This window comes from Dasypus novemcinctus, chromosome 7, assembly GCF_030445035.2.
Source record: "Dasypus novemcinctus isolate mDasNov1 chromosome 7, mDasNov1.1.hap2, whole genome shotgun sequence".
Classification (NCBI taxonomy): domain Eukaryota; kingdom Metazoa; phylum Chordata; class Mammalia; order Cingulata; family Dasypodidae; genus Dasypus; species Dasypus novemcinctus.
Genome location: NC_080679.1, coordinates 60,161,729 through 60,305,907, shown reverse-complemented (window position 1 = coordinate 60,305,907; position 144,179 = coordinate 60,161,729). Strand labels below are relative to the sequence as shown.

General features: G+C 37.3%; 1 protein-coding gene across 2 annotated transcripts; it reads left to right on the top strand.

The window, feature by feature from the left end:
* Nucleotides 1–37,002: 37,002 nt before the first annotated feature.
* Nucleotides 37,003–140,422, top strand: ITGAV (integrin subunit alpha V). Of its 2 annotated transcripts, none has more exons than XM_004477039.5 (30): nt 37,003–37,597; nt 49,955–50,085; nt 66,901–66,992; nt 79,532–79,646; nt 85,289–85,350; nt 87,153–87,198; nt 89,623–89,748; nt 90,553–90,597; nt 91,413–91,456; nt 91,545–91,601; nt 93,657–93,709; nt 94,114–94,316; nt 98,296–98,487; nt 100,443–100,488; nt 103,921–104,028; nt 105,657–105,715; nt 107,650–107,804; nt 110,925–111,062; nt 123,650–123,717; nt 124,697–124,844; nt 125,370–125,462; nt 127,267–127,346; nt 127,759–127,839; nt 128,320–128,425; nt 130,252–130,410; nt 131,783–131,896; nt 135,554–135,667; nt 135,766–135,873; nt 136,375–136,497; nt 136,729–140,422. In XM_004477039.5, the coding sequence occupies exons 1-30, from the start codon at nt 37,425–37,427 to the stop codon at nt 136,822–136,824; spliced, it is 3,135 nt and encodes a 1,044-aa protein (XP_004477096.1). In that variant the 5' UTR covers nt 37,003–37,424; the 3' UTR covers nt 136,825–140,422. The 2 variants fall into 2 exon arrangements, with proteins under 2 accessions (XP_004477096.1, XP_004477095.1); XM_004477038.5 differs by having other exon boundaries at nt 37,020–37,597; nt 49,958–50,085.
* The last annotated feature ends 3,757 nt before the right edge of the window (nt 140,423–144,179 follow it).

Genomic DNA, 144,179 nt, shown 5'->3' with positions numbered 1-144,179 from the left:
GCCCCCACCACCACCAAAAAAAGTTAACTCACTTTTCTACAGAACCTCATTTATGCCGGAAGAGCAGTATCAATTAATGTAATTATTTCCAAGATAGTACTTATTTTTTCAAAACTCAAAAAGGAAAAAATCTAACTGTAGAAATAAAAATGTTGAACATGCACCTAATCTTTTAATTCCTTTAAGTTTCTATGAGCTAAATCTAATACAATTATGTGATTAAGAGCTCTTTATCTAAGTTCTTAGTGAAAAGAATTATTCCTTACTAAATCCAAATATTTAACATTTCATAAAAATCCCCTGGCACATTTCCATAATGATTGTAAGGTGAAAATCCTTAATTAGACTTTAAAGTCTTAGAGGAAGTAAGAGTGGAGACTTTAGAAAACCCCCAAGATGAGTCATTTAAAACAAATACACTTAAAGGCATCAGCCCATCTAAAATTAGTGTATTACCCACAAGAACTTAATTTGTACTTGCTTTATTAATACCAATAATTGACCAAGCTTCTATGGGGTACATAAAACTATCATAAGCATGAAAAAATGAACTAACTCTTCTCTCTATAAGTAATAATAATCGTGAATCATCAAGAAAACTACTAGATTGTGCTTCTGTTTGCCTACTTTATAAAGTAGGGCAAGTGGTACATATATAACTAGAATAATTTCTATAAAAACAAGTTGAGAATAAAATATTTTGTATTCAAAAAATTAAGTGTATGGTTTAAGGGTTTAAGGTATGTGTATCAGTTATGGATAGATTAGTTAAGGAAAAACTAAAAACCCAAGTCACAGTAGTTTAAACAAAGATAGAGGTTTACTCCTTTCTTACATAGATAGTCTAATACTATAATGATGAGTCTATGGTTATCAAGAACTGGAAATTTCTGCCCTGCAATTCTTAGATCATGACCCTTCTTACCAAGTAAAACTCATGTATGCAGTATAGCTACTGCAGCTCCAACCATCATATCCATGTCCCAGGTAGCAGCTGTAAAGAAATAACAGAGACAAAAGGGCTCCTGAGCTAAGATAGCCACCTTGGAAGAGCTTTCCTTGAAGTTCCACCCAATAACTTCTACTGACTTCTTTTAACCATCCAAGGGAGCTGGCAAATGTCTCCCTACACCTACCCTCCCAACTAGACACCTTACTGCCACCAAAAGTAAACACAATTTAGGGGCTTGTTACCAAACAAGAAGGGAGTAATTACTTTTGGGTAGTAGGTAGCAATCTCTTTCAGGATAAGTTGATCACCCCTCCTTAGTGCTACCTTAGACTTTGTAAGTATGTGTATTGTTGGACTGGTCACATTGTATGCACTTACACTGAAAATAGAATTTTGTGACAGCAAAGAGCATGGTCTATATTTAGGGTGGTCCTGTGATCCGCTTGTCCCGAACAGTTTGGCTTGTCCTGGACAGTTTACATAGTCAGTTGCTTTACCAGTGTGATTATTTTTGGTGTCCCTATTACTCTCTAATGCGTCCCAGTTTGGACAATAAATTATATGGTCACCTTAGCTATAACAGACTGTATGGGACCTTTCTAACATTTCTAGCTCAGTAAATTACATAACTTCTCTAACTCATTGAATTGGTTATCTATTGCTGAATAATAAATTATCCCCGAAATGTATTGGCTCAAAACAGCAAACCTTTATTATCTCACAGCTTCTATGGGCAGGAATTCAAGAGCAGTTATTAGCCAGATAGTTCTAGCTGAGGGTCTCATGTTTAGATGTGGGCAGGGGCTGCAGTCATCTAAGGCCTGTCTAGGAAGGAGGATCCACTCTGAAGATGGCTAACTCACAGGCCTGTTGGGAAGAGCCTCAGAAGCTACCTACAGGGGCCTCTTCGTGGGGCAGCTTGTGTTCTCAAGACGTGGCAGCTCCAAGAGAGAGAGCAAGAAGGAAGCTCAGGGCCTTTTGTGACCTAGTCAGTGAAGTCACACAGTCTTTCACTTTATTCTATACATTAAAATTGATTGACTAAGTCCAGTCCACATTCAAGAGGAGGGGAATTAGGCTCTACCTCTTGATGGATGCATATTTTAAAATCACCACACTTATTTTTCTCCTGTAAAATGAGACAAAATTACCCACATATACTACTTGTATTATTTAAGAGGCATAATTTAAGAGAGCATTTTAACTGAGTACTTGGAACATAGTAAGCCCTTAATAAATGTTAGTTAGTTATTTAAGTATTTAAATCTAGTTAGTTACTTAAGGTGAATTACACTCTAAATTCTTGAGAGGGATCATGTCTGATTTAATTGGGTAGTTTAAGCTCCAACCAAGGTGTTAGGCATATAGAGGACACAATAAATATTTGTTGAATAAAAGAATGATTAACATATTCTTTAATAAAACCAGTTACCCGGAGGGTTTTTGAAAGTGAAGAGAAAAACAGTGTAATAGATGAAAATTTTATGTTTTTTAAATCAATTTTATTGATACATATTAATAAAGCACACAGTCGTGCAAAGTGAACAACCAATGGTATTTGGTATAATCACATAGTTGTGCACTCATCACTTCATTATTAAAGCATTTTCATATTTCAATAATAATACAAATTTTTACAAAACACAAAAAACCTCTACCCCTTAATAATCATATCTCAATCTCTCTATGCTTCCCCCACCATATATAGCTGCTATTCTGTTTCCATCTCCTTAATTTATTTGTATCCATATTTAGTATAGATGGAGTCAAACAATATGCAGTAACTTTTGTCTAGCTTCATTCACTGAATATATTTGCTTTTTTTCTACCCTTATGGAAGATTATTAATATATTACTATACATTACTGTCTATATTTTGCTTTGGCTGTATTTTTGCCTAATATTAACATCTTGTAACATTAACATACATTTGCTCAGTTTCAAAGAAAAAGTCTTATATATGCAATATTACCCATACTCATATTTTACATGAGGTTTCACTATGCTATACAGTCCCATGTTGCAATTTTTAGCTTTCCTTCTATTAATATATATGACATTAGACTTTTCCTTTCAACCATATATTAGCACTGCTAGTTTTAAATACTGTGATGTGCTTTCACCATTTCTATTCATTTCAAAAGATTTACAATCAACATTTTCCTCAATTCTGCACAACTTAACCTTTAACTTTTCATTCTCAAACCTCACTCTATGTTCTTGTGACCTATATTCTGTTATTAACTCCATGAGTTTACACAGTATTCGTCTTTGCATCTGACTTGCTTTACTCAACCTAATGTCCTCCAGGTTTTTCCATGTTGTCATATGCTTCATGACTTCATTTCTTCTTACAACTGCATAATATTCCATCTTATATGTACACCACAACTTCTTTATCCATTCATAAGTTGATGGACACCTGGGTTATTTCCAACTTTTGGTGACTGTGAATAATGCCACTATGAACATTGGTGTGCAGAAGTTTGTTCGTGCCATGGCTCTCAGTTCTTCTGGATATATACCTACTGGTGTTATTGCAGGTCACGTCATAAATTTATATTCAACTTCTTCAGGAAAGTGTTGCTATCTCTCCACATTCTCTCCAACACTTGAAATTTTCCATCTTTTTAATAGTGGCCATTCTAAGAGGTATGAAATATCTCATTGTGGTTTTGATTTGCATTTACCTAATCGCTACTGATGTTGAACATTTTTTTCATGTGTTTTTTTGCCATTTGTATTTCTTTTTGGACAAATGTCTATTCAAGTCTTTTGCCCATTTTTTAATTGGGTCGTTTGTCTTTTATTGTTGAGTGGTAGCATCTCTTTCTCTCTCATAGATATTAAACTCTTATTGGCCATGTGATTTCCAAATATTTTCTCCCATTGAGTTGGCTGCCTCATGCTTTGGGTGTGAGGCCAAAGAAACTGTCACCTACTACTAGGTCTTTAAGAGGTTCCCCTACATTTTCTTCTAGTAATTTTATGGTCCTGGCTTTTATAGTTCAGTTTTTTATCCATTTTGATTTGATTCTTATATAGGGAACAAGATAAGGGTCCTCTTTCATTCCTTTGTCTATGGATTTCAGTTCTCCCAGCACCATTTGTTGAAGAGACTGTTTTGTCTCAGTAATCTGGATTTAGGGGGTTTGTCAAAAGCAAGTTGGTTGTAGAGGTGAGGGTCTATTTTTGGACTTGTAATTCTATTCCACTAATTAATGTGTCTACCTAAATGCCAATACTATGCTGTTTTGACCACTGTATGTTGTAATATGTCTCAAGGTAGGCAGTGAGTGTCTTCCCACATCACACATTTTTTTTTTTTAAAGATTTATTTATTTATTTAATTTCCCCCCCTCCCCTGGTTGTCTGTTCTTGGTGTCTATTTGTTGTGTCTTGTTTCTTTGTCTGCTTTTGTTTCTTTGTCCGCTTCTGTTGTCGTCAGCGGCACAGGAAGTGTGGGCGGCGCCATTCCTCGGCAGGCTGCTCCCTCCTTCGCGCTGGGCAGCTCTCCTTTTGGGTGCACTCCTTGCGCGTGGGGCTCCCCCACGCGGGGGACACCCTTGCGTGGCAGGGCACTCCTTGCGCGCATCAGCACTGCGCATGGCCAGCTCCACACGGGTCGAGGAGGCCCGGGGTTTGAACCGCGGACCTCCCATATGGTAGACGGACGCCCTAACCACTAAATCAATTTTATTGATACATATTAATACAGCATACAATTCATCCAAACTGTACAATCAATGGTATTTGTTATAACCACATAGTTGAACATTCACCTCAATCATCATTAAAGCATTTTCATTACTTCAACAATAACAATAATAAAAACAAAAACAAACCAAGAAAATTCTTCACCTCTCTATCTCTCAGTGCTCCCCTGCTGTACATATCTGCATTTCTGGCTATTCTTGCACAATTATTTATTTATTAAGCATTTTTATTGAGATATATTCATATACCATAGGATCTATCCAAAGTGTATAATCAGTGGCTTTTAGTATAATCACAATGTTGTGCATTCATCACCACATATAATTTTAGAACAATTTCATTACTCCAAAAAGAAAATCTCCACACTCCTTAGCAGTTCTGCCCCAGCCCTACATAACCACTAGTCTAACTTCATCTTTATAAATTGATTTATATTTACATTTTACATAGTCATACAATATGTAGTGCTTTATGTCTATTTTCTTTCATTTAGCATATTTTGTCTGATATCAACTCTTGTAGAATTAACATACGTTTGTTCAATTTCAAAGAACAATCTTATATATGCAATTTTACCCATATTCATATTTCACATGCAGTTTTATTATGTTATACAGTTCCATGTTACATTTGTTAGTTTTCCTTTTAGCAATAGACATGCCCTTACACTTTCCCTTTAAACTCCTTTCATACCCACATAATAGTATTGCTACTTACAGAATTATGCTGGGCTTTCACTTTTTCTATTCATTTCCAAAGATTAACACACAGCCTTTTCACCAATTCTGTACAAGTTGACCCTCAGCTTTCTATTCTCTAACCTTATTCTATTTTCTAGTGACCCATATTCACGTTATTAACTCCATAAGTTTACACAATACATTTTGTTTATAATAGTGGAATCATACAGTATTTGTCCTTTTGTGTCTGGCTTGCTTCACTCAACATAATGTCCTCCATGTTCATGTTGTCATATGCTTCACAACTTCATTTCTTCTTACTGCTACATAATATTCCATCATATGAATACACGACATTGTTTATTCTTCGGTTGACAGGCACCTGGCTTGTTTCCAACTTTTGGCAATCATGTATAATGCCACCATGAACATAAGGGTGCATATGTCTGTTTGTGTCACTGCTATCAGTTCCTCTGGATATATACCCAGTAGTGGTATTGCTGGGTCACATGGAAAAATCTATATTCAACTTCTTTAGAAATTGCCAAACAGACCTCCACAGTAGCTGTACCACTCTGCATTCCCACCAACAGTGAATAAGTGTTGCTATCTCTCCACATCCTCGGCAACAATTGTGGTTCTCTGTCTTTTTAATAATGGTCAATCTAATAAGTGTGAAATGATATCTCACTGTCGTTTTGATTTGCATTTACCTAATAGCTAGTGACATTGAACATTTTTTAATGTGTTTTTTTTTTCCATTTGTATTTCTTTGGGCAAATGTCTATTCCAGTCTTTTGCCAATTTTTAAATTGAGTCATTTGTCTTTTTATTGTTAAATGGTAGCATCTCTTTATATATCATGGATATTAAACATTCATTGGCCAGTGATTTCCAAATATTTTCTCCCACTGAGTAGGCTTTTTACCTTTTTGAGAAAGGCCTTTGAGGTGCACATGCTTTGGGTATAAGGTCCAAGAAACCACCACCTACGCTAGGTCTTTAAGAGGTTTCCGTATGTTTTCTTCTAGTAGTTTTTATGGATTTTATGGTTAGATTTTTATTCCAGTTTGAGTTGATTCTTGTATAGGGATGAGGTAAGGGTACTCTTTCATTCTTTTGTTTATGGATATTCAGTTCTCCCAGCACCATTTGTTGAAGAAACTGTTTTGTCCCAGTAACTTGGACTTAGAAAGTTGGTCAAAACCCAGTTGAGCTCTTAGGTCTCAGCTGCAGAAACAAGATGATAAAGGGAACATCACCATTTGGAAAGCATCACAAGACACACACCTTGTGCTGCCACTGTGGCTCTAAAGCCTAGGCCTGTGGTAAACGCGGCTACCCTGCCAAACACAAGAGAAAGTATAACTGGAGTCCCAAGGCTAAAAAACAAAATACCACTGGTACAGGTCGAATAAGGCACCTAAAATTTTTTTTTACCACAGATTCAGGCATGGATTCCATGAAGGAACTATGCCTAAACTCAAGAGGGCAGCTGTTGCAGCATCCAGATCTTAAGGATTTCACTGATTAGTTGTGCAATAACTGTTCTGGTTTTAAAAATAAAACAAACAAAAAACAGTGGGCTGTAAAGGTGACGGTCTATTTTTGGGCTTGCAATTCTATTTCACTGATTAATGTGTCTGTTTATATGCAAATACTATCCTGCTTTAACCAAGTTGTTTGTAATATGTCTGAAGGTTAGGCAGTGAGAGTCCTCCCAAATCACTTTTATTTTTAAGAATGTTTTGGCTTTTCAGGTGCCATTTCTCTTCAAAATAAATTTGGTAATTGCCTTTTTTATTTCTATAAAGTAGGCTGTTGGAATTTTGATTGGTATTGCATTGAATATATAAATCAGTTTGGATCAGATTGACACCTTCATGATATTTACTCTTCCAATCCATGAACACAGAATCTCTGTCCATTTGTTTAGGTCTTCATTGATTTCTTTTAGCAATATTTTGTAGTCTTCTAAATATAAGTCCATACATCTTTGGTTAAATTGATTCCTAGGTATTTGAGTTTTCTGTTGCTATTATAAATGGAATTTTTTCTCTGATTTCCTCCTCAGATTGTTCAATACTAGTGTACAAAAACTATACTGATTTTTGTGTGTTGATTTTGTATCCCTTCACTCTGCTGAACTAATCAGCTCAAGTAGTTTTATCCTAGACATTTCAGAATTTTCTAAATATAAATGATGTCATCAGTGAATAGTGAGGGCTTTACTTCCTCTTTTCCTATTTGGATGATTTCTATTTTTATTTTCTTGTCTAATTTCTCTAGCTAGAATGTCTAGTACAATGTTAAATAAGAGTGGTGATGTGGGCATCCTTGTTTTGTTCATCTTAGAGGGAAGGCTTTCAAGTTTTCCCAATAGAGTATGAGGTTAGGTGTGGGTTTCTCATATATGCCCTTTATCAAAATGAGGAGCTTCCTTTTCTTCCTATCTTTTGAAGTGTTTTTAACAAGAAACAGTGGATTTTGTCAAATGCCTTTTATGCATTGATTGAGGTGGTCATGTGCTTCTTTCCTTCAATTTGTTAATGTAGTGTATAATGTTAATTGTTGTTCTTGTGGTGAACCACCCTTGCATACCAGGAATAAATCCCACTTGGTTGTGGAGTATAAGTCTTTTAATATGCTGCTGGATTCTATTTGCAAGTATTTTGTTGAGAATTTTTGCATCTACGTTTATTAGAGAGATTGGTCTTTAAGTTTCTTCTCCTGTAGTATCTTTACCTGGCTTTGGTATTAGGGTAATGTTGGCATCAAAAAAATGTGTTGCATAATTTTCCCTCCGCTTCAATTTTCTGGAAGAGTTTAAACAAGATTGATGGTAATTCTTCTCGACATGCTTGGTAGAATTCACCTGTGAAGTCATCTGGTCCTGGACACTTCTTTGTTGGGAGATTTTTGATTACAGATTCAATCTCTTTAAATGTGATTGGTTTGTTGAGTTCTTGTGTTTCTTGTAGAGTCCTTGTAGGTTCTTTGTGTGCATCTAGGAATTTGCCCATTTCATTTAGGTTGTCTAGTTTGTTGGCATGCAGTTTCTCATATCCTCTTAAGATCGTCTTTTCATTTCTGGTTTTATTTATTTGCATCTTCCCTCTTTTATTTTTGTTAGTCTATCTTGAGGTTTGTCACTTTTATTGATCTTCCAAAGAATCAGCTTTTGGATTTGTTGATTTTCTCTATTGTATTTTTCCTCTCAATTTCATTTATTTGTGTACTATTTTATTATTTCTTTCCTTCTGCTTGTTTTGGGATTGGTTTGCTGTTCTTTTTCTATTTCCTCTAGGTATGCAGTTAGGTCTTTGATTTTAGCTCTTTCTTCTTTTTAAAATTTAAACCTTTAGGGCTACAAATTTCCATTTCAGCACTGTTTTTGTTGTATACCATAAGTTTCTGTTTTTGTTTCCCTTGGAAAGGTTTTAATTATACGTCTATTAGATGCATCACTTTAGTCAGCCAAAAAAAGCAAAGCAAAGTAATCCATATTGCTTGAACTTAATTTAAATAATCTTTAGGAAGAAATAGACTTTACATCTTTTTATAAATTATTTTTGCTTTTTTTACACTAGAGGTAAAAGAAAATCAATGTGAAAGAACTCTTTACAATTAAATCCAACAATTTGATACATTTATCCCACTTCAGTGAAAAATCACCAACTATTACGAAAACAGGACAAATTAGATAACAAAAGAGCCAAAAAAAATATTAAAAAACACTATTTCATAAAAAGTATATCCAAGTATGAAAAATACTGCTCCTCTGGTATCTTCACATCCTTCTCTTCTGTGTACTTATGTACAGCACATTGTTTCCTCGGATAAATGCATCCCCATACTTATTCTTCAGTTGTCCATTTACATATTCTTCTGTCTGCTCCAGGGCTATATTCATGTAGCCATCCAGACAAGCCAGGACCCCTCGATAATCCACTCCAGAATTTAATTTTACCACAACTGGTCGGCCTATGATTTGCTTTAAGAAGTCACTGGGGGTTTGCTTCCTCAGACTCATTTTAACCATCCTCGCGGCGGGGATCTAGAACCCCTACTCCAGGCGCCGCACACAGCGGCCTCCGACCACTGCGGAGAAAGGCGAAACCGCCCAGCCAGCCGCGAAACCGCCCCGACCAATCATTGCTTTTCCCTACCATAGGTTTTGATAAGTTGTGTTCTTATTTTCATTCATCTTGAGATATTTACTCATTTCTCTTACGATTTATTCTTTGACCCAATAATTATTTAGCCTAATAAATAGCCAAAATTTTCTATTTCCTGTCTTTTGTTGATTTCCAGTTTCATTCCATTGTGATCTGAGATGCCACTTTTTGTACTTTCAGTTTTTTTTTATGTTTACTGAGACCTGCATTGTGACCCAACAGGTGGTCTATCTTTGAGAAAGATCCATAAACTCTTGAGAAGAATGTATAGCCCACTGATTTGTGGTGCAATGCTCTGTATAAAGCTATTCGGTCTAGCTTGGTTATCATATTGATCAGGTTCTCTGTTTCCGTGTTGATCTTCTGTCCAGTTGTTCTAATGATGTGAGTGTTGTGTTGAAATATCCAACTATTATTGTTGAGATGTCTATTTCTCCCTTTAATTTTGACAGAGTTTGAAGGACAATTTTGCTAGACAATGAATTCTTGGGTGGCAATTTTTTTCCTTCGGTATCCTAATTATATCATACCATTTTCTTCTTGCCTCCATGGTTCCTGATGAGAAATATGCATTAAGTTTTAATGGGCATCCCTTGTATATGATGGTTTGCTTCTCCCTTGCTGCTCTCAATTTCTCTTTATCATTGATGTCTGACATTCTGAGTAATATGTGTCTTGGAGTAGGTGCAGTAGGATTTATTCTGATTGGGATATGCTATACTTCTTGGACATGTAAGTTCATTTCTTTCATGAGGCTTGGAAAGTTATCAGTCATATTTCCTCAAATACTCTTTCTTTCCCTCTTCCTTTCTTTTCTCCTACTGGAACTCACATGACATGTATGTTGTGCATCATGTTATAACTCCCTGAGCCCCTGCACAATTTTTCCATTCTTTTCTCTGTTCAATTTCAGCTGTTCTGTCATCTGCACCACTTATTCTTTCGTCTATCACTTTGAGTCTGCTGTTGTTTGCCTCTAATGTGTTTTGTTTTTCTGTTTTTTTTGTTTTTTGGTTTTTTTTTTTTTTTTGGTTCTAAGATGTCTTTTTTTTTTTTTTAATGTTACACTCAAAAAATATAAGAGGTTTCCATATACCTCCCACCCCCCCTCATCCCACTCCTCCCACATCAACAACCTCTTTCATCATTGTGGCACACTGATTCCATTTGGTGAATACATTTTGGAGCACTGCTGCACCAATGGATAATAGTTCACATTGTAGTTGACACTCTCCCCCAGTCCATTCAGTGGGTTATAGCAGGATATATAATGTCCAGCATCTGTCCCTGCAATATCATTTAGGACAACTCCAAGTCCCCAAAATGCCCCCACATCACATCTCTTCTTCCCTCTCCCTGCCCTCAGCAATTACTGTGACCACTTTCTCCACATCAGTGCTACGGTTTTGTCCTTTTTATCTTAAGCCATATTGTCTTTCAAGTCATTGATTTATTTTGGGAGATTTATGTGAAACTTGATTATTTCTCTCAATTCCTGTGTCTCATCTGGGGCTTTCATATATTTTCTTGTGCTATTTCTTCCATTTTCTTAGTATTGCTTTTAATTTTTTGCTAATGTCTAGCAACTGATTATGATAGTAAGTTTATTCTGATGCCTCTTAGGTAGTGTGCCTCTCTAACCCTCCAATTTCCCTAATATAAGGATTTAGTGGTAGGATGCTGTGTGTTACTGCCATTCTTTGATTCTTGGTTCAACCCATTCTAGCTCTTTAGGATTATCCCTGTTTAGCTCAAATCTGGGATATGGACTCAGTAATGGTTTGCAGACCCACTTCCAAGTGCCTTGGTGGAGGAGGCTGTAAAGGCCTGAAAAAAAACTCTCTTTATTACTTCTAATTTCTTCTCATGCACTTTCTTGGTCCACCAGCAGATAGCGCCTTTGACATGCCTCTTAGTTCCAACCCTGGGTGGAATGCAGTCACTACAACACAGACCACAACAATGTGACAAAGGATCCTGACTGGAGGCTACTTAGAGCCTCACAAAGTAAACTTTCTTAGGCACTGTTCTCAAACCTTTGCTGGCAGCCCCGTTCCTTTTTCCAGGGAGGAAATAATTCCACTCTCCTCTGTGTCCTCAACAACCAGTCTTGGTTGTGAGAGTAGAATCTCTTTTGTCTTTTGCTGGCTCCAGCGGCAAACAATAAGCTGAATCAGTCATAGGCTGGGCCCCTCTTTCTTCCATTTCCTTGTGAGTTTGATCCCTGAGGCCCCCTCTATCTATTGCCACCAGCCGGAGGCCTGATAATTCAAAGCTGTCTGCTTTAAGGTTGGGGAACAGGCATGGGCAGCTGCAGCTTTTACTCACAGAGTTTTCACATCAAGATTCTTTTCCTGTGGCCCTCTATCTTCTGGGTGGTGTCCAGCCTTGCCCTGGTGTCTTAAAATCTAAAACTTTTTTTTTTTTCAGGCCATTTCTTCTTGCTCTCTAGCTCTTTATCTGGGAGAGAAGTGAGTCTGTGCCTCTCTAATCCTCCATCTTCCCATTTTATGTTTTATAGTTAGAAAAAATTAATGTGATTTTAATAACTTTAGTTATAATGGGACATGAGACAGTTCATACTAATGTGGTGCATACTAAGTTACATAAATATCAACTAATAATAACTACTAGTATATAATGTTACTGTAGGATCACCTTCATATATTCTTTTTTTTTTAGTTTCAATAAACTTTATTCAGTCATGAATCTGACAACTGCAAAAAGGGGAGAATTATTAAAGTTTGTAAATTAAGCTAGCAAAAATGAAAAAATAACATGTATTTACTGTATAAAGAACTTATTCAGCTGGCAAAGTGAAGTCCCAGTCCAGGGTTCCCACCTCGAGCTGGTGCTCTGGCGGCGGCGGTCCAAGCTGAGCTGGTCAGGATGATCACAGATGTGCAGCTCCCCATCTTCGCCAACATGCTGGGCGTGTCCTCTTCTTGCTTGTGGTTCTCTATCACTACGTGGCCGTCAACAATCCCAAGAAGCAGGACTGAAAGTGGTGCTTCCTCTACCCCAGGGTTCCAGGACATAGTCTGAGGCAAGATGGAGGGTATGAGGGGCCTTCACACTTCACTTCACCCCTTCTACCCATCAAATATACAAAGCAACGACACCTGGATTTTTCCAAACAACTTGTATTTTCTCAAAGTCTTCCTTAACACTATGGATCAAGAAGCTCCCACTGAATAGGGTCCAGTATAGGGGCTGTTTTCTTTTCTACCCCCCAAATATAAAAATATAGATATAGATAGATATAGATATATGAACTTATTCAAATATGTAAAGAAACCATGACTTTTATTTATGTAAGTAAACTATACAGACAAGTCACATAAAGGCACATAGTAATAGCAAATTAAAATATGGAAAAATCTACGCCCTTGCTGGAAATCAAGGAAAAATAAAGTAAAGCAACTTTGAACTCTCTCATACTTACTAAATTAACAGCAATATATAAAACCCCACCCAAAGCCATAAAATTTTAGTGAACCAATATACACAAATAGTTACATTGTAAAATTTCACAACTCTTTGGGAAAGAAATAAGGCCAACATATTAACCCTAAAATTGCTCATATCATTCCACTCAATAATCCCCTTCCTTGGAATTAACCCTAATAAAGTTGAAACAATGTATTTTTTTCAATGGGGAAATGGTTTAAATAAATTATAATATATGAATGTGATTAGGATTAAATTGGTCATAATTAAAAAATATAAAGGGTTAGATGATAGCAAATGAAAAAAGTTACTCAATTAAAGATTAGAGGTGCCTTAAGACTGCAATTATGTGAACCAAAAAGGAATTATCTTACTGTTTTAAATATGAAATAAAAATGTTGGTTATCATTTTTAAAAGTCACTTGTCTGTCCAAATAATCTCTACTCATCTCCATTAGTAAATTACTCATGTCAATTTTTAAGTTGAGAAATGGAGCAGGAATGCTTCAGCTGTTTTCTAAAATATAAACATTCTTATTTTTGCACCTTAACTGGCAATGCATGAAGATGTATTTAACTTGTCCCATTCCTATAGGCAGCCATTGCTATCTTTTGTTGATACAAACTGCACGGTACTAGACAAGAATAAGCAAAATTGTCAACTTTGCATGTTTGGTATTTTATATTAATGTACCACAGTATCAAACACCTTTTCTTATAATTTTTTGACTCATACTAAGAATTAGTTTTACTATTTTCATTTAAATTATGTTACTAATATACTGAAAATGCTCTACTGAAGCTTATAACTTTTTTTTGTAAATTACGCCAACCTCTTCTTCCGTCAACGTATGGTCTCTGACCCATATATTCTTGACATTTAAAATTTCCTGCAAAATCTTGTTTATGTAGATATATGTCTAGCTATGACTTCTGAGATATGATTATTTTTTCTTACAAAAGAAAGTACTTAAGTAGTAATCATTTAGAAGGCATATTGCTAAAAATGGTTAGATAAAAGCATGTATCTAAGGAAAAGAATTTTAAGAATGATACATATGTATTATATAAATGGTATGTTTTGGCATTGACATTTAAATTTTCTTGCCATTTTTTTCCAAGGGAAAAAAAAGTATGTGTAACTTTATAGAAAGTCTTCTGGTTATGAATGTTTTAATAACCTTTACATTTATCATGAACCTGAAAGAAAAGAAATTTTGCTTTATAAACACAGTAGCAAAGCTATATTTATACAAAATAATTAGTAGGAGGGACATACTAGTGAACCCATATCAAGTGCCAGAAAATTTTAATAATTTGTCCCATATGACTTCTTTCATGGCTCATGTCATATAAAGACAATAGTTATTTTTAAAATTTTTATGTTCTTTTATTGTATCATTTAAAGAAATTTATGGGACTTCTGAGAAGATGGCAGATTAGAAAGACATGGGGGAAGTGGGTGTGGCCCAAGTGGTTGAGCTCCCACCTCCCACATGGGAGGTCCTGGGTTTGGTTCTCAGTGCCTCCTGATAAAACAAAAATGAACAATAAGCAAAACAAATGAGAAAACCAACTCAGAGAATCTGATGTGACTCAGTGGTTAAGTGCTGGCTTCCCACATATGAGGTCCTCAGGTTCAATTCCCCTGCTCTGGAGTACCTTAAAAATAATAATAAAAAAAAAAAGACATGGGATTCTCTTCTCTCCCAGAAAAACAGCTAGAGGACAGGCAGAAATGACTTGGAAAAAAAATGTCATAGGGCTTAGGACACCAAGGGAAGCCTGGACACCACCAAGAAGAGAGGCGCACTTAAAAAAATCTTGACAGAAAGACTGTGTGTTTAAGCTGCAGCTGCGGCTGCTGGCCCCCTTCCCCACCCTACACACTAACAATTTTGATTCTCTGGCCTTAGGCTAGTAGCTACAAACAAAGGAGGCCACAGGGATCCACCTCCAGGAAACAAGCAAGTGAGGGATGCAGCCTAAGGTTGATTCACTTTGGGCCAACAAATTTGGTCTGTTGTGTCCCAAGAGCCCTTCCAGGTCAGGAGGGCCATACCAGTGTTTGCCCTGGGGGCCGGGATGGGACTAAAGAGATCTGACCCTCTCAATCACCCTCCCTACTGACTGGAACTGGTTACTGAGGACCCAGAAGGGAGTAGAACTATTTCTTAACTGGGAAAAGGGAGGGGACTGCCTGCAAAGGTTGGAGAACAGCCTCTGAGAAAGTTTGACTTGTGAGGCTCTTAGCCTCCAGGGAGGATCCTCTGTCACATTGCTGCAGCTGGTGTTTCAGTGAACACACTCCAACCAAGCATTGAACTGACAAGTCTGCTGAAGAGTGACATATGCTGGCAGGTCAAGGAAATGCATGTGAGGAAATTAAAAGTAAATATATAAGAGAGGCTTTCCTGGACTTTATAGTCTCCCTCCCCAAGGCCCTGGAAAAGGGTCTGCAACCCATTACTGGGTCCAGGACCCAGATTTGAGCAACTAATAGGACAATTCTGAAGTCCTAGAAGAGGCTGAACCAATAATCAAAGAACAGTAGTAACACACAGCCCCTCTGCCTCTAAATCCTTATGAAAGAGAAAGAAAATAAAGCATCAGAGTAAACACACTATCATAATCAGATGCCTAGATATCAGCAAAAAATTACAAGCCAAACTAAGAAATTGGAAGAAATACACAGGAATATATCAAAGCTGCACATTAAACACTAGATTTGAGACAACTAATCAATGAGATTCATAAAGATTTCCATAATCAAACTGAGTTGAAGAACAATATGGCTAAAGAGATAAAGGATATTAAGATGACACTGAGCAAGCACAAAGAAGAATCTGAAATCCTGAATAGAAAAATAAAAGAGTTCATGGGTATGAAAGACATGATAGGCAAGATTTTAAAAAAACACATTAGAGGTGTACAACAGCAGAATCAAAATGATAAAAGAAAGAATAAGTGATGCAGAAGAGAGAACAGCTGACATGGAAGATATATAGGAAGAGAGTGAGAAAAGAAAGGAAAAATTGAGCAGGGGCTTGGGGAGTTTGAATTATAATGTGAAGCACAAAATATACATGTCATGGGAGTTCCAGTAGGAGAAAAGAAAGGAAGAGGGGAAGAAAGAGTATTTGAGGAAATAAAAGTTCCAACTGTATTAGTCAGGGGTCTCTAGGGAAACAGAATCAACAGGAGATATCTGTCAATAGTATGTGATTGTATAAGCTTTCCTTACATGACCGTGGGGACGCACAAGTCCAGGTTCCACAGGCAGGCTGCAAACCAGTGGCTCCAATGAAAAGTCCAATGAAGGCCCTTGATGAGTTTACAGGAGACATTGGCTGTCCAAAAATGAGCTGGGAAATTCTTTCTGAATGCTGGACTCACTTCCCTTTTGTTTTTTTAAAGATTTATTTATTTCTCTCCCCTCCCCCCCCAGCCCTAGTTGTCTGTTCTCTGTGTCTATTTGCTGTGTGTTCTTTTGTCCGCTTCTGTTTTTGTCAGTGGCATAGGAATCTGTGTTTCTTTTTGTTGCATCATCTTGTTGTGTCAGCTCTCCGTGTGTGCGGCACCATTCCTGGGCAGGTTGAACTTTTTTTCACGCTGGGCGGCTCTCCTTATGGGGTGCACTCCTTGCGCATGGGGCTCCCCTATGCGGGGACACCCCTGCGTGGCAGGGCACTCCTTGCATGCATCAGCACTGCACATGGGCCAGCTCCACACAGGTCAAGGAGGCCCAGGTTTTGAACCACGTACCTCTCATATCGTAAATGGATGCCCTAACCACTGGGCCAAGTGCGCTTCCCTCATTGCTGATGGCAATCTCCTTGACTGATGTAGGTGTAATCAGCTATTTATGCAGTAAAGACACTGGTGACTAAAGTCCACAAATATCCTTGTATTACAATTAGCCCAGTGCTTGTGTGACCAACTAACTGGACACAATTACCTGGCCAAGTTGACACATTAGCCTAACTATCACATCAATTCTCATGAAAGGAATTAATTTACACATCCAAGAAGACAAGTATATCCCAATCAGAATAAATCCTAATAGATCTACTCCAAGCCACATACTACTCAGAATGTCAAATGTCAAAGATAAAGAAAAATTCTTATGTGTTCACCGAGTGTGATGAGTGGCCAAAATGATGGCAGAGGTTGTTGGTGTGGGAGAAGTGGGGTGGGGGGGGGATATATGGGAACCTCTTATGTTTTTTAATGTAACATTTTTTGTGATGTATATATCTTCAAAAAATACAATTTACAAAAATGATGGGGGTGGAGGGTGGGAGTGGGTTATATAGGAACCTCTTATGTTTTTTAATGTCATGTTCTTTGTGATTTATTAACTTTAATTTTCAAAAGTGTAAAAAAAAAAAAAAGAGAGAAATTCTGAGAGCAGCAAGGGAGAAGCAAACCATCACATACAAGGGACATCCAGTGAGACTTAGTGCAATTTCACATCAGAAACTATGGAAGCAAAAAGACAACAGTGTAATATAATTAGTTACTGAAAAAGAAAAATTGCCAACCAATAATTCTTCATCTGGCAAAATTGTCTTTCAAATATGTAGATGAGTTTAAAATATTCACAATTAAACAGAAACCAAGAGAGATTGTAAAAAGGAGTCCACCTTTGCAGGAAGTATTAATATTAAAGGGAGACTTAGAGCCTTAAAGAAAAAGGCAAGAGAGAGAGGCTTGGAAGGGTGTGTAGAAGGGAAGAATAGCAGAAAGGATAACCAAAAGAGTAAAAAGACAGGCAAAAATAAGGTATGACATATGAAAACCGAAGAATAAAATGGTGGTAGTAAATAATGCATTTATAGTAACATCAATTGAACATGAATGGATTAAACTCCCCAATCAAAAGAAATAGGCTAGAACTTCTGGGAAGATGGTATTGAAGTAGCTCAGCAGGGTTCAACTCTCTTACAAAAACAATAGAGGAAGGGCAAAGAGCTATCTGAGGGAGCTGCTTTGGGGATCTGCAGGCTAGGAGAGTGATGCACATCATCCAGGAGGGAGAGGGATGGAGAGACAAAGAGGCCAAATGAAAACCATGAGTTACTCACTGCTGTGGCTGCGAATGGCACATATACTCCACCCTCAAGGCAAATAGCCTCAGGAACACCCCTGTCTCTGCAGCCTACTGATTGGGAAAGAGGTGTCTGGTGGAGGTGGAAAGTGGCTTCTCTTCAGTGAATTTGGCCAGATGAACCCCCTTGGAATCTCAAAAAGAAACCCAGCTAGCACTAAATCAGCCCCAGGAAGAGGAAAGGATCTGATCAGGCAAGCTATCACACCCAGTCACACTGGGAGACAGAGGAACCAGGTCAGTGAAGAGGTAGGCAGAGACAGTTTCATAACCAGCTTGGGAGAGAAGAAAGTCAAGAGAGATAGATAGCAAACTGTTATATGCCCAACTCCCTTGAAGGAAAGGGGGTGGGGAGATGAGATAAGCATTCAGAAGACTACCTAACCTGTGAAGTGGGTGTAGCTCAGTATATGAATGCCTTTCTCACATATACAAGGTCCCTGGTTCAATTCCCAGTACCTACTGAGAGAAGGGATCCAGAAGGTGATCTACTGAGTTGTCAGGCACCCAGCTAGCACCTTATGATAGGGAACTAAAAGACTTAGATTTTTTTTTTAGGGTTTTTGATCTGTTATTTAAAAAAATTTTGTAATCATTTTTTAAAATTCTTTATTTTATTCTCTTAAACTGGGTACCTTACCTGTGGAGGACAGGCTGTAGAGAGATTGACAAATGAGCACTAGCAGACAGATTGTTCCTAGGTGCCTAAGATGAAAGTCTATTTTTCCTGAGTTATTTTTTGTTTGTTGTCTTTTCTCTGTTTCCTTCTCCTTATTTTTCCAACTAATTTTAAAAATTTCTTTTCTTTCTTTCATTTTACCCCTTCTATTGCTTTTCTTTCTTTTTTTAAAAGATTTATTTTATTTTATTTCTCTCCCCTTCCGCCCCCCCCACCCCCGCCCCAGTTGTCTGTTCTCTGTGTCTATTTGCTGCGAGTTCTTTGTCCGCTTCTATTGTTGTCAGCGGCATGGGAATCTGTGTTTCTTTTTGTTGTGTCATCTTATTGTGTCAGCTCTCCATGTGTGTGGTGCCATTTCTGGGAAGGCTGAACTTTCTTTCATGCTGGGCGGCTCTCCTTATGGGGTGCATTCCTTGCACATGGGGCTCCCCTATGCGGGGACACCTCTGCATGGCAGGGCACTCCTCGGCGCTCATCAGCACTGCACATGGGCCACCTCCACACAGGTCAAGAAGGCCCAGGGTTTGAACCGTGGACCTCCCATGTAGTAGATGGACGTCCTATCCACTGGGCCAAGTCTGCTTCCCCATTGCTTTTCTTTTTTTTTTTTAAGATTTAAAAGAAAATTTCTCTCCCCTTCCCCCTCCCACCCCAGTTGTCTGTTCTCTGTGTTCATTTGCTGCATGTTCTTTTGTCCACTTCTGTTGTTGTCAGCAGCACAGGAATCTGTGTTTCTTTTTGTTGTGTCAGCTCTCCGTGTGTGCAGCGCCATTTCTGGGCAGGCTCTACTTTCTTTCATGTTGGGCGGCTCTCCTTATGGGGCGCACTCCTTGCATGTGGGGCTCCCCTATGCGGGGGACACCCTTGTGTGGCATGGCACTTCTTGTGAGCATCAGCACTGTGCACGGGCCAGCTCCACATGGGTCAAGGAGGCCTGGGGTTTGAACCGCAGACCTCCCATGTCTGCTTCCCCCCATTTGATTTTCTTTCATTCCATCTTTTCCTATTTGGTCTTCATTTCTCCTCCTCCTCCTCTTTTCATCTTTCTGTTCTTTATTTTATTCTATTTTTTCTTTCTTGTATCATTTTTTTATTCCACCTTTTTAATTCTTATTCCTTTGTATTTTTTATGATTTTTTACTCTTCTTTTTTTCCTGACTCTTATATTGTATGGTTCCTTTTTCATCTTTTTAAAAAAAATTATTACTATTATTCTTTTTGTCTGCTACTCTCTTTCCCTTTCTACGGTCTTAATATTTTTTTAAGGGAGTACAGACAAGTACAAGTATATAAAATAAGAGAAGCCAGGTGTCAAAAAAAGGAAGCATACCATAAAAAATAAATGCTTTTTAAAGATTTTTATTGATTTCTTTCCTCTTCTTCTCCCCGCCCCCCTCCATTGTCTGCTTTCTGTGTCCATTTGCTATGTGCTCTCCTGTGTCTGCTTGCATTCTTGTCAGGTGGCACTGGGAATCTGTGTCTCTTTTTGTTGCATCATCTTGCTGCATCAGCTCTGTGTGTGGCAGGCTGTGCTTTTTTCACATGAGACGGCTCTCCTTGTGGGGTGCCCTCCTTGCACATGGGGCACCCCTAAGCAGATGGTCCTGCTGTGTGGCATGGCACTCCTTGCGTGCTGCAGCACTATGCATGGGCCAGCTCACCACACAGGCCAGGAGACCCTGGGTACTGAACCGTGGACCTCCTATATGGTAGATGAATGCTCTATCAGTTGAGCCACATCCGCTTCCCTAAAAAATAAATAAAACCTAGAGCAGAAAGAGAAGCTAACCATCTGAATAAGCCCATCAAGATAAACAGATGCCTATATACCAGCATACTAAGAAACTGGAAGACATGGCCCTGTCTAATGAACAAATTAAAAAATAGGAGAAGATGCAGAACATGGAACAACAAATCAAGGGTGTTCTAAAAATATCATGAATCATCTTAATGCAGTAAAAGAAGAAATAAGTGATATTAATATGACACTGGGGGAGCATACTGAAGAAATCATAAAATACATAAAAAGATAACAGATCTGATGGTGATGAATGGCACAATACAAGAAATAAAAAAAGAATACTAGAAGCATATAACAGTAGATTTGAATATACAGAGGAAAGAATCAATGACGTCAAATATAGCAAATATGAAATCAGACAGATAGTAGAACATATAGCTAAAAAGATAGAAAAAAAAATCATCAGGGACTCAGGGAACTGAATGACAAGACAAAACACACAAACATACATATCATAGGCATCCCAAAGGGAGAAGAGAAGAGGGCAGAAGGAGTGTTGGAGTACTGTGTTGGAGTACATAATGGCTGAATATTTCTCAACTCTTCTAGGGGATGTAGATGTATATGTCCAGGAAGCACAGTGCACTCCAAACATTATAAATCCGAACAGGCCTATCCTGACACATATACTTATCAAATTGCCCAATGCTCAAGACAAAAAGAGAATTCTGAAATACATCACATACAAAGGAAACTCAATCAATAAAAATTAAATGCTGATTTCTCATTTGAAACCATGGAGGCAAGAAGACAGTAGTAAGACACAGGTAAGGTACTAAAAGAAAAAATTGCCAGCCAATAATTCTGTATCCAGCAAAGCTGTCATTCAAAAATGAGGGAGAGTTAAAAATATTCACAGATAAACAGAACTTAAGAGAGTTTGATAACAAGAAACCTGCCTTTCAAGAAATACTAAAGGGGAAACTGATGTGGCTCAGTGGTTGAGCACAGGTTTCCCACATATGAGGTCCTGGGTTCAATCTCTGGCCCTGTACCTCAAAACGAAACAAAATAAAGCAAAGAAACAAACAAAAAACAAATACTAAAGGGAGTTCTGCAGGTTGAAAGGGAAAAAAAAACAGGAGAGAGTGTTAGAGGAGAGTGTAGAAAGGAAAATTACTAGTAAGAATAGCTGAAAGATAAAAAGAGAAATAAAAACAAACTTTGACATTTATAAAGCTAAAAGAAAATATGGCTAACATATGTAATGCCTTGACAGTAATAACATTGATTGTTAATGAATTAAACTTCCCAATTAAGAGGCACAGATTGGCAGAATGGATAATGAAATATAACCCATCCATATGCTGTCTACAAGAAACTCATCTGAGACCCAGAGATACAAGGAAGCTGCAAGTGAATGGTTGGAAAACAATTTTACCTGTAAACAATAAAAAAAGGGGGGTGGAGTAGCTATACTAATATGAGACAAAATAGACTTTAAACACAAAACTACTTGAAGAGACAAAGAAAGACACTATATATTAATAAAAAGAGTAATCTAACAAGAAGAAAGAACAATCATAAACATTTATGTACCTGACCAGGGTGCCCCAAAATACATGAGAAAATTTTGGAAAAACTATGTGGAGAAATAGATGCTTCTACAATTATATTGGGGGACTTTAATACACCATTATCTCCTTAGACAGAACATCTTGACAAAGGGTCAAAAGGAAACAGAAACCTTGAATAATACATTAGAGGATCTAGACCTAATAGACATATACAGAACATTACACCCAAATACAGCAGGATATACATTCTTCTCAAGGGCACATAGATCATTCTCCAGGATAGAACACATGCTAGGTCACAGAACAACTCTCAACAAATTCAGAAAGATTGAAATTATACAAAGTAATTTCTCTGATCACAATGGAATGAAGCTGGAAAACAGTAAAGGACAGAGAACCAGAATAGGCATAAAACATGAAGTTAAGCAACACAGTCTTAGTCAACCAGTGCATCAAGGAAGAAACTGCAAAAGAAATAACTACTTGGAATTGAGGGAAAATGAGAACATAACATATCAAAACCATGGGGGAGTGGATGGGGCTCAAATGATTGAGTGCCCACTTCCCACATGGGAGGTCCCGGGTTCAGTTCCCAGTGCCTCCTGAAAAAAACAAAAACAAACAACAAACAAAATGAACAAGGAAAAAAAAAACTCATGGAAGCCAATTTGGCTTAGTGACTGAGTGCAAGCTTCCCACAAACAAGGTCCCAGGTTCATTCTCCAGTATCTCAAAAACAAAGCAAAACAAAACAAAGCAAAACAAAACAAAAACCTATGGGATGCAGCAAAAGTAGTGCTCAGAGGGAAATTTATGGTCATAAATGCCTATATTATAAAAGAAGAAAGAGCTAAAATCAAAGGCCTAGCTGCACAACTGGAAGAACTAGAAAAAGAACAACAAACTAATGCCAAAGCAAGCAGAAAGAAAGAAATAATAATGGTTAGAGCAGAGTTAAATGAAAACGAGAATTTTTTAAAAACATAAGAAAATTTTTTAAAAATCAAAAGCTGATTCTTTGAGAAGATTAATAAAATTGCAAAATCCTTAGCTAGACTAACAAAGAAAAAAGAGAGAAGATGCAAATACATAAAATAAAAAATGAGTGAGGGGATATCACCTCTGATCCTACAGAAATAGAGAGTATCATAAGAATATAGTTTGAAAAAGTTACTGACAACAACATGTATAACTTAGATGAAATGGACAAATTTTTAGAAACACATGTGTAGCCTACATTTTTAAAAATTTCTCTCCCCTTCTCTGCCCGCCCCCCAGGTTGTCTGCTCTCTGTGTCCATTCACTGTGTGTTCTTCTGTGTCCACTTGTATTCTTGTCAGCGGCACCCAGAATCCGTGTCTCATTTTGTTGTGTAATTTTGCTGTGTCAGCTCTCTCTGTGTGTGGCACCATTCCTGGGCAGGCTGAACTTTTTTTGCACTGGGTGGCTCTCCTTAGGGGGTGCACTCCTTGCACATGGGGCTCCTCTATGCAGGGGAAACCCCTGCATGGCATGGCACTTCTTGCATGCATCAGCACTGTGCATGGGCCAGCTCATCACACGGGTCAGGAGGCCCTGGGTTTGATCCTTGGACCTCCCATGTGGTAGGCAGACACCTTATCCATTGGGCCAAATCCACTTCCCATGCAGCCTACAATGACATTAGAAGAAATTGATTAACTCAACAGACCAATCACAAGTAACAAGTTTGAATTAGTCATCAAAGATCTCCAACTAAGAAGAGTCCAGGACCAGACAGCTTCACAGGTGAATTCTACCAATCATTCTAAAAAGATCTAATATCAATCCTGCTTAAACTCTAAAAAAAAAAATAGAAGTGGAGGTTACATTGTCTAACTCATTCTATGATACCAACATCAACCTAATACCAAAACCACATAAAGATGCCACAAGAAAGGAAAACTACAGACCAATCTCTTTAAAGAAAATGGATACTAAAATCCTCAACAAAATACTTGCTATTCATATTCAACAACATAACAAACAAATTATACACCATGACCAAGTGGGTTTCATCCCTGGTATGCAAGGATGGTTCAATTTTAAAAAATCAATCAATGTAATACACCACATTAACAGATTGAAAGAAAAAAATCACATGATCATTTCAATGCAGGAAAAGCATTTGACAAAATGCAGCATCTTTTCTTGATACAAAACACTTCAAAGATAAGAATAGAAGGAAAATCCTCAACATGATAAAGGGTATATATGAAAAACCCACAATGAACATTATATTGAATGGTGAAATGCTAAAAGCTTTCCCTCTAAGATCTGGAACAAGACAAGGATACCCACTGTCACTGCTCTCATTTAACATTGTGTTAGGAGTACTTGCTCAAGCACTTAAGCAAGAAAAAAGTTATGAAAGGCATCCAAATTGGAAAAGAAGAAAAAAATTCACTATTTTCATACGATGTGATCCAATACATAGAAAGCCCTGAGAAATCTACAGCAAAGCTTCTAGAGCTAATAAACCAGTTCTGTAAAGGGGAAGGATATAAGATCAACTCACAAAAATCAGTAGCATCTTTGTACACCAACAATAAGCAATCTAAAGAGGAAATCAAGAAAAAAAATCCATTTATAATAGCAACTAAAAGAATCAAATACCTAGGAATAAACTTAATTAAAGATGTAAAGGCCTTGTACAAAGAAAACTACAAAACATTATTAAAGGAAATCAAAGAAGAATATTATAAATAAATGAAAGAATATTCTATGTTCATGAACTGAAAAAGTAAACATCATTAAGATGTCTGTCCTACTCAGATTTATTTACAGATTTAACACAATTCCAATCAAAATTACAATAGCATTCTTTATGTAATTAGAAATGCTAATTATGAAATTTATTTGGAAGGGCAAGGGGCCCCGAATATCCAAAATCATATTGAAAAAGAAAAACAAAATTGGAGGAATCATGCTACCTGACTTTAAAGCATACTACAAAGCTATAGTGGTCAAAACTGCATGATATTGGCACAAATATAGACATTCTTCCAATGGAACTGAATTGAGAGTTATGATATAGATTCTTGCATTTATGGTCAACTGGCATTCAACAAGGCCACCAAGCCTACTCAACTGGGACAAAATGGCCTCTTCAACAAATGGTGCTTGGGAAACTGGATACTTGTATGCAAAAGAATGGGAGACCACCATCTCACTCCCTCCACAAAAATTAACTCAAAAATAGATGAAAGACCTAAATATAAGAGCCAAAAATCATAAAACTCCTAGAAGATAATGTAGGGAAGCATCTATGAATCTTGTAGTAGGAAATGATTTCATAAATTTTACACCCAAAGCACAGGCAACAAAAGATAAAATAGATAAATGCGACCTCCTCAAAATTAAAATCCTTTGCACTTCAAAGAAATTTGTCAAGAAAGTGAAAAAGCAGCCTACTCAATGGGAGAAAATATTTGGGAACCATCTATCTGATAAGGGCCTAATATCCAGCATATATAAAGAAATTCTACATCTTGAAAATTTAACCCATTTAAAAAAATGGGCAAGAGATTTCAATATGCACTTCTCCAAAGAAGAAATTCAAATGGCTCAATAGCACATGAAAAGATGCTCAACATCACTAGCTATCAGGGAAATATAAATCAAAACTCCAGTGAGGTATCATCTTACACCTATTAGACTGGCAGCTATTTAAAAAGGCAGAGGACCACAAGTGTTGGAGAGGATGTGGAGGAAAGGGAACACTCATTCACTGCTGGTGGGACTATAGAATGGTGCAGTCATTATGGAGGACAGTTTGGTAATTTCTCAGGAAGCTAACTATAGAACTGCCATATGATCCAGCAATCCCACTTGTTGGTAAATACCCAGAAGAATTGAAAGTAGGGACATGAACAGACATATGCACACTAATGTTCATAACAGCATATTCACTATTGCCAAAAGTTGGAAGCAACCCAAGTGTCCATCAACGGATAAGCAAATTGTCGTATATACGTACAATGGAATATTACTCAGATGTAAGAAGGAATGCAGTATTAACACATGGGACAACATGGATATATCTTGAAGACCTTATGCTGAGTGAAGTAAGCCAGTCACTGAGGGACAAATATTACATGACCTCATTGATATGACTAATGCAAATTGAGCAGATTCACGGAATTAGTCTGGAAGATAGGTTATCAGGAGACAGAAAGGCAGTAGAGGGTGGTGAGCTGATGCTCAATATGGGCAAAATAAGGTGGAAGGGGGTGGTTGGACATGGATGGTGGTGATGGTGGTGTAGTGATGTGATTGGGTTCAAGGGTGCAGAAATGTGAAGGGGAATAGGAAGTTGGCATGGGTTGGACTATCCATGGAACTGGGGGAGGGCTGGAGGAAGGAACAGGTGAACTCTGGGGATTTGTAAGTCTGTGTTAAAACCACAATGGTGGGAATGTTCTTTCAGCAAATATGACAGGGGAGGATTAGTGGTGCAGGGCACTGGGGGTGGGGCAGATATGCAGGATAGGGCACACCTGGGCCATGTCATTATGAAACATGAAAGTGTTCATCTTTTCATAGTGTGTTATCTCAGTGGGTGGGGATCCATATAATTAACAAGAAAATATTTAACTCCCATCCTGGGGAGTCCTGCTGTCTTCTCAATTAGAAGGGCAAGAATCTCTCAAGAATACAGGCAGTGACTAATAAAAGAAAATCGACTAATATATCAAGCCCTCGATATTATTGCATGTAGCTATGAACCTTATTCTTCAAAAACTGAAACTTAGTGGCTACTTAGATTCCAAGGGGACGGGGAGGGAAAAATAGAATAAATGGAACACAGAGCACTTTCAGGGCATTGGAGTTATTCTGCATAATCTTGCAATGACAGATACAGGCCATTTTATTTTGTTTTTGTTTTTAAAGATTTATTTTTTACTTATTTCTCTCCCCTTCCCCCCCCCCACCCCGCCCAGTTGTCTGCTCTGTGTCCATTCACTGTGTGTTCTTCTGTGACCACTTCTATCCTTATCAGCGGCACCAGAAATCTGTGTCTCTTTTTGTTGCATCATCTTGCTGTGTCAGCACTCCTTGCGCGCATCAGCACTGCACATGGGCCAGCTCCACACGGGTCAGGAGGCCCAGGGTTTGGGTTTGAATCGGGAACTCCCATGTGGTAGGTGGATGCCCTATCCATTGGACCAAGTCCGCTTCTCCAGGCCATTTTAAATTTTGTCAAAACCTTGAAAAATGTACAGGCAAAATGTAAACCATAATGTAATCCCTTGACCATGGTTAGTAGCAGTGCTTCAAAATTTGTTCATCAGTGGTAACAAAAGTACCATGCACATGTAAAATGTTACTAATAAGAGGCAGCGTGTGAGGTGGAGGGGGTTGGGTATATGAGAATCCCCTTATTTTCTTTGTGACTTTTCTGTAACCTAAAGTTTATTTGAAGATAAAGGGAAAAAAATAAGACACTGGGGGAACATACAGAAGAAATTGTCAGTGTACATAAAAGATCTTACAGTGGTGAAAGAAACCATAAAAAACTATTTTATTATATTTTATTTTCTTATTTTTTATTTATTTTTGTGGCTTTGTTTTTGGGGAGGTTTTAGATTACAGAAGAGTTACAACTGTGGCAGGTGGGTTTCACTAGTGAGGGGTTTTGGTGATGGGGTATGTGTGGGGAGGGGTAGCACTGGGGCATGCCTCTATGTCATATGACTATATTTAAGTGATCATGGGACATTATCTTGGTGGGTAGAGACCCACACAATAACCAAAAAATATTGGATTCCTATTTTGGGAAGTCCTGCTACATTCTCAAATAGAGCAGCAAGAATCGCCAAGTACATGGGCAGTGCCTAGCGAAGGAGGAAAAACCATTATGCCAGTCCCTTGATAATGATGGTTGTACTCATGAACCTTCTCTTGTGAAATTGAAACCAACCCAGTATTCTATATTGCCTAAGGGTTACCTCTTGAAAGCCTACTTGTTGCTCAAATGTGGCCTCTCTCTAGGGCAAACACATTACCTTCCCCCCTGGTGTGGGATATGACTTAACAAAAGATTGCAGAAAGAACAAACATAAGGGGAAAGCAACTATGGATTAAAGAAGACATAATTATTCTCGCAATGGAAGAACTTGTATCATTGATATAAAGGCAGTGGCCACCAGAGGTTCTGAGGGGTGGGAGAGGGAAGATTAGGTACAATGTGGGGGCATTTGGGGGATATTGGAATTGTCCTGCATGATACTGCAATGATGGATACAGGACATTTTACAATTTGTCAAAACCCATAAAGTTATGCAGGACAAAGTGTAAACTATAATCCTTGGGTAGTAACAATACTTCCATATGAGTTCATCAATTGTAATAAATGTACCACACTAATGAAAGACATTGTTAATGTTGGAAAAGTGTGGGAGGGGGAGGGGGTTGAGTATATGGAAATTCTTTGTTTTTTATGTAATCTAAAGCTTCTTTAAAAATTACCATTGATTGTATACATGAGGGTTTACTTCTGGATTCTCAAATCATTTCCACTGATCTATATGTCTATTCAGTAAGATCTTGAAGAGATCTTATTTACAATGGGCCCACAACCACAACAGTGCAGACCAAGAGCAAGAACAGTCCAAAGTGAGGTACACAATTCAGTCCACCACAGGTGCTGAGGATATTTTCTGATACAGATCAAATAGGAAAAGGACAGGCAGTGGGAGGTAAGGGAGTAGGGGTTGAGGGTCACAGAATGAAACCAGAGAGACCAATTACAGTTTATGCTAGGAATGTTCTTTTACTCTTCTTCCACAGATGGTTACAACCTCTTTTCTTTAATAAAACTCTAAAACTGTGGATAACTTTAAAAGATAAATGATCTTTCCATCAGGGAAGCAGCTGTGGCTAAATTAGTTGGGCTCCCAATCTACTGTATGGGAGGCCCTGGGTTCACATCCCAGGGCCTCCTTGTGAAGGCAAGCTGGCCCATGAGCCGCAGAGAGCTGATGGCCCGTGCGCCATGGAGAGCTGATGCAGCAAGATGACACAGCAAAGGGAGACAAACAGATCCAGAAAAAACACACGGCAAATGACACAGAGAAAAGACAGCAAAGAATGGAACGAGCCGCAGGGGGGCGGGGATAAATAAATAAATAAGTCTTTAAAAAAAAAAGATCTTTCCATTGCTTTCAAGGACTTTTCCTTTACTTACTGAAATTTGATAATAGGACTATTAACCACGCTTATTTTTAGGATGTTAAAAGGTTTAACCTGGGGAGTTACAGGACAAATTATGATTCTTAATTCCCTGCCTAGTTAAGTGCTTATGCAATTTTTAACAATTTGAATAGAGCTCTAAGACTTCATTTGTTATTTACAATTTGAAACTACCATCCTGGTGTATGAAGATATACACTAAACAAACAGGCAGACACAAATAGTTAGATGCAGAAACACACACAACTCACTAACGTTACTTATAATTTTCATTCTTACAAAATAAATTTAACTGTAAAATAACATTTTATTTCAAAGAATTCTTTGAAGGCTATTCCTGATTAATCTGCACTGTGACCATGCAGTTTTGCACAAGAATTTAGTCCTTTTTAGTTTTGGCTTATAACCAAGACCTTGGATAAGCAACACTAATTTCGGTACACACTCACTGAGGTAAATGAATTCTCAGGGAAACAGGTTTCTCTCATGAATTGCTGCTTTTAGGAACCTCAACACTCAAGGCGGGAAGGCCTGCACTCCCCAATCCTCAGAGGTAAGAGAACTCTGGTGGCTACTGGACTGGAAGAGTGGATGTCCAACCCCGAGGGCCAAGGATTCCCACCACACGGCCTCAAAGGTCATGGGATCCTTCTGGGCCCAGTCCAAAGTAGATAAGTTGGAGTCCATACCTGGAGTCATGAGAGAAAGCAGGTTTATTTTATTTTATTTTTTAAAGACTTATTTTATTTCTCTCCCCTTCCCTATCCTGTTGTCTGCTCTGTGTCCATTCGCTGTGTATTCTTCTGCATCCCCTTGCATTATCAGGCAGCACTGGGAAACTGTGTCTCTTCTTTGTGTGTCGTCATGCTGTGTCAGTGCAGTGCCACTCCTGGGTAGGCTGTGCTTTTTTCACACAGGGTGGTTCTCCTTGTGGGGTGCGCTCCTTGCGTGTGGGGCACCCCTATGCAGCACAGCAGCACTGTGCGTGGGCCAGTTTAACACATGGGTCAGGAGGCCCTGGAGATTGAACCCTGGACCCTCTATATGGTAGGTGGACACTCTTATCAGTTGAGCCCAGTCTGCTTCCCAAAGCAGGCTTATTAACAACAGTGGAAGGACAAGAAACGGGGTTATCTCAAGCTTGCCTTCCCGGAGCCATAGAGGCAGAAGTTGCCATGTTACAAACAGGGAAGAATAGAGTAGTTACCATCACAAAGTTGAGGCCAACCCTGAAATAACTACAAGCAAAGGCAAACTCAGTTTAGAATTACCATCACTATGGAAGGTCTACAGCAGCTAAGCTAGACTCAAAATAACCATATGCAAAGGTAAATTCAGTTACCATGCAAGCATTCACAAGGGTGAGGTCAGACCTGAAGTAACCTTAAACAAAGGTAAATTAGTCTAGGATTACCATCAAAATAGTAGGTCTAGGGTAGAAACTAGTCTCAAAATAACCATAATCAAAGGTAAATTCAATTTATAATTAGGTTACTATAGCAAGCACAAGCTAGACCTGAAGTAACCATGAACAAAGGTAAATTAGTCTAACATTACCATCATAATAGTAGATCTAGGCTAAATCCAGTTATAGCAATTTCAGCTTTTGCTATTTTATAAAAGGCATCTATATAATGATCTTAACTCTTACAGGTTCTAATAAGTTTTTAGAATTGGGGGAAGCAGATGTGGCTCAAGCGATCAGGCCCCCATCTACCATATGGGAGGTCCAGGGTTTGATTCCCAGGGTTTCCTGGTGAAGGCAAGCTGGCGAGATGGCTTGAGTGGAGAGCTGGCCTACACAGAGTGCTGGCCAGTGTGGTGAGCTGGCCCATGCAGGAGTACTGGCCCTCATGGCAAGCTGGCCTGAGAGGAGAGCTGGCACAGCAAGATGATGCAACAAAAAGAGACAAAGAAGATAGGCAGTAAGAGACACAGCAGACCAGGGAGTTGAGGAGGTGCAAGAGACTGAGTACCTCTCTCCCACTCTGGAAGGTCCCAGGATGGGTTCCCAGTGCCGCCTAAAGAGAAGACAGGCAGAAATACAGAAGAACACACAGCAAATAGACACAGAGAGCAGACAATGTGTCTTTCATTTATTAACTAAGCAACTAAAACAATTTCATTAGTGTGATGGATAGGCTAATGTGTCAATTCGACCAGGTAATTGTGCCCAGTTGGTTCGTCAAGCAAGCACTGAGCTAACTGTAATACAAGGACATGTATGGACTTAGTAAAAAATGACTTTACCACATAGATAGCTGATTACATTTATATCAATCAGGGAGATTGCTGTCAGCAATGAGCGATGCTTTATCCAGTCAGTGGAATGCCTTAAAAGGGGAAATGATTCCAGCATTCAGAGAAAATTTCCCAACTTGTGTTTGGACAGCCAACGTCTCCCAGAAACTCATCAAGGACTTTCATTGGACTTTCACTGGAGTCCCTGGTTTGCAGTCTGCCTGCGGAACCTGGACTTGTGCATCCCAACAATCACGTGAGAGACTCTTATAAAATCTCTTACTATTAGCAGAATTCTCTTGTTCATTCTGTTTCCCTAGAGAACCCTAATACAATTAGTAACATTAATGTTGCTAAGTTTTCCCACTTATCCTGCTTTTCCAGCAGTTGAACTCATTCCATGTGATTTCCCTTATACATCAAATTCAACTGCAAGATAGTATTGACATTTAAAGACTTATTTTTAGGTTACCTTTCACCATCATCCAATTTGTAACACGGGAATCCCAAATCTGATTTCCTAGGCACAAGCAGACTGACAAAGTTAAACACAGATTTAAGGACAAAGAAGACAGATTTTAAAAGTTAAATACAAAGTTAAGTATAGATTTGAACAGAAAAGAGAATTTTACAAACAGCACAGGGAAAGACCTGAAGGAAGCTATTTTCTAGGAAATTTTTAATCGTAATTGATAGCAGGTGAGAAGGTTCCTTATTTTGCAGGGGAGAAGTTTAGTAAACAGTCAAGATCTTGATTCCCCATTCGCTCTCCTTATTAGACAGAACCAAGCAAAGCTAGAGCGGTCCTAGACAGGTCCAGAGTGCAGGCCAGGACCAAGTAATTGCCTCCCATGTTAATTAAAAGGTGAGCCTGCTTTTGGGCCCTGTGCCTGCCCCACCTTACCTGCTCCATCTTGGCGGTACAGTCTGGACCGTTGAAAACTGCAAAGGCTGTTTCCAAACGAGAGTTAAGGGAAGTTTGGGGGCCCAGGGAAATTTTCTGCGCTTTCTACAGATATCTGAGGCAGACTGGCTGGGTTTCTAGATTCTGTCTCTGAGTAATTTCCCGAGCTTATAATTGACCCGTTTGGTGGTACGTTTCCTTATTCCTGTAAGGAAGGAGACATGACCGTGTGGTCTCTGGCCCTCAGATCTGTCTGTCCTCTCTTTTTCTCAAACACAACTTTAACTGGAATTCAGGGTCCCATGCAGAGCCACTGTTGGCCATGCTGCAGCCATGTGGTATGGCAGGAAAAGATTAGCCTCTTCCTTTTTAGATCATCAGTAGGCAGGTTGTCCCAATTTCTGAGAAGACACCCCAATGGCAGTCGGCTGGAATGCTAGAGAAGCCATCCATTGTTCTAGGAAAAAATGGAAAAAAAGTCTGTCAGCTGATCTGGTGTCCCAGATTTCATCCTGACTGAACTTTTGCCCTCCAAACTGAAGTGCCCAAGCTACCTCTGTCTTGGGGACATATGGAGTTGCTTCTCTGGTTCCCAGTGTCCTGGAAATCACAGAGACCATGCATCCAGGCATCCCCAGGGTAAACATCTTGGGAGATGTCCAGACCTAAGTTCTGGACCAACGCTACCAAACTGTTATTCTTCCTAGAAAGGGGGCTGATTTGAAAGGTCGGCTATGAGAGACACCATTGCCAGAGACTGAGTTTGCAGTTAAACTGGACATTAAGAGGCAAGTTAAAAGCAGATACTGATCTAAGGCATACAGGCAAACAGCCTCAGGGGTCCTCAGGTAATGGATTAGCAGGAATCTCAGGGCTGCCCTGGGGTTAAGGAGCAAACTTCCAGGCATGGCCCAGGATAAGAGTCTTAGGAGCCTCACTACAAAAACAAAAAAGGGCACAGACAGGCTTTAACTAATAACTCACCATTCTTCAGCAGGGGTCGGGGAGCATTACTTGTCTCCTTGTCTTGTCGCTCAGCTCTCCAAATATGTTAGCAGAAGGCTCTGGGTTCTGGGTTTCTAGGTTCTTTGCTTATGTTGCATAAAAGAATTAAGGACATGCCATAGGGTAGGCAAAGGTGTAAGAAAGAAATCTTCTGGAAGAAAATAAGGCTCACCTGATTGTGGAGAAGAAAAGAATTTATTCTCAATCTTGCAAGAAGGGGTGCACAACCAGAAAACGTGGCTGGTGCCCCGAACAAAGAAGAATGACACAATTTATACCCCTAAGCCTAGCAGGCAAGCCCTTCCTCTGTTTCTCCATAGATTGGATACTTCAGAAGTTACAACCTATCCAAGAAGATCTAACTTTCCCCTGCAAAAGTTTGTGATTAACCACTTCCCCCATCACATTCCAACCATTTTAGTTTTTACCTGCTCCCCTTTGCCAAATAAGGAATGGAATTTAGTGCTGAATTGGTATTGACTTAGCTCTTTCTTGGGCATCTTTTTTACTGCCTATAGGACTGGCTTAAACTGGTTTCCTTGGTTCCTGTTTAACCCAGGAGTGGGAGACTGAGGCAGTAGGCTGCCAGGTTACATTAATCAATATTTTCTTCCCTTATGTGAAAACTAAACTAATCTTCATTTCTTACAAGGGTGTAAAGAGTTTATTAAGAAATAAGAAGAGGGGAGTCAACGTGTCTCGGTAGTTGAGTGCTGAGGTCCCGGGTTTGATCCCTGGTGCATAAATACCTGAAAAAAAAAAAAAAAGAAAGAAAGAAATCAGGAAAGAGCACACAGTCCTAGACATGGACTGTGGGTGTGCTAATAGGATGAGTCACGTGTGTGGGGGCTCCAGGTTAGGCCTTTTAAAACCTTCACTCCTCCTCCTTCATAATGTTTGAGGGGCTCCAGCTGTTTGGTGTTCTGACTGGTTGCCTTACGATTCCTGCCTGTTAGCTCTCAGGGGACAAATGGGAGACTGGGGTTATCCAGGGCTTCTCCTTGACTCCGGAAAGAGTTCCAAAGGGATCTTGTGGCCAAGATCTGTGGGATCTTTCTGGCAGCCTTCCCCTCAGGAGGTTTCCTGGCAGGGTCTCAGGGCCATGTTGTCCCTGGGCCATGTGGTCTGTTGGGCCTCAGCTGTGACCCAAGTCTTCCCTCTCCGTATACTAACCTGCCTCAGATTGAGGTTCTTTGTGTGCAGAGACAAAGCCAAGCGGATTATGATTATAGAAGGAACAGAGGGTCAAGCACTAGGAAAACTTAAGAGAATGCGCTACTAATACAACTGTTTACTATTACAACTGTCACTATATTAAACTACTAGTAGAAATACTAAAGGCAACAAAAACTGTTCAATTCTATGAGGTTGGTACTATTACTGTTCCTATTTATTAGATAAGAAAACAGAGGCACAGAATGGTTAAAGTCATTTTCCCAGGGCCACAAAACCAGAATTTATGGAGTCAGATGGAATCAGGCGCTCTGGATCCAGAGACTGAATTTACAGAAACCAATGGAACAAGGTTTAAATTAAGGGACAGAAATAAGTCAAATTGTTTTGTCTCTGTAAGAAAGTGCTTATACTTAATGTACGAAAATTGTTATAATGTAGTCTAAAGAGTAATGCTATGAGCATGGCGGGAGAGGCCTGGCTTTTGCTCAGTAGAATAAAGTATGTTTTTTTCCCCTCTCCTATGCATACAGCATCTGACACAATAAATATTATGAACAAGTTCTCGCTGAATTGATAACACTATAATAAACTCCCTCATTCTGCAAGGCACTGCATGGATGGCTGCCCAGGCATGGTTGCCCTGGGTACAGAAGTTTTCAAAGATGCCTACATTTATAACCCAGGTGCCTATTTATATAGCCTAATATAAATCTTTTGTTACAAAGTCCTTGTTTCACAAGACTGTTCATTTGATCTCTTCTATTTCTTTTCATGGTGGTTGTTTTTTGTTTTATGACGTACAGAGATTAAACCTGGGACCTTGTTCATGCGAAGCAGGTGCTCAAACCACCGAGATATACCAGCTCCCCAAGACCGTTCATTTGAAATAAAGCAAGGAAGGAAACAGGAATATCTCAAGAATAAAAGTAGCTGTTTGCAGGCCTATTTGGGTTGTGTATTCCTGAGCTCACTCAAATTTCCTTGGGCACAGTTGTGTTGCCATTTCTCTGGTCCACTCATATCAGTTCCCTCCTGGGATTAGGAGTTGGGGCATGGAGGGCTCATTGGGCCTAGTGAGAATTTAAACCTCCATACACTTCTGCCTGGATGGATTTTCTTAGATATTGGCTCCCAGGCATTTAAGGCATAGAAGACTCTGGATTTATGCATACACACCCATGGTTTCATCAGTGTACTAGGCAACATTCTGAGGAGAAAGATGTATTTGTATTTGTTGTAAATGCTTGTATATAATCTCTAGCCAAAATAGTGTCTCAGGAGGTTATTTCTTTTAATCAAATCCTGGACCATGGCTTCTAAAACATTCCAAAAGTTTTGAAGCACATCTTTTAGTTGAATTTAAAGATCAAAATATTTAATGCAATTAAATACTACAAATTAGACTTTAATTTCAATTTATATACACATCCCATAACGGGGATATAAAATAGTTATTAATGTGCAATATGAATGAGTTTTAAAATTACTGTTCCAAAACTCGTTAAGTTTTTCAAGTCTACCTAACGCATTTATATTTTGTCTTATTCACCAAGTTCTTTAGCATTTGATACTCAAAATGGTAAAGCCACTTCTTTGCGCAAAGCTCATTCATCATATCTGCCATATTCATTCATTCATTCATTCATTCATTCATTCATTCACTTTATTGTCTACAATCTGCCTGGCAAAGTGTTAGAAATAGAGAATATAAATAAAAAGGCCAAGGTTCCTGCCCTCAAGGAAGTCGCAGTTTAGTGTTTTCAGAAGCCTGGGCTTGGTAGAACACACCACTAGTAGAAACTGTCCCAGGAGGCCTTATTTCAATAGTGCATAAACCTTCCAGCTTGAAAATTATGTCTACCCTAAGTGTCCTAAATCAACGAATTGTTATTTATCCAATTTTACTATTCCAGGTAATACATTAGGATTGAGGTTTCGACTGTTTTGACTGTGAATTAAAACCAGTACTGCCAATCCATTAGTCCACCGTTGAAATTAGGCTTTAACGCAACCTGTAAGAGGCTTTGCTAACATTCTGGAAGTTTATAAAATTATGTGGGGAGGGAAACAACCGTTTGTGAGAGCCTACTATTGTAGCAGGAGCACTAGAAGCTATAAATATATTCTTATTTTTAAACAAAAGTAGCATGGGAGTTTGTGGCAGTACCGGGTAACGTGGAGGGCTCTCGGCGCTCCAGGGGACACTGGTAGGTTGGGACGGTTGACCATCCCTGCCCCCTGCCCCCTGGCCCCCCGCCCCTCGTGCAGGGGCGCTGGGCCACGGCACAAGCGCCCTGGTCTCGGGACAGTCGGCGACAGCACGCACGGAAGTGCGCTCGGCTCACCCGGGCGAAGCACGCCTTTCCTCCTCCGCTTCCTCCTTCTGCTGGGTGGCTCAGCCTGGCGGGGCCGGCTCCTCCTCCTGCTCTGCCTCCTCCCCCAGCCCGCGGCCGCGCTCGGGCTGGGATGTGCGGCGCTCACCCCCGCAGTCCCGAGCCTCAGGCGCGGCGGTGAGCAGCAGAGCCCCGCAGCAACAGAGCCCCGCGCAGCCCGCGCAGCCCCAGGCCGCCCGCGCCGCCGCCCCCGCCGCCGCCCCCGCCCCGCGCGCCCGGCGCTCCACTTCCCCGGCGGCTGCCCAGAAAGCTCAGCCCCTCCTGCGTTCCCCCGCCGTGTTCCTACCTCGCGGGGAAGCGAGCGGCCGGCAAGCTTCGGCGCGCGAGGGCGGCGGGCCGCGGGCTCCGTGCGCCCCGGGAAGGGTGGCCGCGGCTCGGGGCTCGGCTCCCCGCAAGCGTTTCGGAGGCGATGGCTTCTCCGCGGCGGCTGAGCCTCGGCCGCCTCCACCTCCTTCTCCGTGGACTCCTGCTGCCTCTTTGCGGCGCCTTCAACCTAGACGTGGACAGCCCGACCGAGTACTCCGGCCCCGAGGGAAGTTACTTCGGCTTCGCGGTGGATTTCTTCGTGCCCAGCGCGTCCTCGTAAGTGCCCGGACTGGGGAGGAGAGTCGGCCCCTCCCCCTCCGCGCGCACCCACCCTGCGCGTCCGCACCCGGAGAGGTCCCCGGGGAGATCCCGGAGTCCGTGCCACCCCGGTCCCCGGGAGTCGTTCCTGTCCCTGGTTGTGTGACATTACGGGGGATGTATTGCCTCGGCACCCCCAATTCCCGCTCCTCCCCCCTTTAAACTGGTTGAGGGCAGAGGCAGAGCTTTGAAACGGATCTGTGCTTAAAATTTGGGAAAAGTGAGAAATCAACAAAGGCTGGTTCTGCAGGACTCCGGGCCGCCGCTGCCAGTGTCGGGACTCGGTCAGTTTAATCTCCTAACTCCTTTCCCCTGGTACGGGTTAGCCTCACAGGCTCAACACCCGTCCTTTTCACTCTCCCTCAACAAGTTTCCCCCCACTCTTAACGCTTTCCAAAGTCTCATTCTGTTTCTCCATACTTACCCCCTTTCCGGACATTCAGATGATTAAAATGACCGTCTTGTCGTATTAAATACATTGTGTCTTATCTGTGGGGCCTTTGCACATTTGAAGTTGAACAGATGAATATGTCATCTGTGCTTTTTATAGTTATTCGCTATTTAGGTCATTGTTAAGAAAGAACAAGAGTGTTTGCTGGGTTTTCACTCACTGCAGTGCATTTGAATACTGCGGTATTGAAGAATTCGGTTATGTTTTCAAATTGTCAGTGTTCCGTGTTGTAAGAATCATCAGGATTTGTTAACAGTTATTGTTATTAGATTAAAAGTTGTCTCTGACTTTACGGAACGCTGACATCATTCTCTCCGCCCCACCCCCATATTAGTGTTAGAAATACTGACTTAATGGTGTCACTGGATGCCTTTAATGTTTAAAACTTGTTATTCAAGAGGGAGAGATGTTCGTAAGGTTTTCTAAGCTCTTAGAAATTGCGAAACGTATTTTGTTTTTATTTTTTTCGTTATATTTTTCAAGTATTGCTTTTTTGGGGAAGATAATTTTGATGGACGGTGATTGGATAGGCCAAATTTTGTAATACATTCATGCCTTGTTTGAGAACAGTCTAAATATTTTCCGTGGCTGATAGAGCAATCAAGCAAGATACATTCTCACAGTTTTCCAAAGGTGGCAGAATATCATCCATTTTGGAGACAGCGTTTGGCAAGAATAGGTGGATTGCATGCAGTTACTGGAAACTAGACACTTTTATGTACCAATCCAATTTTGTTCCTGGTTTCCAGCTGCCATGCTCTCTGTGAGACCTGAGCACAGATTTTCCAAAGTGATAAAATCATGATTAACTTTAGGCAGGATTTAAGTTTTTCCCTTTATGGTAACAGAAGATATTATATGTTCTCAGGGTTGCACTTTTTGGATTTAATTTTGATGGAAATTCTAATAATTTGAAAATGTATCTCTGTCCTATGTCAAGATTTAGTAGTTAAATTACAAGAATACTTTCTCAAAGTTGATGGAGTGTTTTGCAAATGTTACTTTTAATTCTGTGCAGACTCTCTAAGTGTGAAAATACGTGACAAGCTGATTAAAAAAAAAAACCTTTATGTTATTACCATGGAAAACATAGTTATATTGAACGTCTTGCATGAGATATTTACTATTGTTGGTTACAAGGCATATGGCCAATGTTTGTCCAGTCTTTGTGGTCCTTGAATATACTATGACCTCACATGGTTACCTGACCTCCCAAGTAGACAGACCCTCAGTGGTTAGGTAAAATTGAACTTGGTTTTGACTTCATATAATATTTTGAAATCTTTGTCACTTTGTTATTGATAGTCTAGCTCTACATATAGCCTAACTTTGAGAAAACCAACTTTGAGATTTTTTTAAACAAAATGTATAAAAACAAAGGTTTCTACTTAATGAGCTTTTCAGATTTAACAAAAACTATGCTTAAATTTTTATAAAGATACTTCTCAGTTTAGCAAGCACTGGAATCCATGGTACATGGGGTTTCATATCGTATGATATGTATTGTATAGGGATACAATATTGCCAGCTTGATTTCTTGCCATTATTTGGCGTGATCATAAACTTTTCAAGGAAGAAAATCCACATAATAAAGAAGTGTTGGTTAATTAAAGTATTCTTTTCTTTTGAGTGAAGAATGCCTAGATTAGTGAGGAAACAGTGATTAGAAAGTCTACTCCTGCCACTGCTTTTTCTAAAGGTATCCAAATACTTCAGGCATACATTACAGAATTGTCTCTTTTTTTGGTTTTAGAATAATGTTATTGAATTACCGCCATATTATTTTTGTGGCAACTAATGAAACAATATTTATCAAATGTTAAGATAGCCCTCCAAAAAATTCTTCCCGAAAATGACATAGGTTTGAAATGAAAATTCACAAAAGCAGTGATTTCTTTTAAATTATGAAAAGAAATCAAAATCGTTATAGTTTTTTTTCCCTGTTAATTTATGGTAACTGTATTGTCAAATTTACATAAAATTTAAAGCTTGCATGCAGGCCTAGTATTTTTTTTTTAAAGATTTATTTTTTATTTATTTCTCTTCCCTCCCTCCCCCCCCAGTTGTCTGCTCTCTGTGTCCATTCGCTGTGTGTTCTTCTGTGACTGCTTCTATCCTTATCAACGGCACTGGGAATCTGTGTTTCTTTTTGTTGTGTCACCTTGTGTCAGCTCTCCGTGTGTGCAGCACCATTCCTGGGCAGGCTGCACTTTCTTTCATGCTGGACGGCTCTTCTTCGGGGTATACTCCTTGCTTATGGGGCTCCCCTATGCGGGGGATACCCCTGTATGTCAGGGCACTCCTTACGCTCATCAGCACTGCGCATGGGCCAGCTCCACACTGGTCAAGGAGGCCCGGAGTTTGAACCACAGACCTCCCATGTGGTAGGCGAAAGCCCTGTCCATTGGGCCAAGTCCGCTTCCCCAGGCCAGGTATTAAAGTTATGTTTTTCTTGTGGAGAATAATTGAAGAAATTAAAATTGTATCCTAGATTTAATTATATAATATCTTACATTGGTAAACCAATTTTACAATTTACAAAGCATATTTATTTATTTATTTTTTACAAAGCTCATTTACGATATCGATTTCAACACAAAGTACCAGGGGAAATAAAGCAGAATCATCTTGTTACAGATGAGGAAGCTGACTGAGGCCAGAAGCAATTGCAGTCTTTAGTTTTTGTTTGGGAAGTCTGGGGGGGCGGGGAACACTGGGGACTGGGGAGGACTCAAAATACAAGAGAGTTTGAAATTCACTCAGTTTACCTTTTTTTGGTTTTAGCAGTTTTATTGAGATATATACATACAGCATACAGACCATCCAAAGTATACAATCAGTGGCTCAGTATCACAGTTGTGCGTGCGTCACCACAGTCAATTTTAGAACATTTTCATTAGTCCAAAAAGAAAAACCCGTAATCCTCATACTCCCCTATTGTTGTCACTTAGCGTTGATGTGATACCTTTTTATGATTTCAATTCACTCTTTAAATACACATTTTGAATTATTTAAGAATAAAATAAATGAACAATTTTCTTGTTTATGCTTAAAATATTGATACTTTATACAGTTCTTATTCTGCATATGTGTGTGTGTATAATAATGCCATAATGAAGAATATTGGAAAGGAAGGAGAGAACAATTTCTCTTCAGTAGATTAGAGTTCATGCCTATTAAAGACTAATTTACAGTTACTCCAGTCTGTGTATTCCTATGACCCTAAAGACGTACTATGGGTGAACCTGCCCTGATAAAAGAAGGTCCTGTACAGAATTCAGTGGTTCTCATTCCTGACTTCAGGATTGCATCACCTGGTGAGCTTTTAAAATAAAACAGCTGCCCAGTTGTATCTCAGATCTCATATAGAGCTCTAACTTGAGGACCCACAGGCTGAGGATCATTTTTCCTTGATTATTCCATCTTCACCCAGACTAAAGATGAACTCATTTTCACAAAGAGATTTCAGTCCCTGTTTCTATTAATGGTGCCATCATTTTCTCTGTTGCCCTAGAAATAATTTTGTATTCCTCCCTCTCACTTTCTATTTTTCTTTGTCTCTCCTACTGTACTCCTCCCATGTTACTGATTAGTCACTGGGCAGAAGGTCCTAGAAATTCTTCTTAATATTTTTTGCATCCATCTCTGCTTCCCATCTTCCATTTCTACCCCCTTCTTTCAGCCTGTCAATATCGGTGTGCTCTGTGGTACTCAAGTCCTCAGCCCTCTGTCTATCATTCATTTGGCTCCTAGACCTGCATCCTGTATATTTTTATTAGGTTTTTCTTTCTGAAAGATCTCTTTGATAGTGGGATTCTGCTGTAAAAATCCCCTCTACAGTCCTCTCATGCCCAGAGTTAATGTCCAAAATGCTTAACTTGGATTAAGGCCCATTGCAGTCTGTCCCAACCTGTCTATACCTTTTTTACTTCTTGCCCTTTTTCTTCCTTCACCATTGTAACCATCTTCACAACCTTTTACAATGTGAAATCAGCTCAGTTTTTATGAATTTAAGTAAAAAATTAAATTCTGCTTATGCTGGTTGATTTTTCTTGTCATTACATTCTATATGTACATAGACTATAGCCTTTTACTTAGCTAATTTATTGATATTTATAGTAAATCTTATGCCTGTAACTCCTGATTAAGGCGAAAGGTTTATAAGCTATTGTAAAAGAGAAAGGAAAGGGTATGTAATATGTAGTTACTGCTTTTTTTTTAAAGAAATTACCAGGGATTGAACCCAGTCTCATGTACATGGAAAGCAGATGCTCAACCCCTGAGCTACACCCTCTCCCTGCCTCTATTTTGTATAATTGTTGGCAATGTAGCTTTTTTAAAAAATGAAAAGTAAATCTGAGATTGGAATTAGAGCTCTGATAATATGAAGTACTATTTTATTTATACAAATCACTTTCTGTATATATATAAAGTTTTTCAGAAGTTCCTTTTGGTTAAGGTTCATTGGTCAACCCAAGGTCAACTGATTATATTAAACTGTATCTTGGAGAGGTCAGTGCTGAAAGCAGCCAAATAACTTAGTTCATTTGGAGGGTTTCAAAAATGCACTTGTCATTGTTTGGCAGGTTGCCCCTCCTTGGTAGTCAAGGACACATTCCCTGAAACCATGGCCCTTACAGTACATTTTGGATTGGAAGTGAAGGGCATTCTCCCAGGTAGTTTCTCTGATCCTCTTGTCTTTTCCCTTCCTCTCTCTCCCCTCTTTTCTCCCTTCAGATATCTCTCCCAATCATTCTCCATCTCTTTTTTGTTCTTTCCTCTTTCTCTTCCCCCTCCCTCTTTTTCTCCTTCCCTTCCTTTCTCATCCATCAGTCCCTCCCTTTCCCTCTTCCCTTCATCTCTCCCCTCCTCTCTTTGTGTCCCTCTCCCACCCCCCTCTCCACCCCCCCCCCCACTTCTCCTTTGCCTTTTCTTGTTGGCATGGTATTAATATCCCTGTTCATGAAGGCAAACCTAATTCTGGAGTCATTTAATGGCAATGTCTGGAGTTTTGTAAAAAGAATGGGAAGGCTGCTGATCATGATATCTTGGGCAAATTTTTAGAGGGAGATGAGGTCTGTCAGGAGAAAGGTATAGGCATATGAAATGTAAGTTGCTCAGGTTTTTATTTTCACTGTCAGCCAGTGAAATCTCATGTCAACCTCACCTAACCCTGCGCATACTCCCCAACTCTCGACTGTTGTCAGGACATGTTATAAGCTAACCATTCCTACCCTTCTTCTTTCTTGAGAACTGTAATTTAGTTTTATCTACTTGATCGTGAATGCTCCCTAGAGAAAACTGAGGAAAAGAAAGCCCCTTTATATTCCCCACGCCATGGCTCCCTCATCTATTTGCTTGTTTCTGCTCATTGTTTTGTGTGTTTTTTTTTTTATCTTTTTGTGCTTTGTCTGCTCTTTCTTTTGGAGGCACTGTAAACCGAACTCAGGACCTCCCAGTAGCAGTAGGAGGTGGGCGCTCAACTGCTCGAGCCACATCTCCCTTTTTAACTTTCATTTTTCCTCGTTTATTAGAGGGTATTTTATTAATTGTATTGATTGTTTTTAGTTCCAATACTATATCATCATACATTTTTATAACAAGTTTAGATTTTCTATGTTTGCTTTTATTTATTATCAACTTTCATAAAAAACTTTTTTAAGTAATTACATTGACCATTGTTATCTCCATTCAATAAATGAGGGAGTGAAGGCTCTGAGATTTAAAGGAACTTTCTAAATTGAAAAACAGTACTTGAGTGGGATCATCTGTTTCATGAGAGACAATGCTACTTATATTGCTGGCCCCTAACACTTCTTTTACTCTAATAAAGCTGTTATAGACATTTATGAGACATTTTAGATAAATTTCAAGCAACAGTTACTTAATTTTTCATAAAATTTTATCAACAACTTTTTTTTTGTAATATGTATTACTTTTATATTCCTTAGTTTTCTTATATAGAATCTTATACCAGCCTTTGTCCTTTGTTTTATAGAAATATTTAATTTTTCACTATACAACCCTCTCTAGGAAATTAACATTTATCTAAAGTAATTTAGGCATCTCTCCATTTTTCTCTTTTAATAACTTTATAATACTCTTTTAATTTTTTTGGAGGTACTGGGGATTGAACCTGGAACCTTGTACATGGGAAGCAGGTGCTCAACCACTCAGCTACACCTATTCCACTATAGTACTCTTAAAAGTAACTTAAATATCACATTGGTGTTCAAGACAAAGAAATTTATTTCTCAGCTCTTTTTTTTCCTTTGCATTTAGAATTGACAATTCTCAAACATTCTTTTCTGGTCTTCCATTGCTATGGCATTTCAGGACTGCTCATGAAGATATACTTAGGAAGACCTGAAGAACGTCTGTATTAGTACATCTAATTACCGTCATTTCATGCTTATAATGTGCACATGGCCTGATGAAAGCAGCAGCCTTGTCCCTGATCTTGGGCGAGAGACTCAAGCTATGTGCTGCCAATAGAGTGCAATTTTCATTAGGAGAACTCTCCTACTGTGCCCTTTCTTCTCTCTCTTTGCTGCAGGCCCTGTGCCTTAATAGCATCCCAGCCCCCTCCATCTTAAAAGTGCCAAGTTAAGAAAGTATCTGAAATCCAAAATTAAGTAGTGCATTAGAAGTGAACTATATGGAAGAGATGTATTACATAAAGAAATTATTTTAAGGATACTTTAAATACTTAATTGGATATTTAATAAAGTCTGCATTTTGAAGGGATGGGATAGTAAAAAAAAGACTTATTTATGACTATTTTAAGGTAATTTGAGACCTATACCTATCAGATTTCAACAAAATTTTCTTGAGAGCTTACTACTATAGCAAGCACAAAGTTGAATTAGAGGGTTGCAGATATGGCTCAAGCAGTTGGGCGCCTGCTTCTCACATGGGAGGTCCCAGGTTCAGTTCCTGGTGCCTCCTAAAAACAAAAACAAACAAGCAAACAAACCAACTCAGGGGAGCCTGTATGGCTCACTAGTTGAGCACAGGTTTCTTGCATACAAGGTCCCGAGTTCAATTTCTGTCCCAGTACCTAAAAAATTAAAAAAAAAAAAATGAATTAGAGTCCCCCATATTCCAGGAACCAATTTATTTTAAAATAGGAAGAATAACTTTGCAAAAATTTATCAACATTTCTGTAAAGTGCTAAGTAGTGACAGTCCAGAAAGAGTTTTGCTGGTAGGTTTCTAGGCAAATTCTAAGAACCGACTCTACTGTCCCCATCTCCTGGAACCTTGACCTTCATCCACAACTCTCAACTCATACCTACCTGTGCTTGTATTGCCCTTGTGGGTGATGTTCTTTTTCCCTATCTCACACCCCAAAGAGATTTAGTTCAGATAAGGTGGGACAGTTTGGTGATTAATGTTGCCAAACTTTTGACCTGTTGAGAAAAAAACATTTCTTTGTAAATTATTTTAATCTTGTAACTGTCTCTCCTCTGGGAAGAAGACTGGGACTAGGTGAACAGAGAAGAGAGTGATAAGGAAGAGCTTCCCTCTTACTCAGGGGTGGGAGTTCTTTTAACTCATAGCCTTGGTTTTTTTCTTATAAAACTTCCTTACTGAATGAAAACTAAGTTTATTTCTTCCTCAAAGTTATTTTGCTCTCATGAGAGAGTCTGCATTGGTGTTTTACTGATGCCAAATATGATGGCATAAAGCTTTATTAAGCAGGGTGCGGTTTGGTTGCGAATTTTGTCTTTCTTTTGAATTTGTGCATTTTAAGATAAAGGTTAGAAAGTAGAATTCTTATAAACCAGCAATTCATGTAGCCACCTCTTGACTAGTCTAAGTGAGGTTTGACAGATACTACCCAGAATAAATGAAATTGATAAATGAAAGTTAAAATGAATGCACTCCAAATTTAAAATGTAGCTTTGTCCATAATTTCACATGAAGGTGAAAAGCAGTTGCAAATATTTCCTTTGCTAGAAGAACTTAAGGAATTTAGTGTTTAATGATAATGAAATAATGGCGATAGCATTTATTGGGGGCTTAACTTTAAGTGTATCCTGTATTTCAGTCAGTTTCTTAACAGTCTCTTTTTGCCATATCCTCTTCCTTTCCTCAATTCCTAAATCTTGTTGGTCCCTCAGAGCTTTCTTCTTGGCCCTCTTCTCTCTTTTCTCTGTTGCTTCTCCCTGGGTGAACTCATTCATTCTGTATTCTGATGCTCCCAACACATTATCTCAAATGCAGACCTCGCTGACTGCTAGTTAGGTATCTCACTGACAGCATACACATGCACATATTTGGAACTGAATGCTCTGCTTTCTCCTCAATGCTGATCTGCCTTTTGCACCCCCGCCCTCCAGGCTTTTCTAGATCACTCTCTGGCTCTACATTCCGTGCTGCTGTCTCAAGAAAGAAGCCTAGGTCACACACAGTCTCTAATCTTCCTTTCCTCTCACATACAAGTCCACAGCTACTCCTGTTCATTCTGCTTCCAGATGTTTCTCAGATCTGCCCATCCCCCTCTTCTCCACCCACCTATCTAGTCCAGGTAATTTACACCTCCTCCCTGAGCTGCTGCAATGGGGTCTTCTGCTTTTCTTGATTGGTTTTTGACCTTTCTAATCCCTTCCCCACAGGACAGTAAATTTAGTTTTATTAGATTATGTCATTCTTCTAGTTAAAGAGGGAAAAAAACAAAACAAAACAAACATTCAAAGGCATCACACTGACTTTAGCGTAAGAGCCAAAATCTTACCAAGGTCTAAAAGGCCCTGTTTAATTTAGTTTTTGTCAAGCTTCTGAATTTGCTTTATGCCACACCCAGCCTTCTGTCCTGCTCTGTGCTGCCATACTTCTCTTCTTGTAGCTCCTGGAGAAGACTAAGCTCTTTTTTGCTTCTAGTCTTTCTACCTCTGCCTAGAGCAGGGGTCCTTAACCTTTCTTCTTCCACGGACCCCTTTGCCAGGCAGGTGAAATGAATACACTGTAATTTATTCATTACATACATTCATACATGAAGGAAATGCTAGATATCAGTTAGCAGTCAGAGAAAATAAATAAGTTGAATTTTTTCTATTTTTTTCTTTCAGATATTTTCACAGACCCCTTGTAGGTGCATGGACCCCTGGTTAAAGAACCCCTAGCCCAGAGTATAACAAATCCATCTCTTTCATCTTTCCCTTGCCCAACTCCTTCTAATCCCAGTTTACTGGTAGTGAGAGAGAATTTCATTACTTTATCAAAAGAGATATCTCTTTAAGTTCTGTCTTCTCTATGTAAAGAAGTCTCCCTCTTAGCCCATTTTTTTGTTTCCTTCATTACAGTAAGTAATTTGTTTTTGTTGACTCATTTCTTGTCTTCTTCCCCAGAAGAAAGTAAGCCCCAGGAAGAGGTGGAACCAAGGTTGCCTTATTCTTCCTGGTGTCTCTAGTGCCCAGCACTGGGACACATACAGGGGTGACACTCAATCCATATCTTTTTTTTAAAGATTTATTTATTTAACCTCCCCCCTTCCCCGGTTGTCTGTTCTCTGTCTGTTTGCTGCGTCTTGTTTCTTTGTCCGCTTCTGTTGTCGTCAGCGGCACGGGAAGTGTGGGCGGCGCCATTCCTGGGCGCTGGGCGGCTCTCCTCACGGGCGCACTCCTTGCGTGTGGGGCTCCCCTGCGCGGGGGACACCCCTGCATGGCAGGGCACTCCTTGCGCGCATCAGCACTGCGCATGGCCAGCTCCACATGGGTCAAGGAGGCCCAGGGTTTGAACCGCGGACCTCCCATGTGGTAGAAGGATGCCCTAACCACTGGGCCAAGTCCGTTTCCCCTCCATATCTTTTTTTGAATGAATAGAAAGCAAGTAAAGCGAACATCTATTCATACTTTAAAAATTTGACTGTTATTTTTTTTTTCACTTCTGTTTATTTTACCCTGATAAGAAATTGAATAGTGCAAGGATTCTTTGACTAGAAATTGATTAGGTTAATCATGTTAAGAGAAATTAGTCACTATTAAAAATATTTGAAGTACAGCAGATCTTTTCTTTTAATTTTTACTGGGGCAACTTAGTTTCCCATTTAAGACACTTTATTGTGTGCAACTCAGTGATATCAATTACATTCACAGTATTTTGCTATCAGCACCACAGTCTATTACCAAAACTTTTCTGTACCCCAAACAGAATCTCTGTATCCATTAAGCATTCCTACCCCTACCTCATAGTAAACTGTAGTCTACTTGTCTCTACATGTATTTGCTTGTCTAGGTATTTCATATAATTATTTCAAAAGTGAAAATATTTTTCCTTTCATTTTTGGCTTGGTTCACTCAGCATGTCTTTAAGGTTCATTCATATCGTAGTATGTGTCAGATGAAATACAGTAGTTTTACTATAAGGTACGTTTTTCAAATGGGAAAATGATAATATTTGGAACTATCATACTTTGGAGTTCAATTTTTTTTTTTAACAATGAGTAATAAATAGTCTATTTACCTCCATTTTAAACTTGCTAATACAGAGCATTCATACTGGAAAAAAAGTCTTAACCATGGGTTAATTACTAAAATATTGTGCTTCACCTTCATGCTGCTTATTTATTCTCTTTCTGTCCGCATCACCCCCCTCTCATTTCTTTTCTCCTGCTATGCCACCTTTATTAAAAATCAAGGGGAGTGGATGTACCTTCAGGGATTGAGTGCCTGCTTCCCATATACATGGTCCCGGGTTTGAGCTCTGGTACCTCCTAACAACAAACAAACGAAAAAACCAACACTTTTTGGGGAGCAGATGTAGTTCAGTGGTTGAGTGCCCGTTTCCCATGTATGAGGTCCTGGGTTCAATCTCCGGTACGTCCTTAAAAAAAAAAGTCAAGCAGGTAGACCCCTGAACCCTAGTTTTATAGAGTTTTCTTCCTCATACTTTCTATGGTGGACAGTTTCAGGAAACATGCAAGGTATTGTGAAGAGATTTCTTGTTAGTCATAGGCTTTTTTTTTTCCTTTCCCCTTCCCCCCCACCCCCCATTGTCTGTTCTCTGTGTACTTTTGCTGCATGTTTCTTCTTTGTCTGCTTCTGTTGTTGCCAGCGGCACGGAAATCTGTGATTCTTTCTGTTGCATCATCTCTCTGTGTTGTGCGGTGCCATTCTTGGGCAGGCTGCACTTTCTTTCGCGCTGGGCGGCTCTCCTTACGGGGCTCACTCCTTGCATGTGGGGCTCCCCTATGCGAGGGACACCCCTGCGTGGCAGGACACTCCTTGCGCGCATCAGCACTGCGCATGGACCAGCTCCACACGGGTCAAGGAGGCCCGGGGTTTGAACCGTGGACCTCCCATGTGGTAGACGGTCGCCCTATCCACTGGGCCAAGTCCGCTTCCCAGTCATAGGCTTTTAAGCTAGATTTTTGTACCTTCTGCTCTCCCATTCCATGCCTGTAAAGAGTCCTGACTATTTGAAGAAGAGTACTTTTGTCTTTAACCATTTTGTCTACTTTCTGTGGTAAATCCCCCCACACAAAGCCCAAACAAACAAAAGCTGAAACCAAACTTCCCTGGCCCTAGTCAGCAGATGTCTGTTACATAGCTCTCCTGGGCTATCACTGACATACAATTAAGTCTACATATTTAAAGCATACAGTTTGACCAGCATGAAATTTTAAAGGACGTATAACCCTGAAGTTGCCTTATAATATGTTATTAGAATGTTTAAGCCATACTGAATAATGTGTATTTGTTAGAGAGCATCAGATGAATAACAAAGATTATGCCCTCAGTGAATGGTTTTTAAAAAATATTTGTGGATAATATTAAAGAGTATGATTACCCTTCATAATTCATAAAATATTGTTTATGCTTCTTGTCCTTTAATATCTTGCCTCCCACTTTTGTATTTTAGCAGGATGTTTCTTCTGGTGGGAGCTCCCAAAGCAAATACTACTCAGCCTGGGATTGTGGAAGGAGGGCAAGTTCTCAAATGTGATTGGTCTTCTAACCGCCGGTGCCAGCCAATTGAATTTGATTCAACAGGTAAATATTGATGCAGAAATTTTTATCATTTCTCATAACATATCATTTGATTTTTTATAGCACTTGCTTTCATTGAGATGTAAGAGTTTAATAAAATAGTTGTATATAAGCACTTCAGATCCCCAGAGAAATTTATATAAAAACAAATGATTTATTGTGATTTTTCCTATAATTTTGTGGCATATGAGAGCATTAAAATACATGTTTCCATTGCTTCAGATGTCTTTAACTTTAAACTGATAGTATTGAGTTATAGAAATTCAGGGAAAAATCTATTAAAATGTTTTCACTTATCTGAGAAGTAAGGCATTTTGTTGTTTGTCTGCCAACTGGAATTATGACTCATTAACTACTGTAAAAGATCAGTTCCCTAACCCTGATATTTCCAGGCCTTGGGTTGTGCTACCAAAATGAACTTTCAAAATTTTTTTGTATACAGGTAGATTTAGGTGACAAAAATAATCTTTTCCAAAATTTACTGGGAAAATCTTGTGTTATGGTTATAATAACATTAGAATTTTATCAGCGTCAGTTTGGATTATAGTATTAAGGAGTATAAGGAAGGAAGATGAGAAATAACTTTAAATTTTGCATTTGGTAATGATCAGTTAAATAAAATACACATAATCCTATACACATTTCTATATATGTACATCTGTGTATATTTGTGAAAGCTTAGCAAATCTTCACAGAAATAGTGTGACATTCCTATGGGACAATAATATTTTCACTCATTTTTTAATGAACCGAATTTGCTTACTTTGCCAAGTGCTTTAAGATACACCTGAATAAAATTAATCCAATTTTCCATATTGTTATTTCCTGCTAATTCTAAAATATATTGATTCTGGGAATTTAAATATCAGTGAAACAGGAAACATGATGGGGCTGTTCCATTTGGCATCGTGATTTGTTTCAAAATGACTGTCATTAAGCCAACTTTTAATGGGAACCAGGTCATTTATGTTTATTTCCATTTTAACCCATTCATATTAAACTCTGCTGTGTGCTTTTCCCCCCACATATGGCTAACATTTGGAAAATTCCACAAGTGTTCTGATTAGGCTCAGTTTTACCCCAAATGGAGAAACACCTGTGATTCAGAATATGAGTCAAGGCATTTTATATCTTTTTACAAAATATGAATACTAAGAAAACATAGTTGTAGTTAAATTTTGATAGGGTGAACTGTTCAGATACTTTGTATATTCAGTACCTAGTGTATGACAAGATAATTGAATACTGATCCTTTTTGAAGTTTGACTTAATATCATCTTTTGCTTATTAAGAAATAATACATGCATATGATTAAAAAAATTACAAAATTGTATAGAGTGGAAAATACAACTCTCTTACATCACACTCCTTAGAGGCAGTTTCTCTTAACAATTTCTTTTATCCTTTTAGAACTTTCTTATTTCTATACATGTCTATATCTCTAAAAAATTGAAACTCACAAATACAGACGTACTAAATATACTGTTAGGCACCTGGTTGTTTTTTCCCACTTAACACTAAATCTTTTGGGATTCTTTCAGATCCATATGTAAGGATCATACCTCATTCTTTGTAAATCTCTGATAGTATTCTATTGTGCACTAATTTATTTAACTCATATTTCCTGTTATGAACATTTAGGTTATTTCTAGTCTTTTGGTATTATAAACAAGGCTCTAATGGAAATTTTTTTATGTGGCTATTTGTGCAAATGTGTGAGTATGTCCATAAGATAAAGTCCTACTGGTAAATTTTTGAAACAGTGTGTGTGTATCTTTAAAGTTTTGATAGATTCTGCAAATTGCTCTTCACAGAGGTTTAGATCCCTCAAATTATGTTTTCTGACACCTATGCTAACATCTTTTATCAGCATGGGTTTTTTTTTATCTTTGTCAATTTTATAGGAGAAAATATCTTATTTTAATTTGCATTCCTCTTTAATTATCAATAAGACTGAGCATCTTAGCATTTGTTTGTAAATCACAGGTCTTCCTTCTCCTATGAGCTAGCTACTTTTAATGTATTTGTATATATCTTCTACTGATTTATCAAGTAAAAAAAAATTGATCTCAATTGATGGCATGCCATCCCTTCACTTGCTCAGGCCAAAACCTAGTGTCACACATACCTTACATCTGTCAGCGCGTCAGAAATCCAACTACTTCTTGCCACTCCCACTGCTAACATCTCTGTTCAAATCACCATTGTCTCCCACCTATACTATTGATGTAATCTTCTAAATTAGTTGGGGAACTGCCAGGGAAGAGATGGCACCCTTACATTGGGATGGTTTGAAGAGCAGTTGCCAAGATTTGGACCCTGGAACTCATTACAACTTGACCTCTAGGTTTGAAGAGGGTGAGGGAAGGGGGCAGTTACTAGAATCCAGAGACGGAGAACTAGGTGCCACAGTAGCCATGAGAGGGCTGTAGCCAGTCTTGTGTCTGGCAAGGAGGCTCAGCAGAATAAAACCCAGCCTTCACTCTATTCCCTTCCTTCAACCCTCTGCCTGTGCTCTCCTTTCTCTGAAGCTACCTGAGAGCCAGAGGGCAAGGCAACCTGGGTGGTTTCCTGCTGGTTGCCTAGGCAAAAAGAAGGGTGTCGTAAGGTGGGGGTAGACCTGGAGGGCAATTGGGAGATAGTCACCACACTTACTCACTGTTTCTCTGCTTCCACCTTGACCATTTTATTCATCACAGTCAGCCAGATTGATTCTTTTAAAATTTTGTTCAGATTATAACACTTCTGTCTAGAATTTGTCAATATCTTTCCACCTATCTCACAGTAGCCTAGAAGATTCTTCATATCCGGCCTGCTTTTTGTATCTTTAACCTCATCTTTTATTATTCTCTCTCCCATCACTCCCATCACTGGGTCTCCTTGCTGTGCCTCAGAAACACAAGGCACATTCCCACCTCACCCTTGCCTGGGCTGTTTTGTTTTTTTTTGAAGATTTTTTATATTTATTTCTCTCCCCTTCCTCTCTGTTGTCTGCTCTCTCTGTCCGCTTGCTGTGTGTTCTTCTGTGTCCGCTTGCATTCTTGTCATGCGGCACTGGGAAACAGTGTTGCTTTTTTCTGTTGCGTCTTCTTGCTGTGTCAGCTCTCTGTGTATGCGGTGCCGCTCCTGGGCTGGCTGCGCTTTTTTCTCATGGGGCAGTTCTCCTTGAGAGGCACACTCCTTGTGCGTGGGGCACCCCTACTTGGGGGACACCCTTGCATGGCCTGGCACTCCTTGCATGCAGCAACACTGCGTGGGCCAGCTCACCACATGGGTCAGGAGGCCCTGGGTAGTGAACCCTGACCCTCCATATGGTAGGCAGGTGCTCTGTCAGTTGAGCCACAACTTCTTCCCTGCCTGGGCTATTTCTTGTGTGTGGAACATTTCTTTCCTCAGATGTCCACTGGGTACATCCCCCTTCAAGAATTACCCAAATATCATCTTCTTAGGAGTTCCCTGACCATCTTGTTTAAAATCACAACTCCTCCCCCATCCCTTACTTCCATCCTCTCCGCAGCTTTATTTTTCCCTGTAGTACTCATAGTATTATGTAAGTTATTTACTTATTTTTAGTTTATGTCTCTTTCTCTCAGTTAGGATTTGTATTCCATGAGGACAGTTTTGTTTGTTTTTTAAATCTGTTTTATTCACTGATAAAACCTCAGGACTTAGAACAATGTCCAGTGCCACGTGGCCCAATAAATTGAATACATGAGTTAGCTAAATGAATGAATTGTAAGAGCTTTTTGTAAAGTGAGGAAACAACTAAAGTCCTTTAATTATACATTTTCATGTAGGTATTTTTTTGGTCTATTCTTGTCCTTGTTTATGATATTTCTATAATCATTTTGTGTAACTTTTTTATGTTAGGGTTTTTTTTATCCCAATTGTGTTTATTTGGCTTTAGAGAAGAGGACACTACAGATTTCAGTAATCTAGTCAAGGAAACAAGTCTAGAAATAGCACCATTAGACTGTGCTTTTACTTCCATAGAAGAAATGCTTACTACTTAAAATAGCATCCTGCTAAGCTCCTTCCTTACACCTCTCTTCTAATGAACACTCATTCTCATTCTAGCCCCAACACATAAACACCTCTGCATCACAAATGTCTTCACCCTCCTCTGTTACCTTGAAGGCAATACTAGCCTTTCTCTCCCTTCCCCCATACTCAGTGTAGGAAGTGGTAAAGTGTAGTTTCTGGAAGCCAATTCCTGGGGCTAGACCCTCCTCTGCCATTTACCTGTTTGTACAGGCTACTGTCATTTCCCTGATACCCTGTCCTTATCTGTGAAAGGTAGAGAATAACCAAATCCATTTCACAAGTATGAATTAAGCTAAATAAGTTAAGATGCCTTGTATGAGAACCAGCACACTGAAATGGCTCTGTCAATGTAAGCTGCTTTGTTTTTACTCCCTTCTTCCTCAGGGACCCTGCATGTATTCCTTCATTTATTTCTAGATCCCTGCTAAATCTTTGCCCTTCACTTTTTTTTAAACTATTTTTTTTAACTTTCAAATATGTTTAAATTATTCCTATCTGAAAAATGAATCCAAACAGCTTTCTCTTGAACAAATTTCATTTCTTTACCATTTTCCTTTCTCTCTCCTTTCCTTCACATCTACAATTTTTGAAGAAGCGGTCTATACTATGTCTTTCACCAGCACTTCCCGTGCTTTAACCATAACCACCTCAGTCTGAGAGTTGCCCAACTACAACCAGCAATGACTCTGAGATACCAGTGGCAGCCTAGTTGCCAAATTCTGTGGATACTTTGATCCTTTCCCTTCTTGGACCTTTCTTCTGCAGTTTGCCCTCTTGACCATTCCCTTCTCTTGATCAGCCTGAAACCATCATCCCTGAGTATGATGGCTCTTGTAACTGGCATATCCTTTGTGAAGACTCTCAAAGCTATGGCTGTGGAGTTGTTTCAAGAGATAGCACTTCTGTAGGCATGAGGCTTTAAAGCCAGCATGGCTCCTAGACCTACCAGACCTTGTTTCCTAGTATCTGAGCTGTCATCTGGGGTAGAGGTAGGACAAAGAGTAGCTTCTGGACAGCTGTGTGGACTGTTGCACAGACAAGTTCTATGTAAGGATTCCTGTCAAAGAGTCATGTCTGGCCCTTGCTTTTGAAAAAACAGTTGCCCTCTTGAATTTTAAAACCCCTTCATCCAGTGGCTCCATGAAGTTGGGGTGTACATGTGTGTGTTTGAGGTATCAGGGGCCAAGGATTGGACCTGGGACCTCAACCATCACATCAGCTCCCCTGAGTTGGTTTTTTCTTTCTTTTTTTTTTTTTTTAGTAGGCGCTGGGAATCCAGGACTTCCAAGTGGGAAGCAGGCACTCAATGCTTGAGCCACATCCACTACCTAATTTGTGTATTTTAACCATAATGACCTGTGTTTTGCCTGCATAATGTCCAAAAATAGATTTCTTCTCATAATTGACAATATGAATTTTGAAGCATTGTGGAATTGGCAAAAATGAAAAAGTCATTTTGGAATATGATTCACTCATTTGTTTTAGACCAAGATGATCGATATGCAGAAAACTCACATTTAATCTATCTGAATGTGGATGTAGGAAAGACTTAAGCAAAAGATCAACATACGATTTGTTTTAAGATTAATGACCTATGTATTTTAGGAAGTAAAAATATTTTAAAACTATATTAGGTTGGTATGCGAAGGAACATTAAGAACATTTGTGTACTAGGCTGGGAGTAGTCTGTTATTTTCATTTTTTTCTTCATTAGTTTCTTATTACTGTTCATTCATTACCACAAATTTAGTGGCTTAAAACAATACAAATTACTATCTTCAGTTCTGAAGGTAAGTAATCCAAGAGGTTCTTTTCCAGCTTCTTAAGGCCACCCACATTTCTTGGCTCTTGGCCCTTTCTTCCATCTTCAAGGCAGCCGTGGCCTGTGAATCTTGCTCATGCTGCCTCACTTTAACACTGAGGCTCCTGCCTCTTTATAAGGACCCTTGTGAATACACTAGTCTCACTGGATATTCCAGGCTATTCTTCCCATCTCAAGATCCTTAATCTCATCTGCAGAGTTCCTTTTCCCATATAAAGTAACATATTCACTGGCTCCAAGGATTAGGTTGTGACATCTTTTGGGGTAGGAAGGGCATGATTCTGCCTGCCATGGTGTATTAGTCAGCCAAAGGGGTGCTGATGCAAAATACCAGAAATCTGCTGGGCATTATAAAAGGTGTTTATTAGGAGTGGGAGCTTACAGATACCAGGCCATAAAGCATAAGTTACTTCCCTCACCAAAGTCTATTTGGAGCAAGATGGCTTACGGTGTCTGCAAGGGTTCAGGCTTCCTGGGTTCCTACGTTCCTGGGGCTTGTTTTTCTCTGGGTTCAAGGTTCCTTCCTTCCTGGTACTGACTTCTCTTTCCTCCAGGTGCTAACTTCCCAAGTCTTCAGCATCAAACTCTAACATCAGAAATCCCCAACTCTTTTCTTTGCCCTTGCCTTTTATCTGTGCGTCCCCATCCACCAAGGGGTTGCCTTAATCATAACTCAATCATGCCCAGGTACAGATCAGATTACAAGCATAATCCAATATTTCTTTTTGAAATTCATCAATTATATCAAAATGCTACACATGGTGTCTTTTTTTTTAAGACTTATTTTTCCCTCTTCCACTCCCCCTCCCCCACCCTGCTGTTTTTGCTGTGTCCATTTGCTGTGTGATCTTTATCTATTTCTCTTTTGTCTTCTCACTCTTTCTGCTCTAGGATACACTGGGATTCAATCCAGGGAACCTCTGATGTGGAGAGAGGTTCCCTGTCAGCTGCAACACTTCAGTTCCTGGTTGCCGCTGTGCTTCACCTTGACTCTCCCCTTTGTCTCTCTTTTCTTGCATCATGACCTTGCTGTGTGACTCACTTGTGTGGGCACTGGCTCACTGTGCAGATTCTTGGCTCACCACATGGGCACTTGGCTCAACATGCAGGCACTCGCGTGGGCACTCAACTCACTGCGCAGGTACTCAGCTCACTATGTGGGCCCTTGGCTCCCCATGCGGGCATGCTTTCTCTTCTTCTTTTTCATCACAAGGCCCCAGGGATTGAATCCAGGTCTTCCCATTCGGTAGGCGGAAGCCCTATCACTTGAGCCACATCTGTTTCCTCCTCAGTGTCTTTTACGTGTTTTATTTGACATTGGTTATATGTAGGCTCCTTCAGGGCAAAAACCTTGCTTATAGGTAGGCATTGTTCTCCTCTTTTGCTCTTTTTACTTTGTCAGTTGTGGGTGTGTGGAATGCCATCTAGACTTAAAGGTATAAGCACAGGTTTAGACTCTGTTACTTAATAGATTTGAACATCATAATACCTACCACTCAGTGTAGCCTGTAGATCAGATGAGATGGTCTTTGTTAATAATGAAGGTACTTTGTAAATAATGAAGCACTATGCCAGTGAAGAAAGAACTATTTACATTGTCCCCATACTAGAACTGTAGGAAAGTGAATAATTATGGGAAAGCAAAGAAATGGAGGTAGTTGTGGCTATCTTAAATGGATAATACTTGGTCCTTGAGGCCATATTGGTTTGCATTTTAACCTCTGAAATGAGAAAATCCTCTCCTTGCACTGTGTTTTCTTTTTCTGGGTAAGAAGATAGTATGAACTATCTGATCACTGCCTAGTTTTCTCATTGTCTTTTCCAGGAAGGTAGATTACCAACCTGCATTGAGGGAAGCGACACACATTAGCTGTCCCTGCAGAAATCTGTTTGTTTAGAAATACTGCTTGCCTGCATGATTGTTAAATTAAAAAAAAAAATTTTTTTTTAAAAAGGAGAAGCTCCTACCTTTTTATTCCAAATAAAGTGAATGGATGCGACCTTCTGCCAATAATGTCTGTCCTAGAGAAGGTCAGAGTTCTGATTACTTCCCCTCGCATTCCCAGTTCTTTCTGGAACACTTATTACTTATTGCCAGAATGGCTTGGCTATAAGCTGTGGGCAAACGCTGGACATGCCAATTCTCTGGTCAAGAAAAATGCGGTAGGAATAATTTCTGGATATTACTAGACTTTATATTTAATAGGGAATATAAAACTTAGCTGCTCTCTGTTCCCTGTGCCATATAATTTCCGACTCATTGCCATTAAAGCATTCGGGCAGACTCTAAAATAGCCTCCTAAATTTTAACCTCCTCCTCTTGAAGAATTTTCTGTCTTCCAGAGTCATGACTAGGTATTTCTATATTTGTGACAACCCTGTAATTTAGAAAGTTAAATACAGTTAGAATAGTTTCCCTTCTTTGTTAATTAAAAATAAATTGTACTCCAGGAATATGTTTTTTTTTTTTAGTTGAAAATGTTTCCCCTGGTATCATTGGTCATCCCCCGTTGCAGAATTATAGAAATGGGGGCCTATAGGTATCTTGGACATTAGTCCAATTCTTTGTTACTAATTGACTAACACTCCTGCAGTTAGGAGGTATTTAAATGCTTTTAAATGTTTAATGGAAGCGAAACCTCGTGAGGCTTTAGAATCATCCCATTTCTCTCCTACTTTGACCTGACTCGTATTCATTCTTTTAAGACTTAATGTTGCCCTGATTTTTTTTTTAAATCTTCAGTAAAGCGTTTTTGTTTTAAAATGTTAAATGCTTTCAGGATCGTTTCCCTCTCATCACAAGGAGAAAACAAACCCGCATTGATAAAACAGTGAGGGTTTTCAGAAGGCCTGTATTGTTTGTGCTGGGTTCAGCAGAACCTTTGGAATTGCTGAGAGCAGGAGAGGGAGATTTTTGATTCTCTGTTTACTGTAATAGTAATAACTCAATAAAGAAATACCAATGCTAATGAAATAATATTCATTCTGGTTTCTTCTGGCTCTATTTATATGACTCTTATTATTTGCTTTTGGAAAAGAGCTGTATCATTTTATGTAATGGATGTTTTGGATAGTTCTGTGTAAATAATACTTTTTCCTGTTCATAGATTTTGATTTAGAACTGATTTTTATATTCTTATATGATTTTTTCAGCAGTCCGTGAATCCTAACAGTTTCAGTTGAGGGTCCTTTATCTCTTGCCATTTTTTCCAACACAATTATGATGTTATGCAATGTGTGTGAAAACTACAGGAAAAGGTTTCTCAATTTAAATGTCTTTGGATTTTATGAGCTAAAACCCCTGTATGAATGTGAAAAATGCAAACGTAAAGTTAATTAAGAGGAGATATGGGTGCTTTTAACTAAGCTTTTATATATGAAGATTGGCATATAGACATACTACTTTTTTAATCTTTTAAGACTCAGATAATGTGATTGATTAAAGGAAAAAAATGAGACAATTGAGAGACAAAAAGAAAATAAAAAAGCACCAAAATTCTCCCAGCCAGAGAAAACAAATGACCATAGTACCTATTTATGTAAAATATATATATAAGTATATTAAATTATAGTTTACTCAAGTCTGTTGCCTACTGTGTTGGACATACTGTTTTTGTTTTTTGCTAACATGACAAAACCTTGGACATGTTTATTAAGTCTTGGTTCTTATTTTTAATTATTTTTTTAGGACTAATTTCTAAAAATGAAATTTGGAAGTCAAAGGAATGTGTATTTTCAAGACTTTTGATACATATTTGCCAGATAGGAAAATATTGATATATAACTGATTTCCTGATCAAATTTCATGTTCTTTCCTAGTCTGACATGTGAAAAATGTACCTCGTTTTAATTTGCATTTCTGTGATATCTGGTGAGGTGGAGTCTTTTTTCATATGCTTATTAGCTGTTTGTACTTTTTTGTTTTGTATTGTCTATTCTTATTCTTGGTCTATTACTCTACTAAAGCACTTATTAATTCTTTTCTTAAAGATTTATTTTGTTTCTGCCCACCCCCTCGTTGTTTGTACTTGCTGGGTCCATTTGTCTTCCTTGTTTCTTTAGGAGATACTAGGAACCAAACCAGGGACCCTCCATGTGGTAGACAGGAGCTCAATCGCTTTAGCCACATCTGCTTCCCTCTTATTAATTTTGAAAGAGCTCATTATATTCATACATTTCTGTTCAGTTTTGCCGATACCTTTCTTCCTTGCAAATTTGCCATTTATTTTTATTTTTTATTTTTCAAAAGATACTTCAATTACATAAATGTTACAGAGAATATATAGGGGATGCTCACATGCCCCACTCCCCACACCTCCCACCTTCTCCCACACCAACAACATCCCCCATGTGTGTGGCACATTCACCACAATCGATAAATTGGAGGACGGCCAAGTTTGCAATTTTTTGAAAACAGCTTTGTTGAGATGTAATTTACATACGATAAAATCCACCCATTTTAATTGTTCAGTGAATTTTAGCGTATTTAGAGTTTACAACCATGACTCCAATCTACTTTTAGGACATTTTGATCACCCTGAAAAGAAACTTAATGCCCTTTATAGTCAGTTTCTATATGCACCTTCAGTCCTAAGCAAACGTGAATCTACTTTCTTTCTCTCTATATTTCCTCCATTTTCTTTTTCTTGACATTTCATATAAATGGAATGATATAGTTTGTCATCTTTTATATCTGGCTTCTTTTACTGTTTTTGCAGTTCATCCATGTTGTAGCAGGTATTAGTACTATGCTCCTTTTTATTGCCAAATAGTATTCCATTGAATGTATAACTAAAATGTTTATCCATTCACCAGTAGATGCATATTTGGGTTGTTTCTACTTTCTGACTATTATGCCACTATGAACATTCATGTACATGTCTTTGTGAGACATCGGTTTTCATTTCTCTTGATTACTTAGAATTTTTGGGTCATATGGTAACGATTTTTAACTTTTAAGAATAGTTCTTAAAAGTTCTTACAAAGTGACTGCACCATTTTACATTCTTACTAGCAAAATATGAGGGTTCTGATTTCTCCACGTTTCCACCAACACTTATTTTCCATTTTAAAAAAATTCTTTTTAAAGATTATTTTATTATTTTTCTCTCCCCATCCCTTTGTTGTGTGTACTTGCTGTGTCTTTTTGTTTTCTTTGTTTCTTTAGTAGACACTGGAAACTGAACCCGGGATCTCTGATTTGGGAATGAAGTACCTAATTGCTTTAAGTGGCCACCTCTGTTCCCTGCTTTGTTGTGTCTCTTGTTGCATCATCTTGTTGCGTCAGTTTGCCGTGCCTGCCTGCCACACCATGTCACCTTCCTGCTTGTCCTCTTTAGGAGGTACCGGGAACTTCTGTTCCCTCCTTTGTTGTGTCTCTCATTATTTTTTTTCTTCTTGTATCTCTTGTTGCATCATTTTTGCTGTGCCTGCCCATCACACTAGCTTGCTGTCTTCTTTAGGAGGCACTGGAAACCGAATCACGGATCTCCGATGTGGTAGCCAAGAGCCCAGTCAATTGAGCCACATCTGCTTTCCCATTTTTGTTTTAAAAGATTATTATAGTCATTCTAGTAAGTGTGAAGTGGTACCTCATTTTGGTTTTGATCTGCGTTTTCTAATAACAAATGGTGTTGAACATCTTTTCATGTGCTTGTTGACCATTTATATATCTTCTTTGAGAAATGTCTATTCAAGTCCTTTGCCCATTTATCAGTTGGGTTGTCTGTCTTCTTGTTGATGTGTTGTAAGGGTTTTTTATATATTCCAAATACTAGCGATTTCCCACTTTTGAAAAAATTTTTGTTGTGGTAACATTATATACAGCATAACATTTCCCATTTTAACCATTTTCAAGTAAATAATTCGGTGGTAAATTACCATTCACAATGTTGTGCTACCAGCCATTACCAGAACATTTCTACCACCCCAAACAGAAACTGTGTACCTATTAAGTATTAACTCCCCCATTTCTCCCACCCCCATCCCTAGTAACCGGTAATAATCTTTCTGTCTCTATGAATTTGCATATTTTAGTTGTTTCATATAAGTAAGATAATACAATATTTGCTCTTTTGTGTCTGGTTTATTTCATTCAATGTAATGTCTTCAGGGTTCATCCATGTTGTAATATGTTTCAGAATTTCATTTTTTATAATTAAAAAATTTTAATTTTAATTCTTAAGCTTTAGATTACATAAATGTTACATTAAAAAATATAGGGATTCCCATATACCCCACTTTTTTCCCCTTCCACACTTTCCCACATTAGCAACATTTTTCATTAGTGTGGTACATTTGTTATAAGTGGTAGACACAAATTGAATTATTGCTACTAACCATGGACTATAATTTACATTGTAGTTTACACTTCCCCTGCCCAATTTTACAGGTTTTGACCAAATGTATAATGGCCAGTATCTGTCATTGCAGTGTCATGCAGGATAATTCCAGTTTCCCCCAAATGTCTCCATGTTAACACCTGTTCTTCTGCCTCTCCTCAGAACCTCGGGTGACCACTGCCTTTATATCAATGATACAAGTTTTTCCATTGCTAGAAAAATAATAAGTCTACTTTAGTCCATGGTTCATTCCCCAATCTTGAGGATTTTGGAATCTGATTAAGATTTCTTTTTCTGATTAAGAGGAGGCCTAGATCCCTTGGGGCAGATGGATGGAACTGCCTTGCTTGCCATTGTAGATACTCTTTGTTTTTTGGGGGGATGGACATTGTCCATCATTATTCTTTTGATAGTTGTCCTGGGTGAGTCCAATGAACTGGAAAGCAGGTATTGCAACTCTGCTGAGACTCAGGGATCATCCGGCACAAGAACAGACTGAAGATCCAAGTCTCTGGGACATATATTTAGTAAGTGAAGTGCTAATTATAGATTCAAATAAAAAGGGAAGAAAAGCCATGTGTAGGAAAATTACAAATGTCTAATTCTGTCACATTGGGAAGCGTAAATTCCAAAGTAAGTCCCACTGGCAGGGTGCCAAATTCCTGAGATTGTCTGCCCTGGTTATAGTGTATAGATGTCCTTGGAGCCCTCTGGAACCCCACTGTTTGAGGCATGTTTACTGTGCAATCAATGAGATCCTGCTGAGACATGCATAAGTGTAACCTCTGGAATGACCTCCTGACTAACTTTGAAATCTCTTAGCCATAAAAACTCATTTGTATTTAGTATTTCCCCCTTTTGGTCAAGGTCTTTTTTTCAGATGCGTTATTAGTCGGTGCTTGGCAGTAATCCCTCAGTACCAGGAAGGCTTATCCCTGGGAGTCATGTCCCTAGCCAGGGGGAAGGTAGTGCATTTGTATGCTGAGTTTGGCTTAGAGATGGGCCACATTTGAGCAACAAGGAGGCTTTCAGGAGGTAACTTAGCCTGTAATAAATACTAGTTTCAGTTTCACAAGGAAAGATTCATGAGTACAATCATCAATATTGAGGTCTTGGCATAATAGTCTGTCCTCCTTCGCAAGGTACTGCCCATGTACTTGGGGGTCATTCCTTTTTATGCCTGTAATAATATGTTGTGTATATGCTTCATTTTGTTTATCCATTTTTCTATTGATAGGCACTTGAGTTGCTTTCTTTTTTTTTTTTTTTTGCTATTGTGAATATACTGGTGTACAGATAACTGTTTTGAGTCTCTACTGTCTGTTCATTTGGGTATGTACCTAGAAGTGGAATTGCTGGGTCATATGGTAATTTGATGTTTAACTTTTTAAGGAGCTGCTAAACTGTTTTCTACAATGACTGTCCCATTTTACATTCCCACCAACAATGCAGGAGGGTTTCTGTGTCTCCACATCCTTGTTAACATTTGTTATTTTCCCCTTTTTCATAGTAGATTTGAGGTGATATCTCATTATGATTTTGATTTGTATTTCTCTAATGATTAATGATATTGAGCATCTTTTCATGTGTTTATTGCCTGTTCATATATCTTCTTTGAAAGAATATCTATTCAAATGCTTTGCTGATTTTAAACTTTGATTATTTGTTTTTTTAATTACTGAGGTGTAAGACTTTTATGTATTCTGGATATAAGTCCTTTTTAGAATATATGATTTGCAAATATTTTCTCCCATTTTGAAACTTGTCCTTTCACTTTCTTTATGGTGATTTTTTTCTTTTAAAGACAAATTTTTAAAATTTTAAGGCCAATATCAAGTTTTTCTTTTATCACGTGTGCTTTTGGCTTCATGGCTAAGAAATCATTGCCTAACCAAGATCATATAAGTTTACTCCTGTTCTTTCCTCTATGAGTTTTATAGAGTGAGCTCCTATATTTAGCTCCTGTTTTGCTTTGCAAGTCACCATCGATTTTAAAACACAATCAGATTTCCATGATATTAATAGGAATATTTGCAGCAATGAGTCAATGGAAATACATTATTTCACAATAGGCTTAAGTTACAGATGGCAACATACCAGCAGCTGTCTGAAACCTCTTCATCATTTTCTCCCACATTATCCTGTTTTATTACTTTTATAACATTTATGACTATCTGAAATTATCTTAAATAATTATTTTCTTGCTTATTATTTTTCCCCTTTAAAGCAGGGAGAGAATTATATTCCTAGCATTTAGGTGTAAGAGGTTTCCATGAATTTTTTAATGCTCAAATAGATTTCTTCTTCTAACCTGTCAATTTTCACATAAGTAAGTTTGCTATATTGGGGAGATTTTTCTTTCAAGCATATTTGTTATAGGAATTGCAATTGAGCAAAAGTGTGGTGTTTGAGGTAGAAAGCTGCTTAAAGAAGCCTGAAATTTTCTGTTTTAATCAAGGAGGAATATGTGGAGGTATTGTTTTAATAGCCACATTTTTTTCTTTTTTTTAGCATAGAATAAGTTCTCTAAGGACAAGTATTTCATTATTTGTAAAATTATTTCGTAACGAATAGGAATCACATGACTGAAAACACATATAACTTCTAAACAGAAGTTTACTGCCTTGCATTTGTAATGTTATAGTATTCTTCATGACTTTAGTCATTTCAAAAAACAAGACATAATCTTTTTATTCCAAAGAATATTCTTTGGGTATTAAAAGAATAACAACCAAAAAAATTAGCTTTAGAGTGATAAACATCCCTGGTAACACTCTAGCATGTTGAATGAAATGTGTCTTTTGACTTCAAAGAAATAGGAATTTGGCTATTAGCTAAGGGGACATAATCTAAAGCCCTGATAATCTGCTCAATTTACTGCTGTCCTCAAGCATTCAAGGGAATATCATAAAATGCAAATGATGTATTTCGAAAGCTGATGAAAGTAAACAATACATTTTCAAGTCCCTAGTGATGTACTTGCTAATTCAAGTTTCTCTAGCAACTTTTTTCTCTGGTATAGTTTTGAAAGTAATAGTATATAGTTTTATGTTAATTTCTATATTAGGACATGTCACATTTTTCACCATCAAGTGAGATATCAATTTTCCTTTTATTTGGGAGATCAAATCTAATCTTCAAGTTGTTTCTCAGAATCAGTGATAGAAATCTTTGTTCCTGCTTCACCCTTGCTGAGAAAGCATTTCCTCCAGCACTGGAATATTTGCAGTTGTGGTGTCCTCTTTCCTTTGCAAGGGCGGTGGCATAGTCCATGCAGCCTGTAGACTTCCACCATCACCTGGAATGTTGACTTCAGGGCTCTGACTCAAAATGTTTACTTCACTTAATGTGCACAGGAGTAGTTGCCAGTTTAAGCCAGATCATGAATGAACTTGTCAGTTTGTTTTGTGGACAGGCTTCTTTTTCTTTTCTACACCTGCCCTCTACTCTCACTTTTTTTTCTTTTTCCTTTGGAGTTTCAGGGGATTGAACCCAGGACCTTGTACATGAGAAGCAGGCGCTCAAGCACTGAGCTACACCCACTCCCCTAGTCACACTTTTTAACCCATAAAACTTATGCCCAATGTTGAATCAAGTATTTTAAGACTCGGTCTCTAGAAAATAGTTCTGATTGGTAAATTAGAGCTTCCCGTTGAGTAAACTTGAAGAAATGGTATTATAACTTGAAGTTATAATTAATTTTATTGAAGCTTAAAGCATTCAAGTTCGTGGATGACATATTTTTTTGAAGATTGTTGACTTAAGTTTTGGGTGTCCCATGTATGCCAGTGAATGGTATTCAATTATAGGTGGCTTCTTTTGTCAATGTGATTGAAAACCCATTTAATCACCTGATGCCTTAAGACATGGTTATTGTTTTGGGGCATGTCCAAGTTTTAGCAGAGCTCCATGTTTTTCAAATTTATTTTTTTCATTAAAAAGAGCCAGGTATCTTTTAAAAAAATAAAAATAAAAAAGTGTATTTTAAAAAAAAAGAGCCAGGGTTCTTCACAATTTTTTGACAGGTGCTCCTTCATTCTTTTTAAACACCATTGGTAGTTAGCTTGCCGTGTGAAAGAGCTTTGGATTTTTGTGCACTACCAGTACTTGATAAAAATAAAAACAGATAAAAGTTTTTCTTATTTTCTGTGACATTTTCTAACTTAAGCTAGACCTGATGTCTGTAAAGACAGATATTCTATAATCATTATGGCAGGGAATGTTTTATATACTTTCTTTTAATAGAAATAGAGCATGGTACTGATGAGAAGCATACACAGTCTCACAAAGCACAGCAGCAGCCAGTGCCACCATATATAAATGTAAAGGAAAGTACATTTGTTGAGGGAAAAAAAATGATGAAAACAGTTTTTCACAGTCGTAGGAAGGGAACTAGATAATAGTTTATAAAGAAGAGACTCCTCCTCAAACTTACAGAAATAGAATTGATAAAAGATTGCTTAGCATATAAGGTATATGAGATAAATGTGGCCAGTGTAGTATTTGACTAATCAGAGGCATACTATTCTTAAACCTGGCTGGATAGAAATGAACTGTATATACTAAGATAATATATTTTGTTTCTCACTCTTTGCAATATTCTTTTTATAGGCAATAGAGATTATGCCAAAGATGATCCATTGGAATTTAAGTCCCATCAGTGGTTTGGAGCATCTGTGAGGTCAAAACAGGATAAAATTTTGGTAAGTGTTTTGAACCTTTGCTCGTAGGCAAGTTTAGTCAATTTATGTGGAGACATAGGAGGTTTTATGTTTTAAAGCTGATAGTTAAATTCAGTATGCCCAATAAGTTAGTTCTGATGAAAAGCAACCCCATTTAAGGATTCTACCTCTTGTGCCCTTGAAGGATTTGTTTACTTCTTCTCTCCACCTTCATTCCTACATTGTCAGTGTTTTTTGCCCCATTGTATAGTTTCCTTTAGCATAGCCAAGTTCCCAGGCTCAGGAATAGGGTACCTGTGATTAATCAAACACTCCATTACCACCCTTTCAAAAAAAAAACAACTAAACTTCCCTTTACCTCATCATCTCCCTGGCTACCGCCCCATTCCCTGCTTCCCTTCTCAGAAACACTTTTTAAAAGTATTCACTTTTTCACTTCACATTATCTCTCTTATAACTACTCTGGACAGACTTAGATACACAAATTCAAGGTCACCATTGACTTTCAGGTCACTAAATGCGCCGGTACTGACTCTTATATTTCTTACCCTCTCAACATCATTCAGGAAGATCAGTTGATCCATTCTTTTTTGAAATTCTTTCTTCCCTTGGCTTCAGGGATAAATACTCTCTTGGTTTTTCTCCCATCATACTGACTGCTCCTTGGTGATTTCCTTTAATGGTATTCCCTTCTGCTCCATTTCCAAATGTTGGAGCATCCAAGAGCTCTGTCCTGGGGCTCTATGCCTTCTCTAATGACATATTTGTCCTTTCCCATGCTTGTCTTTAAATACTATCTCTATGTCATTATCCCCATTTCTATATCTGTAGCTCTTAATGCTCTCTGGATCTTTAAGGTCGCATTTCCAAACTCTTACCTATTTGACATTTCCATTTGGATATCTAATAGATTACTCAAAATGAACATGACCAAAGTAAGACTCTCTTTATCCTCCATCAAAAAAACAAAAACAAAGAGCAGATGTGGCTCAAGTGGTTGAGCTCCCACCTCCCACACAGGAGGTCCCAGGTTCAATTCCCAGTGCCTCCTGAAAAAACAAAAACAAGCAACAGGCAAAATAAATGAAAAAAAAACTAACTTAGGGAAGCTGATGTTGCTCAGTGGTTGAGCACTGGCTTCCCACTTAAAGGTCCTGGATTCAATCCCTGGCCCCCAGTACCTAACAAACAAATAAACAAAAAGAAAAAAAACTGTTTCCACCCCAAATCTCCCTCACCTCATTAAAAGGCACTATTCTTCACTCTGTTCACCTATGAGTCCTGTCATTTCTACCCCCAAAATATATCCCAGATCCATCAAGAAATCATTGCCACTATTTCTCCAGTGCCCTTCACCAAGACACCATCCTTACTCACCAGGCCAATGCAATGACTCTTGTAATCTCTGCTTTCTCTCTTGCTCCAACTACAACCCATTTCCATAGAAAGACACAAGTTAACCAGAGCCTTCCACCTTCCTTATTAAAACTGTTATCACTCTTAGAATAAAAATCAAATCTTTACTGGCTTACAAACCTCTCCATTATCAGTTCACTGACTCTCTATGGCATCTTCTCACACTGCTTTGCACATGCCAGCCATGCTGATCTTTTTTTTTTTTTTTGTTCCTTTCATATGCCAAGTCATTTCAGTTAGGACTTAGTATTTGTATTCTTTCCATCTGGAATATTGTCATTTTGATTCTCAACTTGACTAGCTCCTTGTCATTCTGATTTCAGCTTTATTTTCACTTGTTCAGAGTCCTGCCCTATTTTAATTCCCTTCTTAGTACTTATTTTTATTCAATATTATATATATAAATTTTCTTTTGTCTCTTTACCCCACTAAAATCTAAACCTTTGAGATCAAGGACCTATCTAGTTTTTCCCACAGCTATCTTGCCAGTGCTTAGAATGGTACCTAGCACATAGCAGGAACTCGGAACATTAAAAAAATTTTTTTTTTATTTGAGAAGTTATGGGTTTACAGACCAATCAGCTATGTAACACAGGATTCCCATATACCACCTCACCACAAACACCTTGCTTTGGTGTGGAACTTTTGTCACAATTGATGATAGCACTTTTTTGTAATTGTACTAATTTTTTGACAGTATTTTGACAATTGTTACAATTGATGAAAAATAATTAAAATAGTACTGTCATTCATAGTTTACATTACATATATTTTCCATTATATAGTAATAGGTTAGTAATTAGCATTGTACTTTTGTTATAATTCATTAAAGAACATTCTTATACTTGTATTATTAACTGCAGTCCATTGTCTACAATAGGGAAACTTGGTAGATACTTTTTGAATGTGTGAGAAGCTGCCTCATGAGAAATATTTCCAAAGGTTCCCTTACTTCTTTAAAATATATAATTTGTAAGTGAGCTTCCTAATTGAATTTAATAACATTATATAGACAAGAAAGAGTTAAGATTGAAAAGATGAGGTGCAAGCATGTGAAACTGTAGTTTTCATAGATCAAAATGGTCAAATATTAGCAATTTCATGTGGCTCCACCCAGTATATTTTAATATAGGTGGGAGTGCATTTGCCATGGCAATATCTGTTTAATTTTTTTTTTTTTTAAATTTATTATTTATTTAATTTCCCCCCCCTCCCCGGTTGTTTGTTCTTGGTGTCTATTTGCTGCGTCTTGTTTCTTTGTCCGCTTCTGTTGTCGTCAGCGGCACGGGAAGTGTGGGCGGCGCCATTCCTGGGCAGGCTGCTCTTTCTTTTCATGCTGGGCGGCTTTCCTCACAGGCGCACTCCTTGCGCGTGGGGCTCCCCCACGCGGGGGACACCCTTGCGTGGCACGGCACTCCTTGCGCGCATCAGCACTGCGCATGGCCAGCTCCACACGGGTCAAGGAGGCCCGGGGTTTGAACCGCGGACTCCCATATGGTAGACGGACGCCCTAACCACTGGGCCAAAGTCCGTTTCCCATGTTTAATGTTTTTTTAAAAAAAGATTTATTTATTTATTTTTTACTCTCCCCTTCCCCCCCCACCCCAGTTGTCTGTTCTCTGTATCTATTCGCTGTGTGTTCTTCTTTGTCAGCTTCTGTTGTCAGCGGCACGGGGAATCTGTGTTTCTTTTTGTTGCATCATCTTGTTGTGTCAGCTCTCCGTGTGTGCGGCACCATTCCTGGGCAGGCTGAACTGTCTTACACGCTGGGCAGCTCTCCTTATGGGGTACACTCCTTGCATGTGGGGCTCCCCTACGCGGGGGACACCCCTGCGTGGCACAGCATTCCTTACACACATCAGCACTGCGCATGGGCCAGCTCCACACCGGTCAAGGACGCCCAAGGTTTGAACCGCGGACCTCCCATGTGGTAGACGGACGCCCTAACCACTGGGCCAAGTCCGTTTCCCTGTTTAGTGTATATTTGTACAAAATTACAACATGATGGAGGAGAAAGAACTATTTAACTAGGGAGGATTTCAGTGGTGAGGACCCTCTGGTTATCTGGTGCCCTATTGTTTTTCCCTCAAGCAGTTCAGGGGTGGGTGATGAGAATTGCTGTTCCAAGTCTCCTGGGGTGGCTTGACCACTTGGTAGTCACTGGATTTTGTTTTCTCATTTAACCATTCAGAAATGTTCAGGTAATGTATTCAGGGCCGTGTTTTGGTATTTGAGCATCAAAGGGGATTAAAATAGGTACTATTGTGGTGAAGAACAGAACCCTGGAGTCAGGGTGTGACAGCCTCCAGGCTGCACTGACTAGCCGAGTGATCTCTGTTCCCTCATCTGCAAAGTGAGGATAGTAACTGTACCTACCTCTAGGGTTTCTGAGAGGATAAAATGAGATAATACTTGTAGAGTAGATGCACAGCGCTTGGCACATTAGTAGGCCTCAGTAAAGCTCAGCTATTATTGTTTTCTTTTATGGTGGAGATTCATGAATAATAATAACAACTCCATTTGCAGTGAGCCTTGAGGAGGGCACCTAAACCAGTCTTGGAAGATTTTGGGTAGGGAGCTGAAGGAGTTAGCCAGAAGAGATGGACAGGAACTGCCTTTAGAAAGCGTGAAGAAAACCACTGTGCTGTATCTTTATGGTATATTCCACTGTTGCTAGAGTGTTTTGTTGGAATTGGGGGTGATGAGAGACAACTAGAGAGGATGTCAAAGAGTGACTCTTGAGTTGGTCTAGGCTGGTTTATACTCATTCTCTAAGCATAATTATTTGAAGTTTCCCATTTGACTCAATTTTTTTTCAGTTTGGGCCATAAATATAATAGTCACTGTACTTGTAGGCCATGCTAAAAGGAGCTTTGACTTTTTAATAGGCATTTGAGAGTCATCTTTGAAGTTTTTTATTATCTCACTTTTTTTATTATGCTGAACTATTGTAAAATAAATTATAATACAAAGCCCTAAAAAAGATAATTTTCCTGAATATTAAAAAAATTGGCCAAAATTAATACTTTCTTAATAGCCAGTTGCCAGGACATTTTCACATTCCCCAAATAATCCCCAAAATGTCCTTTGAAGAGTTTTATTTTAAAATGAGATTTGCATTTAAAATGGATCTGGAGGCAATCTAATCTAGTCACCTGGCCTTGCAGCACTTAGAAGTTGCTGGTATCATAGCATAGCTGCTAGTCCAAGCTCTTCTCTTTAGTGTACAAGACCCCACATACATAGCTTACTCTTGCCTACTAGTTTCCAGAGTTTGTGAGTACGCCCAAAAACAATTTCTACAATTTTCAGGCTTTAAAACCACAGGATTGATACTAGCAGCTTACATTGGATCTCATTGAATACACTGGACTCTTGATTCCTACCACTGTTTATTTAATAACAATAATGACAATAGTTAACACTTATTTGCAGTTGTTAGGTTCCAGGCACTAAGCATTTTGCATAAATTGTTGCATTTAATACTCACCACAGGCTTCAGAGGTTATTAAAAATAATCTGCCCCCTTTATAGAGAGGGAAACAGAGATTTGGAGAAGTTAGATAACTTGTCCAAGGCTACTTATTTAGTAAGTGTTGGAGGTAGAATTCAAATGCAGCCAAGCTGATACCAGAACCTACATACATGCTTTGTCGCTACTTGCTCTTCGTTAATGAGAAGACAATCCAGGATTTCACTACCAACATATACATTATTGACTCAGCCCCCTCAAAACATTTTAAAATTTTGCAATGAAGTAACATACTTTCTTCCCCCATTAACAAAGAATGAAATACACTGGTGTCTGGAGCACAGCCTAAGGTAGCTTCCTGCGAACTGAGTTTTGTGTTCTCTAAAATACATTTCCGTATTTGTGTGTGATTAATGTAAAACTAATGCTTAGCAATACCACCATCAATTAAATTTAATAGATCCCAGATCATGAGGCATGTTTACATGGTGGTTTCACGTAGCCTGCTTGATAGATTAATGATCAGCATTAGAAATAATGGATGCTAAGTACTTGGGGTGGTACCTGGTACGTGGTTGGAAAACAACAATAAAACCCTCTTTATACATGAGCTGGTGTGCAGCCACTCTTTATAGCTTCCCTTTTCAGTGGATCATTATGTCCACAAATCAAGGCACATAGTCAGCTTACTGTTCTCCTGTCTTCTGCTGATCCACTGCTGGACCGTATATCTTCCTAAGACTTTCTTTTTTCGCTGTTCTTCTGTGCTGTCATTCATTCAGTGAAACCTTGTCAGTGCCCTTTTGGTGCCGTAGCCTTACTCTTCCTCCTCACTGGCCCCTTCCTCCTCACTCTTGTATTATCCCAAAGCCACACACACATTGCGTGTATGTTCAGCTTAGCCTTCAGATATTCTGATGACAATTACAGTATCCCTCTGGACCATACTAACTAGAATGCTGATGGATTACAGACACGTTATTTGTCATGGGATTTTTTTTTTTACTATTTGGAATGACAAGAACCAGTTAGTCTTTGTATGAAGGATGAGGCTCCTGAACAATACTTAGAAGGTTCTGAAAGAAGTCAAGGTCCAGACATTTTGGTGTGGTTAGGATGAAAAAAAAAATTAAAAGATGGTTCTTCCTGAGTATGTAAACGTTATAGTTTATCTGTAAAGCTTCCTTAACCGAACTTTCCTTTTCACTAAGAAATTTTATTTTCTTTTTTTGTCATGTATATGGTAAATAGATACATAGATAAAGAAAATATAGCAAACATTTTGGTTTTTCAGATGAAATAGTCTTACCTTCTCAGGACCTGAAAGAAGCTAGAGTAGGGTTAGGGATTAGAGGAAGAGAAGGGAGACTAAGAGCTGTAAGAAGTTTCCCAAAAATAGGGGGTGATGACGGGGTGTCTGAGACCGCAATTGTCATTGCCTGTAGGGGCATATTACTTTGACTATACTGTTGTACTTTAGTACTTGTTGGATAGACTCATAGTCCTAGACTATAGTAAAATAAGAATAATCTGGAACCATTGGTTAGAAGTGGTGATTATCACTGTTAAAGGAAGTATATTAGCACAGCTGATCCAAGAATAATCAGATTTTCAGCCTCTTGGTCAAAGCATCTGTTTGTTCTGCTTCCTTTTCACGTTGTACTCTGCTTCCCTCATTTTACAGATGTTTAGTTTGAATTTATTTTGTGTAAGGAACTGGGGCAGAGGAACAGAAACAGTAAGACTCTAGCCTGTCCTTAGGAAACTTGTAGATTAAAAGGTAGAATGAGGGATGGATAAGTTCACAAATATCAAGTACAGGGTAGAGCACAGATGCCTTAAAGGGAAGAACAAAGCTATGAAGAGTCAGAGAGGGAGGTTCCACAACTGATTGTGTGGCATAGCAAGGATTTGTATAGGAGGTGAAAATTTTAGCAGGGCTTTAAAGAATGTGTCCAATTTTAGAATGGTATGTAGCAGAGGAGAAGGGGACGTCTAGGCAGAGAGAGGTGCAAAAAAGCAGATAGGCAAACCTGCTCCAGAGCATTAATTTATGGATTTAGAGTAGCAACAGTTGCCTGCTTTTAGTTTTTTCGTGGTGGTTATGAACCTAGCATTGATATCTGTGTTTAGTATTTTGCTTCAAAAAGTATTGTATCACTTCTCTCCCAGAAAAATAGCTAGAGGACTAGCAGAAATGGCCTGAAAACTGGTTTTAGGGTTTAGGACACAAGGGCAAGGCTAGACACCACCCAGAAGACAGAGTGGCAAAGGAAGAGAATCTTGATGGGAAAGCTCTGTGAGGAAAAACCGTAGCTGTGTGTACCTATCCCTCCACCCCTGGAGCAGACAGCTTTGAATTCTGTGATACCTGTGGACACAGAGGCTATAGGGGCCCATCCCCAGGAAAGGGGAGAGAATGGGACCCAGCCTAAGTCTGATTGAGCTTTTGGCCAACGAATTTTATCCTCTGTGTCCCATGAGTCCTTCCAGACTGGGTGGGCTCATTGTTTACACTGGGAGCCTGCAGGGGACAAGAGATCCAACTCTCACAGACACCCTCCCTACTGACCAGGACTGCTTGTTGAGAACTTGGAGGGGAATGGAATTATTTCCTCCCAGGGAAAAGAGAGGGGCCTCCCAGCAAAGGTTTCAGAATAGCCCCTGCGAAAGCCTTGATTTGCAAGGCTCTGAATTGCCTTGAGGAAGGATACTCTGTTACATCGTTGCTCTCCATGTTGCAGTCAAGACTTTCCAACCAGTGTTGGAACTGAGAGGGCTGCCAACGAGTGCCATCTGCGGGTGAACCAAGGTAGTGCACGTGAATAAATTAGAAGGAAATAAATGAGAGGTTTTTCCCTTCCTATACAGCCTTCTACCCCCAAGGCCCTTATGGGGCACCCATATGGGGCCATGGGCAAGATATGAGCAGCTAAACAGGGATAATCCTAAAGAGCTAGAACAGATTGAACCAAGAATCAAAGAATGGCAGTAACACACAACCTACCACCACTAAATCCCTTTACAAGAAAGAGAAATTGTGCATCATAGTAAAATCACCATCATAATTGGATGCCTAGACATCAGCAAAAAGTTACAAGCCATACTAAGAAAATGGAAGATACAGCTCAAGCAAAAGAAAGTATCAAAGCCCCAGATGAACCACAGGATGTGAGACAACTAATCAGTGTGGTCTATACAAATCTTCTAAATCAGATCAACGGGTTGAGAGACAATATGGCTAAAGAGGTAAAGGACATCAAGGGAACACTAGGTGGGCACAAAGGAGTTTTTGAAAATCTGAATAGAAAAATAACAGAGCTTATTGGAATGAAATGCTCATTTGGTGAGATCAGAAACACTTTAGGGAAGGGGATTTGGCTCAATTGATAGAGCGTCCACCTACCACATGGGAGGTCCGTGCGTGGTTCAAACCCCGGGCCTCCTTGACCCATGTGGAGCTGGCCCATGCGCAGTGCTGATGCATGCAAGGAGTGCTGTGCCACGCAGGGGTGTCCCCCGCACAGGGGAGGCCCACACGCAAGGAGTGCGCCCTGTAAGGAGAGCCGCCCTGCCTGAAAAAAGTGCATCCTGCCCAGGAGTGGTGCCACACACACGGAGAGCTGACACAGCAAGATGATGCAACAAAAAGACAGATTCCCGGTGCCGCTGACAAGAATGCAAGCAGACACAGAACACACAGCGAATGGATACAGAGAGCAGACAACTGAGGGGGGGAAGGGGAGAGAAATTAAATAAATAAATAAATAAATCTTTTTTAAAAAAGAAACACTTTAGAGGGGAGTGTTGTAGCTCAGTGGTTGAGCACCTGCTCTTTATGTACAAGACTTTAAATGCAAAGAAATTATAAGAGATGCAGAAGACCATTATATGTTAATAAAAGGGCAATCCACCAGGAAGAAGTAACAGTCATAAATATCTATATACCTAACCAGGATGCCCCAATGTACATGAGCCAAACTCTGATAAAACTGAAGAGAGAAATAGGTATCTCTAAATAATGGTTAGAGACTTTGACATACCACTCACATCATTAGATAGAACACCTAGACAGAAGATCAACAAGGAAACAAGAGATCCTGAACAATATGATAAACAAACGAGACCTAACAGACCTATACAGAATGTTGCACCCCAAATCAGCAGGTTATACATTCTTCTCAGGTGCTCGCGAATCTTTCTCCAGGATAGACCACATGTTGGTCACAACATTTACTGAGAAAACATGAAGAGATTGAAAATGTACAAAGCGACTTCTCAGATCATAATCAAATGAACTTGAAAATCAGTAATAGATAGGAAAAGGGGAAATTTGCAAATGTGTGAAGGCTAACCAACACATTCTTAAACAATCAGTGGATCAAATAAGATGTCATAAGAGAAATTAGTGTCTTGTGGTGAATGAAAATGAGAACACAACTTATCAAAATTTATGAGATACAGCAAAGGCAGTGCTGAGAGGGAAATTTATAGCCTAATTTAATAACCTATATTAAAAAATGAAGAAAGAACTAAAATCGAAGACCTAAATGAACAGCTGAAGGAACTAGAAAAAGAATAGCAAACTAGTCCCAAAGCAAGCAGAAAAGAAATAATGAAGGTTAGAGCAGAAATGAATGAAATTGAGAAGGAAAAAACAATAGAGAAAATCAACAAAACCAACAAAACCAAAAGCTAATTCTTTGCAAAGATAAAATTTATAAACCCCTCACTATACTAACAAAGCAAAAAAGAGAATATGCAAATAAATACAATCAGAAATGACTGACCACACAGAAATAAGAATGATCATAAGAGGATAGTATATGAAACTTGATGCCAACATATTAGACAACCTAGATAAAATGGACAAATTCCTAGAAATGCACATACAGTGTACATTGACTATAAGAAATATAAGACTGAACAAGCCAGTCATGTTTAAAGAGATTGAATTAGTCATCAAAAATCTCCCAACAAAGAAAATTACAGGACCATATGGCTTCACTGGTGAATTCTACCAAGTATTTTGAGAAGAATTAACACTGATCCTGTTTAAACACTTCTATAAAATTGAAGAGAAGGGAAAATTACTCAGCATGTTTTAAGAAGCGAACAACACCCTAATACCAAAGCCAGATAAAGATATATAAGAAAAGAAAATTACAGACCAATCTCTCTATTGGACATAGACGCAAAAATTCTCAACAAAATACTTGCAAATAATTTTATCCAACAGCTTAGTAAAATAATTATACACCACAACCAAGTGGGATTTATTCCTGGTATACAAGGGTGGTTCAACACAAGAAAATCACTTAATGTAATATACCACATTAATTGAAGGGGAAAAAAGCCATGATCATCTGGGTCACTGCAAAAAAGGCATTCAACAAATTCCAGCATCTTTTCTTTATAAAAACACTTCAAAAGTTAGAAATAGAAGGAAAGTTCCTCAATATGATAAAGGGCATGTATGAAAAACCCACAGCCAATTTCCTACACAATGGGGAAAGGTTGAAGGTTTTTCCTCTAAGATTGGGAACAAGACAAGGATACCCACTCTTATTCAACATTGTACTAGAATTTCTAGCTAGAGCAATTAGAAAAAAAATTATTTTCAAGGTATCGAGATAGGAAAAGAGGAAGTACACTCTATTTGCAGGTAACATGATTCTATATTTAGAATATTCTGAAATGTTTAAGATAAACTACAAATGTTGTAGAGGATGTGGAGAGATAGGAACACTTCTTCACTGTTGGTGAGAATGTAGAATGGTACAGCCATGTGGAGGACTGTTTGGCAATGTCTAAGGAAGTTGAATATAGACTTGCCATGTGACCCAGCATTTCCACAACTTAGGTATATACCCAGAAGACCTGAGATCAGTAACACCAACAGACATTTGAACACTGGTGTTCGTCATGGCATTCACAGTTGCCAAAAGATGGAAACAACCCTGATGTCCATCAGTCTACGAATGGATAAACAAGGAATATTATGTAGCTGTAAGAAGAAATTAAGCCATAAAGTATATGATAACATGGATGAACCTGTAGGACATTATGTTGACTGAAGCAGGCCAGACCCAAAAGGATAAATACTGTATGGTTGCACTATTATGAACTAAATATATTGTGTAAACTCATGCAGTTAATAACTAGAATATAGGTCACCAGAAAACAGAATGAGGGTAGAGAATGGAAAGTTGAGTGTTAATCTGTGCAGAACTGGTAAAAAAGTTTATAAATCTTTGGAAATAGAAATGGTGAAAGCACATCATCATGTTTGTAATTAGCAGTGCTAATAATATGCGTAAGGCAGTGGTAAAGGGAAAGTCTAACATCATGTATATTACTAGAAGGAAAGCTAAAAATGTAATATGGGAAACCTTGTGTGGAATACGAATTGGGTAATAGTGTATATGTAAAACTGTTTTTCTTTGAAACTGAACAAACATAGGTTCATGTTACAAGACATTAATAGGTAAAAATACAACCAAAGCAAAATATGGACAGCAGTGTATAATAATGTATTAATAATAATTTTCCCTTAAGTGTAAAAAAAAAAAAAAGGAAAAATTCTAACTGAAAGAAATTACACAAAATGTACTACACTTTTTGACTACATCTTTATAAAATATAAATATGTATAAATTTGGGGAATGGATATAGTTCAAGTGGTTGAGCTCCTGCTTCTCATGTACAAGGTCCTGGGTTCGATCTCTGGTACCTCCTAAAAACAAAACAAACAAATAAAATAAAACTACTCTCACTGGGGAGCAGATATAGTTCAGTGATCAAATGCCTGCTTCCCATGTATAACGTCCTGGGTTCAATCCCTGGTACCTCCAAAAAAAGATTTCATGTGTGTGTGTATATATACATATACACACATATATATATATATGTATATTTATGAGAGGTGGAAACAATAGCAGCTGTGTATAGCAGGGGAAGCATAGAGAGACTGAGAGGTGATTATTAATTGTAGAGCTTTTTTTTGTTTTATTATTTTTGGAATTATGAAAATTCTCTAATAGTGATTGAAGTAATGAATGCATAACTGATTTTGTGAAGTATCATTGATTGTCCATGTTGGCTGGGTTGTATGTTTCATTAATATATGTCAGTAGAATTGTTTAAAAAAACAAAACAAAAAAGTTATAGAAAATCCATTGAATTTTTTTCAAATAAATCGCTACACTTTGGTAGATTACTATTCTATTAATGTTTATAACTTTGAAAACAAACAGGTCATAATTTATTTGGGAAATGAATGAAAAAAGCACTGTTTTTTTACTCTCCTTATTTAATAAATTATAGTTTAAGGGTGTCTCATTTTTGCATGAGAGCATTATTTACTTCAAAAGTCAATTCAATCAGTGACCTTCAGATGAACATCAAGGAACATGCTGCCTGGAATAATAACTTTGCTAGCTATTTTGAAAAATAAACTTGTATTTTGACTATGGATTATACCTTTAAAAGAACATGAGAAAAATTCTTTTTAAAATCCTTATCACCTGATAAGGAATTTAAGGTATAGAGTACATTTGATTCGCTTTTGTTAATGTTTAGAAAGTATTATATTCTGGAAGAGTATATAGATTGTCTGAAGCACTAATTTTTGTGGAGACCTTTTGTCACAGCCTGTCCCCTTTGATTTTAGGCCTGTGCCCCACTGTACCACTGGCGGACTGAAATGAAACAGGAGAGAGAGCCTGTTGGAACATGCTTTCTTCAAGATGGAACAAAGACTGTTGAGTATGCTCCATGCAGATCAAGTATGTCTAGGAAGTTGTGTACCAAGTTTTATGAAGAGAGGAGGAAACTCTAGTTTGTTAAAAATGTGTTCGTGTGCATATATGAGTGTGCGATGTATGCTCTCTGTGAGTTTGCCAGGGATGAAAGTTTGTATATAACATTTACAAGCATATTGTGATCTTTGTTGTGAGCAAAATGAAATGTTCTGTTAATGTAAAGAAATTACAAATGTGTGCTAAATCTTCCTACCATACTAAGGAACTAATCTTCTCTGGTTAGCAATAAATAATATGTGATTTTGCAAACCTGTATTTTTAATCAAGACGTGCTCACCTGAACCTAACAGAGATGTGAAACTCCACATCTCAAGATTCTGAATCCATAAGTCTAGGTCAGGCATGGGTACTTGCTTTTTTTTTGGTACTTGCATTTTTAACAAGTTCTGCAAGGTAATTCTGATAGATATCAAAGTTTGAGAATCATTACTCATGATATTGAAAGTTTAAAAAAAACAAAACAGAAACTCTGTCTAGGAGAGTCAGGGTTTATATAGGAAGATGAAACACTGAGTTGATTTTCTCTGCTCTTAATCAGTATCTTTGTTAATTCACCATCAACCTCCCCACCATGATAGGCAACTTGTGACACTAAGTCAAAGGAAACTCTTCAGTCCTCAGAATTCTAGGTAATTGAATCTCCCAGAAACCATTCGTGAGTTCATTAAACACGTATTTTCTTAGCCTACCATTTTGATCCAACTTTTTGTAAGTGGTAAATGAAACATAAATACAGTGATACCTACTCAGAACCATATTGTTTTTAGGGTATAATGTAAAGTCAGCTAGAGAGCATACCCTACACTGGACAGAGGACATTGGCAGCTTTATCCTCAGTGTATGATGCTATCTGCATCACCATTTTTATGTTGGCATTTTGATCATAGTACTGTAATCTTTGTTAGTATGTGGAAAATTTGCAGCCTCAGTTTTTGTTTTTAATTTCTGTTTTGCAAAATGCTCCTATTGTGAGAAGATAATTTTACAGCAGTGAAGATGAGCTAATCCTTATGTGCCAGGCTTGTAACTTATAATTTGTATACTGTACATACACACACACCCACAAATTCACCTTTCTCATTTGATAGGTGTGAGAACTAAGATGAAGGTAGCTGAAATACATTTTTTTCTTTACATCTGATGGTAGTGAGTGTTTGAATGAGGATTTGAATGTTGGTCTGTTTTATTCCAAAGAGATCTTTTCCCTTGTAACCACTAACAATAGAAAATGCTTTCCATGTCAATTGTCTCTGTATTAAGCACTGTATTGTAAGGCTCTTTATATAAATAATTAGGTGCATCAAGGACAAGCAACATCAGAGATGTCTGAAGGAAAAGTTTATTGATACTCACTTCTAGAATAAAGAGGACCGCAGGCTTTGCAGGGACATGTGGAAAAGCACACCAGAGGCGTAGGCTCAACCAAGGAGGCAGAGAGCAAAAGGTTACAGTGGACCTGGGACCTCTGCCTCTAGAGTGTTATATTGGTGGAGCTGTAGCAGTTGGTCAGGCAAAGGGGGGATTGGGGACTTTGCATTTCACAGGTGTACAGCATAAGCCTAGGTAGGAAACCAGGAGGAGCAGGAGAAGCCGTGTATCTTGTATAAGCAGGTGTCAGGCATGATCACTGAAGGGCCTAAGATCCTGAGGCATAACGACAATGCAAAAGTCCCTTCTGTTACCATCCAGTAGGGTTGGAGACACTGAGGTAGCTCTGAAAGTGTGAACAGTTCCTATTTTATTTTAATTCACTGTAAGCACAGCTTTTCTACAGAGAATATGTCATTCAAACACAGTTTGGATAATTCCATGAGTAAGTGTATGAGGAAACCTCCCACAAACATAATTCTAATGACAATGCCCTGTGGATATGCTGCAATGCTAGGCCTGTAGTTTGGTCATTTTGCACCTTCAATTATGACCACTTCTTTTCCAAACATCTTGTAAAGGATTAACGCAGTGTTTGTATAATGAATCTGTTACATGATGCTTTTACTTATTTGGTTTAGGCACGGAGGTTATAAAATAATTTTAAACTTTATTTTCTAAGATATTTAATGTCTAAATCAAGTCAGGAACCATGGCCTGCAGACCTATTTTTCAATATAAAATTTTATTGAAGCACAGCCACGTCCATTTGTTTACATACTGTCTGAAATGGGAGAATGGAATATTGAGAGACAAGTTGTTGCCAGCGAGCTGTTAGGGCCCCTAAAATCTAAAAATTTGATCTGGCCCTTTACAGAAAAGTTTGCTGATCCCTGATCTAAACCATACAACCTCAAATCTCAAAAAAAGCTTACAGACCCCCCCACCCTTAGAAGCAAATATAATCCTTTCTTCCTAGTAGGCCTGGTGTTCGGTATCCCTTGAGTATTGTATGTGCTGTTGGACTCAACCTTTCATTATTAAGCTACCAACAGGCCCAAATTACAAACTTGTCCTGGGAAAAAGCATGCATGGGTGGAATCTGAGAACCTGAGTTACAGTCTTGCGTCTGCTGACAATCTGCCTATAATTGAGGACTCCTAGTCCATATTCTCTTTATACCAGAAGCATAAGAATAAATTATTGAAACGCAGTATGGTATTAATACCAGGAACACTTTTTAGGTCATTCTTTTTCATGTCCCACTAGTTACCAAATAGTTTAGCGAAGAGAATTAGTAACAAAAGTTAAGATTCACTTAACCCCTTTGGGCCCATGTTTCATCACTGATAAAATGCTGATTTGGACAAAGGACTTTAGAGGTAAGGTTGAGTATTTTGTATCTTCTTCATACTCTAATAAAATATGCAAGCTTATGGTGATGAGTTTTGTAGAGCCCCATTGCTAACTTTTGATGACTTTGCTTGTTTTGATGTGGTATTGGTAGTGTTAGTTTGTAGTTTTTTGTTGGGCAAGGAACTTCACTAGGATCTTCACCTTACTTTATTACTGATTAGGTTTGCTTTTGTAACCATATTTGGGCCATTCTTGGTTTTACACAAAGCTAAATGTCTGTCTGTTCTAAGTGCCTGAGCCATGAATCATACGGTTTAAATATACTTTCAACTCCATGCTTAAAAGAGTTTTCTTCCCTCTGCCAGACTTTCTTGTGATGCTAATGTTATTCGTACATAGATTTTATCAGTTATAATTTCTAGTTGACTTTTCCTTCCCCTTGTTACTCAGGGAATTATAAATTGTTGATTTGAGATAATTCAGTGTGGTGGTATAGACAGACCTGGATTCAGGTCCATGCTCTCTTCTTGTAGCTGGTTGACTGTGGTCAAGGTACTTATTTTCCATTATTATACCTTAGTTTTCCTTATCTGTAAATTGCGAATAATAATAGTATCTCTTGGAAGCGAATGTGGCTCAACTGAGAGTTTCCACCTATCATATAAGAGGTCCAGGGTTTGAACCCAGGGCCTCCTGGCCCTTGTGGTGAGCTGACCCACGCGCAATGCTGCCACACGCAAGGAGTGCCATGCCACACAGGGGTGTCCCCTGCATACGGGAACCCCATGCGCAAGGAGTGTGCCCCACAAGGAGAGCCACCCAGGAGTGGCGCCACACATGGAGAGCTGACACAGCAAGATGACGCACCAAAAAGAGACACAGATTCCTGGTGCCACCGAGAATGCAAGTGGACACAGAAGAACGCATAGTGAATGAACACAAGAGAGGAAACAATGGCAGGGGAGGGGTGGGGAAGAGGAGAGAAATAAGTAAAATAAATGTTTAAAAAAAAAAAGTATTTCTTCTAGGATTGATGTAAAGATTTTAAAAGAGGCCTTGCAAAATGCTTAGCGCTGTACCTCATTTACAGTATGGGCTTAATGAATATTAACTGTTCTTACTATTATAATCAATACTACTACTATTTGTAATATTAGAATTGACATATCTCTAGTTAATCCTCTGTAGACGTAATCCCAAAGCCTTCACCGAAATAGATTATATTTAGCATGGAATTTTTTAATTGGCATAAACACTCACTTTAGTATGTATATATATCTGTTAAAAATTTTTAAAGGACACTTAGGTTGTTTAGCTGGACATTTTGGTAGATCAAAGGAGATAATTTCACAGTATGGTAATTACAAAAGGATGTCTTTATAAAGAGCCTGAGATAGTTCCCCAGATGCAACTTGAATAAAGGAAATAAACTCCTGACTTGAGGTCAGAGCAGAATTCCTTAGTATGATTCACTAGTCTCTGGAAACCCCAGTCCCACATATTCCCACTCCTTTTTGGTTAGAAAGATTTGCATTACACTCTTGAGGCTATTTCCTTAAAAAAAATTCTAAATTTAGATGTAAGCGTGTAGTCTTGGGCAGTTCCTAGGTTTTTAAAATGACTTCACAATTTTTGATCTGTTTATTTGACAAAGCGTCTTGGAAGTTTGTGTCCTGTAATTGAAAATAGATATTTTTGTTTCCTGTATTTGAGTGGCAAGTACAATACAAATACAGTTTTTATTTACATATTGTATCATTAACTAGAATAATTCTTCAGTAACTGAAGGGTATTGCTTTCTGTTCCTCATCACCCTCAAAATAAAACAAGTGGAGATATGCAGGTTCATCCTTACCTCTCTATATACGGTATTGGTTATGGTTAAAGTTAATTTTAAATTAATTGGATGATTGTCCCTTTTGGTCAAAACTAAAAAGTAGGGGTAACTACAAAAGAGCAAAACTACTGTGTCTGCTGTCAATTGGAAAATATTTGAAAGGGTGGTGTTTAAAGATGTCCATTGTGGGGAGTGATTGTAGCTCAGTAGTTGAGTCCCTGCTTCCCATGTATGAGGTTCCAGATACCTCCTTAAAAAAACTGTCTACTCTAATTACACCTACCTAAACCTTTTGGGAGGGTAGTTTCATATTTTGCTCTTTGTAAAGCGTTCACTTTCCAGTTCCTGAAATTCTGAATTACTTTTTCATTCTTTCTTTTTGTTTATTAATTTCCTTTTTGAACTACTTTTAAAAAAAAGTTTTTCTTTCTTGACTATAAAACTTTTTAACAATATATGTATAAGAAAATTTATGTATTAGGAATGTCTTTCTTTACTAGTGTTCATAAAAATTTAGTGAAAACTAAATTTAGCAACTGTAAATTCATATTGGAGTTTTTAATTTGTAGATTGCCACTCATTATGGATTAATGAAATCAGTATAATGGTTTGCAGCCAGTAATCTTTTAAAAAGTAGAATATATCAGTATGTTGTGTACATAACGGCAGTGATTATATTTTGTGAAATTTTGTTTAGTTTTATACACACACATGCAATGTACACCTCTGGGTTTAAAAAAAAGTTTGAAACCCACCATCTTAGGAGGTGATATTTCTGTTCCCTAGTGACTGATACAGGTTCTTTAATTTCTCTCTTTTTCCATGTCTAAGAAAATGGTGCTGATAAACACATGTAACTGACTTTATTAGAATGTAATAATAACTAATTATAGTCTCCAAGTGAATGAACAGTCCCCCAAACTAGTACATTGTTTCATAATTATCGTGATAACAGATTTTCTCATGTTTTGTTTTGTTTTGTTTTGTTTTGTGTTGTTTGTTTGTTTTTGGGTTTGTGTATATTTCCAATTTTTTTTTGTTTTAGAAAATATTGATGCTGATGGACAGGGATTTTGTCAAGGAGGATTCAGCATTGATTTTACTAAAGTAAGTTCTCATTTAAGACTGAATGAGATTTAGGTCTACTTTGTTGTCCAAACCATGGTTAAAAATAAATTGATCAGCTCTTCAGTCTCTTTAAAACCATTACCTGTTTTCTGAAACAGGTCGTAAAGATGACACAAGTGTTTTGACAGTCTTTGCCTTTCCCTCCGTCCCTGGCAGATAGTGCTCATTTGAAATAGGGAGACATCAAAATGGGAATGGAGGAAAGTAGAGAATCTCTTCAGTAAATGATTTATTATTAAATATTAAAATTTAAAGATAGGTGATTTTGTCGAACATTAAAGTTTTCTGTTTTGAACTAAAATTGGTTTCTCATCATGAAGGCTATCCATGGGAGCTTTATTATGAAGGGATTAGTTACATAAAAGCTGAGAAACATGCTTTATTGCCATCTGTTATGGGCCAAAAAGCACCAAGTGAAGCTGAAGCAACTTCGTAATTGTAAGAAATCTTATATGCAGGGCTGTGTGTGTTTTTAACTGAAATAATAGACTCTTCAGAGTTGAGAGTTTTTAACTATTCTTCTAAAATAGTTAAAACTTTTATATTTTCAAAGGTAAATTTCTTAAGTATTTTTCTTTATATAATTTTCTTTTTTCTGTGGCGCATAGGAATATTTTGGATAGTTTTATCAATTTGAGTATATTAATTCCTTTTAGGGAAGTCTCAAGAATATATTGGTTAAAAGTAAAACCTGTTGGATATGACTTTCCTAAAAAAGCTAAGAGGAGTGTCTTAAATTTATAAAAACAGCAGAAACTAGTCCTGTGATAACAGAAAAACTAATAAAGCATTTTCTTACCTTTTTTTGAAAATTGTTATTTCATCTTTATTTTTCTTTTACTAATTTTTTTTCTCTGCTACTTAATTCACTCCCCATATTAGAGAGTTTATTTTTAATTTGCTCATTGTTATTGAATTACTCATAATTCAACAATTAAGGAAGTGAAACAGAGCTAAAGTATTAATAAAATTGGGTTTAAAATTGCATGTAATATTTGAAAATAGGTATATATAGAAAAAATAATGTGCAGGTATAACCACAGATGGAATCTTATACCATGAAAGTCTTTGCTAAATTAACTGTTTACTTTCTTAAACTCATTTTTGATAAAAAGGTGTCATTTTAAGGCAGACAAGTTAGATGTATCTTTTATAAAGCCACGGGCAGGAGTTTTTCTGTCAAAAGATTGAAAGGGACATATGTACATTTGGAGGGGGAAATAAAAAACCTGCTTGCCTCCAGTAAGAAGAAATTTCTAAAATATTATGCTCAAACACTAAATATCTTGAATTAGACACAGGTTGTTTTTTTTTTTTAATGCAAGATATACTAGTTAAGAACAATTTATATAGTATAGTCTGAAAATATTTACTTTCTGTCTTCACTTCTGTTTAGATCTCCCAAATACTAAAAATAATTTTCCTTCAGCAGAAGAGAAAATTTGTCAATGATTATTAGAAAGGGAACTTGCCTTATGAAGTAACAAACTTAATATACAAAATTAAGGAGCAAGCTTTTTAAAACCCTATTGTAACCCAGTATGCTTTGCAACAAGGGTACAAAACAGTTAAGAGCTATAGATTCATTCCACCATCTAACTATCTATCTATCTATCTATCTATCTATCTAAAATGTATTTGCATATATTAAATGAACATGTTATAACTTTCCTTTTTTATTTCTATTGCATTTTAGAAAAGGTACAGTGAAAACCACTGAAACTGAGATAAGTAACTCTTTGTTTTTAAATACATCTTTTTTGTTGTTTGATCCAATTTAGGCTGACAGAGTACTTCTTGGAGGTCCTGGTAGCTTTTATTGGCAAGGTAAGTGAATATTATAAAAATTACCCTACAATGACTATGTGTCTATGCCTCACCTGCCTTATCATGTACCTGAGATATTTCAAATTATTTTAAAGAAAGGGGAAATATAATTCAAATGTTTAAATATTGTTATACATTTTTTTTAAAAAAGGTATATCATATGTTTGTGTATTCCTTATGGAAAATAAAATGACTATTTTAAAATAAATTATAAGGTAAATTCATGAAGTGATTTTAAATGGTGTATTTGTGTTAGTTTTGGAATGTACTTTATAAGTCAGCCTGTAATTTCCTCACAGGTATTTTCTCCATATCTAGTCTAGGGATCATGATGAAAATACTAGGAGGTGTATGGGAACTGTAAAGGCACTGATCTGTAATAGGCAAATTGTGGCAAAAGCTCATGGTTTTAACAATATTTAATTAGATTTTCTCATTAATCATTAGCATTAAGGAGGATCTCTTTAAGTGTGTCAGGCCTTTTTTATATGAAGGATTTATTAAGTTTTAAAAAGTATTAAACTGGCATTGACAAAGTTAAAACTACTTTCTTCAGACATCCTGGGAGGCCTAAATATTAAATTTTACCATTTGCTGATGACTTGAAAATAGGTAATTAAACCTGCTTATTTGCTTATTTTGAGTTTCATTTTACCATTGAAGATACACAATTATTTAGATAAAATTTTGACATGATTATTTTCTGCTAAAAAGTGCCACTTTCAAGGTCAGAAATCTGATTATTAGCATTCTGATATTCTGGCATTGACACTATTTGAAAGAATTGGAAAACCTTTGACTATTTTGATTTCCCTAGTACTTTCTAATTCTGAATTTATACTATACTTTCCTTACTTGCTTTTTTGTAGGAAAACCCATGCTTATTTTGTTTTATAGAAAAAGAGAGATTAAACAAAAAAGAAGAATCACTAAAGGAAAATAGGATGGAAAATGAATGAGAAGGAATGAGAGGGTAATAAGATGAACAGTTGAAAGGGAAGGGTAGAAGAGGAAATGAGGAAAGAAAAATCAGCCCAGGGCAGAGATCAGTATGTGAGGCATACTAAAACTGATCTCTGAATTATTCACCTATTGGTAAATGAAATGATTTAGTAAACATAATTGGATTTTACAGTTTTTAAATGAGAATAAAAGCAACAGTTCTAAAGTGCACATGAGAAAATGGGGGATGTTAATATTTTCTCGTTACATGTAAAGCATGAACTTGTTTTTTTCTTTATTGCTGGGTGTGTCATTGTGTATACAGGAAAGGCAGAACGTAACTGCCAGACTTGCCTGAGAACCAAAACTGCCAGTCAAGGAAGCTAGATTTTGTGATTCTCCCTCAGGATTGCTTGTTAACAATGACTTTTAAATGTTTAATACATTAAGTATTAAATAATGTCTGTATGCATTCTTATTTATTACAGATTGGGACAGGTGGCCCCCATTGATATCCATTTCCATTGGAATTTTATTATAAGTAATCTTTCATTTATAACTAAAGACTCAATGAATGGGCAGAGAATATTTTGTTTTTAATGAGATTAAAATAGGCATGTTATATCTTGGATAAGTATTTTGGAATGAATTCCATAAATTTCAGAGTCACTAGTAAGAATAGAGAAAGTAATAATGATGTTCTATCCCAAAGAGATGATGGATTTTCCAATGATCTTTGATTCAAGAAATATTTATTCTATTTTTGCTATGTGTTTGGCACTGTTTAGGCACAGAGGATAAAGCAGTGAACCAGACCAAAAAGATTTGCCATAAAGACTTAACTTATTTAAATGGAAAAGTTGGAACAGAATTGAAAACATCAGCTAATTAAGAATTTTTCCCTAAAATAGCAGAAACACAGAGATTGTTTTCCTCATGTTATAGAGATGGCATTCGATAAATCAGCCAGTCTTTTTTTGGCAGGGGGGAAGGCAGTCTGATTTTTGTGCAGTATTCTAGATTTCTTGTCCACCTGATAATTTAAGGTTGTGAAGAAAGGTGAATTACTAATGTAGGTTGACTCATAAAGGTGTCCACATAGCCAGTTAAAATCATTCGAGCTAAAAGTAGTTGTTTTAGGAGATTTTTCAAATATTAATGGATTTGATTGTGAAATAGCCCTGAATTTTATTATTACATTTATTTAACATTGATTTTTAGTGGATTGAAGCAAGTCCTGTAATTCTTGATTTTTTTTTATAAAAGAGACTAATTTTAAGTTCTGACTTGAATAAAACTAATTTTAACTGAAAAATAACATCAAATTTCACACTTAATATTTTTAAAGAGTTATTTGAGGATAATAATTAAAAATGCTAATATCTAATGTTATTTCTTCCTGGCATGTCAGTGCCACCCATCACCTACATCATGAAGTTCCCATTAAAAGTTTATTTATTCTTTTTTTTTTTTTTTTTTCAGGTCAGCTCATTTCAGATCAAGTGGCAGAAATTGTATCTAAATATGACCCCAAAGTTTACAGCATCAAGTATAGTAACCAGCTAGCAACTCGGGCTGCACAAGCAATTTTTGATGACAGTTATTTGGGTAGGTAAAACCAAAGCACAGACTCTTCTTACAAAGTTGTGGTGTATTTGTGTGTAGTATATTAAGATTTTAAAAAAATAAAATGAGCATATAATTTCAAATTGTTATTGAGTACTTAGATTATATTACATTTTAGTTAATGAAATTTAAGAGAGTTATTATTTATGTATTAATAATAATATATCAGTTAACAATTTCCAGTAGGAAGCAGTTAGCATGGTACTGTTTCCTGGGCATCATTCTAAGTGTTTTATCTGTATTGTTTCATTTTCACAGCAATTCTGTGAAAGTGTCTTATTATTCCCATTTTGTAGTGAGAAAACTGAGACAGAGAGTGGCATAATAACTTGCCATTTTGAGATTCAAACCCAGGTGATCTGACTCCTGAGCTTTTACTAACTATGCTAAATTACACTTTTGGTCTTTAGGATTTACTCTCTGTTTTCCTGTTAAAAATTCTCTCTAATTTATTAAACAAGTCACACATGATAGTGTCTCATCAATTAAGAGAATCTCTTATTTGTTGCTCCTTAATGATGAATTGCAAATTTACCCTGTTTTCAGTTGACTTCTTTGTGAAGTTAATAAAACAGTCCTATTTTCTAATAGAGATAATCCTATTTGAGAATTTATCTCAGTTATTACTTTAAGATTCATTTACCATACTTGTTTTCCTGGAGGACAAAATTCTACCTAATTAAAGGCATTACTTGAAAATATTTTCAAGGAAAGGTGGCTCCTTGATGTGCCGATGGTAAGCCGCTGTTCCTGCCCTCATGGAGATTCACCTTTGGTTCCATTTAGGTTACTCGGTGGCTGTAGGAGATTTCAATGGTGATGGCATAGATGGTATGTTGCTCTAAAACTTTATTAACCCCCCCCCCTTTTTTTTGTAATTTAAATTAAACCTTTGAAACATGTGACATTGACAACTTTCATCAGTTAAAGAGCTTTGAAACCATTGTTAAGGAATTTAACTTGAGAAATGAGGATGACATTAGGGTATTGACAAGGTTCCAAACTCGGTCTATGTTGAGCTCTCTCTAGTGGTCTTGACTTTGAGATGGCTGCTGCCTGCGTAAATCTCCCCCCCCATTCCTCTGCTCCCTTCCATCCGTCAGCACTTTTAAGTTACTTCTTTGGCTCCTTCCTTGCTTTCACCAAAGTCATTCCTCTTGGAGAAGCTTAGTTTCTTCTTTCTTTAGGCATAATTTGTCTGCCTCCAGGGCTGTATCTGTAAGGTTCATCCCTCTTCCTTCCGAGCTCAATTTAGGAATGCTAGACCAGACCTGAGCTTGGTCACATTTCTATTCCACAGCCCTCTCTAGGTCCTTTCGATTTACTCTGTATTATTTTGTATTAGCGTAAATATAACCTTTCTTCACTCTTAGGTCATTTTATCTTATCTGTTCAGTTTCTAACAGGATTCCAAGTGCTTTTAGGGCAAGCATGCATTTTTTTGAGTGTCCTAACAATTTTTCTATGTTTTTCAGAAAATTGAATCTCATGGTTAAAAAACGCTGGGGTTATTTAGAATGAGATATCAGTTTTTTGTTGTTGTTGTTGTTTTAATCACTTGTTATTTTCTGGAATATCTACTCCCACTTGCAGTGTCCAGTCTTGGTCTTAAAGATGAATAATTAAATTTTTTTTTCCTCCCCCAGACTTTGTTTCAGGAGTTCCAAGAGCAGCGAGGACTTTAGGAATGGTAGGAAAGTTAAAAGGTGATTTTAAAGATTGCTGGGTTATCTTATATTTTACTGCATTTCATATACTTTTCTTTTTTTCCTGAACAGGTTTATATTTATGATGGGAAAAATATGTCTTCCTTATACAATTTCACTGGTGAGCAGGTATGCTGTTAAAATATTTTTCCCCCTTAGTTTTAAAAGCAGTATATATTTATTGGAGAAAATTTGGGAAATAATGAAAAATATGAAAGTCAACTACAACTCCATCAACAGATAGCTATTACTATCATTTTGGTGTATTTCTTTTACACGCGTGTATCTGTGTAAAACAAAAATTGGTACATAACCCTGTTAATTTTGCATCTTGCTTCACTTAACATTTTATCAATATCTCCTACTGTCTGAAACTTTTCTTGACAATATCGTAATGGTTTAATGATTCCATAATATTCAGTATTATAGACACAAGATGGGTTTTAAATATCTCGCCTTTGTTTTAATAAAAGTAATTTTTATAAGCAAAGCCACTTGAAGTTATGTATTATGGCTGTTCTTTTGTTTTTAGGAAATAAAAATCACATTGCACATGTTGCACACAGAAGCACACCAACTTCCCTTTTCTTTGCTGATGACTTTGAATTCTCCTTTGAGACATGAACCATGTCTTTTAATTTTATTAGATGCATAATAAAGCATGACACAGATGTGTGTAGCATAGACACTATAAGCAAACTTCATTTGTTTGTACTTCATGAAAGAAAACATTCTTCAGTACCACACAATCTCTACAAGTATAGGCTTTTATAATCTGTAGTACGTCTCAAAGATTTAAATGATTAGCAATGAAGACATCAGCTGTCTGTCCATGTAAAAGTCTCTGGATCATGCTATATACAGTCAGCAATGCTTTCTTTTTTCTTTCTCAGGAGTTTGGGGCTGATAGTGGTGGTAAAGGGATTTGGATCAGGGTTTACCTCAGCCCTTCTTTGTTCATCCCATTATTGCACCAAGCAAGGCATTTACCGATGATAATCTGGTTTCTCATTTATAGAAATAGACATAGGGAAACTTCCTTACGAGATTGTTGTGAGAATCAAATGAAAACATTTCAGTCACAGTGCCCAAGACAAAGCTTGTCCCAGTAACACAGTGAATGCCATCCTTTCTTTACACTCTCAGGATGAACATTCTGAGAGACTAAAGCCCAAGAATAGTATTCCATTAAAACTCTAATGAACACATCAACCTGGTACCTGAAACCCATACATGCTATTACATATGCTCTGCTTTTGTAATTGAGTACGAAACATGCCTTTCATTTTCTCAGTTACATTGTGTCTATCCAAAATAGGTAATCTGGAATTACCTTTATTATTCCCTCCTGATAACTCAGCTAATCAAAGTTTGGAAGACTTGCTTAAACTTTACTCTTTGGTTTGTTGACTCATTTACCTTAGTTCATCTTTAATCTAGCATCTCCTAGTTTTGTTTTGCATATTGGGCTTTCTTTGGAACTTTCCCTTTTCATATATATTTCCAACCTGGCTGCTCTGTCTGTGAGGGCTAGCATGTTTTGTGGTAGGGGAGAGTACATCCCTTCTCCTAATCCATAAAAAGCCCATCATAAACTTGAGCATATTTGTACTGTGTGTAATTCAAAAGGAAAACCACCTGGCAAGTTGTAGATTGAAGTGTGAGACAAGAACTAACTGCTTTCCATGTCTTTCCAAAAGTAATTTCTTTAGAGGAGGAGTAGTATTTCTATGTAGGGAGAGCCAACTTTTGGTTCATTAATAGTTATTACTATCATCAGTGCCTATCTTCTCTCCATTTATAATTACTTGGGTTCAATTAAGTATCTGTGACTGATTTCTCATAGTGTGCCTCCATCTGCTGTGTTTTGGTTAATGGAGCAAATTAGGCCTGGGAAGGAGAGTTGATTGTATTGACTTTAGTGGCATGAGTTAAAGACATTGAAAAGATTTAGGAATTATATATTTGCTTTGGAATATGTTTTGCCTGTAAATCTGGGGAAATAAACAGTCCTCATTTCCTGATTATCATTGTTTTGATAGAATAAACAAAAGAAATTTAGATTGAAGCACAATATGCAGAGAATAAAAATAACCCCTTCTATTTGAAAAATATATTACAACTGTTAATTATGTAAACTAGTTGGATGAACTGCAAACATTTCATTTTCATCTCATTATCCAGATGGCTGCGTACTTTGGATTTTCTGTAGCTGCCACTGACATTAATGGGGATGAGTAAGTTTGCAAAAATGTTCCAGAAACAGTTTTCTGTTTATGAATGCTTTACTAAAACTAAAGAATTTTTCTTCTGTTTCTCTGTCCCTTGTTAATTTTCTTTCTACTTAAGGAACCAGTTTGAATCATGAATACTAGAAAGGTTCTATCATGGTCTTAATTTCTTTTAATAGCTTTTATGCCATCAAAGATTGACTCATAGTTTCTAAACAGAGCTGAAGGAAGGCTTAAATATGTAATGACTGCTATGATCATCATTTTATGCTGCAGTCTGGCTTTGAGGGTTGTGGATAGAGGAAAACCGTGTTTTAATAAGATGCAAAATGACTTTCGATAGGTTAGAAAAGTGACTATTCATTGATGGAGTTTGGTTTTACTTTTGTAAAAATATTCCATGCTTTTAGTTACGCGGATGTGTTTATTGGAGCACCTCTCTTTATGGATCGTGGCTCTGATGGCAAACTCCAGGAGGTGGGTCAGGTCTCAGTGTCTCTGCAGAGAGCTTCAGGAGACTTCCAGACGACAAAACTGAACGGATTTGAGGTTTTCGCAAGGTTCGGCAGTGCCATAGCACCTTTGGGAGATCTGGACCAGGATGGCTTCAATGGTAAGATCAAAGTTTGGCAACTGTGCATCCCTCATTTTCTCTGTCCACCTGGAAAAATCCTATTACCCCCTCTTTAGAAGTTCATTGGATGCCTCTTTCCTGGAAAGCATTGAGTTATCAGCAAGTGATTCACCAGGTTGGGAGGCATATTGCTTTTTTTTCCTTAGAAATGATGGCAAAGTTTTAAAAAATTGGCCCCCATGAGTTATGATTCACCTAGTTTCAAATCAGTCTTGTGAAATAGGTACTTTCTGAAAGGAACTTTCACACCCTTGGAGCCTAGTGCTGATTAGCAATTTTCTGGTTGCCTCTGTCCTGCTTAGCAGCAGTGCCCTCTACTGTTGGTTGGCTTCAAGTGTAAGCAGTGCTCCCAGGCACATTGTCAAGGCAGTGCTGATTCTAATGCATACCTCATGCCTGCTGCCCAGGCAGCATTATGATCTGCGGTTAATATTTTTAAAGTCCTAACTTTGTTTTGGATGTCTAACATAATCTGAAATAGGTTATAGCCCCCTTCACTTGTGGGCATGTAAAAGTTGTAAACCCATAGTTTTATAATAGTCTTGTTTTAATAGCTGTAGAAACTTTTAAAAAACAAGGTTGTCTTTTTTAATAGAACTTTTCAGAAACATGAAATATAGAGTACAAATTACCAATTTCTTTTTATTCCCAATCCCCCACCCCCCACCCCACAGCTTGCTTGCTGTCTGCTCTGTGTGTCCATTCGCTGCACACTCTTCTGTGTTTTCACTTGTCTCCCTTTTTGTTATGTCACCTTGCTGAGTTGGCTCTCTGTGGTGCTTGCGGGCCGGGTGGCACTCTGTGGCACATGCGGGCGAGCCTGCCTTCACAAGGAGGTCCCGGGATGTGAACGCAGGGCCTCCCATATGGTAAATGAGAGCCCAACTGACTGAGCCACAGCCACTTCCCAAATTAACAATTTTTTAAAGAATTCCATTAGAAACTTTTTTAGAGATCACAGTGGAGAGTTGAACTGTTGGATTGTTTGTATAATAAATACCTAGAGGGTAATTATGGTCTCTAGGATTTTTCTTAGGTTTTTATTGTCTGAAATAGACATTCACTAATATCTTTATTGAAAATGGTCTGAGTTGTATTTATGTAACTATAGATAATTAGCTATTAGTTATAGACTGAATTTTTCTCATTCACACCTGATGACATTAGTTCCTTGCTGTGCAATTGTTCCCGTGTTCTTCCTTCTTCACTCCCTCTTATCCCGCTCCCTGTAGGGCAATGCCAGGCATCACTAAGATGTATTACCAAAAACAAAACAGAGTTAGACTCAGAACTTTTAGATAACCCTAGGGTAATTATGTGCAGTTTTCATTAATGCCCCTCAAGAAAGGGGAAAAAATAGAAAAGGGAAAATGATCAAAGGAATAAATACATTGTGTGGGGAAAAAATAGCGCTATTGATTGAATGCTCTTTTAACAACAGCACCATCTTCTGTTGGGGAATTACATATTTAAAATTTATTTTTAGAACAGTTTTGGGTTCATTGAAAAGTCATGTACAAAGTACAGAGTTCCCATATATACCCCCACCAGTTTTCCTTATTAACATTTGTATTGGTGTGGTATATTTGTTGTAATTGAGGAACTACTATTATTATAATTATGTTATTAACTAAAGTCTATAATTTATATAGGGTTTACTCTTTATGTTGTACAGTTGTATAGGTTTGTTAAAAGATTTTACTGTGTTAACATATATACAACATTTTGGTCACTATCAACTATCCAATTCAGTGGTGTGAATTCACACTACCTTATTACTGACAGTACCATCCATTACCAAAACTTTCTTAAATTAATTCATTTAACAAATTCTTAGTTGGTGGCCACTCCAGGCCAAACACATTCTTGGTGCTAAAGATAAGGGGATAATTCATGGCTTATACATGTCTTTAACGAATTCAGTATTAAGTCAGAGCAACATACATGTAAACAAACACTAGAATGATCATCACAGTATTTGGGATCTCTCTGGGCATAATGGTTTCATGAAGGGTGAGTGATCAAGGTGTCTTTGATGTCTCACGGTGCTTCATTGAGGAGGCATAAAACATTTTGAGTAAATTAAGGAAGCAGGCAGTTTGGTACAGCGAGTGTTAAGGCCTGTGATAGGTAAGATAGACACATCCTTGCTCTCAAGTTTACATTTTTGTGGAGAAATCATGGAGTAAGTAAATAAATAATAGGAAGATTCATAGTGGTAAAGGTTGTGGGGTTTACAAAAGAAAAAAAAGTCATCTAACTTGAAAGAGTTCCAGGGTGGGGGGGTTACAGTTCAAGAGGGGAGCATGCATTGCTTCATATGGTGGACAGAGAAGACTTCTGAGGGATGCCATCTGATCTTTCGGCTTGGACATAAGGAAGGAAGCTTGAAGTGCTCCAGCAAGAGCTGTTCAGGCAGATGCAAACAGCAAGTATAAACCCAGAGATGGAAAATAGCTTGGCATGGTTAGGAAACAAAAAAACAAAACAAAAAAGAGGCCAAGGGTGCTGGGAAGAGTGATGAAGGTAAGAATGTGGGGGTGGGAATGAGGTTTGCAAGGTAAGCAGTGATTAAACCAGGTAAGGTTTAGATCTTCTAAATGAAATAATTGGAGGGTCAAGGAGAATGGAGTATAGAGCCAAGAGTAGAAATGGGATACTACTTAGAAGGCTGCTTATTTTTAGAGGTCAATGCAAAAGATAAGAGTTGTTTGTCTAGGGTGGTAGGAACAGAGAGAGAGAAGCAGACGTATTTGTAATATATTTTAGGAGGCTTATGCCTCATCTATTAGGTTACTGGGGCTGTAATACTTCAGAGAAAGAAAACATCAGAGTGACCATTTATTGATTTTTTTTTTCTTAAAGAATTTCAAACTTATTTGTTAACATTACTTCAATATAAGTTGAGCTAGACCAAAATGAAATCAGAATTTGCAAATTTCTGAGCCAGATTGACTTTGCTGCAAAGCTGCCAGACACTGTTCCTAAATGTTTTATTTTGCTAAAGACTTGCACTCCAATATATCAGAAATGAGTTGGCTTCTACAGTGGGACTTATTAGCTTATAAGCTTATAGTTCTGAGGCTGGGGGAAATGTCCAATCAAGGCACCAGGCTAAGCTCTATCCTGGAAGGTCAGTTGCTGGTGACCCTAGACTCCTGTCACTTGGGGGGGGGGGCACAATGGTGGCTCTTCCCATCCTGCCTTCTCCGGTTTCCTCTCCTTCATCTTCTGGCTAAAGTGGCTTCCTCTCAGCCTCTGTGTTCCTTGGATTCCAGTGTCCAGTCTCCAGGGCCTTCTCTCTCAGCTTCTGTAGCTTTTTTCTGAGTTTGTGGCTGTCATTCCTTTATTTTATAAAGGACTCCAGTAACAAGATTAAGACCGCCTGGGCCCTGCAGTCTAATCAGAGGCACTTAATTGAAGTAATTTAATGAAAAGGTCCCACCTACAATAGGTTTACAGGAATGGATTGGCTTTAAGAACAGGATTTTCTGGAATCCACCCAGCCTCAAATGGTCACACCAAATAAACTAGAATTTTGAGAGCTAGAATTAGCAGAGATAAATCTTTTGACAATCCTCCCCACCCCCATTCTACCCGCATCCCCACCATTGTAAAGATGAGACGGTTGAGGCCCAGAAACATTTACGTGACTTGCCCAAGGTCTGATCCAGAATATGTGGCTCCCGATTAGTATAATTGCTACACGTTTTTTCTTGGATCTCCTTGATGCAAGCTTTTGAATAAAGTGTACCCTACTGAACTTTAAATGTATATATATCCAATGGGTTCTGTAACTATTGGGATCTCCTCCATAGATATCATTATAATTACTGATATCTCTTCTTTCCCTCCTTGCCCTCCGCCCCCTTCTCCTGATTTCTCTCTCCTTCTCTTCCCTTCTTTTCTTTCTCTCCTCTTCCTTCCTTCTATCCTTTACTATCCTTTTTCCCTACAGATATTGCAATTGCTGCTCCATATGGGGGTGAAGATAAAAAAGGAATTGTTTACATCTTTAATGGAAGAGCTTCCGGCTTAAATGTGGTGCCATCTCAAATCCTCGAGGGACAGTGGGCTGCTCGGAGCATGCCACCAAGCTTTGGCTATTCAATGAAAGGAGCCACAGATATAGACAAAAATGGATACCCAGGTGCTTTCCTATAAATAGTATGCACATATGGATATTAGATTTTTCCGCCCTAATAGCAAATAGTATATTGCTGCTCTTTCGGTTTATATTTTAAGTCATTTCAATTCAGTGTTTCAAGTATTGATCAAGCCCCACAGTTCTCATCACTAAAGGGGCTATAAAGGAAAGACACCTCTGTTTACAATATAAAATCTAATGAAAAGTCAGAGAAAAATATTTTTAAAGTAATAACATTCTAAGTTTTTACAGTTAGTCATCTTTTTTATTTTTTAATGACCTAACAGGTATGTAGACTTACTGATGATTGTGATTTTTAAAAATATATTAATTCTCCCAGTAAGCTTTGTGAGGAATATAAACGAACTCAGCTCATTATTATATCATGTTTTAGATGAAAAAAGAGACTAAATGGTAATTTGCTCAAGGTTGCCTGCTGGTTTAAGCCAGAGGAGAAAGAGTAGGCCTTTTTCTGGATACTGTGCCCTTACGAATATCATAAAAGATAAAGAAATAAAGAATACTCTTTTTTTAAAATGAAATATAATGCAAAAAGTTTAGATTCCCTTTGTTGTTGAAACAGGTATGTAAATTCAATATACAATTTTGTTGAAGTGCTTCTAGAAATAGGACATGAGGTTGATTCTCTTACCTGCAAGTTAGTGTGATTTCAAAAATAATTTTAAAAATATAAATGCAATATATATTTTTAAAAGTACAGCAAGTCCTGTCTTTTCAGCATTTTTTCCTGTGCATTCATGCATAATTTTTTTTGTTTGTTTTTTTGAGGTACCAGGGTCAGGGATTGAACTCCAGACACTGTATGTGGTGCTCAACCACAGAGCCACATCACCTCCCATACTTACATTCTTCAACAAAATAGAATCATGCTTTATGTATGGCTCATAGTATATTTTATTTGTTTAAACTATCATAAATATGTCCCTGTGTTATTAATTATTCTTCTCAAACAGGAATTTTATTTTTGTCTGTCCGTCAGATGGATATCTCAGCCTTATTAATGGGCGTTTATATTTTTGTATTTAATTCTGGTTCATACTTCTGATTATTTCCTTAGGACAGAATTCTAAAATTGCTATGTAAAAGGTGTGCAGTTTTGTTGTTGTTTTTTTAAGACTGTTGATAAACATTGTCAAATTACAACCCCACTCCCTCCTAAAAGCAGATTTTGCCAGCTTTTTAAAGCACTACCAGAAGTCATTGAGAATCATCGTTTTTCTCACACTTGTCCCTACACTGAATATCATCTTTTGTTTCTTTTAAAATAGTTTTAACTGTTTGATAGGTGGGAGATGTTATTTTGGTTTAAGTTACAGATTTTGTTGATTAGTGGCATTTTTGTTTTTTTGCATATACTTTTTTTAGTGAATTTCCTTGTATGTCTTTTTCTCCTTTTCTGTCAGGATATTATTTTTCTTTCTTCTTTTTTTTAAACTTGTGGCAAGGCTTTATATAGTGTGAGATAGAGTTCAGATTTCGGGTGTTCTAAATGGTGAACCAGTTATACCAGCTATATATATAAACTAATGCAGGTGTTCTTGCTGGTTTGCATACTATCAGCTAGCATATTCTAAGTATTTACATTATGGGTTTTTTTGTTTTGCTTTTTGAGATTATGAAATCCATAGGCAACTATAAAGTTTTTCTGTTGGGACTGTGTTTGGAGAGTGTACTTTTCCATATTGTTGCTGATTTTTATTAAATATCCATAAAAAAGTTTCTCATCTGCCTGGCTGAAAACCTAGTTTTATGATGAGGATTTGTCACTGGCTATAACTTACTTACATATATTTTTGCCTGTTAAATGTTCTGTTCAACTACTTAATGAAGAAGAGTTTTTAGAAGATGTCTAAATCTTTATTATATGCATTGAAGGTTATGTAGAATGATATATGAATATGAAAGTCATAATTAACATGTGTTTACATTCTCTCAAGATTTAATTGTAGGAGCTTTTGGTGTGGACCGAGCTATTTTATATAGGTAAGCATATTTCCATATCATGTAATGCAAGGAATATTCTGAATTATTTGAAAGTTTTATAGTTAAGTGTCAGTGTTAGAATTTTGGTTTGATTTTGTTGAAGTAATGATGAAAGTTGTTTGTTCCTTCTATTTAAGATTTATTGTAGGCACATAATATTTATACAAAGATGTCCCAAAGAAGAGACAGCTATAGTTTTTTTTTAATTTAAAGATGCATTCATTAATTCAACAATTCATTAATTGTTCATTAAATTATATTCAAAGGTATTCTGTTTTAAATCTCTTTCTAAAGATTGTATTAGGGAAGCGGACTTGGCCCAATGGATAGAGTGTCCACCTACCACATGGAAGGTCCGCGGTTCAAACCCCGGGCCTCCTTGACCCGTGTGCAGCTGGCCCATGCGCAGTGCTGATGCACGCAAGGAGTGCCGTGCCACGCAGGGGTATCCCCCACATAGGGGAGCCCCACGCGCAAGGAGTGTGCCCCCATAAGGAGAGGTGCCCAGCGTGAAAGTGCAGCCTGCCCAAGAATGGCGCCGCACACACGGAGAGCTGACACAGCAAGATAATGCAACAAAAAGGAACACAGATTCCCAGTGCCACTGATAAGGATAGAAGCAGTCACAGAAGAACACACAGCGAATGGACACAGAGAGCAGACAACTTGGGGGGGAAGGGCAGAAAAATCAATAAAAATAAATTTTAAAAAATAAAAAAATGAAAAAAAAAAAGATTGTGTTAGTTTAAATTTACCTGTAAGAGGCAAGAAATTAAATTGGTCTTTTTAGCCACACTATTTTGTAACTATGTGCAGTATGTAATGAGTCTCAAAATAGATAGACTTATTAGAGAAATTTGGTATAAATTCACAAATCTTAATTTCCCAACCTCATTCAATTTCCTAGTCATTCTTTTGTATTTCAGTAATTCCTCATTCCTTAGAATATCATCTGGCATCCAAAGTAGATTAAGATGTTTATATTAACATGTGCTGTGTTTATACATGGCAGGGAAACTAGCTTTGGTGTTATAGAATCGAGTTTGCAGTGGATCAACTTACAGGACAGTGTGGGTACTTATAGATTCCAGCGACTTATTTTTGAGACAGGCACAGTGACCTGAGCCTACAATATTTAAATCTGTGCATCTAAGCTTTTGAAAATTGTATTTATTTAATGTACTCTTTTAGTGTTTAAAATTGTTAATGAAGTAATATATACACATTGTAAAAATTCAAATGATACAAAAAGGGCATACAATAAAAATATGTATACTTTTCTCCTACACCATTCACTAGTTTATTTGTATATCCTACCAAATATTCTTTATATAAAAAAATTATATGTATGTGAGTGTGCATGCACTTTGGTTGTGCTTTGTATTTTTTCTCTCCTACTAAAATAATATCTTGGTATATCTTAAGAGATCATTTTACAGCATCACATATGGCTTTACAGCCTTCATATTTCTTATTGTATTGTATTGCATTAGGTAGTTATCCCTCAACTTTATTTACCAGTCCTGCTTTAATGGACTGAGTTCAGGTGGGGAGACCAACTTTCCTGGCCCAAGACCAAAGGCCTTTCTTGAAGTGCTAAAAGTAAGACAGTCCTGGGAAAACCAACATTCAGGTTGTTTCTATGCTACCCTCCCTCCCTCCCCCACCTTTCATTTCTTTTCCCCAAATAACTTTAAATTTATAGGAAAGTTGCAAAAATAATGTAAAATAACACATAGAACTCCACACATGTACCACCTCACACAGATACCCAGATTCACCAACTTTTGGCATTTTGTGGCATTTATTCTCTCTTTCTCTCTCTCTCTCTCCCTCCCTCTCTCTTCTCTCCTCTGTCTCTCGATCTACCTATCTATTTAAACTTTTGAGAGTAGATTGCTCCTCTAATACTTTATTTCCAGGTACATTTCTTGAGAATAAGGACACTCATTATTTAACCACCATAAGTACAGCTATCAAGTTAAGAAATTTAATATTGATATAAAGCATACAGTCCATATTCAGTTTTTCAGTTGTCTCAGTAATGGCCCCCCCTTTGGAAGATAATTTTATAATTTTTTTTTAATTTTTAAAACTTTTAGTAACATATATGCAACCTAAACATTTGATCTTTAACCCCATTCAGGGGTATAATTCATGGGGGTTAATTATATTCACAACGTTGTGCTACCATGACCATTATTCCATCCATTTCCAAAATTTTACCATCAACCCAAATAGAAATTCTGTACAATTTAAGCATTAACTCTGCATTTCCTACTTCTAACTCAGCCCCTGGTAACCTATATACTAGATTCTAACTCTGTGAGCTAGCTTATTATAATTATTTCATATGAGAGAGATGATACAATATTTGTCCTTTTGTGTCTGGCTTATTTCACCCAACATAATGTCTTCAAGGTTTATCCGTGTTGTCGCAGGCTTCAGAACTTTATTCCTTTTTAATGCTGAACATTGTTCTGTGTGTATATACTACATTTTGTTTATCCATTCATTGGTTGATGGGTATTGGGTTGCTTCCATCTTTTGGCACTATGATAATTGGTGTGCAAATACCTGTTACAGTTTCCTGCTTTCAGTTCTTTTGGGTATATACCTGGTAGAGAGATCGCCGGGTCATATGGTAATATTCTGCACTTAGCTTTCTGAGGAACCACCAAACTGTGGTGAATAACATACCATTTTTACATTCCCATCAACAATGAATGAGTTTTCCTATTTCTATACATCCTCTCCAATACTTGTGATTTTTTTTTTAATAGTAGCTATTCTAGTGGGTATAAAATGGTATACTCAGTGTGGTTTTGATTTGCATTTCCCTAATAACTAATGATGTTGAGTACCTTTTCATGTGCATTTTAGCTATTTAAATGTATATCCTCTTTGGAGAAAAGTCTATTTACATCTTTTGCCCATTTTTAAATTGGGTTGTCTTTATTGTAAGAATTCTTTATATATTCTAGGTGTTAAACCCTTATTGGATGTGGTTTCTAAATATTTTCTCACATTCTCTAGGTTGTCTTTTTACTTTCATGATGAAGTCCTTTGATGCACAAAATTTTTTTTATTTTGATGCAGTCCCATTTATCTAATTTTTCTTTTGTTGCTCGTGCTTTTGGTATAAAGTCTCAGAAACCATTGCCTAACACAAGGTTCCAAAAATAATTCTGTATGTTTTCTTCTAGGAGTTTTATAGTCCTGTTTTTTTTATTTATCTTTGATACATTTTGAGTTAATTTTTGTATATGGTATGGAAAGGAGTGTTTCCATTTTTTGTGTTGTAAACAATGCTTTGGTAGACATTGCACTGTATGTGCACTTAATGTGAGCCTAAAAATGCTTGAATCAATCTAACCTTTTTTTCAAACTAACTTTTCTTTCCTTTTTTGTTTTGTTTTGCTTTTTAACCAGGGCCAGACCAGTCATCACCATAAATGCTGGCCTTGATGTGTATCCTAGCATTTTAAATCAAGACAGTAAAACCTGCCTACTACCTGGCACAGCTCTCAAAGTTTCCTGGTAAAGGCATTTTCTTAATAATAATTATCCTAGTGATTATTGGTTCAGTGATTATGACAGAAAATGACAGAAAATTAGTAATTGAAAATGAGGGAAGGGGCTGAAGTATTGCTAAATGAATGAAGTATTGCTATTTTCATGTCATAGATTATAGTCATCTAGAAGGCTCCAGAAATACTCTATAAGGTATAAAATTAACTTTAAAAAAATTATTCATGCTTCATGAATATTAAGAAAGAAGGAACTAAAATCCCTGAACTCATATTTAATTTTAAACATGTCCATACAAAGTTTAATTTTCTTTTTCTGATTTAATATCTGAATAAGTATGGAAAAATTATTTCCTCAAATATGTTGGTCTTCTCCTTGTTCCTTTACTAGTTTCTAAAGAAAAATATAATATTTTTTTGAAAGTCCAGTGCCTCAATTCTTCTCTAGTCCAGGGTTTCTCAAGTGTCTGTCATTCTTATGTTACTTTCATGATATTTACTATATCTTCATTCTGCTTGTATAATTATTTTAAGATTTTTTTCTTATATTCACATGCTTTTTTTCTTAAAATATTTAAAAATAAAATGGAGAAACCAGGTTTTTCTGATACATGTTGAAATAACTATAAAAGTAATAAGCAAAAACTCTTGACCCACACTATTAAAATCAGCTTGAGTGCCGCACTTTGAGACAAACTACTCAAATTCATTGCTCACGCAGATGATTCAGAATGTATATATGAAGAGTAGAATGATTGAAAGCTAGGAAATGTTTACTTCAGAAGAGCTAGCGAGAAAATTTTTTCCTGAGTTTTCTTAGAATTATTGTAATTACTAAAAATCATTTTTAAGAATTTTGTTTTTCCATTAGAATACATTAAAAATTCAGTAATATTTGGTCTTCATTTTTTGTGATTGGCTTGGAAGTTGTTTTCAAGATTTTAGCTTCAAGTTTTACAGCTTTCCTTCTCTTCACTCACCCTGCATGTTCCTGTGAAGTTACTAAGAATAATGATAATTATATTAATACTAGGAATTCAAAGGCTTTGAAATGCACAGAAGCAGTAGCTTTTCCAAATGATTTTGAGGCTCACATATACTATGAGTTACTTTTTTCATCATAACCCAGTAAACACATAATTGAAACAAAAGCTTCATGAATTCATACTTACCCTTGATATTTAAGTCATTTTTATTTTACTTTTTAAAATGCTGAATACAGTATTTTTAACTAATTTTATGACCTGAAGAATTGTGAAAAACACTGCTCTAAAGGAGCTTATTAAAGGAAATTTCTGTGGGTCCTTTTTATTAAATGAGATGTTATTTAAATCTCAGCCTTCATTTCTGTCATTTAGGTTTATCAATAGGTTTTGTAAATTAGAGAGGGTTAGGATATTCTTGTCTTTGCCTTTTTTCTCATCAAGTTACCATGAAAGAAAATGTGCTTAAATTACTGAAGGATGAGATGGCTTGTTGCTGTGTATTTTCATGTTTTAAGAATAATGTTAAGCCATGAAGAAAGATGTAAGGCTTTACAATGTAAATTTTGAATTAGAAACATGAGATTTGGGTGGTATTCAAAATATATCTAGACTGGATTGGAGGATTTACATAAGAGTTTTCATATTTCCACAGTTTTAACGTCAGGTTCTGCTTAAAGGCCAATGGCAAAGGAGCACTCCCAAGGAAACTTAGTAAGTTATACTACAGAAAATTTTCTTTAAAATTACATAAAATTTTAAAATTGTTTTAGGAAATTTGAATAGTTATTTGAATTCTTCTTTACTTGAATGCTTATATTAAAACATTAAATTTACATTAAAATTACAATCTAATTACTTTGTTTAGAAATTTATAAGCCAATTCAGATAGAATATTTTTATTTATTAGCATTAGGAACAGAATGATCCACTGATTCGTAAGCATACAGCCTTCAGAAAGTCAAGCAGTTCTAGGCGAAATCAGTATCATTGCTTAAAAGTAGATGATCTACTGAGGAGTTTATATTTTATGTTTCCCCAGCAATCTCAGGAGTAGAAGTGGTTCAGGAATAGTGAGACAACCACTAAATTTAGGCCACACAGAAAATTCTAACTCCACTCTTCCTATCCTAAAAATGGTGTATATAGCCCTGAGAGCAAAGGAGGTGAGCAAAATAAGAATTGGTAGTATATTAGATGATGACAAATGCTAAGGAACAATTTAAAAAAAGCTGGGAAGAGGAATAAAATTTATGAGTGTGTGTTTGTTGTGAAAGTACTAGGCTCATTGGGAATATAAACTTTTCAGTAAAGGCCTGAAGGAAATGAGATAACTAGCAGATGTCTGAAAGAGTATTTTGTGCAGGGGAAATGGGATTGCAAGAAGAACATGTTTAATGTCCTTGAGAAGCATCAAGGAGGGCAGTGTGGCTGCATAGAACAGAATTGGAACCAAAATAACCCAGGATTTTCAATTAAATTTGGAACAAAGTTTGATACTTAGAGAAACTTGGTCTTAAAGGTCTGTACTCTTACCTCCTTTGAAGAAGCCACATAAAGAAAAACTGTTTTTCTAACATCTGTGCTTCAAATTATTGGCTGCATGTTCATTTTAAGATGATTCCTGACTCATTAAACTATATGTGGTCACATGCTTCATGAGGGATGTATTTACCTGATAATTTGATGTGGCAGCTACACTAGAAGTAGGACTTGCAAGTAATGCAAATTGTTCATTTACCAAGTGTTTACATAAGAGTGTGGATGCACGTTAGTAAATATTTCTTTATTACAATCAGAAGAATCTTACTGTAGCAATTAACAGTGACAGGCTTAATTCACATATATTTCATTGTTATGAACTTCCTCTTCTCAGCTTAAATTAAAAGAAAAAAATTTCTTCTGCCTCTGATAATTTTTTGCACTATTTTTTCCATTATTTTTAAAGAAACTTTAGATTATATAAATATTACATCAAAAATATAGGGGATTCCCATATATCCCACCCCCTCCCCCACCCATACTTTTCCCCATTAACAACATCTTTCATTAGTGTGGTATTTGTTACAACTGATGAATACGTATTGAAGCATTACTACTAACCATGGTCTGTAGTTTGCATTATGGTTTACACTTTGCACTGAACGATTTTCCAGGTCTTGAAAAATAGATAATGGCTTGTAGCCATCATTTCAATATCATACAGAACAATTCCAGTGTCCCCAAAATGCTCCATGTTACACCTATTCTTCCCTCTCCCTCCCCTCAGAACCTCTGGTGCCCACTGTCTTTATGTCAGTGTTTCATATTCTTCCATTACCAGAATAATAAGTCTACTTTAATCCATAGTTGCATTTGCCCCTTATTTTGTTCATTCCTCAATCTGATAATTGTTTTACTGCCAACATTATCTGTTGTCTGTAATTTATATATGGCTCTACTTTGGAGATAGTTGGACTAAAATTAACTATTAAATATATTTACTCAGGGTGAATTTGTTGATGGTGTCGCTACAATATAGAAGACATTTTTATAATGAATTAGAAGCACATTACTCCTTCAGAAATAAATATCTCTATTTAAATAAAAACTCCAGGTATCTAAGTCTGTAAAGAATATGTTGGTTATATATTCTCTAATTTGTATAGACTTCCAAGTGGAACTTCTTTTGGATAAACTCAAGCAAAAGGGAGCAATTCGGCGGGCACTATTTCTCCATAACAGGTCTTCAAGTCACTCCAAGAACATGACAATTTCACGGGAAGGACAGATGCAGTGTGAAGAACTGATAGCCTATCTGCGGGTAACAGACACTTTTCTTTTAGTCATTAATTGTTTTCTTGTTCATCTAAATTTTTACTTTCTGTAAAGTTTTTGGTATTAAATCACAAGGAAGAATACAGAAAAATAGACTTGAAAACTGGATGTTTTGGTGTCAAACCTGAGTATGGACTTCTACACCTAGCAAACTATATCTTCTGAATGGCCTTTTCACAACATTACTATAGAATAAATTACTGATACCCATGTTTTTACAATATGTTGGATTCTCAAGAAAGCAAAGGAAAGCTTCAGGGTAAAAAAAATTATAAACAACTGGATAATTTCAGTGGCCAAATCCAAATTTCGAGTTGTAAGCAAATGTCCATGCTAGTGTTGCTAGCAAGGAGTGAAGGCTAAATGAGAGTGAGCAGTAATTGCGAATGCCAACATTGGGATTTAAACTCATCTGGGGCCTTCTACAAACCAGGGATCTGAATTTGAGACTTCTGTATTTATACCAGACACTTGAATGAAACTAAAATATTTCTAGGACAGAAGTGCACCCTGATTCCAGCAAAAGCAAATAGAAGTCCTCTCTGAAGGAGAGAAAGCCAATATGAGCACCATGATTTCCACAGGTTAAGTTCAATCAAATATGAATTCATAAAAAACAAACACCAGGGAGGTGGATATGACCCAGTGATTGGACTCCTGTCTACCATATGAGAGGTCCAGGGTTCAATTTCCAGGGCCTCCTGATGGAGGCAAGCTGGCCCGAATGGAGAGCTGGTGCAGCAAGATGACACAGCAAGAAGAGACACAGAGGAGAGATAATAAGAAATGTAGCAGAGATGGCACAAGAGATTGAGCACCTCTCTCCTACTCCAGAAGGTCCCAGGATCAATTTCCAGTGCCATCTAAAGAGAGGACAAGCAGACACAGAATAACACACAGCAAATGGACACAGACAGTAGACAGTGGAGGGGTGGGGGTAGATCAATCTATCAATCAATCAATCTTTAAGAAAACAAAAAACACCAAATATTGGAAGCAAGCACTAGAAGAAATGAAACCCAGATTTTTAGACCTGCAAAGGCTTGAGATATTATCATTAGTGAGAGAATATAAATGTGTATAAAATGTTTAGATAAAATAAAGGATGGCATTTTGAAAAAGAAGACAAAAACAGTAAAGGTTTAGAAGAAATAACACAATTAACAAGCTTGATTTAATGGACATATATAGAACCCAGCACCAATAATTAGAGAATAAATATAAAATTAATCATGTTAGATCGAAAGGAAGTATATACAAATTTCAAAAAATTGATTTCATAGGGAACGTGCTGTCATCAATTTTTTAGAAATAAATTGGAAAACAAATTGGATATTAAGAAATCCACTTTTAAATAACTAGAGGGTCAAAAAGATCATAATGAATAATATTGAAAATAAAACATCAAATGTGTAGGTGTCACAAGCAGAATATGAAGGTAAGTGTAAACTCTTAATTGCTTTTTCTTTTAAGGAAAAAAAAGAGCAAAGACTGCAAATTAGTGAACTAAATGTACCTTAAATGGAGTGGCTATGGCTCAAGCGGTTGAGTACCTGCTTCCCACATGGGAGGTCCTGAGTTCGGTTCCCAGTGCCTCCCAAAAACAAAACAAAAAACAACAAGCAAAACAAATGAGCTGATGTGGCTCAGTGGTTGAGTGCTGCCTTCCCTCATATGAAGTCCTGGGTTCAATCACCAGTCCCTGTACCTTAAAGAAAGAAAAAAAAAGTGACTTAAGTATTTATTTAGAAAAGAATCAACAGAATAAGGAAAAGGAAGAAGAGAATAGCAGAAATTAACAAATTGAAAAACAAACATACAAAACCAACATAATATACTTTTGAAAAGATTGATCAAGAAAAAAAATGAAGGAAAAGTCTGATAGAATTATCAGATTGAAAGGGATGTAACTATAGATAAGGAGGATAGAGATTAACAGTATTATGAATAACCTTGTGACAAATTTGAAAATTCAGACAAAAGATGAATTCTTAGAAAAAGATAACAAAACTGCCACAAGAAGTAGAAAACTTGAGCAATTTAAAAAAAAATCTTTACACAAAAGAAACACAGATCCAGATAGCTCCCAAACTTTCAAGAATGAGACTCTCCAATTTAAATATACTTCCAAAGATTAGAAGACAAAGTATTTCCAACTCATTCTTTGAGGCTGGTATAACCCTAAAACATAGACCTGTCAAAGATAATACAAGAAAGGAGAGTTTCATGCCAGCCTTATACAAAGACATACATGTAAAATTACTACACCAAATATGAACAAACTAAATTCTAGCAGTTTATTATCAAAAGATAAAATAACAAGACTGAGTTGGGTTTATCCCAGGGTTTTGTTAACATTGCTTTGATGACTTTAGAAAATAATCTTATTGTTCTAAAAATTGACATAACACTGTATAAGAATAATCATTAAAACATTTTTTTGTGTTTGATAGCAAAATAGGAAAAAAACTTCAAAATAGTAACTAACCATTGACAGGATAATGGATAAATTATGGTATATATCATGAAATATTATGCAACAGTGAAAATTAATGAACCTCAGTTACATGCAACAGCATGGGTGAATTTAGGAAACAAAGTGTTGAACAGATGCCAAATCACATAAGACTACATATGATCTCATTTTAAGTAACCAAAAAAAGAAAAGTAAAATTGAGGACCATGCGTATGCAAATATAGTAAAACTACAGAAAGCAATAAAGAGGGTGGCAAACTTAATATTGGAGATGGTAGTTACCTTTGAGAAGGGAAGGGTAAAAAGATGGAACACTTTGTAGTTTAAATGACATTGGTAATATTCTAGTTATTATATTGGGTGTGGGTTTGAGTATTCATTTATTAACATGTCATATTTTTGTTTGAATCAAATATTTTAAACCAAAAATTGATCAAGATTTCTCAGTAGATAATGACAATCTTTCGGATACTCTATTCTGATGTAAGTATAGTTTTTCAATAAGTTTTGTTTGAAGGATCAAGGAATAATAAATACAGCTGGCTTTGGGTTGTGCGCTTTTGGATTTCTCTAGATAGTGTGTGCTGATCTCATTGTTAATTTGAAATTTTTGTTTGTTTTTATTTCCAGGATGAATCTGAATTTAGAGACAAACTTACTCCGATTACTGTTTTTATGGATTATCGATTAGATTATCGAACGGCTGCTGATGCAACAGGCTTGCAACCTATTCTTAACCAATTTACTCCTGCCAACATTAGTCGACAGGTAATGTTGTGATAAAACTTCATTTTATCACTGATTTAATGCTTGGCTCTTTTTTAAAAATTTTATTTTGAAAGAAGTTTTAGATTACATACATGTTACATCAGAAATATGGGGGCATTCCCATATACCCCATATCTTCCCCTTTCCTTACTTTTCCTCATTAACAATATCTTTCGTTAGTGTTATACATTTGTAACAATTGATGAACACATGTTGAAGCATTGCTCCTAACCATGATCTGTAGTTTACATTATAGTTTATACTTTACACTCACAATTTCATATGTTTTGACAGAATGTATATTGGCCTGTATCCATCATTGCTATGTCATGCAGCACAATCCGAATGTCCCAAAAAATGCCCCATGTTGTACCAATTCTTCCCTCTCCCTCCCCTCAAAACCTCTGGTGGCCACTACCTTTATGAGTGTTACAAGTTCTTCCATTGCTAGAATAGTAATAAGTCGGTAGTCCACAGTTGCATAGTTGTATTTCCTCTCCTCCCCTTAGAATCTCTGGTAGCCACTAGCTTTATATCAATGCTACAAATTCTTCATTACTGGAATAATAATAAGTCTGTAATAGAATAATAATAAGTCTACTGTAGCCCAATGTTCATTCCCCATTCCTGAGGATTTTGGGATGGTGATGCCCATTCTGTTTCATGCAGATGGATGGAACTGGCCTGCCTGCAGTTGTAGATGGGCTTTTTTTGGGATTGGCATTGTCCATCATCCTTTTGTTGCCCTGGGTGAGTCCATGAACTGGAGAGTAGGTGTTGCAACTATGCTGAGATTCACACCTCAGCTGGCACATGAACAGACTAAAGATCTAAGTCTCTGGGAGATATATTTAATAAGTATAGTGCTACTTATAGGTTCAGATAAAAGGGGCAGAAGAGCCATGTGTACGAGAATCATAAATGAGTCTAATTCTGTTTTGTTACATTGGGGAGCATAAATTTCAAAGTAATGCCCAATGACGGGGGCCAAATTCTTGAGATTGTTCTATCCTGCTTATAGTGTCTAGATGTCTCTAGAGCCTTCAGGAGCCCTGCTGTTTGAGGCACTGTTCACTGTGGCAATCAGTGAGATCTTGCTGAGACTTGCATAAGCATATCCTCTGGAATGACCTTCCTACTCACTTCAAAATCTCTTAGCCATAAAAACTCACTTGTATTTACTGTTTCCCCCTTTTCGTCAAGGTCTTTTTCCAGATGCATCTCTAGTCGGTGCTTGTTAATAACCCCTCAGTGCCAGCAGTGGATGAGTGTCCCCTCTCCTCCACATTCTTTCTAACAATTGTAGTCCGCTGTTTTTTAAATAGCCACCAGTGTAATAGGCGTAAGATGATATCTCATTGTAGTTTTGATTTGCATTTCCCTGATAACTAATGATAATTGAGCATCTTTTCATATGCTTTTTTAGCCATTTGTATTTCTTCTTTGGGAAAGTTTCTATTCGAATATCTTGCCTATTTTTTAAAAACAGGTTGTCTTTTTATTTTAGAGATGTAGGGTTTCTTTATATATGCTGGATATTAGAAAAATATTGGAAACACGGTTACCAAATATTTTCTCCCATTGACTATTCTGCCTTTTCACTTGCTTGACAAACTGCTTTGAAGTGCAAAAGTTTTTAATTTTGAGGAGGTCCCATTTATCTATTTTTTCTTTTGTTGCTCATTCTTTGGGTGTAAAGTTTATGAAACTTATTTCCTACTACAAGGTCTTGTAGATGCTTCCCTACATTATCTTCTAGGAACTTTATGGTCTTGGCTCCTATAATTTAGGCCTTTGATCCATCTTGAGTTAGTTTTTGTGTAGGGCGTGAGATGGTGATCATCTCTCATTCTTTCGGATATGGATATGCAGTTTTCCAAGCACCATTTGTTAAAGAGGCAATGCTGTCCCAGTTGATGGGCTTGGTGGCCTTGTTAAATATCAGTAGACCATATACGCAAGGATCTTCAGAAATCTCTTTTCAGTTCCACTGGTCAGTGCCTATCCTTGTACTAATACTATGTGGTTTTAATCACTATATGCTTTAAAGTCAGATAGTGTGATTTCTCCAGTTTCATTTTATTTTTTCAATATGTTTTTGGTTATTCTGGGTCTCTTGCCTTTCCAAGTAAATTTCATAATTAGCTTTTCCAATTCAGTAAAAAATGCTGTCATAACTTTGATTGGGATTGTGCTAAATCTATAAGTCAGTTTGAGTAGGACAGATATCTTAATGATGTTTAGTTTTCCAGTTCATGAACATGGAATATTCTTCCATTTATTTAGAATATTTCTTCTTTGATTTCCTTTAACAATGTTGTGTAGGTTTCTATGTATAAGTCCTTTACATGTTTAATTAAGTTTATTCCTAGGTATTTGATTCTTTCAGTTGCTATTGTGATTGAAATTGTTTTCTTGCTTTCCTCCTTAGATTACTCATTATTGGGGTATAAAAATGCTACTTATTTTTGCATGTTAGCTTATATCCTGCCCCTTTACTGAAGTAATTTATCAGCTCTAGAAGCTTTGTTGTAGATTTCTCAGGGCTTTCTATGGATAGGATCATCTCATCTGCAAGTGAAATTTTTACTTCTTCCTTTCCAATTTGGATGCCTTTTATATCTTTTTTTTGCCTAAGTGCTTGAACAAGTTTTTCTAAAATAAGAGCAGTGACAGTGGTCATCCTTGTCTTGTTCCAGATCTTAGAAGGAAAGCCTTTAGCATTTCACCATTGAGTATGTTAGCTGTGGGATTTTCATTTATACCCTTTATCATGTTGAGGAAGTTTCCTTCTATTCCAGTCTTTTGAAGGGTTTTTAACAAGAAAGGATGCTGGGTTTGGTTTTTTGTTTTGTTCTGTTTTGTTTTGTTTTGTTCTGAGGTACCAGGGGATGGGGATTTAACCTGGGACCTTGTACATGGGCAACTGGTACTCAAACCCTGAGTCACATCAACTCCCCTGAGTTGTCCTTTTCATTTGTTTTGCTTGTTGCTTGTTTTTTGTTTGTTTGTTTGTTTTTAAGAGACACCAGGAATGAACCCCAGACCTCTCAGGTGGGAAGCAGGCGATCAGCCACTTGAGCCACATCCTCTCCCCAGTTGCTGTATTTTGTCAAATGCTTTTTCTGGATCAATAGAGTTGATTGTGTGAATTTTTTTTCTTTCAGTCTGTTAATGTGGTGTCTTTCATTGATTGATTTTCTTATGTTGAACCATCCTTGCATACTGGGATGAAAGCTACTTGGTCATGGTGTATAATTCATTTGATGTGTTGTTGAAAGCGATTAGAAAGTTGTTTTTCTGTGTTTTTTTTTTTTGAGGATTTTAGTATCCAAGTTCCTTAGAGAAATTGGCCTGTAGTTTTGTTCTTTCTTGTGGCATCTCTATATGGTTTTGGTATTAGGATGATGTTGCCATCATAGAATGAGTTAGGAAATGTTCCCTGCACTTCTGCGTTTTGGAAGAATTTATACAGGATTGGTGTTAGTTCTTTCGGGAATGATTGGTAGAATTCACCCATGAATCCTTCTGGTCCTGGGCTCTTAGTTGGAGGTTTCTGATGACTAATTCATTCTTGTTGTGATTGGTTTGTTGAGTTCATCAGTTTCTTATTTTGTCATTGTAGGCTGCTTGTGTGTTTCTAGAAATTTATCTATGTCATGTACGTTATCCTCTTATTGGCATTCAGTTTTTCCAAAGTATTCTCTTAATGATACTCTTTATTTCTGTGGAATCAGTGGTGATATCCCCCCATTGTTTTTTATTTTATATATTTGCATCTTCTCTCATTTTTTCTTTGTTGGTCTAGCTTAGGGTTTTTCAGTTTTATTAGTCTTTCCAAAGAACCAGCTTTGTTTTTTTTAACCTTTTCTAGTGTTTCTTTTCTTTTTTTTTAATTCTCAAGTTCACGTAGCTCTGCTCTCATCGTTGTTATTTTGTTCTTTCTACTTCCTTTGGCAGTAGTTTTTTGTTCTTTTTCCAGTTCCTCCAGGTATGCAGTTAGGTCTTTGATTTTAGCTCTTTCTTTTTAAATAAAGACAGATATGGCTATGAATTTCCCTCTCAATAGTGCTTATGCTGCATCCCATAGATTTTTTTTTTTTAAGATTTATTTATTTTTATTTTATTTCTACCCCCATCCCAGTTGTCTGTTCTCTGTGTCTATTTGCTGCGTGTTCCTTGTCCACTTCTGTTGTTGTCAGTGGCACGGAAATCCGTGTTTCTCTTTGTTGCATCATCTTGTGTCAGCTCTCTGTGTGTGCGGCGCCATTCTTGGGCAGGCTGAACTTTCCTTTGTGCTGGGTGGCTCTCCTTATGGGGCGCACTCCTTGCGCGTGGGGCTCCCCTATGCGGAAACACCCCTGTGTGGCACGGCACTCCTTGCGCGTATCAGCACTGCACATGGGCCAGCTCCACACAGGTCAAGGAGGCCCGGAGTTTGAACACCACGGACCTCCCATGTGATAGACGGACACCCTAACCACTGGGCCAAGTCCACTTCCCTCCCATAGGTTTTGATATGTCATGCTCTCATTTTCATTCATTCCATCAAAGTCCCTGATTTCTTTTGCAATTTCCTCCTTGACCCCTTGATAGTCTAAGAGTATTTTGTTTAACTTCCATATTTTGTGGTCCTATTCTGGTTCTCTGCCTCTTATTAATGTCCAGCTTTGTTCCATTGTGATCAGAGAAAATAGTTTGTATAATTTCTGTCTTTCTATATTCTTTGAGACTTATTCTGTGACCTAGCATGTGGTCTATTCTGGAGAATGATCCCTGTACACTTGAGAAGAATGTATATCCTGCTGTATTTGTGTGTTATGTTCTCTATATGTCTATTAGGTCTAGATCTTTTAACGTATAATTCAGGTTCTCTCTCTGTTGATCCTCCAACGAAATATTCTGTCTAATGCTGATAATGGTACATAAAAATCTCCCACTGTAATTGTAGAGGCATCTATTTCTTCACTTACTTTTTTCCAATATTTGCCTCGTATTTTGGGGCACCCTGGTTAGGTGCATGAATGTTTATGATCATTCTTTCTTTTTGTTAGATTGCCCCTTTTAGTAATATATAGTGTCCTCCTTTGTCTCTTAAAATAGTTTTGTGTTTAAAGTCTATTTTGTCTGAAATTAATATAGCTACTTCTGCCATTTCTTGGTTATTGTTTGCATGTAAAATCTTTTTCCCACCATTCACTTGCAGCTTCCTGCATCCCTAGTCTAAGGTGAGTTTCTTGAAGACAGCATATAGATCGGCCATATCTCCCTAACCAGGCTGCCAATCTGTGTCTTTTGATTGGAGAGTTTAATCCATTGTCATTCAGTGTTATTACTACCAAGTCAGTTTCTTACATTATCCATATTTTCTTTAGGTTTATATATGTCAATTTTTTAAACAAATTAATTTTATTGATACATATTAGTAAAGCATATAATTCATCCAAAGTGTACAATCAGTAGTATTTGGTATGATCACATAGTTGTGCGTTCATCACTTCAATCATTATTAGAGCATTTTCATTATTTCAATCATAATAATTATAAGCAAAAAACAAATAAGAAAACTCCTTGCCTTTCAATTTCTTGATGTTTCCCCTGCTGTCCATAGCTGCTATTTCTGGCTAATCTTGCACAATTATTTATTTGTTTAGTAAGCAGTTTTATTGATATATATGTATACATACCATATGATCTATCTAAAGTGTATAATCAATGCCTTTTAGTATAATCACAATATTGTGCATTCATTGTCCCAAAAATTTTAGAAAAATTTCATTACTCTAAAAAGAAAGACTTCATACCCCTTAATATTCCTTCCCTACATAACCAGGAATCTAATTTCCATCTTTATAAATTGATTTATATTTATATTTTATATAAATGGAATCATACAATATGTAGTATACTGTGTCTGGTTTCCTACTCTTAGTATTATGTGTTTTTTTTTTTTTTCTGATATTTACATTTTGTAGTATTAACTTACATTCATTCAGCTTCAACGAAAAACAGTCTTATATGTGCAGTTTTACCCATATTCATATAACACATAATATATTTATACTTCACGTAAAATAGTTCATAATAGTGCATACACTATTTTTCCTTTTGTTTCTGGCTTGCTTCATTCAACATAATGTCCTCCATATTTATCCCTGTTGTCATATGTGTCACAACTTCATTTCTTCTTACTGCTGCATAATAACCCCTCATATGTATACTTTACAATTTGTTTATCCATTCATCAGCTGATGGATACCTGGGTTGTTGCCAAATTTCAGCTATTGTGAATAACACCTCTATGAACAAAGGTGTGCAGATGTCTCTTCCTATCAATTCTTCTGGGTATATATCTCACGATGGTATTGCTGGGTCCCATGGCAAGTCTATTTTCAGCTTCCTTAGAAACTGCCAAACAGTTCTTCACAGTGGCAATACCATTCTACATTCCCACCAACAGTGAATAAGCATTCCTATCTCTCCACATTCTCTCCAACAATTACAGTTTTCAAACTTTTTAATAGTTGCCCATTTAATAGGTGTGCAATGGTATCTCATTGTAGTTTTGATTTGCATTTCTCTAATTGCTAGTAATGTTAAACATTTTTTCATGTGTTTCTTCACCATTTGTATTTCTTCTTTGGCCAGTTGTAGTTGTCTTTTCAAGTCTTTTTTAATTCAGATGGTCTTTTTATTGTTGAGCTATATGATCTCCTTATATGTCATGTATATTAAACCCTATCAGATATGTGATTGCCAAATATTTTCTCCCATTGAGTTGACTGCCTTTTTACCTTTTTGACAAAGTCTTTAGGGGTGCAAATACGTTTAATTTTTAGGAGGTCCCATTTATCTATTTTTTCTTTTTTTGCTAGTGCTTTGGATACAAGCTTTAAGAAACTACCGCCTACCACAGGACCTTGAAGATGTTTTCCTATATTTTCTTCTAGGATTTTTATGGTTGTTGTTTTCATATTTAAGTCCTTGATCCGTTTTGGGTTACTTTTTGTGTAAGATGTGAGACAGGAGTCTTCTTTCTTTTTTCTTTTGGATATGGCTATCCAATCCTCCCAGCACCATATGTTGAATAGATTCTTCTGGCCCAGCTGGGTGACTTAATAGCCTTGTCAAAAATCACTTGATTGTAGATGTGAGGGTCAATTTCTGAGTTCTCAGTTCAGTTCCATTGGTCAATCTGTCTGTCCTTATGACAGTACCATGCTATTTTCACCACTGTAGCTAAGTAATATGCTTGAAAGCCAGAAAGTGGGAGTCCTCCAACTTCATTTCTCTTCTAAGATATTTTTGACTATTCAGGGCATATTACCCTTCCAAATAAATTTGATTATTTGTCGATTTCTATAAAAAAAGCTGTTGGGATTTTTATTGGAATTCTGTTGAATCTGTAAATCAGTTTAAGTAGAATTTGACACCTTAATATTTAGTATTCCAATCCATGAACACAGAATATCCTTCCATTTATTTAAGTCTTCTTCAGTTACTTTTAGCAGTGTTTTGTAGTTTTCTGAAAACAGGTCCTTTATGTCCTTGGTTAAATTTATTCCTAATCATTTGATAGTTTTAGTTGCTATTACAAATGGAATATTTTTTCGGATTTCCTTCTCAGTTTGCACATCAGTAGTGTATAGAAACAATATTGATTTTTGTGTATTAATCTTTTATTCCACCACTTTGCTGAATCTGTCCATTAGTTCTAGTAGTTTTGTTGTGGATTTTTCAGGATTTTCATCAATGAATAGTCAAAGTTTTACTTCTTCCTTTCCTCTTTGGGTGCCTTTTATTCCTTTGTCTAGCCTAATTGCTCTAGCTAGAACTTCTAGCACAGTATTAAATAATAATGGTGACAGTAGGCATCCACCTGAGACACAAGTGCCCAATGGCCTGAAGCACACTCGCTTCCCCTGGCTTGTGGCATCTGTTCATTGCGGCAGGGGCAGCATCTGCTTATCTTCTTTTAGGAAGGATCAGTACCTGAACCCAGGACCTCCCATGTGGTAGGCTAGCACCCAATTGTTTGAGCCGCATCTGCTTCCTGATCATGTGATTTTTCTTCTTCAATTTGTGAATGTTGTTTGTTACACTAATTGATTTTCTTGTGTTGAACCACCCTTGCAAACCTGGAATAAAACCCACTTGATCATGGTGTATAAATCTGTTAGTATGCTTTTAGATTCTGTTTGCAAGTATTTCATTGAGGATTTTTGCATTTATATTCATTGGAATTATTGGTCTGTAATTTGCTTTTTTTTTTTTTTTGTATTATTTTTATCTAGTTTTGGTGTTTGGGTGATTTTGGCTTCATAGAATGAGTTTGGTAGCTCTTCCTTCCTGTTCAGTTTTTTGGAGGAACTTGAGCAAGATCAGCATTCGGTCATCTTTGAATGATTGGTGGAATTCACCTGTGAAGCCATCTGGTTCTGGGCTTTTCATCTTTGGAAGGTTTTTGATGACTGTTTCAATCTCTTCACTTGTGATTGGTTTATTGTGGTTTTCTAGTTCTTCTAGGGTCCATGTAGGTGGTTAGTGTATTTCTAGGAATTTGTTAATCTCATCTCTGATATTTGTCATTCTGAATAGTAGGTGTCTCAGGGTAGGTCTGTTTGGATTTATTCTGTTTGAGGTACTTTGTCCTTCTTGGATATTATGTCTTTCATAATGGTTGGGAGGTTTTTGTTCATTATTTCTTCCAATATTCTTTCTGCCCTTTTTCCATTCTATTCTCCTTCTGGGACACCAGTAATGTGAATGTTTGCGCTTTTTGCATTGTTATTCAATTCCCTGAGACTCTCTTCCATTTTTTCCATTCTTTTCTCTTTTTGTTCTCCTGTCTTTTCCAGTTCAGATATTCTGTCTTCGAAATCACTAATTCTGTCTTCAAGCAATACAAATCTGCTCTTACATGCCTCTCATGTATTTTTAATCTCATCCATTGTGTCTTTTGTTCCCATAAGGTCTGTTTCTTTTCTTTGCAAGCCACCCCTGCATGGCAGGGCACTCCTTGCGTGCATTAGCACTGTGCATGGGCCAGCTCCACATGGGTCAATGAGACCCAGGGTTTGAACCATGGACCTCCCATGTGGTAGACAAATGCCCTATCCATTGGGCCAAGTCCACTTCCCCCAGCATATTTTTTATTTCTTGCATTGTGCCTTTTTTCACCATCAGACCTGTTATCTTTTTATGTACAGTTACATTTCCTTTAGTATGTGCCCCAGTGTCATCTTTATATCCTTTATCTCTTCCTTCACTTTATTAAATTGATTTATTGTATTTGTTTATGTTTGGACATCCGTAATTAATTGTTCCACATTCTACATCTTTGTTCATTAGACTGGGCAATGTGTTCCTGTTTCTTAGTATTGCTTGAAATTTTCTGTTGGTGTCTGGGCATCTGTTTATCTTGATGGGCATATTCAGTAGGTTAGCTTTTCTTTCTACTTGGGTTTTATTTTGTTTTGCTTTGTGTTAATATTCCTCCTTGACACTTGGTTCAACTTGTTCTATATCCTTGTAGTGGTATATTCCCTTGAAAAAATACTAAGACCATAAAAAAAGGGAAAGGAATCATAAAAGAGCAAGGAAAAAATGAGTAATAGGAGTGAAAAATCATTTAAAAAACAAAAGAATAAGAATTGAAGAGGCAGAATTTTAAAAAACAAGGAAAAAAAATAGAATAAAATGAAAAGACTGGAAAGATGAGAAGAGAAGGAAAAAAGTGATGACCAAACAAGAGAAGTTATGGAATGAAAGGAAAAGAGCAAAAGAGGGAAAAATGAGAGAGAGAAAAGAAATAAACAAAGGAGGAAAAATAAGGAAAAAGAAAAAAGGGAAACGGGGAAAAAACCCACGAAAGACAAAAAAAAGAACCCAGAATATACGGGCTTCCCTCTTGGGCCCCTTGGACCTTCTCAGGCTACCAGTGCTCTTCAATCACCCTGGAGCCTGCCATCTACAGGGACCATACCCAGTTTTAGCCAATAAAATAAAATATAAAATAAGTAAAATAATAATAATATAAAACAACAGATCAAAAAACCAAAAACCTCTTTCTGTAAGTTCCCTGTGATAAGCTGGGTGCCTGACAACCCATTGGATCACTCTCTCGATCCCTCCTCTTTAGAGGTACTGGGAATTGAACCTGGTATGTGGAGGCAGGCATTCCTACTCGGAGCTATACCTACTCCACAGGGTGGGTAGGCTTCTTCTGATCTGTCGTCAGACACATTATCCATTGCACAACTGGCAATGGCGGAAGCTAGGTAGGCTTCTTAAACCTTATCTGGCTCACCTGTTTTTCCTCAGGCTTCTTTTTTTTTTTTTTTTAAGATTTATTTTATTTCTTTCTCTCCCCTTCCTTCCTCTCCCGCCCCCCGCCCCCCGCCCCCCGCCCTAGTTGTCTGTTCTCTGTGTCCATTCGCTGCGCGTTCTTCCATTTGTCTGCTTCTGTTGTCAGTGGCACGGGAATCTGTGTTTCTTTTTGTTGCGTCATCTTGCTGTGTCAGCTCTCAGGGTGTGTGCAGTGCCATTCTTGGGCAGGCTGAACTTTCTTTCATGCTGGGTGGCTCTACTTACCTGGTGCACTCCTTGCACATGGGGCTCCCCTACGTGGGGGACACCCTTGCGTGGGGCAGGGCACTCCTTGCGCGCATCAGCACTGCGCATGGGCCAGCTCCACACCGGTCAAGGAGGCCCGGAGTTCGAACCGCGAACCTCCCATGTGGTAGATGGACATACTATCCACTGGACCAAGTCCACTTCCCCCTCAGGCTTCTAACAGTTTGCGGGCTGTGTCTCCTGGCTGGTTAGGCAGGCTGTTTAGGTGCCTGTCTCTACCTATTCCTCACTGACATAGTTCCCTCTTCTCCTTTCCTCTTCTCTCTCCCAGGGTAGTTGGGTGTGACAGCCTACCAGATTAGTTTCCCCCTCCCCTTTCCCTGGGGCCTCTTCAGTGCTGGCTGGGGTCTTTTATTGAGATTCAAAGAGGGCTCAGCTGGTCACTCTCTGCTTTCTAACCAGACCCCTCTTTCTTCCCTGGGAACATTCTTATCCCACTTAGTTGGCTGCGTGAGCCAGGGATTTTACCAAGGCTGTTCACCTTGGGCGTGGGGCATATGTGCCTTTCCCAGCCATGGGGCAAAACCAGTAACTCACAGTTTTAGTTTGGCCTCTTTATCTCTGTCCTACTCCCTCCTGGATGATGCACAGCACCCTCCTGGTGTGCAGATCCCCAAAACAGCTCCCTTGGATAGCTTTTTGCCCTGTCTCCATTATTTGTGAAAGAGTTATATTACTCTTTCTTCTCATTCCAGACTTCAGAATCTCATCTGTTATTCTAACTGGGACTGTTAATATACACCATTTCACCAGATAATTTATTTATTAGCAGTTTATTCCTGAACTAAATAACAGTTGTTGTGCTTGATATGCCTTGCAGAATTAATACAAAGTTCTAATAGTCCTGGCTTTTATTATGATTTTCTTATTCTTGATACATTTCTTAAACATCCATTTTCGTTGCTGAACTGAAGCTTGTAGCAACTGGCTTACATCTAGGAATTTAAATTAATTCACTTACTGGGTTTTATCCCAATTAAATTGGCAGTTCAGATCCCTACCATATTATTTTATGCCAAGCAGCTGTTTATCTCTCTTGAATTGGAAGCATACAATCATCTTTCTCTTAAAGAATTTTTTGCATTTTTATTCCCCTTTAAATCCTCTCTTCTCTTATTTTTCTCTGTCTCTGGGCCTGAACCCCTTTGGATATTATTAATAGACGAAGAATGGTTTCCTCTTTTTCTCCCTTTCTCTTTTCTTCCTTTTTATCTTTCTTAGTCTGCCAAAGCTCTTCTGCTTTCTCCCCACTTTTTCATCTCATGGACTTTTCCATGCCGTTCCATTTGGCACATTTTGCTGTCAGATCTAAAGGAAGAACATTTCAGTTTTTTACTTATTTCAACTACCCTGTCTGTCGACTTAATGTTTCTATTTCCTCTTCCTCCATCTCTTTTCAAATGACCACATACATGTTCATTTTGTTTGGTTTCTTTTCCCCTCTTGTTTGCTTGTCTGAATTGTTGCTAAATATCTATAGATCCTTATTCTTTTATTCCTTGCATCCGTATCTCCATGATGTTGGTAGAGGTATAGTCCAAAATGAGAAACTGCAGAAGGGAGGTTTATTTTGCCTAAGATCATACAACTTATCCAGCAGCCGAGTCAAACTGAACCCTGATTTCTTAACTATTACCTTCTCTTCTATACCTCACATCATTTTAAAATAAAAACAGCTCAATTTGAGATAGAACTAAAAGGTTCTTAACTTATTATATTATAGCCTTTGAATATCTTTGTTCCTCATTCTTGAATAACTACACTGACCTAAGTGTAGTCAGAATAAGTAGTAAGGATCTCTTTTGCACTCAGGTATACAAACAAATAGATGTATGTAGAGAAATATACACATGAGTACATATTTGTGTGTTCAATTTACATCCATCCAGATACTGCATGCACAACCTGTGTTGGTATTTCTTAATGTACAAAAACAAAATATTTTTTTCTAGGCTCATATTCTTCTTGACTGTGGTGAAGACAACGTCTGTAAACCCAAACTGGAAGTTTCTGTAGATAGGTAAGTTTTGTTTCAGTAATAAACAATACAATAGTGATCTTCAGTAAAAATGTAAATGGAATAATGCATTTTCCTATTGAAGACACCAACATGTTTTAAATGGAAATTTGTTATATTGGAAGACAATTGCATGATTATAATAGTGAAACACTCAACATTGAGGCCTCAGAAAGGTAGCCACTGTGTTTTCACTAGTTGCTTAGTGTCTTAGTTTGGCAGGCTGCTGTGACAAATACTTTGTAGTGGGTTGGCTTAGACAACAGGAATTTATTGATGTATGGTTTTAGAGGCCAGAAGTTCCAAATCAGGGCACTGACAAAGCCTGCTTCCTCTGGGTGTCAGTAGTGTTCTGGTTCAGTCATTTGGCAATGCCTGGCCTTTCTCTAAATTCTCTTTATAGGACACACTTCATTGAGTTGGGCTGTCTTAACTAAAAATAGCATCTTCAAGAGGTCCTACATGTAATGGGCTCACACCCACAAGAATATGTGTGTCTAAATAGGGCATATAATCCAATCTACCGTACCTAGGCTGACAGATTTATTATATTTCTACTTAGCATTGGGCTGTGTTACAAAGTAACATTGTGAACAGTCATACTCAAGGAGATATCACTACCATTTATATGATATGTAAATTTAAAAACATTGTGAGAATCATAGTAGATGATTAATTTGGCTTTTACTTTAGGAAAAAGTCAGGAAATGAATACATAGAGATATAAAGTTATTTTAGTAATAGATATGAATGATAGTGATATACTAGTGGCATCAATATTTTATCTCACTGAGAGAAGCGTTGTGTTTGCATTTAATGTGCTATTTTCAGTTTTCTGTTGAACTGTGAAGTCATCTTAAAATATCTTGAGACACTGTTGAACATGGCGATTCTGTCTGGGTATTTATCTCTCATTCCTTTGAACAGTCAAGCTCTCCCCGTGTAGCCTTTTTTCACTGTCTAGATTTGTATTAACTTGTAGTGATCAAAAGAAGATCTATATTGGGGACGACAACCCTCTCACATTGATTGTTAAGGCTCAGAATCAAGGAGAAGGTGCCTATGAAGCTGAGCTCATCGTTTCCATTCCACCACAGGCTGATTTCATCGGGGTTGTCCGGAACAGTGAAGTAAGCAAGCAGCCTCTTTAAAAATTGAAATGCACTCATAGGCCTTATTAACATTAATGAATTGCTCCCTTACCTAATGAAGCACAAGCTTATCCTTTCTACCTAAGTCTAAATTTCTAGACAATAGAGTGCCTATCTTATGTAATTCCTTTATTGCCCAATACCTTACATAATGCCGTGATATGACATTTTTGGAATTGCTAGCTAAGTGTTTTGAAAACAGGTCAGATCAGATGAGATGTCTAAATCTGTCTATCAAATTATTTGTCAGAGGTAATGATTATATGATTATGTATCTCAGTCCCCTAGGGATCTTTCTGAAATACTTTTACATTTATATATGGCAAATGTATACAATTCTGGCTTCTCCCTCACCCCCATTTGCTCATATAGATTTGTTTGTAAAATAAGAAACCCAATTATCCAACTAGATAATATTGCACAAGAAATTTACTTTATGGTTCCTACTTTGTCTTTTGGTCAATAATTGATTTCCCTTTAATTCTTTTTCTTTGTCCATCAAAGGCGTTAGCAAGACTTTCATGTGCATTTAAGACAGAAAACCAAACTCGACAGGTGGTATGTGACCTTGGAAATCCAATGAAGGCTGGAACGCAAGTAAGGCATTTTATTTTAATTCATTGATGTTTTCCCCTTTAATGATAATAGCATATTTTCTTCCTGGGTTTGTCCTTTTTATTTGTTTTTTTGATAAATACTTCAAAATTGTGTTTTTAAATTTTCTCATAATGATTAGCAGAATTTTGTTTAGTTTTGACCAAGATACTCAAACAATGGGTTGTGCTACTATACTGTACTGAATAAGTTGCACTTTAAATTATTCTCAGTTGGGGAATGGATGAGAACATGATTATAAACTATAAGAACAGTAATTATATTTTCACACTAATGCTTTAACGGATCCTCAAAACTATCCTGGCAAATACCAGGACCATCATTCTTAGGTGGGATAGAGTTATCTCATTAACTTAAAACACTATATGGTCCCAAAGAGAGTATCAAAGAACAACCTAGTTCAAGGAGGTGTTCCTTCCAGTGGTGGAGACGGAACCCAGAAAAGAAGCTCCCAATGCACCTCTTCCCAAACCTAAAAAGTAAACAGAATATACTTTGTAGAAATTCTAGTATCAAGAGAAAAATGACTGTGTTTTGTGTTAGTTTTTAATAGCATGTATTTAATGGTATGTAGATATTGGTAATTTGAAGGTCTGTGATAATGTGGGCCTAAATATTTTATGTTTTCTTGAAGTGTATTTCCAAATAAAGGTTATTTTTTAGCAGAATAATATCTTGGAGGGGGGGCTTGAACAAAATACCCTGAATTCCTTTTTTTTTTTTTTTCATTTGAATTTAACCCAGTGTTTCATTATCAAATAAGCATGTTCTCTCCCTTTCTTATTTTAAGTCTTTTGTTTACAGTTCATCCAGTATAGATAGTTCATGTTTATTCTGAGTGGCCAGCTCTAGGCTTTGTAAAATGGGAGGAAAGTGGTTAAAATTCCCCAAGATGTGCCATTTTTATATGTTGTTTATATAATAATCCCTAAGAAGCCTGCTTTTTCTCATCTTACCTCTTAGCTGCCTTCTTCATAATACATCAGTTTTTAAAAATAAATTATCATGAACATACATAAACAGTAAGTGTATAGTAAAAGTTGTGAACTTACAAAACAAACATGCATGTCATCATTCATGGCTCCCATACATCTCTCCATCACCAACACCTTGCATTGTTGCAAAACATTTGTTTCAAACTACAAAAGAACATTGATAATATATCAGTTTTCTATTAATATCTGCAGAAGTTAGCATGTTTGGTGTTGGTGGGGCAGTGAGAGGTATGGAGAAATTCTGGCCCTATCTATGGCTTCAAGCCAGGTTCTCTTGTCCTTATAACCCACCCATTTCTCCCCTTAATTTTTTCCTGACTTATTAACAGATTCAGTTATTAGCTTCTTATTCACAAATCATTGTGTATAATTGTTGTGCTTTCATTGAATCAACATTTATTGTTACATGTTACTAGAAAGTAGTTAATATTCAAAGGAAGTACAATTATGAATAATTATTGTTCAATAGGATCCATTATGGGTTGGCCCAAGTATCTTAAATATAAAAGAGATCTGATTTTAAAAATCAGATTTCATCATCTTTGTTAGAGAGCTTTCGGTTGTATTGAAAGTCTAGAAAATCCTATCTTAGATAATTTTTTTTTTTTTTTTTGGATATTAGATGTGAAATTTCACCAAATAGATTTTGGGTTTTTTGTTTGTTTGTCTTGTTTTTAAAGAAAGTACCAGGGATTACCCAGGACCTCTTACATGCAAAGCAGGCGCTCAGCTACTGAGCTGCACCCCAATAGACATTGTTTTGACATTACCATCTTTTCCTCTCCCTTCAGCTTTTAGCTGGTCTTCGTTTCAGTGTGCACCAGCAATCAGAGATGGATACTTCTGTGAAATTCGATTTACAAATCCAGAGGTATGCCAACAATTTTTATTAGCTTAAAATAGCTATAAAGGAAATTTTGTAGGCATAAATTTATTATGTAACATACTTTATATTTTGGAATGTAAGAGACTAATATTTAAGTACTTGACTATAGCATTTTAAAAATCAATTTGTGTAAGGACACATGTCAATTTCAAATTTGTAAAAACAAAATTTCTATATGCCATTAAATATGAACATTAGACCAGATAGATGACTTCACAGAAAGTTAAATAAAATTTGATCATCTTGGAATTAAATGTTCATGAAAAAAATTATTTTTATTTGTTTCATTTCTTTGTAGCTTTTAATTTGTTCATTTTTAGTTTCACCAAGTTTGCCTCTATATGATTTTGATGATTATGCTCAACTCAGTTCTAAATATATCCTTTTTTCTTTTCAGCTCCAATCTTTTTGACAAAGTAAGCCCACTTGTATCTTATAAGGTTGACCTTGCTGTTTTAGCTGCTGTTGAGATAAGAGGGTCAGTATGCCTACTCAGCTGAGTATCTCATTCTCAGGATTGCTTTTTAAAAGTAACTCTTAGGCCCTATTTTCTTTTAAACAGTAGAAACTCTATGTATAGTGGTGGTTTTTCTATGGCTGTAGCTTTTATTTGAAAGAAGAGGGTCTAAATGTGTTCTAAAGTTTCAGATTTTTTAACTGGTGAACCTATGGAAAGGAGCAAACATAGTAGCAGCAAGTATAAAATTAGTTTGTTGAACTTGTACATAAACGGACTTATCAATTCACCTGTTACATGTATGTAGCTTTAATAAAGAGGAGTTTGTGTTTATGTGTGCGTAAACATATGCACATACTCACGTGCATTTTTTTGTTGTTATTTTAAATGCATGGCTTTGTTTTTTATTAGTTCTCATTCATTTGAATACAGGTACTTTTGAAAGTGAACTGACTGTATCATTTTGATATTCATAATAGGTTTTCTTTGGTCATTGTTTAGAGTGTCAAGTCCTGATCATATCTTTCTTCCAATTCCAAATTGGAAGCACAAGGAGAACCCTGAGACTGAAGAAGACGTTGGGCCAGTTGTTCAGCACGTCTATGAGGTTTGCAGCTGTTGGAAATAAAAGCCCAGTCAGAGAACCAACAGAGAGGAATAAGCTAGCCCAATTTTTGTTGTTTTTTTTCCTTAATAATAAACTTTATTTTTTATTTTCTTTTTTTTAAAGATTTATTTTTTATTTATTTCTCTCCCCTTCCCCAACTCCCCCCACCCCCCACACCCCACCCATCCCCAGTTTTCTGCTCTCTGTCCATTCGCTGCATGTTCTTATGTGTCCGCCTGTATCCTTGTCAGCAGCACCCAGAATCTGTGTCTCTTTTTGTTGCATCATCTTGCTGCGTTAGCTCTCTGTGTGTGCAGCGCCATTCCTGGGCAGGCTGCACTTTTTTCACACTGGGAGGCTCTCCTTATGGGGTGCACTTCTTGCACATGGGGCTCCCCTGCGTGACATGGCATTCCTTGTGCACATCAGCACTGCGCGTGGGCCAGCTCATCACATGGGTCAGGGGGCCCTGATTTTGAACCTTGGCCCTCCTATGTGATAGGCAGAAGCCCTATCCATTGGGCCAAATCTGCTTCCCATAAACTTTATTTTTAGAACAGTTTTAGATTTACAGAAAAATTGTACAGAAAGTACAGAGAGTTCCCATATATCCCCTTCACTTGTGGTTTCCCCTGTTATTAACACCTTGCATTAGTGTGGTACATGTGTTACAATTGATGAAACAATATTGATACATTATTAGTAGCTAAAATCCATAGATTTTATTAGGAATATTACTGTGTGTGTGCAGTTCTATGGGCATTGACAAATGTGTAATGTTGTGGATCCATCATTATGATACCATACAGAATAGTTTTACAGCCCTCAAAATGCCCTGTGTTCCACTTGTACATTCCTCCCCCACCTCAATCCGTGAAAACCAGGGACCTTTTTTCTCTTTATAGTTTTTTCTTTTCCACAATATCATATACTTTTTACTTAACTCTGCATACTTTATTTACCAGAGATTTCTTTGAATTTTATCCCAATTTGTAAATTCATTTTTATTATTCGAGTAGCTTCACATAGTTAAAGTAATGTATATAAATTGTTGTTTAAAACCAGTTAGTTACAGAGAAGCAGACTTGGCCCAGTGGTTAGGGCATCCATCTACCACATGGGAGGTCCGCAGTTCAAACCCCGGGCCTCCTTGACCCGTGTGAAACTGGCCCACGCACAGTGCTGATGCGTGCAAGGAGTGCTGTGCCACGCAGGTGTGTCCCCCACATAGGGGAACCCCATGCACAAGGAGTGCACCCCATAAGGAGAGCCGCCCAGCTCAAAAGGAAGTGCAGCCTGCCCAGAAATGGCACCGCACACATGGAGAACTGACACAACAAGATGACGCAAGAAAAAGACACAGATTCCCGTGCCGCTGACAACAACAGAAGCAAACAAAGCAGCAAAATGGATACAGAGAACAGACAACTGCGGGGGGGGGGCGGGGGGGGAATAAATGTTTTTTAAAAAAGTCAGTTACACATGTACATTTTGCAATTCTGACTAAAATTTGAAAATGCCATAACAGATAGTCAAAATTTTGTTTCTGTTGGAAGAAAATTTCCTTTGCCCATCTTTAATCATAATTTTTAATTATTTACCCCCTTTTTAAAAATCTTTTCATCTTGCTACAAATTATTCTTTTTTAAGACATGTTGAGTTGGATCTCTTTTGCATCATAATGGTCATGTAATATTAGATTAACTGTGAAAAATCTATTGCTATTAAAAGTTTCTTGCTCTTCTATGATTCCTCAAGTTAATGTAGAGGAAGGATTGTACAATATATTTTTGCTCAAGGTTTTTACAGTTACTTTTCTTCATTAGCTGAGAAACAACGGTCCGAGTTCATTCAGCAAGGCGATGCTAAATCTCCAGTGGCCCTACAAATATAACAATAACACTTTGTTGTACATCCTTGAATATGATATTGATGGGCCAATGAACTGCACTTCAGATATGGAGATTAACCCTTTGAGAATTAAGGTAATGTGCTTAATAACAGCTGTTCATTTTGATGACATGTATTGCTTTTCTTTCTAAACCTGTAAAACAAATGTATGAAACAAAAACACCTATTTTAATACACAAACCCATTCTGCAAAAATATTTTCATTTGCAATTAGTATATTCAGGATAAGATTGTTTATTTGTATGACAAGTAAGAATTAATTCACAAGTCCTAGTGAGCCAAAAATGTATGTAATGTCTAGTGAGCCTCAGGAAGTATTCTTAAGGTACTCATTTGGTCCTGACTCCATCTCATAATAGTTTATCCAATGTATAATTTTGTGTCAAGAGCATTTTATGGTTGGAATTTCTGTCTTTGGGATAAGAAATAACATTCAGCTCCTAGCTCTCTTGACATACCTGACCTAAAAATAATACCATCATAATGAATTATATATCTTTTGGATATAGTCATCTCCATCCTAGCAAATGCATTTGGATAAAAGCTATTGCACAAGGATTGGTTAAAAGGTTTTTGGTAAATCTTTGGGAATGAACAGAAATAGTGAAAGTACATCATGCTATTTGTGACTAGCAGAGCTATTATATGGGTATGACAATGGTTGAAAGTGAAAGCCTAAGGACATTTATATTACTGGAAGAAAAGTTTTTAAAAAATGGGGAAAAGTAACATGGGACTGTATAACATAGTGAAATCTCATGTAAAATACTAATATGGGTGATATTGCATATATAAGACCATTTTTTAAAAATATAAATACAAATATCAGAGAGAGAAGGAAACAGAATAGCACCTATGTATAGCAGGGGAAGTATAGAGAGATTGAGGGGTATGATAAGTTTCATTTGATTGGTTGATTTTTATTATTATTAATGATTTTGTTATTATTATTACTGGAATAATGAAAATGCTCTAAAAATGGAGTGATGAATGTACAAATACGTGATTATACCAAATACCATTGATTGTGTATTGTGGATAGATTTATGCTTCGTTAATATGTAGCAATAAAATTGATCTGTTAAAAAAAACAATTGTACAGTAATGACTAAGGAAAGTTGAGGAAATGAAACAAAAAAAAAATACTCATGATTAACTTCATTAGCCTGTGAAATTTCAGGTTGCGTATGTGTACTTCGTCAGTTTCCCCTCAAGCTATGCAAGGGGTAAATATGGCTAGGCAGAGTAATTTGTTTCTGTATGTTAAGGACTCTGATCTTTATTTTCTGCCCTTCACAATTTGCCATATTTTAAAGTCACGAATTTTCTGTCATACTAAACCTTGTTTTTTATTCACTATTTTTAATCATAACTTTGTCAAATGTCAATGTAAAATGTTTTCCATTATTATTATTTACCTCCATTGTTTTATTAATGCAATCGTAGACCTCAGCTTCACACACCAATGAAAAGAATGATACTATTGTTGGGCAGGGTGACCGGAACCATCTCATAACCAAGCGGGATCTCGCCCTCAGTGAAGAGGATGTTCACACTTTGGTAAGTGCCACTTTGATTACAGACACTTTAAACATTTAAAAATATGTGATTATAGGACTGATGCCAAGAACATATTGCAAAAGTAACAACAGCTGTGCTGAAAGAACTACATATATTTTTATACCATTTAGTTCTCTTACTTACCTTGTTCTTTATCACATTAACCCGAAATTTCCTTCATATGAAATATCTATTCTTTAGATTACTAATAAAAGTACTTTATGTTCCTGACTTGTCTTTCTGACTGCTCTCGTTTAATAGACTTCTTGGGCTCACACTAATCTTTGCTTTTGTGCAAAACTGTGGTAAAAAAGCCAAAAGACCTCAATAAAAATATATTGAGGGAAGCGGACTTGGCCCAGTGGTTAGGGCGTCCATCTACCGCATGGGAGGTCCGTGGTTCAAAGCCCGGGCCTCCTTGACCCGTGTGGAGCTGGCCCACACGCAGTGCTGATGCGCACGAGGAGCGCCGTGCTACACAGGGGTGTCCCCACATAGGGGACCCCCATGCGCAAGGAGTGTACCCCCTAAGGAGAGCCACCCAGCACGAAAGAAAGCACAGCCTGCCCAGGAATGGTGCCGCACACACAGAGAGCTGACACAGCAAGATGACGCAACAAAAAGAAACACAGATTCCTGTGCTACTGACAATAACAGAAGTGGGCAAAGAACATGCAGCAAATAGACACAGAGAACAGACAACTGGGTAGGGGGGGAGAGGAAGGAGAGAGAAATAAATAAATAATAAATCTTAAAAATATATATATAGGTATAATTATTCATATTGTGATGAACTATTGTTGAATCAGCCTATGGAATGACTATGGTGTTACAAAGGGGGTTTATCATTTAAGTTTTTGAAAAATTTTTTTGAGCATTATTACATTTTTAAATTTTCTGTGGAACATCTTTTTCCTACCTTTCACTTTCAACCTGATTGTGTTCTTACATCTCAGGTGGGTCTCTTGTAGACAGCATATAGATGTCGCGTATATTTTTATCCATTCTGTTAGTGTGCGTGTTTTGATTGAGTTGTTCAAGCCATTAACGTTCATTGTCATTACTGTAAAGTCATTACTTTATCCATTTTATCCTTTGGCTTTCCGTTGTCATATCTTACTGTTATCTGTCTTTTTACCCTTTAATTTACCCTTCCTAATAATTTTCCTTTCTACACTCTCCTCCAAGTCTCTTGCCCTTGTTTTTTCTTTCTGCTTGCAGTACTCCCTTTAGTGTCTCTTGTAATTCTGGTCTTTTGATATCGCACTCTCTCAGTTTTTGTTTGTGAAGAACCCACCCTCTTTTTTTTTTAAAGATTTATTTATTTATTTCTCTCCCCTTCTGCCGCACCCCCCCCCAGCTGTCTGCTTTCTGTGTCTATTTGCTGTGTTCTTCTGTGACCACTTCTATCCTTATCAGTGGCACCAGAATCTGTGTTTCTTTTTGTTGTGTCAGCTCTCCGTGTGTGTGTGGTGCCATTCCTGGGCAGGCTGCACTTTCTTTCGTGCTGGGTGGCTCTTCTTACGGAGAGCACTCCTTGTGCATGGAGCTCCCTTATGGGGGGGATACCCCTGCATGGCACAGCACTCCTTGCGCACATCAGCACTGCGCATGGGCCAGCTCCACACGGGTCAAGGAGGCCCAGGGTTTGAACCATGACCTCCCATGTGGTAGATGGATGCCCTATCCATTGGAACAAGTCTGCTTCCCTCACCCTCATTTTTGAAGGACAGTTTTGCCAGATACGGAATTCTTTTTTTTTTTTTCAGATACAGAATTCTTGGCTGACAGTTTTTCTCTTTGAGTATCTTAAATACATCATATCACTTTCTTCTCACCCTGTGGTTTCTGATGAGAGATTGGCACTCACTCTTATCGAGGTTCCCTTGTATGTGATGCTTTTCTTTTGCTGCCTTCTGAATCTTCTCTTTATTTCTGATAATTTGTTATTCTGCATAGTTGGTGCCTCAGGGTATGTCTATTTGGATTTATTCTGTTTGGGATGCCTTGTCTTTCTTGGATATTGATATTTATGTCTTTCATAATGGTTGGGAAATTTTGGGTCATTATTTCCCCCAATATTCTTTCTGCCCCTTTTCCATTCTCTCCTCCTTCTGGGACACCAATGACATGTATTTTGTGTGTTTCATGTCATTCAATTTCCTGAGACCTAGTTCCATTTTTCAGTTATCTTCTCCTGTCTTTTCCAGTTAAGGTGTTCTGTCCTTGAAATTACTAATTCTGTCTTAAAGCAAATCAAATCTGCTATTACGTGCTTCTAATTTTTTTTTTTAGGAGGGACAAGGGATCAAATATGTAACCCATTCATGGGAAGGAGACAGTCAATCAACTGAGCTATACCCTCTCCTCTCTAATATATTTTGAATCTCATCCATCATGTCTTTCATGCCCATAAACTCTGTTACTCTTCTTTTCAAGCTTTCGAATTGTTTTTTATGATGTCTTCTTAATATCCTTTATCTCTTTAGTCATATTTTCCTTTAATTCTTTGAATTGATTTAGGAGATTTGTGTGATTATCATTGATTAGTTGTCTTAAATCCTGTATCTCATCAGGATATTTGGTTTGTTCCTTTGGCTGGGCAATCTTATCCTGTTTCCTAGTATGTCTTGTAATTTTTTGACTGTTGTCTAGGCATCTGAAGATGTTGTGGATTTTCTCTGATGGTCACTTTCTCTTGCTTAGTGTTTTTGTTTTCTTCACAACTCTTCTTTGATTTTTGGTACAACTTATTCTGTGTCTTTAAAATTACCCAGCTTAAGTTATCAAAATCAGGCCAGGGACTCACTAATGGGTTGCAGATTTTCTCCCAGGGGTTGGGGGTAAAGAGAGACCTAAAAGCAGTTTTTCTCCTTGCAATTTCCTAGCTGGCGAGCAGGTGGCACTTGTTGATGAACCTACCAGGGAGGTGTTTCTTTCAACCTCTGCTTTCCTGTGTTTTAGGTCTGGTTAGAGCTGATATTCAAACCAGGCTCTGCTGGCCAAATTCACTGAAAGAAAGCACTCTCTGCCCTCTGGTATACCCTCAGTCTCACCTTAACAGCTAACAGTGAGGAAGATGTCTGTTCCCCTCTCAGCTGCAGTGAGTGGTAATATCTTGAGGGTAGGGGATAGGGCCCTTCCTGACTACAACAGGTGTTAGTAACTCACGTTTGTTGTTTGGGGTTCTTCGTCTGTCTGCCTCTTGCACTCCTAGGGGTTGCGCAGCACTCTTCTGATCTGCTGATCCCCAAAGCAGGTACCTCAGACAGCTTTTGGCCCTTTCTACATTGTATTTGTGAGAGAGTTGAGCCCTGCCTATCTGCTCCAACACAATCTTCTCGGAACTCCAAGTTTTTGAAATGTAATATATCAGCAAACAGTTGCCTAGCACAGACTTGGTATATTTTTTATGTTGTTATATATTATGAATCACATTAAACCAATCTCTTCATAGCAAGAAGTATTCATAGTATCAACTATTGCCCTGTTCATTTTAGGCACTAGTTCGATAAGACAGAAGAATCCGGACCTTCTCTTTAAATTCCTTTGGCCTTCATGTAAAAATCATAAAATGTCGAAATTTTATTTTCAAATTAAATTTGAAGAGATGATCAAATGACCTATTCCTGAATTTGAAAGAATTTGTTTTGGCAGGGTTGTGGAATTGCTGAATGCCTGAAGATTGTTTGCCAGCTTGGGCGACTGGATCGAGGAAAGAGTGCAATCTTGTATGTAAAGTCTCTCCTGTGGACTGAGACCTTTATGAATGTAAGTGGACAGAGGCAGCATTAAAACTTACCTGCTTGATCAAAGAAATAAAAAAGGCCCAAAATCTAAGAACTCATCTCATTGTTATTTCCATGCAGAAGGAGAACCAGAATCACTCATATTCTCTGAAGTCATCTGCTTCATTTAATGTCATAGAATTTCCTTATAAGAACCTTCCAATTGAGGATATCTTCAACTCTACATTAGTAAGTCGTTGCATTGGAGAAATGGAATAAATCCACTCAGTTCAGATGCCTTAGATGTTTTATTTTTCTTTTAAGTGATGGATGTGTAACAATTTTGCTAATTTTTAAACATTATGAGTTATTTGATAGGATCACTACTCCAGAATTATTAAAGCCAGACCTTTTATTTTAGCATCTTGTCCTATGCAATAAATTTCTTAGTATAAGAAACAAGTGAAAGCACTTTGAAAATCTTTAATTTGAAGATTAAAAATGAGATCAAAACATCATAAACTGGTTTGGATTACTTAAAAATCAGTCAGGAATTAACCTGTTGCTGGGAGTGTTATGTGTGAATGGACATGCTAGTGATACAAAATATGTGAACACTAAATGATTGTATCTAAGAAAAGGAAATCTTACGTCTACCATTAATTAAAATACAGTATAATGGGAACTCACATGTTTATTGAATAAGTCAGTGAGCTATTTTTCAAACTCAGAAACTTTTTTCTTCAACAGGTTACCACTGATGTCACCTGGGGCGTTCAGCCAGCACCCATGCCTGTGCCTGTGTGGGTGATCATTTTAGCTGTTCTAGCAGGACTGTTATTGCTGGCTGTTTTGGTATTTGTAATGTACCGGGTAAGTAAAGACCCTGGGAAGGAAATGGAAGAGGAAGGAGGACTGGGGGAAAAGAAGAAACAGAAGGAGGAAAGGGGTATCTAATGTTGATGAGTATTACTTATTATTTGAGGGGAGAGAAATTATACTAAGGGTCATTTAAATTTTCTTGGGAATCATATAGTACATCAAAAGTACTTTTAACACTCTTCACTGATATGACTGTAATGTTGGTTTTTCTTCAACTGATAGATGGGCTTTTTTAAACGTGTCCGACCACCTCAAGAAGAACAAGAAAGAGAACAGCTTCAACCACATGAAAATGGCGAAGGAAACTCAGAAACTTAACTGTGGTTTTTAATTTATGCTGCATCCTAACCCAATAGAATTACCGACTTCATTGTAGATTTAAATGTCCTTCATGAGGAATAAAGTTCCAAAACTGTACCACCAATGATGCCCATTGGTATTAACGACAAAATGAGAATAATATTTATCATCCTTCTTTTTATATATAAGTCCAGACATGCATTTAATGCACATCCACTGAATTGTGTTTGTAGTTATTGAAAGGATAAAATGTCACGTTGATAGTTCCTATTCAGTGTACATAAGACAGGTAGCATCCGATTTACTACTTTGTATAAGACAGGACCTCTTACAATTACTGTTCCTTTGATATAGTATGTTGGATTTTATTGTTTATGTTATTGTTTTAAAGAATTCAAATTTGAACCTTAGCATCAACATCTTTTGTTCAGGTACTTAATGTTAATATACATTACACTACAGTTGACTCTTCAAATCTTCAGACTTTATAGCTGCATGAACTTAGATTTTAATATCATCTACCTGGTAGAACTTTTAAAAAAAGCAAAAACAAATGATCCACCAAAATTCTTTTTCTCTAATAACAAAGGTACAATATTTTGTTTTAATATGAAAATTGGGTACATGATATTAAAGTTTTATTTATGTTTAATCTACAATCTATTTCATTATACTTTAACTTGTTTAATTTCCAGGTCAAATCCTTTTGTAAAAATTAATTCCATAATCAAAAATGTCTCTTTTATGTAATAGTTTAATTTCAGCTGAGCATGATAATGTTTAAAGCCATATGGGTTGGAAAGCATTTCCAAAGTACATTTATTCCATTGTTTTAAAAGTCTGGCTGTTTATAATTCTTTTTAAAAAGAAATTATATTACAGTTTGTGGTTCTTTGATATCATTGTTTATTTGTAGTATGTCCTTAGATTAACAAAGAGTTTTTTTGTTGGGATTAATTTATTTTCCTCCTATATAGGTTTTTTTTTTTCCCCAATATTTCCAATACCATTACTAATAACAGGCCAAGATCAATGAGGAATCTTTACAACATACAGGAACTCAGACCCTCCACATCCATTCATGAAAAATGCTTGGACTCATAACTCTTAAGGGTAGCTCACTGATTCACTTCTAGTAGTAGCCTAATGCTACTCCCATGAATATTGACTCAGTTTAAGCAAGGTAATTTGTAAAACCAGTGTCAGTAATCAAAATGACTTTTAAAAGGTATTTTTATAAGCAACTTGAGTTACTGAAAATCTTATAAAGCTTTTTTAGATTTTTTAACATAAATTACTGTCCTCAGATATTTCATAAAAGCTGAAGAGTTGGCAAGCTGTAGTTTTAGATGCCTGTAGGGTGGTAAATCTTCTAGAAAAGCATGTGATTTATTCACAGCTCCTCAAGGCCCAGGGATAACTATCAATTATGCCTATTTTTGTGCAATTACATCATGTTGTACTTTGGAAACTGAGAGTTTAATAGCTTTTTAACTGCTGTCCTCATTAGGCATTGATAAATATTTCCCTTGAATAATTAACTCCCCTATGTTTTAAAAATAATTGAAATTTATCTTGCCATGTCTTATGTTATAATTTCCTGCACAAGTGCATAAGTTAATCTTGAGAATATGTTCAGAAAATAGAAGCATGCTTACATGAGTTATATAAGTTGGAACATTGACAAGATTCTATAGTTAGCATAATTGAATTTCAAAATTGATGGGTTTTAGAGTGTAGGTTTTGTTAGCAATATAATAGGTCTTCATCATATGTAATCAGTATTTTTATTACCAATGAATTTTGAAAATTTTAAGAAAAATATTTTTATTCTGTGGCCAAGTATTACATACCACAAGACAGCCCTTAAGTTGGACTAAAAGAATTTTCATCTTAAAGATTTTCCCACCTAAAAGCAATCATTCCTGAAAATATGTTGGATAGAAATTTACTCTCAGACAAAAATGTTAGAATTTTCTTTTGCACAATCTGTTCCTTTTTTGGCCGCTACCTCACGATATAATCTTGTATTGGGCACTATGGGAATTGGAATTGAAAATTAACATAATATTTTAAATTGCCTTTATATAATGTGATTGTAGTCAATAATATGGATTTTCTTTCAAAAACTTGTGTATCCATGGAAATAGAGTAGAAATATACTTTGAAAGCCTACTCTGAAGAAAATGTCTGGGAAACATGTTGGGATTCTTTTTATCCTAAAGTTGCATGTGGATGTAATTGATTAAAATACTAAAAAAGTAGTCCTATGAAAAAACATGTATTTTAATTTCCATACCTTTTTAGAGTGCAAAATTCTTATAATCTGATTCAGGTTTTAAAAAATGTTAGCTGAAGAATAGTAAAAGCTTTATATTTTGAGTAACATTTCTATCAGGGTCATTATTTTCCTTTTCTTCCCTTTACTTTTCTCTTATGCTTAATTATTACTGTAATCTGATTAAATTTTCAATGATTCAGACATGTAAAATAATCAAAATATTATTGCCATGATTCTCCTTGTGTTATGAAACTATTCTTAGTGAAGTCTCATTAGCACTTATTATATATTTAAAGAGAAAATTCAAGTACAGTAAGAGAAACTATACTTACTTCTTTAAGAAAGCTCTGGAAATTTTTGATAGTGAATCATGACCCTAAGAGATTTATGTGGTAAAAGTATAAGGTGTGATAAATTAGCTAGTTTTTGTAATAAAAACAGAATTTGTAAATTGATAGACATTCCTACATTGCAAAATGTTGTGTACTGCCTGATAGAAAAGAATGAGTCATTCTTGGAATACCTGTGGGTGGCCATTGCCTATTTTAGTGTTACATTATACTTTTAGGTATCTTGTATATGTAGTAGTTTGTTAAATCAGAAAAAAATAGAAAATTTGAAAATCAAATATAGGATCAGAAAGAGTAATAAAATGAAAAAACAAATGAAAATATAAACAAAATAAAACCAAAAATGGGGTAAATGAAATGATTTAATACTCAGTATTTTGGAGAGTATGTCTTTTAACTTCTTAGTAGGCTATTTTGAAAGAGGAATCTATGGTCATGCAGCAAGCAATATTTGTATTTCATTGTAATTTCTGATACATATGAACTTCCTGGGAGAGGTACTGAATCTTTGATTTTTGTTGTCATTGTTCTCAAGTGCAATAATGTAACTAAACCTAGATCATTTCAGGCACTGTTAATGTATTAAGTCTAATCTAAACAGTTTTATTAGTATTTTTTGTAGGGGGAGGGAGTAATTCTTTTGTGGATATACAAATGAAGTTATTTACCCTTCAGAAATCCATTTTACATTTTCTATCAGAACTATCCCCTACCAGTTTGGAAACACTTTCAGATATCTTGAGGTAATTGGAAGCTGTATATACCAAATTAAATTTGATGTCTAAATAACATAGAAAATAATTTTCTTTGTTTAGCTTCTCTTGTGAATCACCCACATTGGGTGAGACATAAAATGAGTGTGTTCTAAAATTTGTCATTTCCTAACTTTATTTGGAGTTAGTGAAAACTGGTACCGTGTTCTGTTTAGTTTTGAAAATGTAACTTGTGACTGTACAATAAACTTGATTATATGGTGCCACTTTTATGTATGACTTTATATTTCCTTCTATGATGTTGTTTAGTTTTTAATGCTCAGAAACAAGGATCTCAAAGGGGTCAAAAGTTACACTAGAAGGGTGTGGATTAACATAAATATGACATTTTGTTAATATTTTGTTTTCTCCAAAATGCAGTTGCCTTTGTCCGTTAGTCTTTCAAGAGTTTTGTGTTAATACTCCTCCCCCCTTCCCCCCCAACTATGAAGGTACAGGCATACATTTTTTATTGTAATTCACTTTATTGTGCTTTGCAGATTCTGTGTTTTTTTTTTTAATTGAAGGTTTGTGGCAGCCTTGCATCGAGCAAGTCTATTGGCACCATTTTCCAACAGCTTGTGCTCACTTAATGTCTCTCTGTCACATTTTAATTAACATATGTACATCGTTTTTTTAGACATAATGCTGTTGCACACTTAGGCTACAGTATAGTGTAAGCATAACTTGCATATATGCACTGAGAAGTTCACATGACTCACTTTATATTCACTTTATTGCAGTGGTTTGGAACTGAACCAGTAATATCTCCGAGATATGCCTGTATACTATTCCTCACTGTTGCTTTTAAAAAATTAAATTCCTGCATAATCTATATTCATGTACAAATTCAGGATTTTAGGCTTCATTTGTCCAATAGACATGCTTGCCGTACTGAGTGGGTCCTCTCTGAAAGGCAAAATGTTTAATTTTAGCAGCAACTGCAGCTAAGTTTTTGGTACAGCAGCATTATAGACAATTTTTAAGATTTGCCTTTTGTCACTTAAAAGGAGTAATGGAAAATGAAAAATTACAGTGTTGTTTATAGTAATAAGGAAAGATTGAAATTATTAGGTGTGACAAATGTGGCAAGATTTTGTCCTTAAGTGGATATATATCGGATATAAGCTGTTTGGCTATTTTTCATTCTGGGGGGAAAGATAGGAGCAAAATTAAAGAACTGTTTAAAAAATCGTTGGCAGGGAGTTGATGTGTCTCAAGCGGTTGAGTGCCTGCTTCCCACATGGGAAGGTCCTGGGTTTGGTTTCCATTGCCTCCTAAAAATAAAAATATGAAACAACATGCAACAAACAAAAAAACCAACTTGGAAGCAGACTTGGCCCAGTGGTTAGGGCATCTATGTACCATATGGGAGGTATGTGGTTCAAACCCTGGGCCTCCTTGACCCGTGTGGAGCTGGCCCATGCGCAGTGCTGATGCACACAAGAAGTGCCCTGCCACGCAGGGGTGTCCCCACGTAGGGGAGTCCCACGCGCAAGGAGTGCGCCCCGTAAGGAGAGCCGCCCAGTGGGAAAGAAAGTGCAGCCGGCCCAGCAATGGCGCCGCACACACGGAGAGCTGACACAACATGATGATGCAACAAAAAGAAACACAGATTCCCGTGCTGCTGACAACAGAAGCAGGCAAAGAACACACAGCAGATAGACACAGAGAACAGACAACTGGGGCGGGGGCGGGGGGAGAAGGGGAGAGAAATAAATAAAAATCTTAAAAAAAAAAACCTCAGGGGAGCCAATGTGGCTCAGTGATTGAGAACTAGCTTCCCACATATGAAGTTCTGGGTGCACTCCCTGGCCCCAGGACCTCAAAAGAAAAAAAAAAGTTGATAATGTCTAAAACTTTTCCACAAGGCATAGAATAATCAAGGATTTTATAATTTTTAACTCAACAGTAAAGAAAAATCTATAACATTGAATCTTTCATTTATTAAGCCTTCATATACTTTTAGTATCCTTAAAAACAATTGCTTTTTTATGGCAGGAGATTTTATTAGATTTAATAGAAAATAGATGATTAAATATGTCTGAGGCTCTAATTGCATTCATTTGTCAGCACTGGTCACTTTGCCATCATTGCCTAGCCAATCACAGTAGAGAGTTTTCTGAAAGGAATGGAGGTCAGGTGTTTGCCAATTATGAAACCAATAGACCTTAGTCCTTGAACTAGATAATTCAAAACATTTTCACATACCCTGCTTATTAGTTTCTCCTCAATGGTCACTTTTTGTCTAGTGATCTTCTACTAACCAGAAAGAAGTGGTGCTAAGTTTTGTTATTGGTCTGGATATAGTTATTTAAAGTGAGGAAAACTGTGATCCAACTACTGTTGTAAAGATGATGGTGGAAGTATCAGGAAGAGATCATGGCCAAAAAGTTGTGGGCATGGAGGCCAATCATAGTTATGAATGAGAAGAAAGCATCTGACAAGCCATGGCATGTGCCAGTTCAAAACACCATGGTGGGCACTGAGAAAATAAAGGGCATAGCTTTATGTGTGTGGCACTTTTAAAATCAAGTACAATAATGAAAATTCATGGACTTTGAGAAGGAATCCATGAAAAGGAGATTCTAACTTTTTTTTTTTTTTTTTTTGATAAATGGGCTTATGTAATTTTCAGAAGTTCCTAAAAAATAAAGTTTTTAAAAGGAAATGTGCATGGTTGGGAGGGAGTTCTCTAGGGTATGTATACAGGGGACATAAAAATGTTTGAATATTTTCATAGTATTTACAGTTAAAAATGACAACTGAGGGAGTGCTGAGTTCCTAGACAGGGGAGCTCTATCACATTCCCCAATGGAACACCAACAATCCCCCAAGTGCAATGGCAAAGACCAATAAAGAAGAATGGTCTAACAATGAGCCCTTGATACTGATGACTATTCTTATGAGCCTGTGCGCCTGAAATATAAACTAGGCCTATAGCTGTGGGGTGCCTGAGTTACCTCCTGAGAGCCTCCATGTTGCTCAAATATGGCCACTCTTTAAGCCAAACTCAGCATATAAATACATTACCTTCCCCCCAGCGTGGGACATGACTCCCAGGGATGAGCCTCGCTGGCACCAAGGGATTACTACCAAGCACTAGCTGATGATGTAACTAGAAGAAGACCTTGAATAAAAGGGTCAACTCAGACCAGCAGAATATCTCAGCCTACATGTAATATCAGGTTTTAAGAACTGCTTTTTGACCTTGAATAAAGGGGAAATGGAAAGGATAAATGAGTTTATATGGCTGAGTCTCCAAAAAGGAGTCAGGAGGTCATCAAAGGGATCATGCTTAGGCACACCTCAGCAGGGTTCCAGAGACAGCCAAAGTAGATACAAGCTCAGGTACTGGTTCTCCTGAGAGCTACAGAGACCCACAGGTTCTATGGTCATGGCAGATGACTTGAGTTCAATGCCATCTCAGTTGACCCTACTTTGGAGTTTGTGTTCCTGAGTGTGATGGAGTTAGACTCAGATGTGACCTTTTACACATGCCTCTTCTGTTACTTTTACTGGACCTGTGGTTGGCACTGGGGTTGGTGTATACTCAGGAGACCTGAATCTCCGGACTGTCCATGTGACAGCTAGGCCCTGAAACTCAGCAGACTTGCAACTCCTTCCCTCTGGTTTATTGGACTTACCCTAGCCAGCTAACAGGGAGGTGATGAAGGTCAACCACCACACCAGGAAGCCAAGAGTGCCTACAATTGCAAGCAGAAGAATTGCATCCATCATCCATGTGGAATCTAAGCCCCCTCTTGATATAGAGGTGGAGTGGACATAACCATCCCAGGGTCCACAGGATGGAGGAATAGAGTATGGATTAGAGTGGACTTACTGATACTGTACTATGGAACTATTGCCATTAGTAATGAAAGAAATTGTAGCATTGATGTGGAGAAAGTGGCCACGGTTTCTGCAGAGGGTAGGGAGAGGGAAGAAGAGATATGATGTGGGGGCATTTTCAAGACTTGGAGTTGTCCT

Coding starts and splice junctions, on each gene's coding strand:
- ITGAV (XM_004477039.5), top strand. CDS start 37,425: ATGGCTTCTCCGCGGCGGCTGAGCCTCGGCCGCCTCCACCTCCTTCTC. Junction 89,749..90,552: donor TTTTGATGACAGTTATTTGG/GTAGGTAAAACC, acceptor GGTTCCATTTAG/GTTACTCGGTGGCTGTAGGA. Junction 131,897..135,553: donor AAGAGGATGTTCACACTTTG/GTAAGTGCCACT, acceptor TTGTTTTGGCAG/GGTTGTGGAATTGCTGAATG.